Here is a 143,081-nt window from a genome sequence, read left to right on the forward strand (position 1 = left end):
TCCGTATTAATGTATATGTATAAATTGAAAATAAATAAAAATATCAGCAAATAATAATAATATCACCATTACCTTTAATATATTATTATGTACTATGGAACAGAAATAATTTTAAAAGTATAGTGCCGGTCATTACGAATAATTGTTTATACATATTTTTGGGAAAAATTAATTTGTAAATTGAATTTTCTAGTGTCTTGTAATATACTATTGAATATTTTCTATTGCGTAAAATCTATATTACCAAAAGATTATGTAGTAAGTAAGTTGTAGAAAATATATTACTTATGATGTGAGTGAATCTTCTAGTTCTATGGACCGGAATATAGATGCCTACCTATATTATAAAGGAATGTTGATAATATAATACTGGCCGTATGAATAATGTACTTTGTACATTTTTATGGAATATGTATCTCGAATTTTCTCACAATGCAAGTCAACATCATATAGTACAACACGGCGAACTCCAAAACCGTGATCAATTCCGTAGAATTCGTTATAATGGGCTAATTGGCCTGACTGAATTCATTCTGCTACTGTCATCTTCCACTAGTATCCTACCAACGTACACCATTAGCATAAACCTACATACATGCTATTTACTACTTACATGCTATTATTATCTATTAAAAAAACTAGGTATTAGCGGTAACAGGTGGTTGTAATGTTGACCTGTCATACATTTGTTAAGACACCTATAGTTCGATTTATGACCTAATATATGACAAGCATTTTATATTATCTACTTACTTTACTGTAATAAACATGACAACAAACTATGATCTCATCGTTCGGCGTTTTCGTCTCAGAGGCGGCAGTTTGTTTGTTGCTTGGACTCGAAATCGAAAGTCCACGCGCAGTCTCAGTGTGAACTTGGTTCTATACGCCCGTTTCACGTGTGTGAAGAAAACTTTATAGAGTGTTCGAATTTAAAAATACAACACAATGTCTATCAGCCGATTGTCTATTGTCAAATTTTTGGAACTGGTAAGTTATATTTTTTTTAATATTCGTAACAAATTATATATATTTTTTGTTATTCGATTGTCGTCACATATATACATAATAGATAGATAGATAGATATTATTTTTACATTATTTTTTCATTTAATAGAAGCTTTAATTAAAAATATTTTTATGTAAGATTTTATTTGGTTTAATTGCTATATTTTTGGACTAATATCATCACATCAATTCATCTTATAAAAAAACGGTTAAATTTTGTTACCTGTGGGATGCGTTATAGCAGCAGGTGCGTTAGAACGAACGCTTGACGCTCCTTTTTTTTTACCTTCGGAGGTAAAGAATAGGTTTTGAAGAATTGGAATAAATGTTTGAGAAAGATATAACAGTGCTCAATTATATTGAGTAACTTTTTACCTGCTTGCCCTACGTTTATGCAAGGTATTATACGCAACTCATACTTACTTTGAGACATAATAATTTTAATCTAGATATACTCATGCATATAGAGAGACAGCGGATTTTGTAATTCGGAAAGTAAACCTCAGAACAACTGCAGTATTTTGAGAAATTCTTTTACTGTTCGATAAGTACCTGATACATTATCTATTTCAAAGCGATATAAACAATATATTCCTATTATGTTAATATATATATACTAGACTCAAATATTATGTGGACAAGGGTAGTAGGTACTGTACTATACGTACCTACGTACAGTACAGTACCGTACAGTACAGATGGTCCAATATTTATAGGTATACTTCAATGTAACCGAACTTTGACAAAGGCTAATATATAGGTATATCAAATATACCATCAACGTAATGTTTGTAGTATACTTGGATACCTATTATATTTTACAATTGAGCTAACACTGATGTAATTGGGATGCGTCACTGGAAGCATAGAGAAGAGTAGGTAGGTACTTAATTTCTCTCGGTATAATTAAAATAAATATTTTTATGTCTCGTCTTCAGCTATCGTAAATTAATTATTTATAGCTGTTCTAACGTTATGAGGCGGACGTGGATAGTTTTGTGGCTGTAAATCCACCATAAAATGCTTTGTAACGTTGCATCACGCTATAAATTGACTCCAAAAATAATTAACCTTTGATTAAGTGCTATGATGCAGAACACGGTCCGGCTAAAGACGAGTTTGTAATTGAGCGATGACTTTACTGGTTCTTTACTATATAATATTTACACATTTTGTGTATATATTTCAGTGATAGAATTCATGAAAATTGAATAATTTTCCCAAAATAAGCAAAGTGGAGAAATGACAATAATGTTTGTGATAAATTACGTCATGAAAATTCATTTCAAAAATTCAAATTCGATTTCCACTTTTCCTGTTTTATCGTAAAAGACTTCCAATTTCATCAGCAGTTTTTGGCTTTTTCTTTGCGACTGAAAGATAGTATACATTTTGTATGTATATTCTTGATACACACTAACACACGCTATTGGAGTTGGGAGACGAAAAGTTGTCTAATGTAAACATTTCACCAGGCGATGGATTTTATGCTTCACCTAATTTTATATCTATTTTTGTCAAGACGAAACGTTATGTTATTGTTGGATTGAGTTAGAAACAATAGGATAGCTGATGCATTTTTAAACACAAGAAGTAATTTAAGAGTTCCGTACATTAACTCCCTACCTACAATTGTTTTAATTTATTTGTGTTGAAGTTTGATTAGGAGGATTAACTATTATTTACTACTACAACTACTGTCTATACTTATAACTATTGTGCCTATCGATTAGTTGCACCGAAAAGTAACATATATATATATATATATATAGTAGGTATATATATAGAGTGTTTTACAACGATTGTCCTCATGAAAGAAAATACACGAGACATCTGTGCCTAATATCTACATACTATGCTGTTTGACTGTGGGTGATGTTTTTGTTAGAATTTGTAATTCCTAATTCCTATGCCTAAAATATTTAGTTAGAAATTTTGGGGATAAATATTTGGAATTTCAAATAAGTTGCGGCCATCCTGATGGAAAGACGTCGCCGTCGTCTATAATCATGAACGGCATTAAGAACATCACGTTATCACATGACCGTGATACTTGGCATGACAGGAATCTGAGGCATGAGTATGCCTCAGATGACTAAGATATTGCGCTTCTTATCCAGTAGTTCCACTGCCTTATCTCATCGTTTATCCAAAACACAGCTTACAACCCTTACTTGAATCATGTTTTAAAGATCAGTCATTTACTATGACTGATCTTTAAAACACGATTCAGTAACAAATGAATTAATCTACGAATGAGTCAGATATAGTCACTATCTTATATAGATATAAATATGTGGTCACAATACTCATAGTCAGTTACATATAGGATAAATATTACTCATAAACAATTTATATATCTACTTATTTATAGCTGTACCATTCCAATTACTTATCAATAGTTGGAAAATAACTATGTATGTCTATTTCGTAACGTTTTTTATCATTTACATAGATAACAAACAATTTAATGCATATAGTACTGTTCGCAACAGACTGAATTTGAACCAAACAGGACGACGCACGCGCAGTAGACGTTTCTGTAATTAAAACTAGCTTCCGCCGCGCCGCCGCGCCGCACCGGTTTCGTATGGGTGCAATAATAAAGAAAATTAACTTTTTATTTCAATTACTACTGAATATTAGGTTGTTAATTATGTCAGTTGGAGATTTATTAACAAAGATAATTATAAAGGTAATAAAAAAAATTGCCAAATAAGTGCAGGCATTATGAAGTTGATGCTTTTACAGAATGACATGGAACGAAATGTTATAATTTATCACATAATGTGGTATTACGTTTTTTGTTTAAAAACATTATTTTTAATTACTTAATGGATTTATATAATTTTTAATTTCATATAGGCATATCTGACAACCAACTGATGTCAATTTAAATTGTTATATTTAAATTATTATTTGCACCTTTCAAAACTAAACATAATTATAAATCGGGAACGTACATAGATTATTAACAAAACGATCCGGTTATTTTCTAGTATTATAATTAAGTGCATATATATATATATACATATATGATTTAGATAAGTCTAAAATATTAATTATTATTTACGTTATTATTTATTAGTAATGATCATTCAGCATTTTTTCTTAATACGATCTAGTGTGCGCCTCCTACCTTCTCTCTCTATGTATGTTAATACACTGTCAATACTATTGACGTTGTCTGTAAAATATTGCTTTTGTCATACATTTTTTAATGTACTTTTATTATTCTTGTTTGTAATCTGCACACAATAACGTGTTATTCCTATAAATATTGTCCACATTACAAAAATACTTAAGTAGCAAGCAATTGTACAAATATTTTCTTTAATTTTGTCAAAGCTTGGTTGTTAATTTAGGTTAATTTAGACTTATGAACGTATTTCGCATAGAATATATATACATATTACACATACATTCGTCAATTGATTTTTATTTATATAGCTCGGTAATGCTCAAGTCACTTGGTGCTCAAATGAATTTCAATAACTCTATAAATTTATTCTGTACTCGAGTTCCGGTGTACGTAATGAATACCATTACCAATGAATTTGGACTATATGTCATTATAATGCAACATAGTAGGATTAAAGTTTAATAATTTAAATAAAATTATTACTTGTATGGTTAACTGAATTCGGCTATAGGTTAATGGGTTCGTTGGAACGTTAATAGCAATGGCAATTAAAAAGTTGTACGATAGAAGGTAGGTACTTTAATCATAATAGGAAAATACTCTCAACGGCATCTGGTGATGTTAAGCGCTTTATTTTTATACAGGTTATTGGATGTGGTGAACTTTGATATATCACTAATATCACTGACAGTATGTACCTAGTAATCTCATCACATCGGCCTCTACAACCATGAACAGCACCTTTTATATTTTTAAACATACTATAACACCTATAGTGTCATTTCATGCGTTTTCAACTCTGGAGTCTGATAATCTCTGAATTCTCTCTAATTTTATTGCATTATCTATATTGTTTTTTGCCATAATTATTATAATTACGAAAAACTATAAATTGATTGCTAGTTTTATTTTAGATATTTTAAAACGGCTGTAATTAATAAATATATCCTAAATAATACTTAGGGTCTGTTTACTAATACTATTATATATTAAAAGAATATTTAGTAGTTTCAGAGACTATCACTTACAAACAAATAATCATTCCTACAAAGGATTATGTTGTTCAGGATTATTTATTACTGGCCCACTCGTGTTTAATGATTCATTTCCGGGTCTGCATATTGTTATCTACATATACTACATTCAGAATTAGTAGACGTTAGTAGAGCATCACAGGAAGTGTTCAATGTAACGGTCACTAATAGATACTTGATTAGATATAATATATTACACAAACTATAACTACTTACATTATTGATAAAAAATAGTCAACTGTAAAATAACTTATATAAGAACATCGTCTCCGTATTTCGTTTTTTTTTTAATAATATGAATAAATATACACAACGTTAAAATAGGTTTATTTTACGAATATGTACATATATCGTTATATACTTGCAGCAATTGCAAGCAATGTAAAAAATATTATTTATTATATTTTTCAAACGTATTTACATTTCCACGTATTCTTTTAAGTTTTAGAGTCTGATGGGCAAGCAATAGTTCATTATCATCTTATATATAGTTTTTTTTTATTGATATGAAATTGTGCATCCGCTTGCAAAATCGTACTGATACCGGTAAGTAGTAGGGACCAATAAAAAATGATACCATAAGTGTTATGAATTAACCACGATTGTTTCCAAAGCAGACTTCATAGAGGTTGCCTTGATTCATTGTTAGCAATGGATTACTTTTCCCCATAACTAATAATCAACTCCATACTTCTATCTAATGGATCTGCTGTGAAGTATAAAGTATAAGATTTATCATACTAACGCGTACACGACATTAAAGTAGTAGGTATTATTAAACTAGATTACATCATTCAAGTTTACGATGTAACCGGGAGAATTTAAACCGTTGCGCGGTGGACCGTTCTAAAGTAACTATTCCTGGAAGGAAATAGTGTGTTATATTTCATTAATTCTATTTTTGTATTTTAAAAGAATTGCGGAAATAAAATCATTTGAGGGCATTGTGAGTTTTATTGGTTGAATTGTATGAGGACAATAGTAAGAATAAATATATAATCTGACTAAAATACAACTCACTTACTATTCCAATTATGTTCTTTTATATATTTGGTGTAAGATTAATATTCCGTATTCATTCATTCAGAACCAATAGATATGCCGAAATATTTCTTCGAATTAATTTATTATACAATTGCATATCATAGAATTTCTAAAAATAAACTTCTGGTAATTTTGTTTTTAGAAATTCTATGATATTTGGAAGATTTCTACCCAAAAGGGGTGTACGTATATTTTAAGAAAATCCTGTTAGAAGCATAGTGCATATGGCATATTAGAAATGTATTTCAACTAAAGTATGCAATCAACAAATAACGCTTTATTCCACGTTTGTAGGTAGAGCTGAGTAAGTACTAACAAGCATAAATGAGATACTAAATAGCATCATAAACACGCGTTCTGATAATAAAGACTGTAATATCTGTATTGTACTGATTGTATTACTTATATCTGTATTTAATGTACTAAATGAGTATGCGTTTTTTAATGAAATTGAATGGAATGGTGAAAAATTTGCATTATTCGTATTCGAGATAATTAACGTTCAATGCCATAGCTTTTTGAGTATGAGTTATGTCAGAAACCAATATTTTAGTGTATGTGTATGTGCATAAAGATGTATGTAGATTCCCGCCATTGTTCATAGTCAAATCAACCATAAATGAATTCCGGCCTTAGAAGTACGTAAACGTTTATTCTATACTATGATTGTGATTTCCTGCGTTTTTATCATTATTTCGATGTTGGTCTAGCTTGTTTTAATAATATTTCAATGATTCGTTATATCTTTCTTTAAATTTCATTGCTATGTCAGACTAACAGACATATGACACACTTAGTTTTTATAGTATTAGTAGATATAATAAAACCATGTACATTAATAGGTGATCTTGTCAGTCTTTAAATTAAATAATATTAAAAAAGAAGAGAGATCTGGTACCTTTTATAATTTACTATTTTTTTATTATAATTAAACTTCTTATACCTCTGGCATTAAATCAATTATCAATGACTTCAGAGAATTCTAATATAAGTGATGACATAATGCGTGGACATGTTATTGCTCGCTCATATATATCTAATAGATGGTGTGATATGAATGTAATTATGAGTGTCAATAATGTTATGATGAGTATAAATAGTTAGCCAAACGAAACAAAGAATTATTAAATAACTAATTTTTTTAAGTCCATTCAAATTATGATAAGACACTCGAAATTGAATACTTGTTGATTTTGACCAGAAAATCGGTAAAATATAATAAATAAAAAAAACACAAAACTAAGTAGCAAATGAAACGCTGCTCTTATAATTTATAATATTATTCAAATATAAAGCGGTTTACAATGACATTGATCTAATATTCACAATTAATACACATTTTCAGCTGTATAAAGAGTTGCACTCCAAACTACGAGTACATTCGTATTTAATTTAAAACTATTTTTAAAAGCATACTTTTATCAGGTCACGTCAGGTCAGACCTTGATTCATATCTATCAACCAATTACTCATCGAGATATTTCGTATGAACAATAATTTAATAAAGTTTATTTGTTTTATTACGTACTACAAACAAAATATGGTGTATAATAATATTAAGATAGTGAGTACAATATTGAGATACTTATAACTATCTTGATATAGATCCATCCATCAGCAGAATTTCATTATTAAAGTATGTAATAACAAATACATAATATAAAACATAAATCAATTCAAAATAAATTATTTAGATAAAAAAAATACTTTACATCGTTCCTTAGCGTTTATTGTTTTTATAGTATTATAGTTTAACATTTTTTGCCTCTAAACAAAAATAATGCATATCTAAAAATAGATGTGATTGACATCACGTAATATTACATAATTTTTTTGTTGACGCTACCTTCAAAGACTTTATCTAAACGTTAGGTCTTTGGAGGACATAGCCAATGCATAATAGTAAACGTGTGACCTCAGCTATAGCATACGGACTTCCTCTGGGCTTTACTACCTTTTTAACACAACTATCAATGCCATGTATTGTATGACGGCATTTCACCTTTACCTTTAGTGTTCTTTTTCTTAGGGTTCTGTGAATGAATACTTAGCATCGTCATGTCAGTTGTCTGGTAGTATGTCACTTCATTACATCATGTAAAATCTGTTGCAGTGCGATGGCCATGCATAACGGAGTAATCTAAGTAGTAAAGTATGATAAGAAAACGTGAGCTCAAAATAACTAACTACACACAGTTTAAAATCGGAATTTATGTTACTAAATGTTCGGTCATTTAGTAACATAAATTCCGATTTTAAACTGTGCGTTGTTCAGTATTTTTTCTAAGACAATAAGACCTGTTGATATCTATCAACGAGTATCTGTAGGTGGCAAGAAAAAGTAGAAAGGAGTACTGTTGTTGTAATGAGTGAAGTCACTGTAGGCTTTGAGTTTGAGGGAAGTTTTGTTTGTTTTTTCTTGGCCTTGCTAATAACAAAGTTTAGTTAACTCTATGAATTGTATCATTAAAGTCAAAATAATATACAGGCACAAAAATATAAAAATAAAACAATTGACCCAATTACCAGTGAATTCATCGCACAAGGTTCACTCTATACGGCCTCGTGGCCTCGCCACGACTTGCATCTACATTTATACGGTAGGTAGGTGGCAGCAGATGACATCATCGGCCCCAAAACGTTCACGTATAACGTCAGCGAAACAAATAAATTGTTACAGTGACGTCATTAAACGGAGGGCACACACACCCTATATGATTTTATGTTCTGCAGAATGTCTCAACTCAATTTGTCGTAGTTGTTTAATGTGTAATTTAATGATAAGATATTGTGACCTTTAAAGCAATGTATGTAAAAGTGGTGCTGTTCATATATACATATAGGCGAAGGTTACTGCTACCATCAGTAGGATGACGGCCCATTAGCTTGTGTTCTCAAATTACATAAAAAGTAAAATATGTTTTATAATAATCATTGAACAAACTGCAGTCTAAAGCTAATCAGAGCTTGTGGATTGGTGTGGCACTACTTTTTTTGTAAATACATACACAATGTACTTACATACAAAAAACTCAGAACATACAATTGATACTCATTCTCATAAATAAAAATGTCGGCAGTGTCGAGACTGTCTAATTAAGCCGGACGAATTTAAGGACTATGAATTAACTATTCAATTTCAAAACATCAATATGTTTCAAACATCAAATATATTTATTTAGTATTTGGGTAATATAATGCTTAGATACCACCATCGTGGTATAAATGAATAACCTATTTCAAGTTGCAAGAATTTCTTACAAAGCAGTTTGCTTTGTAACCTTGGCAGGTGCAATAGTTCAGACTGATATACGCATTTATTACCACTAAAGTGTGTATTTAAATTAAAGTCTGTTATGAAGAAGCAATAGTAATAATATCTTATGTTGCGATTCCAGGCGCTGACATGTTCGTGCGTGGCCCTGCACTACCACAGCTATAACTGGGAGGCGGACATCGGCATGCTGGTTACTGGCACCTTCGTCGGATACCTCATTATCTTCGCCGGTGCCGCTGCTGGTCAGTATTTTATTAATTACAACTACCATATACAGATAGCATAGCATATGCTGTTGCCCGCTTGAAATACTGAAAATAAAAAAAAACATAACATGTTAGTAGCGGCAGTATTTATACTCGTTTTGTTGTACAGAAAGATAATATCTTATAGTAATAATAATAAATGTACAAGAAATGCACATATATATAAACAAGGATACCATGATTTCAAGTTGATATAAAATAGTCTAAGGTCAGGAGGTCAAGAGTTCCAATCTGGCCGGCACAAAAGAGAAAGCGTTTTTTCATTTATATTTCCAGTGAAAAAAATACTGTTGTCTAACCAAAGAATTTTCCCGAGAAATGGCGGTAGACTTGGTCTGCCATGTCGTAATCAAAATATACCGAGTGAAATATAGGCATGTCAACAGTTGCGTTCACCGTAACATCAACAGTTGATATTGCCTCTGACTAACCAATCTGGGAATAGTCGGGACAGTATGCAGGCTTTCAAATAAAATACTGAATAATTCACATTTCAGGATACGTAATGCAAACACCATCTCACAAACGCATTGACATCTTCTATTCGTTGGTCGGAGTGGCGCTCTTCGTCGCCAGTGGTGCTGTCATCATTGACAAGTAATGACACATTTTTTTTTAATGTAACTGGAACGGTAACCAACCATATTGCCACCCAATGGTGAATGGTATCAACTATACATATAAACAGAATCAGGGTCATCAAATCATCATGTCACGCCTTTATTACCACTATGCCCTTTAATTTCCTACTAGTTAACACAAACTCATCTTACAAAGCAAGCTGCTTCGCAGATTATATTATTTTCTACTTTTAGGTATGCTTAAACGTAAAAGTTGTTTTTTTTAATCGGTAGTCATTTTAAAAAGTAGTCTGCAAGTAGGTGACGCTTGCTTTGTACGCTGTGAATGAGATGAATAATGAGGTAAGGAAAGGAAATTACAGAATTTAGAGGCATAAGTTCTTCATGAGGCATTTTGCGTTTGATTGACTAGACCACACGTTAATCAATATCAACAAATTGCGAGATAAGACGTTTACAGCCACAAAATATCAGGCGAAGATATCGGGTGTGTAAGCGTACATTGGTAAAGTAGCAATAGTTTCTCTTGTTAGTAACATAGATGGCGCTACCTTAGCGCCCCACGTACCGTACTTTGTAGATAATAGTTATTTTTGGAACTACAATTTTTCATTTTATGATATTTAGAATGATGTTAAATTAAATAATAGTTATTTTTATTGTTCATAAAATGAAGCGGTTGTTGTGTCATTATAACATGAAAGGAAAAATCCAGTTTTCTTAAAATTATGTTAAATCTTAATGTTTATGTAACATTGTAGTGGTATCCATTATGTACTGAGATTGTATACGTGTATGGAGAATAAACTTTATACGGAAAGTATGACCATTATATCAACTCTTTCAGGTGCAATTATTTCATTTTATGATATTTAGAATGATGTTAAATTAAATAAGTCATTATGTTCATGAATCATTATAATGAAAAAATATATGGTCAAATCAACTCTTCGATTATTTTTTAATGTATTCTAAAAAATATAGGTTATTATTTTTTAATGTATTCAATTATGTAGTTTCTACTACCTAGCCATGAAAATTAATTGAGTTTTTTTGACGTATATATATATTTTTTTATTACAGATATCAGCATGCAAGCAAAAATGACATAACGAACAAGAACCTCGCGAAGGCTTCCCTGGCTATTATCAACGGAGCTATTTTACTCATTGATGCTGTTTTAACACAGCGCGGAGGCTAAACTATCTACAAATCATGGTGAACAACTAAAAAATCTTTGGCTAATCACAAACCTAGACATTAATAGAATTTAATGTCATCAAATATCTTTTCCAAAAATTAATTTACATTATATTTATTATATTTTTAATGCCTCATTACACAATAAAATTAGTTAGAAATATAACATTTAAAAAAATAGAGTAAAATGAAAATAATGTTTATGTACTGCCGAAGATTTTTTAGTTAGTCCCTATTTGAGCATATTTTTTTTCATTTGTTGTTTGTTTCATCACACGAGGATGTTTGAGTGGCAATCGTTTTAAATTACTTTGTCTAATGATTTTTACATAACTATTATAAAATAAGTTTTATTTTCTGTGCTAATGTTTAGTATGCTAGATTGCAGCCAGTCTCATTATTTTCAACATGTCAACGAAAAAGGGAACACAATATCAAATTAGTAATACAATATTTTTATAAATAACACAATTCAGTAAAAAAAAATAACTTCCAACATTTTGTGTCTAAGATAATGTACCTGGTTAGAACTATTTTTATATTTTTCATAAAATTTACAATGTAAGAATTTAAAAAAGTTTTAGAAAAATACAGATATCAATATAATTTCTGTACATTTCATCTAAACCAAAGTATTCTATTATATAATTATATCGTTAAAAAAACATCCGTATATAGTCGATGATGTCTACAGTACAAAATTATATAAGTTCGATACCAAAATGTTTGTCATGTGTAAACTTAATTTATTTTGAAGTTAAGAAATAGTTAATGTTTTTTTTATACTGTCTACGGGTATTTGATATCTGTATTTTTTATTGTTATTTTATAGTCGTAATCTATGTTAAATAAATAGAATATTCATACACACATTATATACACTCTACTGAATCTGACTTTTCAAATCCATGAACAATTTCACTATTAATGGATATTATACAATTTACTGAATCACATCTTTATATTTCTAGAATTTTCTTTGTAACATTATTCTTATTATCTAAGTATTTTTGAGACATTATTAGATACTATATATTAACGAGTGCCTATTTATAAAAGAGAACATGTTCTAAATGAATACCTCGTATTTATGCCGTCGGTTTAAATGCTTTAAATAAATATCTAAGCTACTTAGTTACGTTCCATAAAATAAGTAATTTATTATAAATGTACACTTATACACAAATATGTCATTTTTAACGAAGTTTGATAGATATATGTAATAACTTTCTCGATGTTGTATACATAATGGTGTATTTAAAAAAAAAACTTGTTTTGTAAGGACTTTTGCATTTTGACATTATAGATACATTTTTGTATACACTCAGTGCAACTATTTAATACGAATAAATACTATGTAATTACTTGTACGAATTTGTCTTTAATTTATATTCTCTCGTTTGACTGATGCTTTATGGTACCCATTGCTCATTTTATAATAAACGGCAAAATTTCAATACATCTGTACTAATACATGGCATGGTATCTGCAAGAAAAAGTTAAGCGATATACTAGTTATCCATAAATAGAAACTGTATATTCCTCGATAATTACGCTAACAGAGCCTGAGAAGAAGTGCAAAAGGGAAAAAGCTAATAATATTTTATGATAATGTTTAAAAAATGTAGTTAGATTAAAATATAAATATTAAATAATTGTCAAATTTTAACGGTGAGACTACTAGTAGAAATTGATAAATATGTATATATAATTTTTGAAACGGTGAATATTTTCGGTACAAAATGTGGGAGTGAGCGAGGACTAGTGCTCACTCTATTTGCACTGAAGACAACGATTATTATGTAACGCCACTTATCTTTCAAACTATCATCTGCCTAAATCTATTTAAAATGATTGTTTTGAAAACAATAAAAAGTACGACCACTGATATGTCATTAAGGCAGGACAAGTCTATTACACTTCAGAGTGCGGTTCAAACCGGTTTATTGTGGCAGCCCATATTCGATATTTATGTTCAGTAGCTTATTATTGGCTAAATGAATGAATGAGTACTATCGCATAAAATTTTCAAATAGCGGTTATTTTTATATAGATATTCAATTCCAATATAGAGTTGTTCCGATTTGGTATACAATTCTTGAAGACAAAAAAATGTAATCAGTTTTATGTGTTTGTTTAAAAAAAAAATAAAGTAATAATGTATTCATCAAGAAAGTTTGAGAATGGAATCTGCGACAATTAAGATGGGGTGTACTAAACCGCTAGAATTGACGAAATTTCACGAATGAATGAATGAATTCACGAAATTTTACATTAATAATCATAGTCTTATGATTAAATCTTTCTTTAATCATAAGACTATGATTAAGTCTTTCAGATAAATCGATGTAAAAATTTGAATTCAGTAGATATAGTCTGTAGGCACCTATATAGTTTTCTGTTAAAATGCGGATAAGCAGGAGATTATAAATTTTAGTTTTTTAGTTTAATGAATGTTAATGGATTGTTGCACCGCCTGCGCTAACGGTTTACGCTGGCCGGCATCAGTGTAGGATGTTAAAATGTGCATGAGGTCAGGTTAGTTAACCCATCGTGGCAAATTCACCAGGATTTTATCACGATGGTTTTCAGGGGGAACCGTGTGGTACATAGTTAGCAATGGGGTTATTCGTCCACATTACTAACAATCATCTTCCCCCCTAAGCAGGAGGTTAATCAGATTTATATGAAAGGGCCATCATGTCTACTACATGTAAATGTAATTTAAACTTCGAGAACTGGATTTAGTATAATAATAACTAAATATTAAAGATAAAGGTAATAAATACGGTGTCTGAATTTCATCTCACCAACACGTATCTAGACGTACAATCAATCAGATATTCAGAAGGCAGATATTAGTTATGGGCAAACATCGGAACCGAGTCCATATGCCAATGAAATACAAACATACAGGTAACTTATGTTATATTTGAATAGACGTTTCCACAGGAACTAACCCCAACTTATATGCATATTTAAAATACCAACCCCAGAGGATAACTGAAGCCTTCATTCGAATCTATCTATCGAAAATTAATTAAGTGGGTATATAAGACAATGAAGTTTTGAATTCAATTGTCACTAAAATGAAAATATCATTAAGTATTAATAAAAAATATATAATTATATAATTACATTACTAGTAGGTATCTACCACGCCGGCCAGGCCGGTGAATAATGACTTTTCGAGTTTTCTTGTTCTTGTTTTCCTCAATTATATTTTAGGTTAAAGCGAAATGAAATTGGCATATATTGTATTATTATTACAATATAAAATTACTACCGTGTACTACTGCCGACAACTCAATGATCACAGTTACTTTAGTAACCATTAGTGCTCATTAATATTTCTAAGCTTTTTATTAACAAAAATAGAACTAGTGTTAAGTACATACACCACGCTCTAGATTTCTAAATATTCACTATTCTTAAACTATAATTGATTTCTCAAACAAATGTACATACCTATTATTAGCTATTGAAATTACAAAAACCTGAGATATAAAATACTTTCCTTACAAAAATTTATGTCATTTTATTGATTGCACAGGAGCATTTTCCTTAAATGATTTTCTATGACCGAAAATTAGACTGTAAACAACCTTAACAACATACATGTTGTATAATTGAATTTTATACATACTTAACATGCATTTACTATGCCCATCTCAGTCTCAAGACTATTTGTTTAGGGGTCGACTAAAGCATTTACCACTTTTATTTTATTTTTTATTGGGTTGTTTGGGCTATTGTCAGATACCTGCACCTGTAGCACTGCGACCTACATAGATCTATTGTGCTTGCCCTTTTTCAAAGCTCGCTACCTAGACCCGTCAGGGACAAGAATTGAAGGATATAAGTAATATATGTAAAACATCTTGGAAACTCATAAAGAATAATAATACCATAAAAAAACAATACATAAAACAGATAGTACACAATTGCAAAGTAATTGACAAGCCAGAAGATATAGCTAATGTCTTTAATGAGCACTTCATAAATGTACCAAAAAATTACAATTGTATAAAAAATAATAATTTACGAAATATTCAACGTATAAATGATAGCTTATTTTTATTTCCAACAGATCAAAATGAGATATGTAGTATAATACACAATCAAAAACACAAAATCAGTAGGAAATGATGATCTACCTATAAATATAATCAAAGCTACCAAAACTATTATAGCACCCGTTTTAAGTTACTTAATAAATCTATCATTCCTTCACGGTATATTCCCAGACAGATTAAAAATTACAATTGTGAAACCTATATATAAGCAGCATAATACTGAGCACGTCGATAACTATAGACCAATTGCACTACTATCAGTTATATCTAAAATCTTTGAAAGAGCAATGCATAATAGAATGACAAAATTTATAAATAAACATAATATATTGAATGAAAATCAAAACGGTTTCCAAAAGGGAAAATCTACTTCGCTAGCAGCTTTTAGACTCGTCAGTACCATTTTGAGTAATGTTGATAAATCTATTGAAGTTACAGCTGTATTCTATGATATGAGCAAGGCGTTTGATTTCATTCCACATGAGCTATTACTGTCTAAATGTGATAGATACGGACTTAGAGGTAATGCTTATAACTGGTTAAGAACTTATTTAAGTCATAGAGTCCAACGAGTTGAAGTAGCAAATCTTGATCCACAGTTAAATGAAGTATTGTATAAATCTGACGATAAAGTAAAAGACATTGGGATACCACAAGGAAGTATTTTGGGTCCATTATTATTTATTTTATTCATAAATGACCTACCGACTATAACCAGACATTTTTGCACTCTATTTGCGGACGATATAGCCATTGTGATACCAAATATTTATGACTCTGTGAATGTATATAATGAAGAAATTAATAAAACCGTATCTGATGTTATTAATTGGCTAGAAGAAAATAATCTAAAAGTTAATGTAGACAAAACTAAATATATTCAATTTCATAATCAAGAAATAACAAAACATTTGACTTAATGATTAAACACAATGATCAATTAATTAATGAATGTGACATTGTGAAATTTCTAGGAATCATGTTGGATAATCACTGTAGGAAACCACACATAAAAAATCTAAACAGTAAAATTAATAGTTTTTCCTATGTCTTATGGCGTCTTGTAAATGCTGATGAAAGAACCGCTTTATTGGCGTATCATGGATATTTGCTTATCTTAGATACGGCATTTTAGTATGGGGAAATTCAACAGAACTGGAAAGACATTTATAGCACAGAAGCAATGTATTCGTGCTATAAACAAACTCACACCCAGAACTAGCTGTGTACCGTATTTTAAAAAGCTGAAACTGCTAACTCTGTCTTATATATTTATGAAACATGTAACTTTGTGAAAACACATACTTATTTATTTGAAAAGTATTGTAATAATGTTGACAATTATCGTGGAAGATATCCAAATAAGCTAATATTGCCTATAATGTTAACGGACCTATATAAAAGAAGTTGTTATCCAATGGCTATCCGGATATACAACAAATTACCGACCCCTTTAAAGGAATTGCCATCGACACAATTTAAAATACAATTATTTAATTTATTAGTTGACAAATGTTATTACACAGTTAATGATTATATAAACGATGTTAACTAATTATTAGAAAACATAATATATTGACAATTCGAACTTGACATAACTTTAACATTCCTAATGAATATATAACAGTTTTATAAAAAATATTTTATTACTTTCATAATAATAATAAATGTATAAGATGTAATTTAATTGAATTGTGTAAAGAATAATAATAGATTACTTCAAATATGTATTTGCATTCTGTAAAGACTAAAAGTGAGAGCTATATAACATAAATAACCATACCATCTATTATGTACTACTTTTATAGCAAATAAATAAATTTCATTTCATTTCATTTCATTTCATTTCATTCTTAGGAGCGATGGTTTTTATCTCCTCAGGAAAGAGTGTAATCTTTCCAAAGGAGATATTTCGTTTATGCATGAGTGGGCTACAACCACATAGGTGTGGTGGCGTTTCCTCTTCAGTTTGGCAGAATCTGCAGATTATTGTCGTGTATAGGCCTAGGTAAGCCATATGCTTGTTAATTTGCAGCATGTTGTTTTTACTCAATAGCAATACTCTATTAGAGTATTTGTTCGAGTAGCCCGCTTTTGAATATGTCAATCCTGGCATTTCTTGCCAGTGACTCAGTGCTTCGTGTTTGGTTATTAATTTGAGATGTCCCAGTTTTAGGCAACGAGGCACACCACAAAAGGGTTCGGGGCCCAGTTGGGCGGTTTTTGACCCTAACTTTGCCAGATGGTCGGCATTTTCATTGCCTACGATGTTTGAGTGCCCGGGGACCCATCTCAGTGTAATATTATTTCTGCTTCCTAGCATTCCTGCATTTAGTAGCAAGATACTGTTTCTAATAAGTTTAGATCGGATTTCGTATGAGTGAAGTGCTAGTAGAACAGCTTGACTGTCCGAATAAATTAATATGTTCTGATTGATGTAGTTAAGGCTTAGGATTACTTCCAGACATCTAATTAAGGCGTAAGTTTCTGCCTGAAAGATTGAGGCGTATTTTCCTAAGCCTATATAGTTGCAGATTTTGGATTTTACACCGCATATTCCACATCCTACATCATCTCTTATTTTGGACCCGTCTGTAAACTGTTAGGTCCTGCTCTGAGTGAGTCAGTGTATGGTTATTTTGCCATTCGTCTCTTCCAGATATTTGGATTTACCCCTTTCTATACCTGTAATGACACAGTACAGGATTTGTAATGTCCTATCTCTACGGATCGACAGGTTAGAGATAGACATGGAGATATGGAAAACCATAGCCTTCGACCATCATTTAGTATTTTTTTAATAATAGGTACTTATACTAATGTAAAAACAGGCAAATAAAATTTCTAAAAGCTTTTGTTACAGTTTTTATATTTTTATTTTTTATGATACAAGATTATTTGTCACTCTATTATTATAGAATATTGAACATGTAATATGTATTTACAGCTAGCTCTATCATTAGTTGTAAAATCCCTGGTGTACAATGCTTTTTCTGTAATGAAATGATACAGAATATTGATATGTAAAAAAGTAAGTACTCAATGACAATGTATTATCGTTTTATTACGGTAAGTACCTATAGACGATTCGATACAAAGTAATAAGCTTCTATTCATGAATCCTCTGAATAAATTCAGCAAAATAGGATCAGTTCTGATACATTACATATACTTAGATATTATCAAAGTATGTATAATAAATAACATAGAATCCTCACGCCATAGCCCTTACGGGGTAGGCAGGAGACTATTTTTTAAAAGTAAGGTTACGTTAGAAGTATTATATCTGAAACAGATTGTTTATCTGATGATTCCATAAGAACGATTACAAGTGGACAGATATAATATTCAGATTATTTTTAAAGTCAACAACCAAATCTATTGTTGGGTACATCTTATCATCGGAATCTAAAAAACAAATAAATGTCTTGTGTCACATATAATTGTTTACAATTATATGTGCAATAAATTATATTTACTACCCTATTCACATATACATCATCACGGGACATTTTAATTACTTTATGCTTTAAATAATATCATCAATTTCCAATGAAGGTATTAATTTTACTATTTTTTTATTCCATTGAATTACCACGATGTATCCTTTTTTACTTAAATATTATTTACTCAGTTATATTAATTAAAAAATATAACGACATCTAAAATGTTATGTTTGTTATGCTACAAACCGAAGACATAAATGTAGAATTCTACATGTAAGCTATCAAAAATAAAAATAATGATCCTGATGTAACAGGAGTAATTATTCTATAATTAAATAATCATATACTTCTAAAACTGTTAACACAGAATACATACTAGATGCGTAGTCAGTTGTTAATGTTCCCGCGTCGTGGTTGATCGCAATAGTTTATATGCCTACAGCAAGTAATAATAGTAAATTCTAAGGGATCCCCATCTCATTTCTCTCTGACCACAAAACAAACACACAGAATAGAACTGGTTCAAAATTTTATACCCACTGACACTGGGTCATAACAAATACTTGCTCCCGGCCAAAAGCAAATCAGATTAGAACCGAAATTGAAAGCCTCTTGAAAGAATTTGCGACAGGCACCGCCTAATCCGGCACTGCGTAGCAGATTGCGAATCTACGGCGGTCTTTCGGATAATGTTAGTAATCAAGGTTTCTATCAGCGTCGGTCAGTCAGAAATGTAAATTGATATCCAGAACTTATTTTTAATAAAATTTGGCACATATATATTAACGAACATATTGCCTAAAATCACGCAGTCTTAATATTCATTAGTATTAAAAGTAGCACATATTGATATGTAATAGAAATAAATGTTTATGCATTTCTTACCAAACTCTAATAACGAAATTGAAGTGCCACAAAGGATTGATAACGTTTAATTATTTTCCTTTTTCAAATGTAGGAATGCATTATTTCATTTCTATCATTATAACTATCTACTTATTTACATATCATTACATTGTCATGTGAAACAGTAGTTAGTTACTTTAGCCATTATTTCTTTATTGATCGAAAAATATCATTATCTTTCCAATGAATAAGTACGTTGCACACTCTTTGAAATATCACAGTCAGAATATTACTTATTCAATTTTATTAGTATAAAACATGGCTACATATAAACTATTGTTTTTATTACATTTAATGTTTTTAATACATATAAAGGGAACAAATGTAGCAGATATGGCTGTTGATGTTGCACATTTGATTTTCTATAACAATACTGTCACAGCAGTAGTCTGGTGTCAGAATAATTATGATGATGTTACAATCTTTTTATCTAAATTTAGAGGAGTCACATACAATGCACCATTAAATGCTGACAGCAGTATACGTGAGATGAAAATTACTCTTGACTATAAACAATTAGTGCTCTTCACATCAAAATCAAATGAATTTGAAATCTACCTGAAATTAATTTACGACGTTATGATTGTGTCTATACGGGTAATATTGGTAACTACATATGAAGAAACTAAATTAACTGAGATCATGAATATCGCTTGGAACTACGGCATCACTGATGTTTTTGTGTTGTGTATGAAAGAAAACAAAAGCAGTATATTTACATATTTTCCATATAGCAACGGAATTTGTGGAAATACATTACCTGTATTACTGAACAGTATGACAGATACAAAAATTGCACTTTCAAATAAATTTAAACATTTTCAAGGATGTCCTATTAGATTTACTTTAATTTATTATGATCCTTATATTAAATTGAAGTATTGTGAAGTAACTAACACAACCGTATGCGCCACTGGTTTAGAAGCAGAAATACCTTACATTCTTAGTTATATACTTAATGCTAGTATAGAGTTTTTACCAACGGACCTTAGCACGTATGTGGAAACTACAAATTCCGAACATTTTTTAAGTATAATTCATAATAGAAGTGATATAATAGTACCTGCTTTAGCTCTAGAATTTGATGCATCTCGATTCGCTCAAATATCCTATGCTTACAAAAATGTAATGTTTTATTGGGTTGGGCCGCCCCGAAGAAAAATTGAGACTTGGGCTAAAATTTGGCACTCCTTTTTCAATAACTCAGTTTCGCTTTTTTTCTGTGCAACATTCTTAATTTTTGTAATGATAACAAAATTAATTACAAATTGTAATTATTTAAATATTAAACGCAATGGTAACATTCTTTTTCATTCGTATTTGATTTTTATAGGACTAGAAGCTAAGTTTGAAACTAAATCAGCTTTGGTTAATAGTCTTTTCATTATGTGGATTTGGTTCTGTACTATATTACGCTTGGTGTTACAAGGAGATTTGACAAGCGACTTACAAAACATATTATTGGAAACTCCATGGACAACAATGGAGTATGCAATAAAAGAAGTGGACGGTTATGGAGGGGGGCAAGTATTTAAAAAATTCTTAAAAGGCACGGGACTTGAAAATGATTACACAGAGGTTGAAGTGGACGAGACTTATGATCACCTGGATAATATTTCAAAAGGACTAAGATTTATTATAATTGCTGATAAAACAGCAGTTGATTTATTAAACATTGGTACAGAATTTCAATACATTGGCCCTCCGAATATAAATTTTTTTGCTTGTTATTATATAAGACCTCGTTGGCCAGCTGCAAAAAGAATTAATAATCTCATACAAAAGATATTTGAAGTCGGACTCATTGTAAAAGCTACTAAGGAGAATCAACATATTAATATGTTAAAACTGAATAATTATGATAATGCAAATGAAGTCGAAGAGCCGCAGCCATTAGGTCTGGACGATTTCAAGGGATTTATATATATGTATTTAATTCTATTAACTTTATGTTCCATAATTTTTATTACTGAAGTCTCATATTATAAAATATCATACAATGTTTGTTAATTTAGTTTTTCGATAAGAAATAATAATAGAATTTACATACACTGGCTTATACCTTAATTTTAATTAATGGCTAAAAATTACTAATATACTTGCTTTTTAAAGCAAGTATAAGATGCAGTTCTTTTAATTAGATGTCTATTGATGTATCTTCTGCGGTAAAGAAACTTAAACTTTTGTAACTAAGCATAACAAATGGCATGCTGTAAGCTAGTAACTTGAATCAGGTAATTTGTTATGCTTATTTTTATTCGTATCAATTATATATGAGATAGCTGCATAGGAATTACCATTACTAAAATGAAATTACTAGTTATCCGTTTATTCTATATACGTTCTCATCGTACAATGTTGCAATCATTATCTACATTGTCAGTAAAAAATTGAATTTAATAATGAAATGGCCTGCATATCAGTTATTTGTGTATTATTATTAATTTATTAAAACCAGTTTATTAATACATATGAAATAAAATGTTAGACTAGTAGTAATTGGTTTGCAAATGTTCAACAAATTGTTGCGGGTGTTATTTGTTATTAGACGTCTCATAGGATATCCGTTATTTTAAAAAAACACATGGATATCTTTAAAATATTACTTATAATCATGCTACTATTCTTAAGGCAGTCAAAGAGTACTAATTTGACAGACATGGCAGTTAATACTGCAAAAGAGATCTTTTATAAGAACACTGTTACAGCTGTAATTTGGAGTCACAATAACTGTGACGATGTCACATTATTTTTATCAAAATTTCAAGGACTGGCATATCATGCACCATTGAAGAATAATGAAAATATTCGTGATATGAAAATTGCCCTTAACTATAGACAAGTTGTGCTCTTCATAACAAATTCAGAGGAATTTGAAACGTACCTTAAATTAATTTATAAAGTTATGATTGTGGCCATGCAAATAATATTAGTATCAACTATTGAGTCAACAAAACCTGAGGAACTCATGAATATTGCTTGGAAGTATGACGTCACTGACGTTTTTGTACTACAAATAAAGGAAAATAAAGGAGAAATTTTTACATATTTTCCATATAGCAACGGACTTTGTGGAAATACAGCACCCGTATTGTTAAATAATTATAAAGAAATAAAATTAGCTCTAACCAAAAAATTTCAAAATTTTCAAGGATGTCCTATTAGATTTTCTTTAATTTTCTATGAGCCTTATATTAAATTTGACATACTGGATGGTGCAATGGAGTCTCTGGCTGGTTTGGAAGCTCAAGTTCCTTTTATTTTAAGTTATATACTGAATGCTAGTTTGGAGTTTTTGCCTACACCTTTAGATGTAAATGTTGGATCTACAACTAATAGCAATTTCTTTTTAGACATATTGAATGATAGAAGTGATATAGTAGTACCTTCTACAATATTAAACTTAGAAAGATATCAAATGGCACAAATATCCTTGGTATACAAATATATAACGATAGCATGGGTGGGTCCACCACGAAGAAGTATTGAAACGTGGGCAAAAATTGTTCACTCATTCTTTGACAATACGGTTACACCATTTTTTTATCCAACATTTTGTATATTTGTAATAATAACTATGCTAATAAAAAGATTAATTATACCTAAGGTAAAGTGTAGAACCGATGTTCTTATTAGCTCCTATTCGATTTTATTAGGACAAGAAGCTAAATTTGAATCGAAATCCACCTTACTTAATAATCTTTTCATGACTTGGATTTGGTTCTGTATGATATTACGTCTGGTACTGCAGGGAGTTTTAACATGCGACTTAGGAAGTACATCTTTGGAGTCTCCATGGACGTCAATGGATTATGCAATAACACAAGTTGATGGATATGGAGGGGGATTGATGTTTAAAAACATGTTAAATGGTATTAAATTTGGAAATGATTTTAAAGTGCTTAATACCTATGATGAGTCTATTAATGTAAGAACAGTTGCCAAAGGTCAAAGGTTTATATTAATAACAGATAAAACAGCGGTTGATTTATTAATGGTAGGTACAAACTTTCAGTACATTGGTCCGCCAATGATTAGTATACCGTCATGCTGGTATATGAGACCAGGCTGGCCAGCTGCAAAAAGAATTAATAGTCTTCTTCAAAAAATTATCGAAGTAGGAATTATTGTAAAAGCTACGAGGGATGATCAACATACAAATATGTTGAAGTTAAATATTAGAAATGATAGACGGGAAGTTAAAAATTTTCAGCCACTTAACTTAGACGACTTTAAGGGTTTTATATATATATATGTAATATTAATTTGTTTATGTGTCGTGATTTTTGCTATTGAAATACTGTATTATAAAGTAAATACAATGTATACTAATTCGTAAACTCATTAAGCTGATGTATACTTAAAAATCTGATTGATGTCTAACTTTATTATAGTAATAATAATAAAAATCATCGTTATTTGTCTCTAGTAGATATTTACCACAATCTGAAGCCCATAAGGTAGAATCCTAGATGTAATTTCAAAATCTTTAATGATGTATCATAGAATGAAATGTCCTGCAATGTTACAATATAAATAATTTGCTTAACTAATAATCTTTAGCGTAGTAAAATGAATTCTAAGCACAAACCACCAAGTTATAATACTTAATTATTAGTTTTGTATTGTAATTGTAGCCGGTGAAAGGATACGATGTGAATAATAACTTACAATGTACTAGTGTTTAGCACCCTGAAATTAATAGATTTTATATAAATATCACCACTTACCACACGCTTAAAATATAATTCTTAATAAAAATGATTTGCAAAATATCCTAGTTTGTTTTTATTGCTAGTATCTCTAGCTTAGTTCTTTAAGAAGACACTAAAAATTATAACATTTAATAATTAATCCAGTAAAAAAAAAACGCTAACAAGTTTTTGATAATAAATATTTACTGCGAATAGCACTCAAGCCGATGGGCCCTTGATCTAACAGGAATAATGATCCTATAGGTTAACTATAAGGTATATTATAGTTAAGGCGGCTGTTGCCAGATTTGATAGATATTCTAGATAATATATAATAAGTATATGTTTTGCCTACATTCACTCGGAATCCATAGCTGGTTGTCAATAAAGATGAAAAACTATGATATTGTCATTCATAGGAACTTCACTTATATATATTGCACGTATATGCGGACCTCTTCAGGCATTCCCATTCTTAAGATGGAGTATCTCGAAAGTTGCAGTATATAATGTAGCTTGTACAAACTATATATATTTTACTGTTTCATTAAAATTATTATAAGTAGTATATAAAAGATAAGTAAGATTTGTAAATTACTTACCAAACTATGATTTAAGTGCCACATAGGATAGTTTAAATTTAATTAATTTCGAACTTCAGGTGTATGGAATTAGCAATGGGTTAATTTAATTTCTATCATTATATCTACACACATATTTACGTATCATCATATTGTCATGTCAAACAGTAATTCATTACTTTAGCGATTATTTCTTTATTGATCGAATAATATTATTATCTTTCCAATGAGTAAGTACGTTGCACACTCTTTCAACTATCACAGCCAGACTATCACATATTCAGTTTTATTAGTATAAAACATGGCTACATATAAACTATTGTTTTTGTTTTCTTTAACGTTATTAAGAGATACAAAGGAAACGAATGTAGCGGACATGGCTGTTGATGTTGCACATTCGATTTTCTATAACAACACTGTCACAGCAGTAGTCTGGTATCAGAATAATTGCGATGATATTACAATCTTTTTAACTAAATTTAGAGGAGTCACATACAATGCTCCATTAAATGCTGACAGTAGTATACGTGAGATGAAAATTACTCTTGATTATAAACAATTAGTACTTTTCATATCGAAATCAAATGAATTTGAAATCTACCTCAAATTAATTTACGACGTTATGATTGTGTCTATACGGGTAATATTGGTAACTACGTATGAAGAAACTAAATTAACTGAAATAATGAATATCGCTTGGAACTACGGCATCACTGATGTTTTTGTGTTGTGTATGAAAGATCGTACGGTATACTAGAGGGATTATGCAAATGGGTCGCTAGTTTTTTGTCTGGCAGATGCATCAAAACCGTAGTCGACGGTAGTTGCTCCGATAGCATGGACATTAACGCTGGCGTCCCGCAAGGCTCCGTTCTCTCCTCGACATTGTTTTTGCTGCATATCAATGATTTGTTAACTACAGTTAACATTCATTGTTATGCGGATGACAGTACTGGGGACGCATTTTACACGGGCCGTGCTAATATCCCTCTTTCCGTTGTGGAGGCAAACCGCGAACAGCTTGTGTCTGAAATCGAGAGTACTCTTACCAGAGTCTCCGATTGGGGGCGACTGAACTTAGTTCAATTCAACCCTACCAAGACACAAGCCTGCGCGTTCACCGCTAAGAAAACCCCTTTTGCTGTGGCTCCGCAATTCCAGAACACGTCCATTACCATCTCTAAGAGTATTGGGATTCTCGGTATCGACATCTCTAGCACAGTTGAGTTCCGTAGTCACCTCGAAGAAAAGGTTAAGCTGGCGTCCAAAAAACTCGGTGTGCTCAATAGAGCGAAGCGGTATTTCACTGCGGACCAGAGACTCCTCTTATATAAGTCTCAAGTTCGGCCGCACATGGAGTACTGCTCTCATCTTTGGGCAGGAGCACCTGGATACCAGCTCGGTCCTTTTGACTCGGTTCAGAGACGTGCTATGAGAATTGTCGATGATCCCAATCTCTCTGACGGTATCGAGCCACTTAGTTTGAGGCGAGACTTCGCTTCGCTTTGTGTGTTCTACCGATTATACAACGGACTGTGTTCTGAGGAATTGTTCGACATGATACCTACGGCCACCTTTCACCATCGCACCGCTCGCCATCGACAGGGAATTCATTCCCACACGCTGGAACCTAAGTGGTCTCGGACAGTGCGGTTTCAGAGGAGCTTCCTCCCGCGTACACTTAGATTGTGGAATGAACTTCCTGCCGAGGTTTTCTCACGAGACTACAGCATGGGGTTTTTCAAGAAGGGTATATTAAGGTTTCTTAAGGGTCGGCAACGCGCACGTGACACCCCTGGTGCTTCAGGCGTCCATAGGCTACGGTAACCATTTACCATCAGATGGGCCGTATGCTTGTTTGCCACCATAGTAGTATAAAAAAAAAAAAAAGACAACAAAAGTAGTATATTTACATATTTTCCATATGGCAATGGAATTTGTGGAAATATATTCCCTGTATTATTGAACAATATAACAGATATTATAATTGCTCTTACAAATAAATTTAAAAGTTTTCAAGGATGCCCTATTAGATTTACTTTAATAGACTATGGGCCATACACTGAATTCGAGTATGATGAAATAAATAATAGAATCTTTTCCGTTACTGGTTTAGATGCACAAATACCTTATTTTCTTAGTTACATACTGAATGCTACTTTGGAGTTTTTGCCTTCGAGTCTTCGTTCATATGTAGCACCTAAAACTTCTCAACACTTTTTGCAAATATTACAGAATAAAAGTGACATAATAGTACCTGCCGTAATGCTGGAATTAGATTCTTATCAAATAGCCCAAATGTCCTTTGCATATAGAAATTTAAAGTTTTATTGGGTTGGGCCACCGCGAAAAAAAATTGAGACTTGGGCTAAAATATTGCATTCCTTGTTTGATAACTCAGTGTCATTATTTTTCTGCGGAACATTTTTTATTTTTGTTGTGATTATAAAATTAATTATACAATGTAATTCATTTAATATTAAACAAAAAGGTAATGTTCTTATTCATTCATACTCCATTTTCATAGGACGAGAAACTAAATTCGAAACTAAATCAGCTTTAGTTAATAGTCTTTTTATTATGTGGGTTTGGTTCTGTATAATACTGCGCTTGGTTCTGCAAGGAAATTTGACAAGTGACTTACAAAACACTTTATTGGAAACTCCATGGACAACAATGGAATATGCGATAAAACAAGTAGATGGTTATGGAGGTGGGAAAATGTTTAAAAACATCGTTAAAGGCACGTGGCTTGAAAATGATTACACAGAGATTGAATTACTAGATACTTATGACTACCTGGAAAAAATTTCGAAAGGACAAAGATTTATTTTAATAGCAGATAAAGTAGTGGTCAATATAATAAATATTGGCGCAGAAGTTCAATACATTGGTCCTCCGAATATAAATTTTTTTGCTTGTTATTATATAAGACCTCGTTGGCCAGCTGCAAAAAGAATTAATAGTCTCATTCAAAAGATATTTGAAGTCGGACTCATTGTAAAAGCTACTAAAGATAATCAACATACTAATATGTTAAAACTAAATTATTATGATAACTCAACTGGAATGGAAGATCCTCAGCCATTAGGTCTGGATGATTTAAAGGGATTTTTGTACATATTATTAATCTTAATGTGTTTATGTTCCTTGATATTTATTATTGAAGTATCATATTATAAAATACGCACGATCTATGTTAAATTGTGAAATAGCTATATGGATAATAAATTATAATACTCAAGGATTTTCCGATACTATTATTTTCCTATCACGCCACATGGACTGATATTATATTTGTGTGTTTTGTTTAAAGCATACATTTTATTAGTAGTAGTAATACTACATATACTTATATTTAAAGATAGACTGTAAAATGCATGCACCTACCTCAGTCTCAATTTTTTTCAGCTGCCAAGCAACTTTGTAAGCTATGTTTCAGTTATGGGGTGCAAAATACGCAGTGAAATAATAGCATAAGAGGCCTAAAATCCTAATCCACTCGAATGGCAATGCATGAATGGTATCAAGGGTGTAACATGTCAATATGTTGTCGTAATGCTAGCATTACGGACATTACTTCATGTTGCTGTCGCATATACTTACTTAGATATACATACATAAAGAATTATGTACATATAGTATATAGGCGACAGTTACGTGTTGCCATAAGGTGAGCCGTCATATTTTATGCTATTCCAATCACATAAAAAATATAAGGATATTACATTATAATGTCAGATTCACTATATCTTACTAATATAAAAAAAGTCCCGTATAAGATGTACTTATGTATTACCGTTACATGCATAAACTATTGCGATTAAAATTACTCCTAAACTCAATTTTATTTTAGTCAATATCTTGTCCAATTCAGCTAAAGAAATCTAAGTTCAACGTTAAATTATTCACATCATAGACATCTAATTTATTTTGAATTACAAGTGTATGAAGTAAAAAGGTATTATTTGAATTTGAATTATAACTTCTACCTACATATGTATTTACATATAATATATAATATCAATATAGTGTCATAAGAAATAATAATTAATCACCTCAGTCACAATTTGTTATTGTTCAAATAATGTAATGATCTTTAATGCATAGTTGCTTTGTACACTCTTTGTAATATCACAGTCGGTGCTACATTCTAAGTTTTATTAAGTAATAATAATGAGCGCCTTTAAAATATTACTTATTTCTCACTTAGTATTATTAACAGATGTAAAAGGCAAAATTTTAATAGATATGGCTGTTGATATTGCACATTCAATTTTCTATAATAATAGTGTAACAGCAGTAGTTTGGTGTCAGAATAACTGCGATGACGTCACAATGTTTTTATCTAAATTTCAAGGAGTCACATATAGTGCACAATTGAAAAATGACAGCAATATCCGAGAAGTGAAACTTATTCTTGACTACAAACAAGCTGTGATTTTCATATCGAAGCCGAATGAATTTCAAATCTACCTTACACTAATTTACGAAATTATGGTTGTATCTATACGAATAATATTGGTAATAATGTATGAAGAAACGAAATTAATCGAAATCATGAATATGGCTTGGAAATATGGTATTACTGATATTTTTGTATTGAGTATGAAAGAAAATAAAGGAAGAGTGTCCACATATTTCCCATATAGCAACGGAATCTGCGGAAATACCGTCCCCGTGTTGTTAAACAATATAACAGATATAAAACTGTCTCTAACAAATAAATTTAAAAATTTTCAAGGGTGCCCCATTAGATTTACTTTAATTTATTATGACCCATATATTAAATATGAAGCTGATATAGTAAATGGAACGATTAAGACAGTCACTGGATTAGAAGCTCCAATACCTTTACTTTTAAGTTATATGCTGAACGCCAGTTTGGAGTTTTTACCTGCATCATTAAATTTAAATGTAGAAACTACGTCTAATAGTCAATTCTTTTTAAATTTATTAGAAAACAGAAGTGATATAAGTGTACCCGCTACATTATTAAACTTGGAAAGATATCAATTAGCACAATCATCATTCGCATACAAAATTTTAAAGATTTATTGGATTGGACCACCCCAAAGAAAAATTGAAACGTGGGCTAAAATGTTACATATTTTTTTTAACAATTATATTTCATTATGCTTCTGCGTAACATTTTTTATATTTGTTGTGGTAACAACAGTAATTTCAAGATGTAATATACTTGACATTAAGGCAAAAAACAATATTCTTATTAATTCTTATTCGATTTTTATAGGACATGAAGCTAAATTTGAAACCAAATCTGCTATAGTTAATAGTCTTTTTATTATGTGGATATATTTTTGCATTGTATTACGCCTGGTGCTACAAGGAAATTTGACAAGCGACTTACAGAACACACCATTAGAGCCGCCATGGACATCAATGGACTACGCGATAAACCAAGTTGAGGGTTATGGAGGAGGACTAATGTTTAAGAATGTGTTTAAAGGCACTAGAATAGAAAATAATTATAAAGGCTTTGATCGAGATGAAAGTTATAACTGCCTAAAAAGGATTGCGAAGGGACATAAATTTATTATGCTAGCAGATAAAATGTCAGTTGATTTAAATATCAGAGCAAATTTTCAATACATTGGTGTATCAAATTTTACGATATATACTTATTATTATATGAGACCTGGCTGGCCAGCTGCACCAAGAATTAGTAAACTCATCCAAAAAATATTTGAAGTTGGATTTATTGTGAAATCTAATAAGGATAATGAATATACTAATATATTAAAATTTAATATTCATGATAATTCACCTGTTGTCCAAAATCCCGAACCTTTAGGCCTGGATGATTTTAAGGGATTTTTGTATATATTATTTATGTTAATGTGTTTATGTACCTTAATATTTATTACAGAATTGATACATTATAAAATACACACAATGCATACTAGTTTTGGATTGCATAAATACATAGATTAAGTATGTATTTAATAAGGAATGTTAAACTAATTTTCAACATATTAATAAATTTATTTATGATCATATATTGTAATTAGAACCTAGATAAAGAAAAATATGTTATAAATATAAAACACAAAGTTATAATATCAATACCTATATCATGTGTAATAAAGACAAAAAAAAATGTTTAATATTCGTATATTCTCTTCTTATATCTTGAGAGTGGAGGACACTAGTATCATATGACTATTACTATTAGTAGTCATTAGGTATTTTGAAATTGTCTACTGTAAAATATAGAGTAGGTACGTATATTCGTGCGTTGCCATTCCTAGGCACTAATACCTAAAGTGTTCATATTACCTACTCTTTAAACCTGCAGCAAAATTAATACAAAGATCTACTACTACTTACTACTTCAGTTTTTGGGTAACCACATAAAATATTCATATTGTTTTTATATTATTTCAGCAAATTAAAACTTTTGTAGTTGTAGTATAATACATATATAGTTTAAATATGAATAGAAGCTTCAGCTAAAGAAGTTGACATGTTATGTAAATACTATTTTCCGTTTTGCTGTCATTTATATTCGATTGCATAATATTTTAAACTTTCGTACGTATGTGGATGCTGAATGTTGAAATGAAATAGACAAGTTAAAGAATGGTTCCATTGTCATTGCTGTATCGCAGAAGTAATCTGATATCTCGCGGCTTTGTTTGAAATATTTGCATTAATTCTTTGGGATCTTTGGGAAATGTTTATTAATATTTATTTATTTAAGAAAAGAAAAGAGTAAAATTTACTAGATATTATACCTGTACCTTATAAAAATGTACATATCTTATATTAACCATCAATAATGTCTTCATGCAAAAAATAATTTACTACGGACAATTGTAGGATCCATTTTGGTGACTTATATATACTTTGGTAATAAAAAATATATAAATCAATAAATTTTATAATAATTTGTTAAATTATAAAGTAATATTTCCAATTTTACTGTTACTGGCTATTTATTATTTTAGACATAAGATAAAAGCTCTCTATGTCTACATAATTGAATATAGGTCACAGGGCTATGCAAATAATTATAAATTGGAATTAATTCTGAAGTGAACATAAAAATAATGTATGTGCCCGTTTGCTCCGGGCTCATCCGTTAGCTGCCAAGATATCTCCGACACGACTTCGATAACCATAAATTGTGGAGTCCGGCAACCGAATGTGGATACTTTTGTCTATTCGTTCCGGACTTTATAAATGAAAAGTTCGATTATATATCGATCTATATTTCATTCAAATTATTTTTAAATAATGGAATATTAAATATAATAAAAATTAGTTATAATAATAGAGATTGTATATTTTTTTTAAATTAAATTAAAATATACGTAAAGAATAAATATAAATATTAAACAAAACTGTAAAAGAGTCAAAGTCCAAATTGTTTAACATCCAGATGCTAAAAAATGTGCTGCATCGTTATTTAATAATATTTTCTAGTAATACTAGCTGTCCCGGCAAACATCGTTTTGCCATATAAATTAATAATGCTATAAAAGAGAGGGGTTGGTGATAGAAGGGTGAAAATTTAGGGTTGTATGTATTTTTTAATAACACTATAAAAAAATATAAATAAAAAAATTTGCCCAAAAAATAAAAAAATTATGTTAGGGGTGAACAACCCTTATCACTTAGGGGTATGAAAAATAGATAGTAGCCGATTCTCAGATCTAATGAATATGCATATAAAATTTCATAAAAATAGATCAAGCCGTTTGGGAGGAGTATGGTAATTAACATTGTGACACGAGAATTTTATATATAAGATGAAGTTAGCTAATTAGCATGTTAAATAGAAGACATTGATAATATTCATGTCTTAGACGATGAAGATTTAAGAAGAGTAATAATAGAAGGAAATTTATATATTGTTAGGTGTAACTTCCTGTGGTGGCGCCACCGTCGTGCGGCGTGTCTATAAAAGGCTGCGAAACCCGGTGTGCGGCCTCTTTTGGTCGATAGACGTGCTCTCGAACGAATCTCCGTATCATACCGTGTTTGCTTTATAAGTTCTTTTACTGATTTTGTTAAAATTAATTATACGATTTGTTATAAGTTTCTTTTATTTAATTAAATTTAGAGGATTCTCCTAACATCAGAAGTGGGATTCGAGGCCATTTTTGGTCGCGAATAACATTTTTGACTAAGGATTGATTACATGTCGAGTAGAAAACGCCCATCGTTACGAGAGCACGCGTCTCCGTTCTCCACCTATCAAATATAGGTGAACTAGGAGCGTTAATGGACGCAAGTCTCAACAATTGGTGTCGCTGGAACAACGTGCGGGTAGCTCAGCGAAACAGGGGTTCGCATATAGCTGCCGACGTAGATGCTGACGACGTGCCTGCGCCGGCACCGGCCCCGCCGCGCTGTCGCCGCCCGCGCAGACAGTCGGCGCGCCAGCCAGACCCGCCAACGCGGCGCCAACGAGCGCACCTGGTGCGGTGGCGCGATCGGTTGCTACCTCAACAGACATTACGAAACGTCTTATCGACGTTTAATGTCATGAATCTGGTGAGATCTTTCCATTTTTATATTTCATACTTTTAAGTATGCGCAACATTGACGAGTAGTTGCGATGAAGTAGATCGTGGTCATTCAGTGAACCGACAGACGGTGTCAGTTTTGTTGTTAAAAGGTGAAGCAAGTGCGTAGTAACGTGAGTGAGTTAGTGATGATCATACTTGGTCATATATGATAGCAAACTACGTAGTATAGAAGTAGATTCTCAAATACGGTGCTATAGTTGCAATATAGTCGGGTAGTATAGAAGTAAATTTAGTTCTTTTGAAAAATAACCTACGGACAAAATCGCATATGCGTTTTGTAAGAATATAGGTCATACTGAATACGCTTACTTTACAAAGAAATAATCTGAATTAGGCTAACGCAAGTTTTCGCCGTGACTTACTAGTGATAATGCACATTTACGAAATTATCGCGCCGTAATATGCGGTCTGATTATACCCACAAATGTTTAGTACGATAGTGGTTCAACAACTTCTTTTAAATCAAATGATCGTCTTCGTGTTGTAAGATGCACATATTATGCTGTTTAGACGAAACGGATATGCGGTCTGATTATACCCACAAATGTTTAGTACGATAGTAGTTCAACAACTTCTTTTAAATCAAATGATGGTTTTCGTGTTGTAAGGTGCACATATTATGCTGTTTAGACGAAACGGATATGCGCTTTGATTACTTTCTTACTTAATCTGCAAAATTCATAACATCTCACAAGAAGTAACTTCTTAGTACCTTGTGATTATCTTAAAGACGTCGGTACTCATTAGTAATGATATTTTTAATATTGAAAAGACATTGCGTATATGAAATAACGACTTTTAGCGTATTTTTAGAAACCGCTCTTTGAAAATGATATAGCGCGTAGTGAATCGATAGCGAGACTTCAATTGATAAATACACCGTATCGTGGTGATGAAAAAGAAAATTTGTAGTCTTAATGAATAAACATTCTGAATAATTTTTAGTGGTTCAGTCACAGCTATGGTCAATACCGTATAGAGATACACATTAGACTACTTGTTAACGAAGTAGCGTTATGTAGGTACGACGGTTAATTACCGAATCGACCATATAAATTATTTTACGGTTATAAATTAAGCATGCGTGTGAAAATTCAGGTTTACAATTAATTTCCGCTAAGCGTAATTACCTCACTCCTGAGGTTGTGTATCCTAGGAGACTGGAACTATTTGTAAGAGTCAGGTCAGGCCGAGCGTATACAAATAGAAATGATGGATTCTTCGTTCAAACAAATTTCAATTTGAGCACTTCATTCATTCATCAAGTAATACTTATTTTTGAATCTTCCGCGTGAACTATCTTATCGTATAAGGAACGAATGAGGAAGACTAAGTCTGTTGCTCTTTTGAACCCTTGTGGTAACTCTACATTTTAAGTTCAAATGTGTGAATACAAACTGCGAATTAGTACTAAATCATTAAAATCTAAATATTAAATACGCAATCAATCGGGTGATTAAGTAAATAAGATTAAAGCGGTGTTAGAGTAGGAAAGTCTCTACAAGTAGTCCTCGTTCATGTTCATGAACTGATCAAATGCAAACAATAAGATGTAAGGAGAGCTGACACGGTTTGTGCAGTATTTAGTGATACTAGTCGGCTATCTTAGGCGGTATATCCCGTGATACACCCAAATTGCCTCTTGAAATTTTAACTGGGAAAAGAATAGAACCTAGAGAGATGAGTTCATCTTTATATTGGCTAGTCAATCCGCGTTGCTTATCTTTGACCATTTACGGACTGAAGTCCATACAGATGCATTTGCACTAGGTTACGGTACTAATTCAAATAGGAAAAGACGGACGCATACACGCAGTAGCTTTACAATATGTGCAGATCCAAGGTACTACTCCTGAGCTCGAGATACTTGCTGTTGTCAAGGCATTGCAACATCGTCATCTCATCGGAAAACATTTTAGGGTAGTAACTAACTGCAACGCCCTGAAAATTATAAGAGGATCTCTTGCCTAGGGTAGTGCGCTGGTGAATGTGCCTACAGGATCGTGATTTGACGTTTGAATATCGTAAAGGTTAGTTCATATCTCACGCATCGAAATCCTTTTAATAACCTCACGAATCGTAGTAGCATATGCTGCTGATGATGAAACTACTTGTACAAGGGCAGTTGAATAGTTTGCGATATATAAAGAAAATAAATCTTAAAGAAAATAATTATTAACATATCTCTATAGGAAAAAGTCGCGATTATTGTTATATTTCTAAAGACTACGTGTTGACCATATTGACGTGGAAACGTTGTCGAGTTCAAATTAGTTGACGGTTTCAAAATAGGGTCCATCTTGTAAAGAAATACTATAGAGCACGGAATTGTTTGTTTAATGTGTAAACATGTTACCTTATACTTTATATCACGTTCCTCTCCACCCAATGTCCAGGTCCACTATACTTTCAATACCTTATGATGCAGTACATAAAATGTAACAAATACAAATATATTCTCGTACACTCAAATGCTTTCTCTATTGTTCTAATCTATACAGAGTCAAAATAGAGTAGAGTCAAAAAGGAATTTGAGTTTTTCTAATGTAATTTGTATTTTTGAGATAAATTTTATCGTAAGGTATTTAGGTAACACCTCGTGTAAGGCTTTGTGCAGCATCGAGTGTGTTATAGGATACACCTCGTGTAAGGCTTTGTGCAGCGTCGAGTGTGTAATAGGTAAGCACCTCATATAAGGCTTTGTGCAGCATCGAGGGTGCTATAGGATACACCTCGTATAAGGCTTTGTGTAGCATCGAGCGTGTTATAGGATACACCTCGTGTAAGGCTTTGTGCAGCGTCGAGTGTGTAATAGGTAAGCACCTCATATAAGGCTTTGTGCAGCATCGAGGGTGCTATAGGATACACCTCGTATAAGGCTTTGTGCAGCATCGAGCGTGTTATAAGATACACCTCGTGTAAGGCTTTGTGCAGCATCGAGTGTGTTATAAGATACACCTCGTGTAAGGCTTTGTGCAGCATCGAGTGTGTTATAAGATACATCTCGTGTAAGGCTTTGTGCAGCATCGAGTGTGTTATAAGATACATCTCGTGTAAGGCTTTGTGCAGCATCGAGTGTGTTATAAGATACACCTCGTGTAAGGCTTTGTGCAGCATCGAGTGTGTTATAAGATACATCTCGTGTAAGGCTTTGTGCAGTATCGAGTGTGTTATAAGATACACCTCGTGTAAGGCTTTGTGCAGCATCGAGCGTGTTATAAGATACACCTCGTGTAAGGCTTTGTGCAGCATCGAGTGTGTTATAAGATACATCTCGTGTAAGGCTCTGTGTAGCGTAAAGTGTGTTATAGGTTACCTCTCGTATAAAGCTTTGTGTGGCTTCTATGTATACAAGCTTAGATCAGATTTAAATTAGTCCTTGTGAGGCAACGTGATCCTACTTCCAAAAATAAAATGCTTACCACTAACTTATGGTTCACAGGTTGTGAAGAGTCACTGTTGACTCGTCTCCGAGCAATAGCTCTGAGAATACTTTCAGCGTGGACAGAGCTCATAAGATTAGCAGTCGGACCAGACGACGCGCCGTGACCAGAAAGCATCGGGGACGATGCTCCGTCAGGAGAGGCCGTGTTAGGTGTAACTTCCTGTGGTGGCGCCACCGTCGTGCGGCGTGTCTATAAAAGGCTGCGAAACCCGGTGTGCGGCCTCTTTTGGTCGATAGACGTGCTCTCGAACGAATCTCCGTATCATACCGTGTTTGCTTTATAAGTTCTTTTACTGATTTTGTTAAAATTAATTATACGATTTGTTATAAGTTTCTTTTATTTAATTAAATTTAGAGGATTCTCCTAACAATATAGTATAGTAAGGCCCTTCGTGATAAATGCATCATAGGCATTTATCGTGATGGAACCGCTTGGAGGTCAATGTGACATGGTACACTGCTAACAATCAGTTCACATTTCTAACAACCCCCCACCCACTTCCTGTATTTAAATTTTATTTCTACATGTAAATTTCATTCTAGCATACTTTTTAAATAAAAATAATAAAATTAAGTAAATAAATTTGTAAACACTCAAGGAATATTTTTTATTGTGTCATTTTCATCCAGTATTTGTCAAATAAAGTCTTATGGTGGTCTACAACATTAGAATAACGGCGATGCTGAGAGTATATTTATAGGATACCTGCATGGTAGCGATAGGGAAAAAAATTACGTTCATAAGTGGCTAAAATGTCCTACATGAATAAATGATTTTTGATTGTGATTTTGATTTACAAAAATACTATAAAAATTAAACAGAATATATCAATCTATTACTAAATCAAACTAAACAAGATAAATTAATTTGATAACCGATATACATTCGGTAGATATTATATTGAGAGTGTATTTTGTAATAGACATAATATGATTTCGGCGATCAGAGGGCCCAAATTTCCATGCAAATGAATTTTGTAGCGGTACGTGATATCTCGATTCATCTTTAATAAACATAAATCTACTACTCGGGTCTACCAATTATTTATTGGGTAAAAAAATCTGAACGACTGTACTATTTCGGTGGCCGATATTCTATTTACTTTTAATTTTTTGGTTCATAAACTTAGTATTGCAATGTTACATATCAAGGAATTTTGCTCATAATATAAGTGCCCCAAGAACCAATTTGTTACATCTGAAGCATCTTTTTTTCGCGTGAAAAAAATAATACGAAGAGTTCCGTTAAACAATTATAAAATCATAATTAAGACTCGAATCCAAAAAAATATCTTTTATAATTTGTAGCTAAGAACTATCTTAATTACATCAGCCTTCAAACAAAAAAAACATTGGTGGTTTAGCTACAATGCCACGGACAGACACACGTGCCACATTGATTCTCAGGTATGCAGTCCTGTCAAACTCATAACACTACTTTTTTGACAGCGAAATAGGCTTAAACTTTTTTTTTATTAAAACTGTAATTATACTGCAGTTGTATATACTATGAATTAGGATAAGCAAGGTTTTCATCAACAATGAGAATAATATTTACATACTTTTAATGAACAAACGTTAAAATATTTAAATATACTAGCGAAAGGCGAAAGTGAGTGCCCGACCGATATACATAAATGCGTAAGGATGTACGTACTGGGGGACTATCATAATCAGATCTTATCAGGTAGGCGGAAGATTAGTCTCATGTACTATCTAAGGATGTAATTCACTGTGTATGCATGGCGTAAGTAGAAAATAAAAATCAGGGTATAGGTAAAAAACATGGTTCCCACTACCTACTCCATATGGTATTTGGCGTGAAGATAGAATAGTGCAATTTAACTTTACGTAGACAAATGTCTAAATTTATCCAGAACTAATAGTGGTATAGCGGGGTGTGGTCGATCGGCAATTAAAACGCTCCGAGCAATCCCACGGGACCCGGAGCACCGGGAACAAGCCCGATCGAGATTATCTCACTACAGTTGTATCTAATTGCTATTTAGTAACATTCAGGTTTGAATTGTTTAAATATTTAATTATAAAGTCTGTCTGACATTGTTCAGTGCGAAATTTTGTTTCTAGATTATTTGTATAAAACTCTGTGATACTAGCTGTTCTACGCAACTACGTCTTCATTACACTTGGCATTTATTATTATACTAGCTACTCGCCCCAGCTTCGCACGGGTGTATATGTATTATATATATAAACTTCCTCTTGAATCACTACATCCATTAAAATACCCAGCTTAAACATCTGTTGCGTAGTTTTAAAGATTTAAGCATACATAGGGATGGACTGACAGCGACAGCGACTTTGTTTTATACTTACTATTTAATGATTTCGCACAATTTACATAATATCTTTTTAAATTATAGCGTGTGTACTATTCTGATGTATAAGCTATATTACTGTAAAGTTTCAATAGAATTTGGTCAGTCATTTTTGCGTGAAAGTATGGATGAATGGATGTTTGTTACACAAACATTCATCTATCCATACTCACAGACTTTTTTATAATAATATACATATATATAGTAAGATTTGTATTCCAGCATTCTTAGGAAATATTTTTTTGACAGAATTAAAAAATAAAGTATTTCTGTCAATAATAAAAAAATAAGATATTCCTTACAATAATATTACCTGTAGATATAGTTCACGGAAAATACGTTAAGCTTTAAGCACTCATAGTAACAATTACATTTCTGTAATATCTTGAATTGACCGAAATTTAATAAATATTTATATATAAAAATAAAGATTAAAGCATATAAAAATATCATCTCATTGTAAACTTCCTTTAGCAGTAGGTCAAAAATATGGTTTCAATTTTCAATTTAAGCTTTGATGCCATTATCACCGGGTGTCACATATAAATTGGAACACGGTACTACCAAGAACAATAGCTTACTGCCAATACTATGCGTCCGGCGTGTTGTGTCCAAGTGAATTGTTGTGCCGTCGACTCCTGGTGCTATATGGTGATAAATCGTCCAAAAACAATAGCACGGTAGGCGCCTGCCTAACGTCCCACCATTGGATATTCATAAATCAGTCGGTTTACTAACGCGGCCCATGTTGTATGGACAAGCCGTGCCTTGTATTCATTTTGTAAAGCCGATACAAAATATAGCTTATAGCTAAATACATATTTTAACAGTGTTCGAGAACTTACCATATTATGATTAATTTATTAAAATTTGACAGAATTACTACAAATTTGTTTTATTTTGTATGATTAGTTAATTCTTACTTTGTGCTCCCTATACAGTTTAGTGAATTGATACGAAATATCGAATTCTCATAGAAATTAGGCCACCTACAATATACCCGATGATTCATTTTTGCAAGTGTTCATAGACGTCAGTAAAAATTTACTATGAGGATAACAGTATGCTCGTTTATTTGTTGTTAAAAAAAATTAAACGTACATAGGTTAGTTTTCATACTACCCTACGTATGTTTATGAGAATAGAACGAAGTGACCTAAGCTGGTGTACTAAACTGATAGACCACCGATGCAGTTAATATAAAAATATTATGATAATGAATGTTACTGTCTTAAAAAAGCCGTTTCATATGTTTTATATAAAGTTATTTCGAATAATAATATGGTTCCGTAGAAATTTATATTGCACATGTTAATAGGGTCTGAGTTTAACTCTTCAGTCGTTACCAACAGTTTATAGTTCGACAGTCTGCGCTGCAACTTGAAAGCGTGTATCAGACAGACTGAAAATCATCTTCGTCTAAGTTAAAACTATTATACAATCTGCATGACTATTCACCACAGATATAATAAAGTTAGATAAGTCAGTACTTATTTTACTTACTTACATACATACATTACATAGCCGCAGTATTTTCAAAACTGATAAAATAAATAATAAACGGTCTTTACAAGTCAAGGCATTTACAATGAACAACAACAATAACCATAGTCTGTAGTTAAACTACAGTTCCTTGTAATTATAAACTGAGTCTTTGAATTTATCTTAATATTAAGATTAACGAATCTAGTACTTTTTAATATCTCTTCTAGTATAACTATACTAGAAAGAAGTACTAAAGTACACTAAAGAGTACCTACTCGAATCAATGTAGAAAAGTTGTGCTATTGTTTAGCAACAAAGTTTTTAATTTTTCTTAATACTGTGCATATATACCAGATTGGTTAACTGATATACAAAAACTATTTTCTGTTTATAGTTTATTGGAATGAAAAACAATCTAGCTGTAAGTGATAGCCATTGTCTACTTACATGAACAGCCCTAAGGATATTATATATCTCCATCACGTGTCATATACACATAGGTATATAAATATGGTTCTGAAAATACGATACCAAATGCGATAACTAAGATAATTATCTTAAAATATTTTTTATATCAATCTATTTATCACTATTCTATTTTTATTCCAAAGATATTAAATACAAAAATGAATTAAATCCTAGAATAATATGATTCTGTTTCTCAATGCACCTATAACTGAAGATAGCCTATATGTTAGAATTCTAGAGTCAGAGTTAAATCTTACAGTGACGCCACTTAACTTCCCTGAGTATGATAGTCCGTAACTTCATTTGACAATTGAAATACTAGAAAAAATCTATTCAAATGAGGCTAGAACAATGTTTTATGGAATTTCAAATAAAATTTTCCGTTTATAATGTACCTTAAACATAATGCACAAAAAATGAATGTACTTGAGTTAATGAACTTTTCTATATTTCTTTTAATTTATTTTGGTATTGTTCGTTATGGGTACTTGACGAAATTCGATTTAGCGAATACATGTTTTAATGTAATGACTATAACAAGGAAATTTAATTGAAATTAATTAAAACGACCTCTTGACAATGGCCGTAGTGCTGTTTTAATTTTGTGTCCTCAAAGCGAATTTTTCTTTTTTATTATGGAAATGAATGTGTACAATTAACTAGGAAAAAGTAAAATAACGACAAGAAGTCTTTACATGTATGATGAAATTAAAGCATATAGATATTGGTACATTGTTTTCTTTTGTTAAATAGTTTTTAAAGTTACCTTATTATTATTTGCAATATACTATAGTATAGTTACGATAGTAGGATTACTTCATTATTGTATACCTAATTGTCGTCTTTAATTAGACTGCAACGTCACGGCGAAATAATTCTCCCTGATGTTAATGATTATGAATTTTGACAGAGTAATATCTTGAAACAAATTGTACATAACTGTCGACAACTGTCGTCGGGTTTCATGATAATTCCCTCTGGCTTAGTCCTTGCGACGGCTTTCAATAATTAAAATATTCCTTTTAATACAGCTCTTGCGTCTACAGAAATTCTTGGGACGATAATGTTGTTCTTAATTAGAAAATCAGATTTATTAAAAGAGAAAGGGTTTATTAAAACAACCTTACAAAGAAAATACATAAATATGTTTTTCTTCATTTTCCTCCATTTTACGATTCGAGTGACATTGATGACATTTTTACTAGTATTTATTTTTATAAATACGAATAAAAAATCATCAAAGAATTAATAATGAGAAATAAAAAATACATTAGAAAGTGCGGATTTATTCAGAGAAAGACCTGTTCAGTGGTCATTGCTCACTAGGATTTGAAAAATTTATTACGCATCCAGTTAATATATGCACAGTGAGATTAGAGCCTGAATAGTTATCTAATCTACTCTATACCTATACAATTGAGATGACATTTTCATTAATAATAGTACATTATAATTTGTGTTGTTCAATCTATGTTTACATATACATAAACTAAGAGTTAATGTGATAAAGGCTTCATAAGGTTGCAAGTAGTACTTCTGGTATTCATTTAGCAGGGCAGTCCTTGTACAAAGTCGTCAGCGTATATCTCTGAATTTTCTATTTCAGCCGCACTTTTGCTTTGTAAGAAATACACACACATTGCTTTGTAAGAAATGAATCGCTTAAAGGGTGAGGCTGTGATATATTATAGTTAGAAGCCAATAAAACTAATAGGGCATGGAAGCATGGCATCGTAGTCTCAAGAATGCCAACACATGAGGTTACCTATGGCATCACATGATTTAAACACCAATGACTTTATAAGACATACATATGTTCGAAAAAGCTAAAGTTAAAAAAATTGCATTTTTTATTTGCACTTTACCTGTTAGTTATACTACATGGCATAGCTACCTTGTAATATCCTAATATATATAATCTATTAAATAACTATGATGGAACCTACAATTATGAAATTTTGTATGCATATTCCTCATAAGCTATTTATATATCTAAAAATAAAGTATGTCTATTCTTTAAAAGGACGAAATGAGTACAACTAAGTAAATATAACTTAGCCTGCATCTGATAACAATTGATCAGTGTTTTCGTCAAATACATTTTCATATTGTTTTTACTATCTAAGCCATACATTCAAAATTACCACAATCTAGATATATAATATTTTTAAATATTTAAGCAACATGTTATCATGTATTTTCTTTAAAAATATTTTTTAATTAAATAGAGATAGTGTTGTATAAGTATACTTACAAGAGTGCTTTAAAAGTGAGATGAAAAGTGCACAGATTTAATACTTACTTTAAGTAAAGGTATTTCTTGATATATTTTAATGCATTTAAATATTAATATTATTTAATAGTTACCTTATCTTAGTATTTTTTTTTTCACATTTGCGTAATTTGCCTTAATTTAGGTCTTTGCTTATTATACACATTATATAATCAATAATGGGAAGAAATGCAAGTCAATGATGATGATAAACGAGATATGTCCCATAAAAAAAGATTAAAATATTAACGAATTAATCTGAACTTATGAATACGAGAACGAATATAAAGGAAAAGGTTCTCGTATTAATCTGTCTGTTATCTTTGCAGGACCAAAAGGTGGAACGGTGGACATAAACTATATCTATCACAAAAAAGCAGACGATGTCGCGGGTAATAACTACTAAGGAAATAATTCGTCTTGTATATTTTTTTACTAATCAAGAGACTATTTTACGATGAAGCTATGTCCCTTAAGAAGGATGCTCGTCTCAACTTACCAAAATTGATGTCTGCTTGGTATTTAATAAACAACAAAAAGGCCTTAAAGCTATAAAACGTTATAGCGAATATCCGTACTATTCATATTCCACTTTTTATGGGGGACGGACATATCTTTGTGTTTCGTGGGTTTTATGTGACCTTTATGTGACATCGTCAACGAGAACAGTGACCCACGAAATTCGTTCTCTTTTACGTCTCCATAATTCGGTTTGTTTATTTCATATTTGGTTCCGATTTTGACGGTAAACTGTCATAATTTTGTTATCTACATTGTAAATAAAGCTTACTTCATACGGAGCTGCCAATTTTATCGGACTAGCTTGTCCAGGAGTTTTACATGTTAAAATCGGTTAGTCCCAATTTAATAAGGAAGGGCCTATATTGAATTATTTTTTAAGTTGTAACGGACGCACTGTACTCACCAATACTTCTGGATGACGTCGAAACAATATCACGAAAGAGAAAAACATTAAAGTTAATTGAATTCCCGTACCTAGTTATTAAATAATAGATTCAAAAACTATTTTGATATTATTTTTTTGTTGTATTATTCAGACAGGAGTGAGCCGCTACTTGTATTGCATTGCCTTGGTGGTCCAGCGGTTTAGCTCACCGTTTTACCTCCGATGATCGAAAGTTGGAATCTTTGCATATATATGTACATGTATATAACATATAATATTTGTACTCATGAGTTCGGATATTTTCTATGTAGGTACATATAAATATTATGTATGTATTTACAATACAGGTATCTAAGTATATCAATTTGTATGACAATTCCTGCTTAGCTTAGACCTAAATGGTGCTATGTGAATTATACTGGGATATATATAAGTATATATAGTGAAAGGGTATTTTTGAAAAAGACAATTTTTTCTCTTGAATGTTGTAACTTTATTTTTACACAATCGATAGAATGTTTGTATTTTGCATCATCACATCTTACAACACTTTTACGTTACTATAAATTTGTAGGTACGTCTTTGGCAAGTCGACATCTTACAGTCACACTTCTCATATGAGCAACATTATATCTATAGGTACTTATGTTAGTGGGGAAGCATGTTTGAACCTTTACAAAGACAGTATATGTTAACTTCTATAAATATACTTGTAGGTAATATACCCAAAATTTACGAACTGGTGCAAACTTGTATAAAATATTTTTTTTGTAAATTCACTAATTGATCAATTGGGTAACATATTTTATATTTAGCTATTACAGTTTGGTTGTGATAACCTTAACATGTTAAAGTGTATAGAGTTTTAGTGAGTTTATACATTTGACGAAGTTTTAGTGAAGAAAAACCTCGTCAAATGTGAAAACTGACCTTTATACATTTATAATACGATGTGTAACATTGCTCTTAAAGCAGTGCATCTTACTGATATGAAACAATTCACTTTATGGTATATAACCACTGTATCAATTTGTTTAACACAAGTGACGCAACATTGGCTTTCGAAAACACTTATGAATACGTCCGTACAGAATGAATTACATGCAATTCATCATGTATTTATGGTATTTTATGGATAAATTGCATATGATTAATCTCTACATATAAAATATATGGGTCACAAATACCATTGCATCTTTAGAATAAAGTCAGGGGGCAAATGTTATTATTTTAATATATGAATCTCTTATATATCCAATAATATTCTTTACATATAATAATGAAAATAAGAATGTACAGTCATAAACATTATATTAAATCAAATAAAAACAGGAAATGATAGATACGGCATATTGTTAAGAAATGATAATGTGCTCAGTGCCTCTTAAAAACAGCAGTCTAGTCATATTGAATCCTTTGTGAAATGAAAACACTTCAGTCTCGGGTATATTTGAGACTTTTTCGAATGCTTAACTATTTCTTTAATAAACTATCGAAATTTGTCCTTATTTTATCTCATCTTTATTATTATTTTATCTATAAAGCAGTGCATCTTACTGATATGAAACAATTCACTTTATGGTATATAACCACTGTATCAATTTGTTTAACACAAGTGACGCAACATTGGCTTTCGAAAACACTTATGAATACGTCCGTACAGAATGAATTACATGCAATTCATCATGTATTTATGGTATTTTATGGATAAATTGCATATGATTAATCTCTACATATAAAATATATGGGTCACAAATACCATTGCATCTTTAGAATAAAGTCAGGGGGCAAATGTTATTATTTTAATATATGAATCTCTTATATATCCAATAATATTCTTTACATATAATAATGAAAATAAGAATGTACAGTCATAAACATTATATTAAATCAAATAAAAACAGGAAATGATAGATACGGCATATTGTTAAGAAATGATAATGTGCTCAGTGCCTCTTAAAAACAGCAGTCTAGTCATATTGAATCCTTTGTGAAATGAAAACACTTCAGTCTCGGGTATATTTGAGACTTTTTCGAATGCTTAACTATTTCTTTAATAAACTATCGAAATTTGTCCTTATTTTATCTCATCTTTATTATTATTTTATCTATAAAGCTGTTGAGTTTGTATGCAGTTTAACAAATAGCCTATTTTAAGTTGACCAAAAAGGAAAATTGCGCTTGCCTTATCCTGTTTTTATTTAATCTTCGAGCATGTTCATAAAGTTATTTTATATTATCATACTATGTTCCAGAGTATTATCGTAACAAATACATAAAATCTGGATATATTGATATTAATATTTTAGATGAATAATATTCATATTCTGTGCAGTATTTTATGTATTTACCAAGCTTTATTACTTACAGGAAAGTTCATTTAAGCCAAATTGATTGATGAAACTATTGTCAACGTTTGTAACAAGTTACAAAACCAAACATGCTTTACCCAAATACACTGTTGAAACCAATCTAAACACACAACTAAATAATTGGAAACTATATATAGCCTTTATTCAGCTTTCTATCTGACTTAAATTAACTAGGAAACCATATGTCACTTTATCTATTAAAATAATAGATGTAGGTTCCTAAATAAGATCTATGCAAAAATATGATTTCCCTCTATTTTTATCGAAATACCATTACATGAAATAGTAATAACATAATTCACAATGTTTATTTCATCGAGATCATAATATTATATGTTAACAAGAATAAATAGTAGATAAAATTTTAGAAAATGTAACCTTTTTCACAGATGCATATATATCGTCTTGATATTTTATAATAGACTTCATAAAATAAATAATTTAAAAGAAATGAATATGTAGATACTGTTTTATAATTCAATATAATTAAATTTCATTTAAATAAATATAGTATGCAATCAAAACATTTATAGTATCTATAGTCAAGTCTTATATCTCAAGCCTCCAAATTTATATAAAAAGCATGATAAAGTAAATGAGATAAACTAAAAACTATATCACATACTAATAACGGAATTTTAATATAGATGTATATTTTGAGCTCCCATTTATGGTAACAGATGTAATAAAAAGAGTTGTAACTAATCAAAAATTAAATGTAAGAATTTTAAAGTTCAATTAGGTATAAATGTTGTAAATCTTAAAACTAAAGCCAAATTGCATTTCGAATTATGTACATCTATTATATTAAACTTAATCACATTGCATCTTAGCAGATTCCCTAATATACATAATAAAACATTTAAAAAACTACCTAATTACATTATTCTATCATTACATCAATACTGATTCCAATTATTATTTTCATCTTAAATTATGATATTTTTCAACAACCTTAAATGTCGAATTGTCGTAGATCATTCAATATTTGGCATACAATGGCTCATCCACGACACGTCATTGGAATGATTTAAAATTATGCTCAGTATCAGATAATCATTTGGACAATCTTTGGCACTATATACTTACCTCTAACAAGTCTTGAAGACAGAACCAAAGTTGTTTCATATCTTGCATTAACATACTTAGCCTATGCTACCTACCATTACCTAGCTTTGCTTTGTCACTATGAGACACGACGACTAGCACATTTCCGCTGATTGCAACAACCCTTTGTATTTAATTTATCACCTTCATCATCATTTTCATCACATTTGTATCACTTTTTCATGGCGACAATTAGTCCAGTTAAACTATAATATTGTCAGCGGTCATATGAAGTCGTTCACTTCATTCTGTAACGGGCCTTCAGATTTCTGCACGCACTTTCTGATGGCGTCTAGTATTATGGTAATTCTTCTATCGAGTGCAGCGAGATGGGGCTCCCACAAGATTGGAGAGACTGGATCTGCCTGCATTGTATCCCGCAACACTTTTGAAAGTGGTGTCCCGTTATGAAATCTAGAAGTAGGAAATGTGAACGTAAATGTACGTAGGTACAAGTGTAATATATTGTACCTACTTGTGTTACAATATAAAATGAGCAACTCTTGCATATTATTGTACGTACAAATGGTCGCGGTACTGATGTTTAGATACAAATTATAATTTTGATAACGTAGTGTTTTTCAAAAAACAGAAATAAAATATTGCAAAATTAAAAAAAAAATGTACGTCATCATTCCATTTTGAACGTATTGCACCACTGCGTTTACCTACATGGGGTTGCTATTCTAGTAGGTACCATTCATCCCCCTAATTTCCTAACCGATTTCAAGTCCACAAATATCTAAAGCAACAAATTATGCTTACTATGTAAAGATTATGTAATAATTATATGTATATAAATTATTTACTTGAGCAATATAGAGAGAGTGGTGTGTCGAACTGTGCAACACTGAAGCAGAGGAGCTAAGATACTCAGCTCATCATGGAATGCCTTGCCGAATGCTCGCCCTTGGTCCAAATGTAAGGTAAACGATTCATTACCAAACATCCTGTAATATTAATGAAATATTACTTTAAAACAGTTGTATATAATAACAGCAAAAAAGATAAAAGAAACCGGTCTATATCCAAAGTAGACACTTCATACTGATATTTTACTCTTGTGAATAAAATAAAGTTTGAAGTATGTTCCTATTTGATTCAAATCAATTAAGTTATTAACAATAATGATGACTGTAATTGTGTATAAATTAAGCGTAATTTGGTAGATTTTTTTTAAAAGATGTTATTTTCATATGCTAATAAGATAGAAAAACATGACAACCGTCGCCTATAAACAGGAACAATACAATTTTACAGAATACATTTATACGGGTGTGAATGTATTCTTAACACCACCGTCATCGATAGAGAATTCATCCTTACATCACTAACAGTAAGATTTCCGAGGTGTTTTTTCCCGTTTAGACTGTGGAATGAACAACCTGCTGAAGTTTTTTCCTAGAGGCTTTTTAAGAAGACTATATTAAAATTAATTAAGTGTTTCTCTGACAGTGTCTCTTGACAACTCGCACGTGACTCCCCGGTTCCAGGTGGTAACCGTTAAACATCAGAAGTACCGTAAATTCGATAGCCACCATAGCGGCAAACCAAAGCAGATGCTATAGTTTATCTTAATTAATTCATACTGCTAAAGTGGTACTAGTACATCAGTAGTCTTGTTAATATTAAGAAAGAAAAATCTTACTTGAATGTCTCGTAGTGATGCCGGTCCATGTTACCGGTCAAGAAGTCGAAAATGGACATATCCATCAAGTCGAGTAACCTCCGTCCCGAATCGTATGGCGCTGTTGTGCGGACCTATGTATTAAAACAAAACTATATGAGTAACATAGATATGATGAATATTTAAAAAGGAATATACTTCTGAAACATATTATTTATTTCATTAAATTCTTTATTTGTGAAGACTGTACTTCCCAAATTAATAAAGAATTTAATTCCTCTATTTTGAATACTTAATTATTATACAATAATTATATCTATGTAGATTGTTTTATCAATTTATAAAGATATAGACATATGTAAATTATAATAATAAAATAATAATTTTGAACTTTCACATAGCGTAATTTAGTCCCAAAATACGTTGTAATAATCAACTTGTAGACATACTTGAATACATTTTATAATTATACATATAGTCTATACAGAAAACAATTAGACCAATACAAATAATCATACTAATGAATACAAATGTTTCTATCGTAAATATTATAAATAGATTAATAATAATCTCTGAACAGTATATAACACTCTAAAAGATAGATCACGTCACACAAGAAACCAGTCTATGCGGGTATAATATGATATTGCAATATGTACAGATCTTCAACTTGACGGCTCAACTGATGAAATGGGGTCGTCTACATACAAACTATGTAGAACATAATATAACACTAACGTTTATAATAAAATCTGGTGTGTCAGACATTGAGAATTATGTTGTCACTGTACCCAGAGACTTTATTCTTCAAAGAAGAATTAGTAAGTGAGAGAGATGTTTGAATGTTGTTCTGTATTTTAAACAACGTCTTAATATAAGAATAAATATACGTTATTGTTTTTGCGTCAATCTGGAGATCAATAAAATAGTTTTATCTCAGAGCATAGATAAATGAAGAATGTTTATAATGATCCAAGTAGTAATTAGGTAACAAGGCTAAAAGACTATATAATATAATATTTTTGTTATATATATAACACATAAAAATAAATGGGTATAATAAATCATAATTCATTAGAATCGTGACACTCAATTATTATAATGCTCGCTTTACTATCTGTATTATGTTAAAAGGAATTCCTTCTAGACAATTAAAGTTATATATTTCAAAGAAATAACTTTTTAATTATACCTAATTACACAGCTGTAACTATTGTAACCCAATTACAAATATTATGTACCCAATAACCAGTTTACATTATTTTAATTTTTTTTAATTATTTTGACTAAATATAAGAAGCATATATGTACTTAATACAAACTTATGCATATAATTTTTTAGAACATAATAATATTATTAATACCTTTATATAAGTACATTACTTTTCTTAAAAAAAAAACGATAATTATTATAGCATTGTTTTTAGATTATTATATATATAGATTATATTTGATACTTCTAAAAAGAAACAAGATAATACTCGTTTGCTTTTAAATATTTTTTTATTAATATAAATTTGTATTTTACCGTATCACAGTAATCCGATTGTAGTTCCCATTGGGCTTTTCTTCTTTTATGGTATGATCTTCTCCAAGGGTGTCGCCATACCTGTAAAATAATACAGTGACTTATAATTTTATAATAATTTGAAAAGTTTTACTTATAGTGTAGTAAGTACTAGCACACCCCTGACATTTTATTACATGTGTAAAAGTACAATTTTATCATTATGTTGATAAAGAAATCATTCAAAACACAGACTGACAAAAATACGTATTCACACCGTTTCCAGAATGTATAAATACGGGTGGGTACTTACAACGATCTTCATATTTAAACTTAATTATTAATATGGGAAGTCGCTATTACGCAAATAAAAATATTATAGAACTCTTTAGACTTATACAAAGTATAAAGCGTATTGCAATGTAACCAGGACAAATGCTGCATGTTTAGAAAAATGAGATTGAATGGACGGAACGAAATGAGAAAAACCTGCATAAATATTAGACCGTCAAATAAAATCTAAAATATGACTGAATTTGTTGACCCGTATTAGATTATAGAACAACATTTAGTTAGAAACTATGTATATAGTATACTTATTTATTTCTGCACGGTAAATATACTATAATAGATAGAGACAAGAATGTCAAAGGCCTCAATTCTAATCCACGAGTAACTACCGTTCTTCATGTCTTGTATCATCAATTTCCATATTTTTATATGTAACATGTTTCTTTGACCTACAAAGGTTATAAAATTATATAGAAGTCAAAGAAAGAAATAATTTGATAGATTAATCATAATGTATTGTTCATGAATCCTCTTTTTCTAGATATACACATATAACTATGTTTATAAAATATTTGTCTATAGCAAAAATTTATCGCAAATTTTACTTCCGTACAGATAAATCTGTTTGCACATCTAATTTATCTATATATACATATATTATGATTATGTCCTTTTAATATATGTAAAATACTTATAAAATAATTGTAAAATAATAAATAGTGCCATATATTAAGGATATTATATGACTGTTATGTTCCTGGATGTATAATGTATATTGAATTTGTTATTTAAATTACTTGTATCTGATGTACAACAAAATTATTCATATGACAAATACAGTTTGTGCCTGCATATTTTATGGAAGGACAGAGTTTATAGCATTGTACTCAGACTTAAAGCCAACAAACGCATATTCGAATTCTGAAAAAGATCTCTGTTAAAATTACAATGTCTAGTCTAAAATCGTGAATTATCAACATTATTAATATGAATGGTAAGGTTTAAAATTGCGTGAGAAAAGTGAGAATATTCGACAGGGAAATTATAATGTCACATATGTACTAAACACCTAATTAAATATATACGTATAGCATTGCATAACGCCTGTGTGGTAGGCTAATACAATGCTCAAACAGTTGTTTTCAAATTTATCTAGTTTTATACAAAGTGTTGAGTAGCGATATGAATTAGTAGTTTAAAACCCAAAATTAGGCGTAGATACCCAAGAGATCATGAGTTCAAATTTCACCAACACAAAAAAAAAACTGTATGTCAATTTTTATTTATTACTAAGCCACCGGTGAAGGAAACACCGATAGAAAATAAAAATGTAGCTAGTAGCGATCCTACTAGCTACATTTTTATTTGCTATCGGTGTGCCACGTTTGATTAAAAATATACAATTCTTGAATTTTGACATGTGAAGCCAATACCACGAGAACGACAGTTGACAACGCCACTGAGTACCCCATCTAGGATATATGTCGTGACGGTATGTAAGTAATAAAATAATCTCACGACAATTCATACAGCGCCGTCTAGTCCCAAGTTAAAGCTTGTGTCATGGGTACTAGACAACTGATACAAACACATAGACATATGTTTTCGTAAATACATACATATACATAACACCCAGACCGACACACACAATCATACTCATGAATACTATTTACTATAATAATGTTTGTGCCATACGAGGAATCGACCCCGCGACCATGGGAAGTAGGCGTAAGAAACATTTATCTAAAAAACTACCTTTAGATTACTAACCTTCCGTTCAGCTATGTCAGATGACGGGAGAAACGCGGCAAAACTTCCTTCCAGCATGTCAGGGTTCCCGCAAATAGCATGTCCAGTGTCGCAGTAATACGAACATTTTCCGTGAAAGCAGAAATTGTTCGCTGGCGACACGAAAAAGGTCTTCAGGATGTCGCCTTCGGTGACGTCATAAATCTCCGTGGTCATGTTAAGTACTCGACCCACGACCGGCATGGCACGGCGGAAGCCCAATATCCTAGATTTGAATTAGTCATTGCTATTATTGTTAAATAAACTCGAAGATTCAAGGTAAACAAGATGCAAGTGCTTATACTGTGTGCATGCTTGACGCATTGGCGAAATAAATTTATAGATATAATATATACGTAATAAGTAATAAAACCACACAATTATTTATTTCGCTCTGCGAAAATTAAGCACTAAAATATATAACATTAGCAGAGCGTCAAATGGTGGCTTGAGTTTTATGATTTGCTATAAGCTATTTGTAATATATTTATTGCTATTTATATAAGGAGATCATATATTTTTAAAATTGTATAAACGATATAAAACATATTTTATATAAAATATCTACACAGAAGTAATAAATATACACATACATAAATGAATAAAATCAGAAACTGAACTGATTTGCGCATGCGAATGTCCATAGTTTATTTAGACATATTTCACTAACTACAAGAAACTGTAAAAAAATCATATTCACCTATTTTGTTGTTGTGAACATTAATGATTATTGTCATTATATACTTTGTACAAAGTCGTCTTTACTAATTTCAGCCACTGATTTGCGTGCTTTCTATACTGTGTTTCAGTTCATTATGACATCGTATGAGACTGAGTCACATGGGCGGTTACCACTCACCATCAAGTTGGCCATAAGCTTGTTTACCATTACAGTTACATAGAAAAAATGTATAACCACAAATCATTTGGCATGTTGGTACTATTGTTATTATTATTTAGGAAAAGTAATAACAGATATAAACGTAAATGTAATTTTACCTGTCTAAATGAAATGCCGCTATTTCAGCATTATGCCGTTCGTAATCCGAAAAGTAGAAGTGATTTGGCAACGTCTGTACATCTCTGGCAAATCTGTTAACAAAAGCAGATAGGTATATTATTGTGAATATTTCTAATAGACATCAAAAAGAAACATTCAGAACAGTATTTTTCATTTATCGTAAAAATATCGCGATATATTCTCTCATATTGTTAAACCAATTTCCTTAAATTGATCCTTTTCGGAAAGTGTTTAACGATTAAGATTTAACTACAAATTTGTAATAAAATAATAACTAAATATTTGAAATAGCTTATACTATTTCCCAATGTCGCGGGTTCCATCGACGACCAGCAAAATAAAGAAATATATATATGCATATGCATACGCACAACCTCTTCTTATTTACTTTAGCATTTATAATATATCTAATAAAGTAATGTGTAAACCTATATAGGTATATGATTGACATTGTCCTTTGATTGGTGTTTAATGAAATAGACTCATACTTGAGACTTAAATATTGTCCGTCATAAGTATGATATTTAAACTTGTGTAATTTACAGACTTTATAATTATACCTATCCTAGTTCCTAGTAATTATCAAAAAGCACTATAATCTAGATACATTAATTGCAATATTAATGTTTAAATTTGCATATTTTGCATGACTTAGTACCTAAAAGGAACTACAAAACGATTAGACGAGATAAAACACGTATTTGGTCTTGCCTTGAAGGCGACAGTTTGTAAGCACCGCTAATCAAGTGGTAGATGGTTGATATATCAAATTCAACGTAACTAATTTAAGATCTGAATGTCACAAATTTTTTTATTATTGATTGTCTCTAGAGCCTCGCACCGCTTTAAGACGTTTCAAGTGGGTTTCTCTACACTAAAATATAATATATATGTACCAAATCATATAAAAATTAGCTAAGAAATACAGAGAAAATTCATAATTAATAAATATATAATATTGCACTTGAACGTTCCTCACATACCGATGAGAACATTAATAGAAATGAATTTATATTAGTGTTACTGTATGTTTATTATTATTATTATTATTATTACTTTAAATATGAAAATAAACATTCCAAAAATAAAGACGACTGATATCTAATTTTTCAAATTCCTGAAAATGAGGTATATTTTAATATAATGTCAAAATAAACATGAAGTTGCCGAAATTAAATTACTAAGAAGCCACTCCACTCAGTTCATGTCAAGTATTAATGACGAAAATTTACACCAACAGGTATAAATCCATTAAAAAATAATATCAGATATCGACTCCGGAGCCACAAGAACAGTGTACCTTTGACATCTATTTAAAAAAATATATACTATAATTTGAGATTTTATTATCTTATATACCAATCTTACTGCTCTAATCATTTATATATATATGTTACATTTTTTTTTATTTGTAACACTTATGAACAAAACATTGCATAATAATAGAATAACATAAATTAAAACTAAGTTCAAAAGTCGTTCTTATCGCTATTGCACTCCCTTCCAAATAACCATTCGTCTCTTTTAGGGAGTCTTTAAAAAAAATAGAGTAGATGACGCATGAGTGGAAATAATTTCGGATACATACTCTAATGAGAATAAAATAGATATCCGCGAAAGTGTATTATGTCTGAGAAATATTATTGTAGGACTATTTTACCGTATCTAATGAGAATAAGTTTTTGTATGCGATTACATCATCATTATCACTACATAGTATAAAATAAAGTCGCTTGCGCTGTCTGTCCCTATGTAATTCTTGGTAATTCACAACGAGTAAACCATATTTGCTGTAGTAACATACTAGAATCACAGATATTCAATTTCTTGGTAAGAAAACGATCCATAAAGGCACTAAATTTTAGTTCTGGTTACAGGGGGAGGGATATTTGGGTGATATACCATGCGAGCCATCCAATTTATTGGCTGTACTCACAGTGCGCACACAAATCTAGTTATTTTCACCAATATTATGAAATATGAATGTTTATAAATATTTTTATCGTGAATGTTTTTTACTCAATAACGGCCGGAAAATAACAATTGGAATTTATTACATATATAGATTAACCAATAAAATAACATTTACTTGCCACTTAATTTGTTTTTTTTTAAGATAGCATACATATGTCCGTCGTAATGCAATCTACCATCACTTCAAATATCATTAAAAACTGTTCAGGCGTTTAGTCTTAAAAAGTTATATTTATTTCATTACCATCCGTTAAACCGGTTAGTCCTGATAAGGTAACAAACTGACAGACGGATACTTTTGACTTTACAATATAGATATGGAAATATTCTAGACATATACAGCACATTTTTATCAAACTTATGTGGGCCACGGAACACGACTATTTTAATAACACTAATTGAATACCTAACATTCTAGACTCAATGCAAATTCTTAAAATTTAGTTGTTCTTAAAATGTTATATGAATAATATTAAAACCAGAATAGAGAACTAAACGATTGGACTTATAAATATTATATTAATGTGTAGTGTAATTAAGTATTAATTGAAAAAAAGAAACGTTAATAAGTTGAAATAATTATTTATCTGAAAAAACATGCTTCATCGACATGAAGAGGAAGTTGCACGAAAAAAAACTATCTATCTCTTATATTATATCGTAAACAAAATATGTTAATTTTTAAGTTTAATGTTCCACACAGAAACATGGATTCAGATGGGTATTTATTTTAATAGTTACGAGTAGTAGTACTGACATTACTCACATTCGTCGCATTATTATTTCATATTATTATAAATGTTCTATATTGAAAAAAAAAATTTTAAGAATCTCTTACTGCCAATTATTATATTCTTGACACACGAATTTTTGTCTAAAATATTATACTCTCGTAATGTTAACTGGTAGACGATAAAACTAACACGTACAAGGTGGAGGGAAGGGTTATCGGCTGTCGCGAAATTTATCGCTCCCGGGCGGATTGTTCAAGATCCACGAGGGCTCTTGATATGTCGTCGGGATAACCCCCTGAGTCTATATTTTTTGAAGAAAAGTTGCTTGGTATAGATACTCCTTGAGTTAGTGGTATGTAAAGTTTCGGCAGTAATAATTTTCAAGGAGGTGTATTTTGGAGCATGTCAGAGTGGGCATCCAAGATTGTAAGTTTGTTTTATGAAAATTAAAATCGTTATTAATTAAATGAAAATTTCTAATCAATTGGGACTGCGGAGTTTAATTTTAAAAAAATGTACGAATTGCAGACTATAAATATATCAGTCTTAATATGAAAATAAGGTATAAATGATCTCAGACCAAGTGTGTTCCAATTGATAAGAACATACAACCGTAAGGTCACTGATAATTCTAGTAGTTATATAATACTTAATATAAATTTGCATGTTAACTTTATTTTGTCTCTTTTATAAGTTATAGAAATATTTTGTCTATTATTCGTTTTCTATAACAAATAGACAACAAAAGTGCCAACTAAAATGACATCAAAGTAGCAAAGTGCCAAGACATCTGATATTGTATGCAAAGCTTTTGGGACTCTGCTGAAATTCCCCCGAGTGGATTTTTGGAACTTACTCCTTTGTCACGTTCAAAATCATGTCCTATCATATTTGACAGCATTTCATAGGAAATATCAGATATAAATATGTAATAATATTTACATAAACGAATAACAATAGAGACAAATACCTAGTTTAATTTATGAGATAAATACTGGTACGTTGCCAATGTTCCTAAGATAATAACGACGTACGTCTATTTTCTAACAACATTACAACAGAATAGTAACTACTCTTGTTTCTCCATCAGTTAAACACGAAAGAAGCAAACGATTAATCTTACTAACTATATACTGATAAGTATTTATACCCTAATAGATATTGAGAAGAGGAATTGCATACAAAAAAAATCACAACTTCAATTTGATGACATTACGAGTAATACGAGTATGTACTCAACAATGGAACAAAGCCTATAGTTTACAAAACTGGTCAAAAACATATAGAGACGAATTAAGAATCGATTTTTTTAAGTAAATTGAAAGCATTTTCAAAACTTGTCCCTGGTTCTACATGCATTTATTTAAATATTGATTAATTCCAGATACATTTGTATTATGGATAACAACTACTGATGTTAGGTGTCTGTTTCCTATTTGATAAATGCCAACTAGTGTGTGACATTTACATAAATATCAGCGTCAAGTATACCGATTAATGTCAATACTAAATACTAAATTTCAGATAATGTATATGTAAAAGAAAATAGCACAACAAAATAAATGAGTTTAAAGAAAACTCTTCAAGTTTTAGTTCATTCAAACGGAAAGAAAAGCTTTAAGAAACTAACTGGAATGCATACTTGTTACTCGTGAAAATTGAATGGAAAATACAATCAGGTTCCAACAATTGCACGAAAGTAACCCAAGTTGGTGCGACAACTCAATAGTTGTATGGTACTTGTAGTTCAGAACTAGGGGGCAAGCTGTTAAGCCGATCGTGTGGAAGAACTAAGTTTTCTGAATAGGCGTACAACACTACAACACTCGAGCAAGATGACAAACAAGTTGCCAAGTGCTTCAAGCACGCAACACATTCTCCGTCTAAACTATACAAGAAGAAGTAAAAGTATGAGAGTTGTTATACTTATCCTAAGTTTTTTTATTGTATGATAAAATTACTTCGAATCTAGAAGATAAAAGGGGTGATTAATCATTTTAAGCTGACATTAGCAAAAATTTAAGTCTCAAATAGCAGTCGTAAGAAATAACTTCTTTTAGTTACTTTGGATATACCTATTCATTTTTAAATCATAATGGTCGGAAATATCCAATTCGTCTGACGGTAAAGGGTTGCCATAACGTATAAACGCCTGCAACACCAGATGCATCATGTGCAACAGCTTTCTTTTGTTTTATGACAATACTCGGTCAATGCCAATTATTATAAATTTTGCTTATTTAAATGTTTAAACAAAAAGATAACCCAGAATCGGTAATAAAAATTCTTTAAAAAAATATATGTAAATCCTCTTAGTAATAAATATCTACGTTAACGCCAAGTTTTTATTTTATTGGACAACCACAGATAACAATCTTTAATCTCTCTATTTTCTTGAGCTTACCTCATGGGCTTAAAAAGCGCTTGCACACCATTTGGATAGTCGATGATTAACTTGAGTTGTGTACCGCCCTCCTTTTGCTCTGTTAAAAATAATACAAAAATATATAAATTTCTTAGAATACTAAAATTACAGATTTATTATAGAGCCCTTAATCTTAAGGTTGCGCGGATGTATTTTATTGTCTTTACAGTTAAATCTAACGTTATGACCGTTGTAGTTGAAATAATCTTTAGTTTTATACCAGAAAAAGATTTAACTAACGGCCTCTTACAATATGGTCAAATCAAATAAATTATCTTATATTGCTGTACATAATTTACAAAAAAACAAAAATAAATTACTTGTACCTCTAGGCAATTTTCAGTCTCTTTTTACAATTGGAAGGGCGAAAGTCTTTATCAGATAATAGAATCCATGGGGTAACCCGTAATATCTTTCAATTTATTTAAGCATTTTTAAGTAATCACAGATATACATATATTAGTTTTCATTAAGTAATGTATTTCACATTTCCTTAAAATAACATTAATAAAAACTTGTACGTACAATATTGAATAATTTTATCATTTAAATAAATTGAAAAATAAGGGCACTTAATTCGACTATATTTTTACATAATTGATAAAGTTTGCCCCCTGTAGGTAATTTATGATTTCATCATTAAAGAGATCGTATTATTATGTATAAAAATACCTAAACAAGTGATAACTTATAGATATAACAAGGTTGAAGCGATCTATAGTTAGCTGAAAATAAATGTTAGAGCATGCAATAAAGTTGGCTCAACAATGAAATCCAGTTAAGTGGCTTAAATATTTAAGTTCTATTGAAGTAAAGGGCGAAATTGTTGTGGCAGTGTAGTCCGCCGCGGCCGGACCTCTCCGCCGCAACTGATTGCGGGACCCACCTTCATTTAATATACATACGCTACCTATTATAGGCCATTCTGAAGATATACAATATGTAGAAGAATATATAATATCGATTTATACAGAATTAGGTATTATTGTGGTATAGATATTTTTTTACGGCAACATACAACCCGAAATGAGAATAAATCCCAATAGTATTTCGAACAAACTATAAAGTCAAAGTCATAATTACTTTATATAGAACATGTTCGTCTCTTTTGCAAGTCATAAGCAATCATGTAATATATTTTTAATTATATTCCTTCTTTCTAGTATATTGTCATAGTATAAAAGCCGAAGATACTGCTCTTGATGGAAAGTAATATCCATACATTCCTGACGTATAATATATATATATAATATATATATATATAATATACACAGTAAATGCAGTAATAGAATTATCTCACTGTATTCTATTCTAGAATTAAGGGATTTTCAATTATTTAATCGGCAAACAGTGTACACAATTTATATTTTAAATAACATTAGTGTGGATCACACACTATCGATAGTTGACCAAACCGAAATATATACGAGTGCCCCTCTCTCAATTAAAGTGACCTGAAATGCGAATAAATAAAATATTCACATCACCCTCGATTGAACCTAGAAAACCAATTACATTTAGACAGTGGGACTAACAACAAACGTATATTCTACGTAATCCAAGCGGTAGTAATAGGAGAACATATCTTTTTGAAATTCAAATCGATATTTCTTTTTACTTGATTGTAATATCCAAACAATATTATTACTTTTATAAGGGCCCATTCGTTTGGTATAGGATGTTTTTCAACTATGAAATGGAGGCTATACTTATTTTAAATTCGACCACTGGAAATACATACTCGTATATTGGTGAAAACTGCATTCAATTGCCTGTCATAGTTTTTGTAATTAGTAGTTTCATTTAATTCTAAAAACAATTGTTTACATTTGTGTTATAATATAGCCCCTCAAAGTGCTTGTTTCTTTATGTTGTGTGTGTTTTATTTCGATATTCATAACGTACAGTATAATTTTATTATGAGTACGTGTAGGGATCTACATTTATGTCTTGCGTCAAGGAATGCCCTATGAACCTATGCATAACCTTCATAATATAAGTGAGTTACAGGTTTACTTAGGGTTCATGATGAGAAAATAGACACGTGATACTAATAGTTATATCTACAATAAAAAATAGCTCATTATATATAAAAGGACTTACCAGCATGTATAACAGTCGAAGTTGCCATATCTTTTAGTACAGCATCGACTAACGGCTCACCGTCTTCATATAATTCATGCTGAGCTATCTTCAATTGAAGTTTCTCCAAATTTGATGCATTTATACTGTTAACAAAAACATATTAAGTATTTACGATTGTATATGAAAAACCGACTACCAACCCTGTCAATATTTATATGAAAACAACATGAAATGTCCTAAAATCCCCTCTGAGGTTCGTAAAGATATCGCCTCTACTTTTAGTAGTCGGTAGAGTACGTCTGACAATACAAACCAGACTTCACGGCTGACTCCACCACGACTGGGTTTTTTTTCAATTTTTATTAACAAATATAATAGATTTTGTACACTATTTGCACTACAGTCGACGGACTACTATTTAGAAATCGCCACAATATGTGACTTCTTCTTCAAATATCAAGTTTTTGTTTCTATTAAGGTGACAGATTGTTAACTATACCAGCAGTATTTATTTAATAATACAAAATTTACAGTTCTTGTGTACACATAATGTCGGAAATCGCTGTAAAAGATTTAGATATAAATTAGTATTATGTTTTACTTTCTTTATCTATAAACATGTCTTTCCGGAAAAAAATCAATTTGTAATTAAAAAATCTGAATAATAATTTATAGAAATAAGACGCTGAAGCTCAGTCGCCCAGAAAATATTGTTAAGTTTTACTCGTATATGGTTCCTAATTTATTTTCTGGAAGTATTTAGTACCATAACATATCTAATTAAAATGTGTATATTCCTAAAGATTCAGACATTTATGATATAAGCTACCGTCACTTGGGAATTTTTTTAAAGTTAAGAAGACATTCATACGTCTTTTATGTTTATTACATATTGCTCTAATATAAATACGAGTATATTGTACTGGCGTAGGTTACATGTCTGACAAAAATACTGATAAATACATCCTTACACATTAATTACGTATTACGATTATTGAGCACGGTGATTATTGATAAGTTTTATACATGATTGACGTTAAAATATTCAATACCTGTATCATTTCATTGACGTCTCAATGACTAGTAAGCCATCTATTGTTCTAGCACGTGCTATGAATACAAATATGTGAGGCACATCCGCGTCAAAATACAGCTGCGATCTTAACATTTTATGAAGTCGAGATATTTAAAAATTTTCATACACAATCTTAAACCTGGTCGTCAACGAGATTTACATGGAAGATTTTCCGATGGCAGCGTGTTGGTTTTGGCTGCGTGGAACACATAAGTGGACGTGATTTGCCTACACCTGTGGGTGCGAGGCGTCTAGCGACAAGCCACAGGGTGGAACAGAATACTAAGGAGCCTACGTGTAACGTTCTCGATTTGTGGCATGTTCCGATAACCTGCATTCAGAAATCAAGCCGCCAGCTACTATAAAATTTATTGGCTCCTATTTTAGTTGTTATTGTGAACTTAAAAAGACAATGTTTCTGCTTGGGAGACATAGACAATTAGAATACCAAATGATCGACGAGACATGTCACTTGTCAGAATACTAACTTGCCACGAACGCCGAAATTTGATATTCAATGGGACTTTAGAATGTTTACTTGGCACATAAATGTTAATATAAGTAGATACCTACATAATATTAAAATGTACATATGTAACAAAACATGTCAAGATACCTACGACCTAATCCTATATAGTTAAGTTAATAAAATCGCTATAATATATATTTTTATATATTATTGCGATATAATAGTGAATTAAAATTTATATCTGTCACATTTTACAAAAAATATTTTTATTATAAATCGGAATAAATTTTGCTTAATATAAGTTACCTACTTGATCTACCACTTAAAAAGGAAATATTGTTTACAAACATAAGAGAACATCTATTGTGATTGTAAACAGTATTTTCTTTTCCTTTCGTAATTTTAGCCAATTTTGGAAACAATAAGCTGAAATGATTATATATCAAAGCAACTCTTTTTTATATGATACATGAAGTTTCGTAGAAGAGGTCCCATCATATCACGAACAGCGTTTTGAGGAAGCCATCATGCATTCATTCCATTTAGTTTTATTGTCAAAGACCCGCGCCTATCTCGGCGCGGCCCCGTAACTGGATTTTAAATAAGATTCTTTCGTGGAGCTTGTGAAATTTGCCTTACAAGATAAAGAAAGGTCGCCTTGGATGTTTCATATTATTATAGAATCAGCCGTCTAAGAAGTATGATATGATCCTTTTTTTATAGGCCTGCATGAAATGTAATCCGTTCAAAATATAGCCAAGCGCAAACGACATGCGATACTCTTTTTATTCTTTTCACGTCATCCTTTAAGAATTGCTCTAATGTTTGCTACGGTGAAATTACGTTAACCACGAGAGACTACCTGCGACCAACCTGTTTGATTTTGATGCATAGTTCAGTGTTGGAGACCAACATTTGGCGGTAGATTTAATAATTCTGTTGACTTTTTTTAAATTTCAACGTATTGATATACTGCATATTTATTATTTTCTTTTTATAAACTTACACGTAAATGTTAGATATGCTGTGAAAATAGTTTAACAGTTTCAACGCGATTGTCGTGTTATCTAAGTTTAATTGCTGCAATAACGTAGCAACTAACAATTTAATTTGGAGACTCGGCGTGCTACATAAATCGTACTTATGGATGTCAGCTGTCCGCAACTTTCAACAATTTTCCTTGTAATGTCCTTTTCAAGTCGTTTTTCGGTGAACAATTTTAATTACCTCACTTAACTGATGCCACATTCTATTTCATACTTTCTACAGAACTTCAGTTTTATTTCGTTTACAATATCCATTTATATTGTAAAGTATTTATATAAATAAACTTTGTATTTTAAAATAAGATTGTGTTTAATAATTTAAAGATTATATTTTAAAATTGGACTTGTAACCAACCAATAATTGTCGTATATACACAAAATTAATTCCGACATAAAATAATAAAAACTATTTTGGATATGAAAATATTATTTTCATTTTAATTTGGAATTATATTTTATTATTATTATTATTACATGACTAACTCAATACTGGCAAAATATTCTTCTAACTATGAACCAACGAGTTGCTATTTAAAAAAAAAACAAGAATAATAGTTTACATAATTTGACATTTATTTATTTATACCTATTCCTAACCAATCGAATTAATTGATTTTTTTATTCTAATTTGATGTATATTGTGCATAGAATAATAAATATATGAATAACAATACTATTTTTCTTAGTAATGACATAAAATTAAAGAAACTCTTAATTTATTTTTATAAACAATCTCACCTAGGTTCTAAGTCCTCCATCTCTCCAATAGTAGGATTCTCCGGCCTTAGAACGTTTAAGTCCCGGTGTGGGGGTACTACGACGGGATTGCTATCTGATCTGCCTAGCAGCTGGTCGTGGAGGATCTTCAGCAAGTCCTCGTATCGGTCTGTTGGTGGTGCTGGAGTTTTAGGTTCAGTGTCTGCCGCACCACCGCTCGTCTCGCTTGGCGCTGATTGCTCATATTCTCGGGAACTATTGCCGACATTGCTGTAGAAACAAAATAAAAGTCACAAAATTGTCATGATTCTAGAATAATGAAATAATTCTATTTCCATCTTTCTTTAATATTTCTTTGCATATAGATAAAATGTATTCTTAGGACTATACGGAACTGTGAATTATTCAGAGTAATTACATAACCTATAATTTAGCATATTAAAATAGAATAGAAATATTATTTATTCAAATAAGCCTAATATGACTTAAGAACTTATTTTCGAATAGTAATATAATTATTCTATTTTCAAATTTTGATGGTGATATTATGTGGATTTGCAGTTATTGGTAAAAAATAGGGATGCTATACTGAGGGAAGAATTGAAACAAGCGTGACGTCCTGGTTCAGAGCTCTATATGGGTTGATGATGTATGATGCACAACTCGAAGCAAAGGTGTATAATCACAGAAGTTAGGAATCGAACTTTCTACCGAGTGACACCATACATAATGCTTTATATTGTTGATACTTAAGAGGAAAATTAAACGTAAATACTCAACATGTGAACAATGTCAAACAAGCGAACTAGGTAAGTTTCCATATCGTTTCTGGGAATTTTAGTTTGGGTGTACAATAACTATGATTAGCTAAGCTGGATAAGTTGTGTTCGTTTGACTTTACCAGAACTATTTACAGAAATAAAAAAGTAATTATTGATTTAGCTCCATGTAACTTTCGCTATCGCAGGTGAATAATATTTAACATAAAATTTTGCGTAAAGCATTATAACACCAATTTTTTTTTTATTAATTGATTCCTATATATGTATCTATTTATAAAAGTAAATACTCTATTCTCATATATAACTTTAAATTATGAAAAAGGTGAATATTATGACTATACAATGTAGGAAATTCTATATACATAGGTAGTAGGTAAAGTATAAAAATAACTGATTGTTTTCGTTTGCAGTATCATATATGTAGTGTATTTACCTAATATCAGTATTGTTACCTATTTTATACATATTTATAATTCATAATATATAGAATTGATTTATACATACTAGTAATATTTAACAATGTGGTCGACACAATTTGCCATACCTAATACCATATACAATTCTGAAAGTAATAAAATAACTAAGATATCATACTCATGTGTTAAAAAAATCATGGCTTTTTTTAAATAAAGAGTTAGGTTCTAGATCTCATTCAAAATGCAGGTTTATAATCTTCTGCTTCTTTTAATAGTGACTATATTATAAATTAGTAGTGTACATAATGAATTTATGTCGACAATAATATACAGTATACTGTAGCTATTTTGTAGAAATTATTGGAGATATATTTTTTTTATAATTGTCCTATTTACCCTTGAGACAATATATCCTTAAATAAAATTATTCATCTATTTCAATGTTCTAATATTTAGAACTCGACAATAATAAAACAAACTATTTCATTGTCATTTTTAACACGTTTTCAATGTTGTAAATTGCCTACTATTTCAATATTCTCCACACAGAACTGTTCTACAAATAACGTATGTGGAGATATCACACGATTTTTATTCAGTTCTCGAATAAAACACTGTTTATTTTCTATTGTATCTGTAAATAGTTGATTTTATTATAAAATATGTACTTAATAATTAATCAATAGTGGACATGTATTTTTTTATCTGTTGAACTTATTTTCTAATAACTAAGATTACTTTTAGAAATACACAATGAAACATGGTACGGAATTCTATTTTATATGTAAATATTTTAACAGACTGTTTCTTAAACATTTGAAGACAAAGTCGATTATATTAATCGAAGTTCATATATTGGTATATATTATAAGGGATCATAATCTTTAAACTAAACGTATTCTATGATTAGCTATAACGTACATAAGTATATATATAGTTGCTTAAAAAAGTTAAAAAATGCTTTATCTGTGTCTTATATAAATATCTTGACTTTTTTAATGTACTTATCAAGCTATTACACATCTCGTTGTTCCCTGAGCAACGTTGGGTTTGTAACATTGATTTTATATAAAAGAAATACTCATAGTCAACAGAAATTAAGTTAATTTTTATTATGATATATTAATACAAAAAAGAATTAAATATATCACTTAGTATAATACATTCATATTTGACTTTAACCTAATAAATATTTATTGCTTACGACTTTTTGTAGATGGTGTAATTAGAAGCATTTATCAGCAGTTGTCATTGTGGTGAACTCAACATCCCAGACTTATTGTAGTTACTGTGGTATTAGAGTCTCAGGACAATAATAGACACAATACTTAGCAAATTAATTAAATGACGAGTGGTGCTTGTGGTTTACAATACTAATAGCCTGAAATGTTAATTGTTTCCTGATAAATGTAAAATTGAAAAGGTTCAGTTTCGATTCAATTAATCATTTCAAGTGTTAGGATGACATGGCGTGGGAGGCGTATTTGTGGTTCACAATAATTGTAATTTCAATAGAGAATTGGATTTGATTGCTTTCCAACAGTTGGTTAATTGCCTCGTATTTGGGTATTATTTTCAACCGGTATAAAAAAAGGTTTTAAATTATCGCGACAAACTGAAAAGTTATTGTTATCCTCTCTCTTCGTAGGAGAAATATTTATCCTATCCTATCCTATCACTAATCGGACAATCAAGTACAGAGTTATTGTTTGGAGTAGATTTTCCTTTCGTATCCCTCTTGTGTTGGAGCAGATATGGTAAAAATTTCGTAGCAGTTAGAACATAGTTCCTAGTAGAATCGTCTTTGTATTGGTCATCATTAGTCAGCGGGTTCCAGTAACCTAATTCTCTCTCATTAATGCTAATGTATTTTTCTTTCTTCTTGTGTCTTTCTAGGTGATATATATGGTATTTGTGATTGTATTTTGGACATTATATCTTTATACTTAATTTTTTATTTTCTAAAACATATTTATTAAACTATTATTTGCATATTTTAAGCCTTTCAACACTTCCTATGCCATGTTTTTACTCGTATAGTCTAGTATATATACTATGGAAGAATTTGAAAGGATCGTAACCGCAACTAGGTACACTAGTTATAATGTTTCTATTGTTTATACTTTTTATTACACATTGTATAGGACATATGACCTTCTCATACTCCATAGTCTACCTGCACCGTATTACCAAATATTTCCCAGCAATGTTTGTATCCTTGTTAGTTCAAAAGTCTAGAATGTATTTAACTTTCTAAGCTTGTCTTGTACGTACAAAATTATATTGACAAGTTCACCTTCATGACTATAATTACAAATAGGTAACCAAAACAACTAAGCTATTTAAATTAATATAATTAGATAAAGTTTATCAGATATATTTGTAAACGAATACGTGCCTAAATTGAATCGATTATCTATAGGCATATAGTGATTACATTCATGATTAAATCTCAGTCAAAATAACCTAATATTACAGTACAATCAGTTTCGTATAGATTGCAATTTCAAGAATCATCGTTTTATCATCATGAACTCAAATTGTTTTTTCCAAAAATACTGTTAACATTTGTACGAGGTTGTATGAAGACTGTCCACTTTTTATGCTTACGCTAAGCTCCGGCGTTCTCTACAGCGGAAGACCGCAGTTAAAGCACCATGATCCGTTTGTTTATTATAATAAATTCATATAAAGGAATGAAAAAAGTGTTTGTAAAAGTTAAATATAATAATGTATTAACTATAATTAAGTTATGTTAAAGGTTTATGTTTTTGTATTTTGTTTTAGTTTATTTATTTAGATTAAACTTTCTTCCGTTCATGATAATTGTAAAATCCTAGAAACCCATTTTAACTGTAACATTAGTTTGTTAATTTAATGAATTGCCTAGTATTGACTACGAGATAACCTTCATGAATCTGACTGTGTAATATATCTACACAGATTTAACTTTTTTTTAATTTATTTTTTTATTATCAAAATTTTTGATTAGACTTACACGAGTATAAGTTGCTAAAATTAAAAAAGGAAACAATACAATGACAGAATTATTGATTTAGTCATATTATAGAATTAATAAATTATAAATGTTTGTAAATATATTCACGTATTTCTTACTACTTAACAGATAAATAGAGTAGATCTAATTTTGGCACATGAATGAATCCTAAACTCAATTTATGTTATATATAAGTCTGTGGTTTCGCCCATAAAAGTATCCAGATATTGTTATGAGCAAAACCACTAACTACCGCTAATATATTCATATAAATTATATAAAAACGTTATCATGGTGTCAAATTTCAAGTAAACAACTTGTCACCGTTTAGGTAGGTATTACGTACTATACTAATGTGTACGCAACGTCGGTACATAATGTTACAATGGATGTCACTTATTTTTATTTACTGTGACAACTTGTGTACTTTTCTACAACGAATATGGCAAAAATCATTATGTACCATGTATTACGTTTCTTTTACATATTTGCCCAACTGAGTTGATGACATATTAATTAAAGTACCTATTGTTCTAAAACAAAGCCCAAGAGAGGAATGAAATTGTCATATATTATAATTATATGTATTATGTTTATTGCAATATACACATATAACTATAGAATTTGTTCCATAAAATAAACAGACGAGTCATACACTAAGTCTGACTTCAATTCATGCACAAAATATGTGCTGAAACAACAAGATAGTAAAACTTTTCGGCTACCATAAAATGATTAATATCTGTTACTAGTCAAATTTAATTCGAAAATATATTTCTATTTTCATGTCAGTCTGCATAAATAAATTTTATGAGAGACCGAATATTTTACAGATGTATTTATTTGCAAATATAGCAAATCATCAATAATATTAATAATAATTGTATTTATATTATTTTATATAAATATATTATACATAAATAGGATTCAACATTGAATTTAAGAATCATTTAATTTTTTTATAGTTATTCTACTTGAATATATATAACCAAATTTTTTTATAATATATCAACTACATCAAAAAATAATATATATATATATATTTTATTTATTTGGTAATTAAATATTATACTATACAGCCGATAGGACTGTAAATTATTCTAGTTACACAATTGAAACAAATATCCCTATTGTAATATAATTTGTATATATAGTATCGAAACTTATGAAATCTGTGTTGGTCAGTCCTTTGTTTTAAATGTTTACTATTTTCTCACACATAATAACTATATAAGAATGAATCATAAATCTAAATCAGTATTTTATGAATGAGTCTTCGAAAAACAACAGCTGATTCAATAAAATTTGTACTTAAATACTCTAAATTCAAGAAGATGAATAATTTAACAGAACACCTATATGCATTACGGTAACGATGTATTTTACACTAATATTATAAAGAGAGAATACTAACTAATAAATAATCTGCGGAACCACATTTTTGACACTGTTTGTTTGACTGATAATTTTATTTCCCGATTTGCTTGTAGATCTTAGGATACATATTCATTGAGAGTCTTTAGCATAATAACATTATTGACTCGTAGTCACCAAAATGATATCAAAAGTCGGAATACATATTTGGTTTTGAGTTATTTGTTATTAAGCTATGTGTGGATATATGGACTAGGCAGTGAAATTAGAGACATCTTAGTTCTAAATGACAACACAGGCGGACTACCACAAGCGGCACATGCTGACGTGCTATATATATATATATATATATATATATAACATGTGGATCCTCCCCCTTTGTCTGGGCATGCCATAAACATACAGCCTTATGGCATAAACGACAAAACCACTTATAGTATTATTACAAATAGCGATGAAAACAAAATGCGATAAAATTAAGCTTGATAAAAGAATAGATAAAGCTGTGATAACTATACTAATAACGAAAGTGCCAATATTAGGTGATTTATCAGTATCATGAACTCTAAAACTATATAAGTACTAAAATGGTAAAATTTATATATTATAGAATGTTTATCCTACATAAATATATCAGAGTATATTTTATACTCTCTGTAGATTATGTTATCTGTGGTAGAAGTAAGATCTCTCTTAATAATAACTCATCTTGCTTAACGTAGTGGTTTCAGATAGTTAAATACTGCTATGGGATATACGTACAAGGGATGTTGTATTTTTTTACATCGATTATTTTAATCGTTGTAAAAAAAATAATAATTATTATTTATTATACTAATTATTGTTGCCATTGATATAAATATGTAATATCTACTTTATGTGAATAATTATATTAAAATCTCTGCATGAATACGCTTTATTTGAAAAGTTGTGGTTATATTTTATTATTTTTATTCATCTTTATTTACTCTATAAACACCTTTTTTAAATTGACGAAAATCTTTAAAAGCACTTCAATTATAGGAAGAATGGACATAATTTTATTATTTTGCTATTATGTAAAATCGTACGATGAAATAAGGAGAAACAGTTGTAAAATATCCACGGTTATCGATATTATGCCTAAGAAATTGCTAAAAGTTATTAAACGTTTTAATATAACTACGTAAATTGATCCTTCTAGACTCGTTGTCTTCCTGTTACTGAAGTAATATATGCGCATTTTTTAATTCCCAACAAAAATCTGCTTGATACCATAATATCCTCAGTAACTATACCGGTTTTGTAACTTTAGAGTACCTTAAGGTAAATCAAACATACAAATGTTTGTTTTATATGCGTTGTAGAATGTTAATATTATAGTTCATTCATAAATATATCCATCTGCCTGTCTGTTACGACTAAGCAGCTAAAACACGCTATTACATTTGTAACATGTATATGAATAAAAAAATCTCGTGTCATTACGGCGTTAAGATACGTTACATTTTAAATTCTCTAATGAAAATATATTTAAGTTTTCATATAATATTGTTATATAACCTCAAGTAGTTTTTAATCTATAGATGTCTTTATCGCGTTGTTTAGAAATTGTTCCGATGAAGTATTATTATTTGTTACAATTAAGTAACAAATTTTATGAACTGGTTATTTAATTATTATAATTTTAGTGTAATGTTTACTTTATTTTTAAACTGAAGGTACTTATAACGACTTAAATAAATAATCTAGATATACGTAACTAATTGTAACTTATAATAAAATTTATAAAAAGTTTATTTAACAACGGGCTCCGGCTAAGTAAAACGATGTTCAAATAATCATATACAATACATAATATTATTGTCAGTATAATAAATAAGTTACAAGTTATGTCCGAACTAGTTATGATAATCTGGTAATACATGACCACATCAGGTATAACAGGTAAAAATATATATATATATATACTAGGAAAATATTAAGGTAGAAAATACAAACTTTATACGTACATAGTCGACTACTGTTACAACATTATTTTGAATAAATGTTGACTATAAATAATTCCATTTAATACTCATTAAAACCGATGCAGTTTCTAACAACTAAAAGCTTATTATCATTACCTAAAAATTGATGGGCTTGTGTGGTCTCTTATACCAGTCGAGTATTTTTGAACGGATCTTTTTGCTGAAAGCTATTGATTCCAATTCTTTTATGTTTGTTTACTCTTTAAAACAATTTTTATCGATCAGTAATGGAGGCTTGATGATTTCCATTGTTGTTGACTATTCCGTTGTGTCCAATGACATATTTGTGATATTTATGCACAACATATATCATAATGAAATTGTATTAAGGTACACTAAAAATATATTGAACTTCTTAAAAATGTCTTTGTGATAAATAACTATTGTTAACATGTACATGACTGCCTGTGTAAAGGTCTTGAATTACACATTAGCGACATATTATGTTGGATTTGAATTCCGCGGTCATCGACTAAACGAACCCTTGATTCTCCAATTCCTAAATCCTAGGCTATAAATCTGAATTGGATTCATAATAATATTGCGTTGTAGTTTTATTTTATTTGTTAAAAAGGAAAACTATAGAAAGGGACTTAGAATATGGAGATATATTTTAGGTAAAACTATTGACATAACAGAACGAAGTATAAAACAAGAATGTACTAACTATAGATTTAAATACAAATTTAGAATAAAAAGTACATTTCTGATTAGTCAGACACAACATATTGGGATTGGATTGGAGAGCCGACATGCAGGCATCTTTCTTTCTATCTTATTTCGAGCATCCTTGGTTTCTCTATGCTCAGCAGATTATCCCTCTAACAAATGATTTGGAATTCCAACCTTATCTGCATATTAAAAAGGTTTATTCCCGTGTTGGTCCCGTAATAATTTTGTTAAGATTAGAGTCGTTTTATTAAGTGAAACTGTTTGTTTAGTGTAACGTAATTGTAAAATTATTTATGTGGTACGCAGAAGAATACTTATTTTAGTAGTTTATAAATTAATTCTTATACCTTTAATTTAATTAAAAGTTAGTATAATATATAACTAAGTGACATGCTAAGGCACATCATTAAAAATTAAACATCATCATAAATTTATCGATTTCATATTCCTATCTGCAAACCTAAATTACTGTTATTGGCCTAGATCTAAATGACAAGATAATTCTTGGCGGTGCCTAAATGATTATATACTAGTATATATATATATATTAGAATATACATATATTTACTAGTATGCTTACCCGCGCAACTCTGCGTCACACTTACTTAACTTTTTAATTTTTTTTTTTAAACCAATGAACATACTATCTTTTTAAATTTTAGCCTATGTGTTCTTCTCGATGTGTAAGTTATATTAGTGTATTGTTTAATCAAAATCCGTTCAGTAGTTTTTGCATCTAAGGGTAAACGTCCTTCTATCCATCCATACATAAAAACAGTCGCGTTTATAATATTTGTAATATAATTGTCTGTGCTCTGGGATAAATACAAAAGGAAGTTGAAACTCTCAAAAACTTCTTCTTCTTTCAGTTATAGGTAATTAAGCACACTTTTTTTTTGATGATAAAATGAAAGCAACACTACATTTATCTATCGTTAATCAACTTACAATATCCACACACACGTAGATAGGTACAATCGTTAATCTATGGTACAATGTATATTGTTTCTACATTACAATTGGCATTGCGTCGAAAAGTCGAATGACTACACAAAAAATGCATGGAGACACCTGAATAAAGCAAAAAAAATCGACATCCATACGAAAATATTCATCAAAGCATTTTTTACTCTACATATCTGGCAAGTTACTGTTTTCACCGAGATATCACTTTATAATCGTCGTCGAACTAGTTATACAAACTATTTAGTATTCATATAATAGTTTACATGTAACCACTTTGGAATACTCTGGCCGTGAAATTAAATGGTAAACATTTGTATGACAAAATAACTAATAGGTAATATAATACGGCCGAGCAAACTATGTTATCAAGCAAGACACTGTCAATATGGCAAACACTGATAACGGGATTGATAATAGCAGACAGTGAATTCTTAATAAATAAATCATGAACAAGCATCTCCAGAGTAAACAACGGACACATATGCAAAACATTTAGTATAACGTCGCGTTGTAAATACATTTTTATTATAATAATGCTATTAATGTACGACATAAACGTTAAGCAAATTATCTGTAACTATATGCCTTGATGTTTAAAGCAACAATAATAATAAACAAATGACGTTTAATATTATTGTTGCTAAAATCCAATTAGGGATTTAAAAATCCTCCTTGTTAAGTATACTTATTCCAATATTAAATACTATACGTCATTGTGTATTGAAAATATATAATATTTTTACATTACTATAAAATGGTGGTCAGAGTGGCCGTGGACATTACTGCGATTTTCAGAAATAGATAGAATAATTCAAGAGTATATTATAATACGTGCATATTATTTATACTATAGAATAGTCAAGAAATTTCAAGATTTGTTATGTGCGAAACCGGAGCGGGCGCCAGTATAGCATAAACGTCACTAACTGCTTGTCCCTAAAAAGTATTTCTTATATAACTACATCTGAGATTATTATTTTTAACAATTATTCCACAGAAGTTTAATAATCTATAATATTGTTTTTAATAAACCCAAAGTTTGTTTCCACAAAATTTTAAAATAGCAATATCCAATTATAATTTTCCAAAAGGTAAGAAGACTGCACAGTGCCTAATTAAAAAAATTGACTCAAAGAACACGTAAATGCGAAATATATTGACAATTGTATATCATAATATTATTGTTAGAATAACAGTAATTGTATAGTAATTATGATTAGTCGTCATTCCGACCATTTGTTACATTGTGAATACAATCTTGATAATGAGCTTAAAATATTGAAGTTCATTAGTAGACCAAAATATTCATAAGTGGCTCTTCAAGATTTTATGGAATATTTAGCGTATTTGGGAATTAACTATGAAGCTTCTGTCAATATATACTATATCGTCAGTTTATACTCTAATAAATCTGTTACTTTATAAGATTTAACTGAATGATAAGAAAAACATGAATAGGACTATTATTCATTCCTTTTTAATTTATGATATATTTAAAATAATTATCAATAACCCTGTTAACAATATATCTAATTTTTATATCATTTCAATATGTTATAATAATGATTTAGATAAGATAATATAAAAAAAGAAATAGGTTCGGAAATCCGATAAGTAAAATAAACACTTGATAAGTAAAGGTTTTGATTATTTTATAAAATAAAATCATATAAAAGTATACTAAAATTATATAATATATTGAAATAAATAAACATGATATAATATACGGAATAATCATGTACTAAAAGTAACATTAATAAAACACAATATAAAATATAAAAAATACATACCATATTGTTAGAGAGCAATGATTATACACACTAGTTAAAAAAACCACTGAACTGGAAACACAACACTAACCTTTTTTGTAGGAATCTCTTCCGGAACTCAATATAGGCAGAGCGCCCTTTATCCGTTTCGTCTCCAATACGGACGCGTCCGTGTAACGGCACTCTATGTCCGGATATTCCATAATCCATTTGAATGTCCACCACTAACATAAGGGTGAAGAATACTAGGAGAGCGCTGATTCCAAGCGCTAAGCGCTCTTTTAGTTTCATATTGAGCATGGTGCGCGCAGTCTGACGGCGCGGCGGTATCGCACTGCGCGCATGTTCCTCGGGCGGCGGCGAACGCTTAGAGTGGCGTACACACGCCGCGCTGCGCCGGCGCCACCGCGTACGCGCCCACCCGCTGAAGCTGAAACAAACGATCACGTTAGTCTTCATTTAATTTCACAAAGCCTACACTGCCTATTAGATGTATAATGTCTCTTATTTAATTTATTGTAATGCTCTTAATCGTTATTGGCCTTATCAGCTACCCCTGACAAAAATAGATGCGAGTGTAGCAAGAATTTCAAATCTAAGAAGCACTTATAAAGGCGTTGAACGCCAATCCCATCCTGAAAGATGTAATTTTACGGGGTGTAATCTGAGGGCACCGCTAGCGTAGATACACAAGTCACAAAATTTTCCAAAATATTGCTGGTGAAGTTGAAAAAATGAATATAAGGAAAAAATATTTATATTCATTAAACAAAATCATATGAACTGTGATATTTATATGCCCATATAACTTATAAGTATGAATTAGATTTGCGCTATTAAAATATAATATCATATGAAGCTCGTACGTGATGAATTTAGAAAATATTTTCTCTACATTCTTAAAGTGGCTTACAATCTTATAATGATGTAATAATATAATAACCTTGTACTTTTTAAATGTAATAAGAATGGTAAATGAGTTGTTAGTCCTTCTGGTGGTAAATAGCAATAGTCGACATGAACACCATTACGCATACGTTGCCACATGTCATGTCGCATTGCCATTCAGAAGAACTAAGATTCATGCCTCTCTCGTAGTTTCACAGGCTTCAACCGAAACACACTCTTCAAAAAGCTATACTCTGCGGGTGAAATAGTTATGACTAAGATCTCGGGCGACTTCCTACAAAATCTACTAATCTAAGGTTCATTCGTTAACAATAAATTACATCTCAATACATTAAAATACTCGTCCTCATAGAATTAATAAGAATTTTATCATTTCTTAAAATTAACACATGTACAAATACAAATATTTCTATTATATATTTTAAACGTACTCAATACGTCAACTTCATGTTTATACGAATATTAAACAGTAGACAGGTTAAGTCTCTATGTACATAAATATATCAAAATAGTTGTGAACAGAAATTGTATGCATTGTACAGAGAAAACAAAACAATTTTTTACAGCTAATATTTATCCCTTATACGATACGACTGATGTACCTTTATATCAGACCGGAAGATGAACGGTAAAGTAAATTCGAAAAGTAAATTCGTTTTAATGTTAAATTCTCTAATGACATTACGCATTTTCTTACTTTTTTTTTAAAACAATCATTTAGTGATTTTTTGTTATAAGTAATCAATTTGAGTATTAAATACCTAAATTGATTACATTGATTAAACCCTGCAAACAGCGACTAACTAGTCTAGTATTCATTCTACCTTTCATACCATATTTATGCTACTTTTGATTTGATTGACTGTAATAATAAATTTATTTATTTTAAAAAATAATAATAATAGTAAGTTCAGATGTCCATCTGAACTGTTCTGGATGCTTGATGTTATACATTTTTACTGTTCAATACATTGTAAGTTGATACATACTAAAACAAGTACTGGCACTGGTTTTATATATTTATGTATAAACAGATTTGATAATTGCGTTCCATATTATTGAAAAACAAGACGTCATCAAATTAACCGGAATACTAGCGTCTGTTACAAAAGACAATGTAATTTAATTTATTAGCATTTCGCAATACCTGCGTTTGCAGGCGTCATATTCTACTTGGAAATAGAATATTTTAGTAATACGACGCCACAAACGTATACAAACTAAGTAATGCTTAAAAATGCAAACTCAGTAACATTCTAAACCTATTCATGTCCAATATTATAGATACTTACTAATAATATTTATTGGTAAAATTGTTCTGTACTATGAAAACTTGGATATAAAAGTCTTCTGGAACATGAACGTTAACTAAAATAGATAATTGCATAAGATATGCAATGTTCTATAACCAATAATGGTCGTGATAACTCTTAGATGTCCCACTATTGAATACGGGACTTTTTCTATATAACAAAGAATTTAGCATGGGTACCATGATAACAATAGCTAATTATCCCTATTATGGGAATAGGGACATGGCACTGGTCAGCCAGCTTTCCCCCTTTGTGCTATATCCTGGCTCGTTGCAATAGGTATCGTAATCATAACAACCTAAGCCAAAATTCGAACCTCTAGCAGTACCATCAGACTGAAATAATATCCGGCAGGTAACTTGACCTTCACACTCTGTAAGTCCTTCTGTGGATTTGTAATAACCTCTACACTCGCCTTCATTTCAGTTCGGAGAAACTGAAAGCCAGCTGCGGCCTGGAGCTATTTAAATAGTGCAGAAAATGCTGCTATTATTAATTTTATTACGAATTTTCCCTCTCACGTATTAAATCAAATAAGTTATTGTAGTAAAATTAAGTTAATAAAGTATGACACTTATACTATATTTCAACTACGATTGAAAACTTAAAAAACTTGCTCTGAGTATTGATTTTTTACAAATTTTCCAAACAAGTATTACTATCGACGTACTTAAAGTTCAAATAAAACCTACGGTAATAAGAATTCTAAAAGTCTATAAATACTTATTACATACTATTTTCGTGGTGGTCAGGACATTTGATGAATTCGCGAGTAACTCGTATAAAAACAGATAAAAATTTTTTGTTGTAATTGTTTCACCGATATCGATTGATATTATACGTTCATTGTAATACTTCCGATTACTTGTTCACGTGTTCAATAAATATCATAATAAATTTAATATTAACTATACCCACTTAACGATAATAGGTACTAATGTTTCATTCACATCTTGTGTAAATATACAACACATTTGTTATAGACTTTACCTAGCACCTACGTAAGTACACCTCTTCTACGTTTATTTATAAAGTTTATTGTATTCTATTAAAATCATATAAATACGCTTGAGGAAAGCCTTGCCATCCTTTATTTCATTTAATCCACATTTTTCATTATATATATTATATTTATTACTACATACATTTTAATCATAATTAAATGAATAACCATTCTGTCGGTAATTATTAACAGTATTTAAGATATAGAGACTATTTAATTGTTAACTACCTTTGTATCTTTTTTGTAGTTCACACACAGTTGTAATATATTCACGTCAAGTTTTCGGTATTTATTTATTAATATTGTCTATAATATAGTATTATCAAAAACGATTAATTGTTTTCTATATATATGTTAAATTTTATTTAAAACGTTTGATACTTAGAATTATGTGCAGAATGTATGGTAAACAAGAAACATTAACGTTACAGAGACATTACGAAAACAATTTAGTAAAACAAACTTTTAACTTGCAATTTCTTATCATAATCTTGATCACCTCAAACATATATCCATATATTATATAAAAAACTGAATGTTTTTAAAATTTAAGGACAAATAATGTAGAAGTATATATTGTTCTACAAAAAGAAACGACAAATAATAATCATAATAAAATTTGTTAATATAAATATAAACACGAATGTAAATTATAACATTAAGGATTATTGAATTCCGTTCAGAGTTAATGACGCCATACTTCAGATATTCACCAATCATCCATCAACTTGTTTGTCAATTCAGTTAATTAAAAACTATATATTCTAAAACTAAAACATATGGATCCTTTTCGAGTCATTTACAAGTAATAATGTATTAATATTTTTAACCTACATACAACAAATTAACATGATGACTTTTACATCAAAGATAATTCTCCTTACCCGTTGTGTGGTAGTTCACAGGCTCAGAGGTCATTTTATGTAGCTGTCATTTATTCACACACTCGTTAGTTAGTCTGCAGGGCTGTCAGTACATTTTTTAGAGTTATGCTACTTTACATGTAAGTCAGTAATAACAATTATAAAGAAGAGCTTGATCAGCCAATTTTTTTATGTGCTACCTGTATAAAATATTAATCTTGTACGTTTACAGTTTTGTCGCGGGTTCGATTCCTCGCACAACGCAAACATTTTTATTTATAAGTAGGATTGATTGATTATATGCAATACAAAAAAAAACTTTTTTATATATTTACGTAATATATCAGTTGCCTTAAAATAAATGATTAAATTTTTAATATTATATATATTTATGATTATTCTCATAAAAGAGAATCGTGCATTGTAAAGTAATTATGAAGATAATGATTATGGTATTTGTTATGGAGTAAGTAGTTTTTTGGTACTAGATATAGTAATCAAGGAGGATACTGACTGCTCAACAAACAATCTGACAGCCCTGTAAATCAGTTACATTTTACACATTGTGTTTAGTTATCCCGATAACGTGCGTAAATAAACTGACATAAATAGGAGCGCGTGTAACAAAACAAATGAATGTATATATATTACGAGTACATTTATATACTCCCTTTACATTTATATACTGTCTCAACCGAATACAAAATAAATTTAAATTATATTTTTACGATGATTGCGCCAATTAACAAAATTACAGGATTTTGATAATTCTTCTATTCTTCCTATCCTTGTTTACGGTATTTGTGTATATTTATATAAAATAAGAATGAATAGTATGTATTTTGTTTAAAAAATCTGTTTATTTCAGAAACAATAATTGAAAAGATAACTATATAATAATTCTACTCCTTAATTGAGCTTCTCAAGTTAAGTTATTACCTGAATTATAAAGTGGTATAAAACATTGATTGCTGATTTAGACAAAAAGATAACTAAATTCAGTATCTTATTAAACGGAACTTAATAATTGTATTCATTTTGTATCACATAGCCCTAAAATGCTATAATAACATATTAATATAGTTAATTACATACATTTAACGATAGATTGAACATATATATTATATGTTATATGTACATACTCTACCAGTATGTACAGATAACATTTTTATAGAAGTAATTGTCATCATCAATATAGTATAAAATAAGGGCGCTGCCGCTGTCTGCCCCTATGTATGCTTAAATTTTTAAAACTACGCAACGGATTTTGAAACGGTTTTTTAAATAGATACGAGTGATTCTAGAGGAAGGTTTATACATATAATATATGAAGCCGGGCCGAGTAGCTAGTAAAAGATAAAATCGTTAATGGCTATAGTTTTCAATGGATGTACTTTAAAGACCCACGTAATTGCAGTGACGTCAGCAATATACGATATTAATTAGAGTACCGAGTGCGACCTATTTTCAGGCTTGCTCGTTACGGAATTTCCTAAATCTACTGATATCTATAATATATTCATCATGCATTATTCGACATCAATATTTAGGAATGTTTAATTATTTACGCTTCATTAAATATTTTGTGAAATAAAATCAAAACAATAGAAAATAACTTAATCCTGACGTGATGAGAATAAGTGTTTTTTTTGCAATCTATTATCTTTATTTTTATTTTTATTAATTATTATCTATTTATTATCTAAGTTAATTTGAATTGAAATCATTTCATTTCATTAAAAAATGAAGATAAAATAACGTTGTAAAAACACATACAATATATTGGCAGTTTTTAAATAGCACAAGTTGGCAAATTTACAACACCGGTCCTTCAATTCTCAGCGTGCAAACGTTTTAAATAACAATATTTTACTGTTTTTGACAAGGTACAATTTCTAATACAACACACGGTACCTAATAACAGCAGTTTTATTGTATCAAAGCGAATATATTTCTAGTTTCGTTTTTACAACTATTTCTAACGTAAAATGAAATCTCGGTTTCAGCACAATTGAACTTTCAAACGACTGGTGCCAGATGTATAACAACAATACTGGTTACTGACACTGAAAATTTGATATTTCTAATGACAACAAATACATCAACATATTTAAAAAATGAAATAAAAATAACTTTTATTTTAATTGCTTCTACGGGGAATAAGGCTTTTATAATTATTAATATTTCGAGAACTAGTTGTTCGCTTCCATGTTTTGTGATAAAGATATCCTGTGTCCATCATTGTGATACAAGCTACCATGCTTTAAATTTTACTAAAACCTTAGTTAGGCGATTAGTTGCAAACAGTCGTCTGCGTGGCTACTTCGGTATCAACTATTCCAGCCGCCAAGCAGCATGCTTAGTAGTAATTTCACTACCTTATCTGAATTACTTATTTATTATTACATATTTTAGAAATTGTATTCCAGATGAGGTTGTGAAACTACAGTATAAGAGACATGACATTTTAATCTACCGGAATGGAAACTCATGAGTAGTATTGCATTAGTAATATAATAGCGGAATAGTGCTGTTGACACTTAGCATCAGGTGGGCTATTAACTTATTTGACATTCCAATTATTACGTTATCTATGCAATAACATAAAAAAGCTTTCGAATATCTGTATTATATAAAAAACAACATTAAACATAGCGTTATATTATAAAATATATATCCACTGAGTATGAGTCAGCAAGTCTTGGCACCCCAATGAAAAAAGCGAAAGGGTGAGATAATCTATCGAGCTATTCCACCTCTGACGAGTGTTTTTATCTACTTTTTTGTTATACCTAAATGTGTTTTTGTGAAAATCACTGTAGGAGTGAAAAAAATATTTTTAGTGTTCATATTCTTCTTGAAATGTGAATAATACCACTAAGACAATAAGATGCAAGATAGCCCTTTGTTGATCTATGAATGAAATGAAAATGATTGATTTATAAATACGCGTTATTTTTCGTTATAAGTTGTAAAATACACGGATGAATACAAAAACAGACAGACAAAAAAGAATAGTCCTATCCTATCCAACCGAGGTGCGAGTAAAAATATAGTTTTATATCAATATAAATATAATATAGGTATTCAAATAATAATAATAAAAAATTAAATTGAATAACAGACACAAAATAAATGTAAGATTTAAACTTAAAAGAACAATGCGTATTCATTTTCATAAACGTACGCTTATATTAGAACACTAACGTTAGAATGTATTGAAAGTAAAAACAAACAAAGAGAACGATTTCTATTCCAGTATGAAAGTATTTAGATTAAATAGACCCCAATAAGGAATATTACAAATATATGATGTACATACATGCATATAAGTAAATTGAATTATAGAGGAGAAATATATATATTAAAAAATGAATTATTTCAATTAAAAAGGCTTCATAATTGAATGTATAAGAGTCACAATAAAAATACAATCGCACGTTATATGATACGAGTGTGTCGCGTCGAGTGCCTTGTACGCACCGAACAAAAAGCTCCAATTATTCAACTTGCAGATTGAATATTCATTCATTGGCATTGTATGTACACTACTCGAACAATGTTAATTAAACCACAGAAATATATAACAACAATACGGCACAATAATGTCAATGCTGTAATGGTTTTGACGGCTTGTTTAATAGTTTTTAAAGTACAATTTAGAATTGAAAAATATTATTATTCTTTACCAGCGACCCTTCCAGACTTCATACGTGTAAATTTGTGTGATTTTTTTAAAAATAAAATTTAGTCATGGTATTCGCAAACAAGAAAGCATTTAAGCATAAGTGAAACGTATTTTTAAATTAGTTCATAGATATACAGACAAAAATCAAATTAGTAATGTACATACAGATGTATATTTTCTAATTATATATGTAATTTCACGTAGATAAAATATACAGTGCTCTATATTATTGAAATTTAACTTTGAGTAAAAATTTATATCATATTCAAAATTAACTTGGCATTTATTCTATATAAGAACTATGTTATTATAAAAAGAGAACCAAGGTTAACATTTATTAAAAGCTTGTAATATAAAAACTTGCCTACAATTTTGTCAAAACAATAATAAAATTGTAATTGATAATTTTGTTTAATATGTTGAGTCTAATCTAACATTAATTTATCAATTATTATCTGACATGTTTCATTCACTTTCCAACAAGAATACAACATTCGTTATCGTCTAAGATAGGGCATGGTGGAGCGATAATGTATCAGTGACCTTATGAGATTATTATTATTATATAACATTATTTTCATCTAAAACGGATTTTTAAACATAATATTAAATGTACTGTAGGCATTAATTTAGTCCTTAGTACTATTAATATCTATGCCTAAAATTTAAATTAGATATTTGTCATTTCGGCCGATTTTGCGAGTAAGGTTATGAATCACTCAGGAAATGACTAATGTCACTGACTTAACTGTACATATTTATTAGGTATACGTAATAAAAATCATATTGAACTATATATATATATGTCACAAATACATAGAGTAAATTGTATAGAAGTATATATATAGTGTATATACATATGTATATTTATTTATATTGACCTGATTGACCCAGAGATAATAGCGGTATTTTGTTCCGAGGTATAACAGAGAATACATGTCATGCTTTGGAAGATACTAAAAGTCTTTGCACACGATTGTTCTCCTTGAAATTTAAGATGTCGTTACAAAACTGTCTTTTGTGATGATCAACGAGGTATTTATCAAGATTAATAAATACGGACTCCTACACTGAGAATAATCCATTGGTTACCACTACTTTATTATATTTTGTAAACGATATCCTTTGCGCATTAAGAATAATTTTATTTACTAAGTTCAGATATATCTAAACTTCCCTACTCTCTTTTTAATAAGATGTGACTTTCCCATAATGCAATGCACATTTTATATAAAATTATTCTTAATGCGCAAATAATATAGTTCACTGATATCGATAGAGACTGGTGGAAGATGATATACTGCGCCGATCTAAAATAATGGGATAACGGCAATGCTGATTATGACGTTCTATTCGTAATGTTATTAAGAATTTATAGTATGTAATGTGTAATATAATAAATACAAAATAGAAAGTTTGTATCGTCAGAATATACTCAAACATGGATACTAATTCATAATTTTGAGTGTTAGAAGTATCTGTTCTGTCTATATCTATTTATCTACATATATTAACGACCTCGGTGGTCTAGCGGTCTAGCACACCGCTTTACGTTCAATGGCCGCGGGTTCGATTCCTCGCACGGCACAAACGTTTGTATTCATGAGTATTATTGTTTGTATCGGTCTGGGTGTATTCTATATATATTATATATGTATTTACGAAAAAAAATTATCTATGTATTTGTATCAGTTATCTAGGACCCATAACACAAGCTTTAGAGAGAGCTTATCTTGGGTCTAGATGGCGCTGTGTGAGTTGTCATGAAATTATTGTTATATTATATATTATTAAGATATGTCACTGAAGCGTCAATAGGTTTCACTGAACAGTCATAATGCCGTTGTGATTAATGACAAGACATTTGAACATAGGTATACATATTTACGAATGATGTCATGGAATTCAGCATTTACCACTGTTAGACCGACACTTCTTAAACGCTTTCTAATATTTAAAGATTGAAATTAACAAAAAAAAATAATAACATAAAAGAAATATATCGATTGTGTTTCTGGCCCGTTCTTCTCAGCAGCTAGCCGAACTGGTAGGAATATTGTTAAAAGAAATGATGTGTAGAAGAGGCTGAAAGTTTCTGTATTTTAAGGAATGATAATGGAATGGTGCACTATCACGCGCTAACGGTATATGCTAGTGGGCACTAGTGAAGATTGATAAGATGAGTATGAGGTCAGGTCAGTTAGCCCATGGTGACAAATTCACAAGGAATTTAACATGATGGTTTCCACGAGGAACTGTGCTGAGGTTAACCTGACATGGTACATTGCCAGCAATAGGGTTGTTAATTCACATTACTCACAATCTCCTTCTCCCAAAAAAAAAATGTAGAGTCGATACTACTATTAAAGGACTAGTACAACTACTACAATAGAAGAACTACTACAACTAGTACAGAATTATAAAAATCAAAATATTAATAGTCGTTAAGAATTGTTAGAACTCTACTCTATAAAGTAAAATGGAAATTCCCTTTAACGTGTGAAAGTTTGTGTGAAATGCCTACTAATAACTAGTTAGAAAAGTTTCTAGGATGCACTTTGCACAATGCGCGCATTATGCGACATAAATACAAGGCGCATGCAATATTGCATTTCTCGCTTGCCTGAATCTTTACCCAGGCATTAAATCTATTATACTGCCTACATTTACAATTACGAAACCTTCCTAATCAAATGCAATCAAACGTACTTGATTATAGTCTTTTTGTGTCTACAAATGATTTAAAAAAAAAATCTTGAAAAATAATAACCTCAACTAAAAGAACACATACTATGTAGACTTGTAAAATGTAATCTATTCTAAGGTTAATAATCTAAGGTTTAAGATCTTATTCTATCATATGTTTCTGATGACTAAGTATTTCTGCGACCATAAAATAGACAAATTTTTAAAAAATTACATATATACAGTGTTCTAGATTTAGGTATACAATAAATTTGCCATTTTCATAGATATGTTTTTCCTTAAGTGACGTCGTAGAAAACTACGTACGTAAAATACGTACCAGTAATATTTTTATACTAAATACAAAAATATTTTCAGCAGCAAAAAAGTTCTGAAGAGCAAGAAAAACATAACATTTGTTCGTTAATCGACCCATTTACATTGAAACAATGGAAAAAGAAAAAAAAATATAGCGTAAAGAGTAAAAGTAGGAAAACCATTAATAGATCGTGCAAACACAAATGGCACCCTCAAACAATGCACTACGCGAACACACGTAGAGCACGCGAACGTACAATTTAGTCATTCCGCGAACAGATAAACAATGGCAGAGAACTACCCATTCCGCTGATAATATCTTGATCGCAGCCTCCATTATCAGTGTGTGTATTCTGACAACGCTACCATAGTATATTGAAACGAATAAAGTTATATAGTTACTAATATTACTTAGAATTGTGTGCAGAATGCGTGAATCCGTGCTGGGCGTTACTACATGGGAAATTACTTCTATTGACGAGGAACGTTGTCAACTGTCAGTCTAAGTATTTTACATCACCATAACATCATCTAGCAGTTATAGTTGTCTATATAGAAGTTTTTGTAGATTTTATTTACAAGAATTAAATTTAGATCAAGCTATTTCTGCATTATAGGTACGTTTATTTTGTGTAATGAAGGGAAAAAATATCAATACAAATAATTTGACGTCCATAAGTGGCTACAATGTCCTACATGAATAAATGATTTTTTATTTGATTTGAATTATGAATCAATCATCAATCCAATGCTTATAATTAATATTTACTGACTATAATCAATACACCTAGACGAATGTGATGTACAAGTTTTCAGAAAATACATATGCTGTAGTATATTCTGAATATCTATCTATTTTTTTAATAATAGTGAATGAAATATTTTATATATTATATCGAAATTGGGTTGGTCTGCGAATCAAAGCCACATTTGATCAAAATAATTGAAGTTGTAAATACATTTATTATAAAAAGTAAGGTTTCTATATCTATACTATAAGTAAATTAAAATAGATTGACATTTAATATACTTCTTGTTAAGGTTGTTAATAAATAAAAAAATAAATACTTGACTGATTTTCAAAATTAAACATAGCCAATATATCACGTGTACAGCTCGACGCGGTATAGGTACCAAGTCTATTATAATAATACCAATACAGTGATCCAGATTAATGTATTGTTACGCTGTTACCCATAATTTGTCTCTCAGCTGAATAGTTCATTATGTAGACGGAATGACGAGCGTGTGCTAGAATAATGTCTAATTGGTTTCATAGACAACGCATATCGCTGAACAATAACGAGGAAAATCATTGGTGGGAAATGGGTCGGTTTTTTAGTGAAATTTTACTCGTATATTGTATACATATATTGTGAGTAAGATTGATATGTCAACAAATTGATAAGAACAGTCTGTTATGACATTTCACATTTTCCGTTAATTCCGTTTAAAAACGACTAAATAATTTTCAATTATCCTGGATGATTTGGTAAATATTTTTTTGTTAAAAATGAACAATAATATAAAGTTTTAACATACTAAAAATTTGTAGCAGTTTTAGATACAACTTATTCTATGAATATTTAGAAATGGGGTAAGCAAGAATTCAATTTTAACAATATATGATCTGTATATCTATATACTTTTTTCCATAAAATTAACACGCACATCATGTGATATCGTTTGTCAAATATTTGTTATTGTAGGGTACACATGCCAAGAGTAAGAATTTAACAAAGTAATTATAATATGGACCAAATAATAATTACCTAATGTATACCTTACGTAAATAGAAAAATATGCGAAGAATACACAAAACTGTAGCACCGGGCATAACACTATACGTATATATGGAGCACAAAAGAAACTTACTTTAAAATCATTGTACATATAGAACAGAGTAGTAACTTCTCTATTTGGTGGTTGTACATATTATATTATAGAAACAGGATGTATACTATGATACTTGTAACATTACTTATGTTTAATCGTAATCATTAAGTATTTTCCAACGGTAATATCAGCAGTAGTGACATTATAAGAAAAGAAAACGGGTAGACAGATTTGTTTTTTCGTAATAATTATTTACATTCACTATCATCTTTAGTCGAGCCATCATCAGAACTTTTTTAACAGCATCCAAAAATTGGAAGTCCATGTATAAACTATAAATTACCTGCTTACATAATGTGTATAATTCTAAAACAATAGTGAATGGTTTAAGAAGTGTTTAAAATTATTTATTGTCGTTCTGCTTTAAGCACGCAAATATAACTGTTTATTATATACACCTTATGAACCCATTGTCTTCTATAGGCATCAGCAAATTGCTCCGTAAAGTTTCACCTGCATTTTCACCTGCTGGAAATACAATACAAACGCCAATTAAAAAACGGTTCTGATTGAATATATTACCTATGTTACATATTCTATATACATGGAAATCATTACTTTGTTTTTCATTACGTCAGTGACCGTTGCCTATAAAAGTAATAGCTAGTAATATGCTTGCCTATCTAGATAGGCAAGCATATTACTCGCTATTACTCTACTCTACTCGTCATCCATATTATTAATTATTTAATTTTTAATGTATTATATACTCTACCAGGCACTCTGAAGTAGATTCATAAAGTAGATTGACAACGAACACTCAAAATTATTGTTATTGTGCTATTATTATATTATATTGGCATTTACTTCAGGAACGATTATATCTAAACACATTTTTTATTTCCATGATGTCAGTAGATTTATATTTTACACGCTTAATCGGTTTATTAATCTGCAATTATTATATCATCAATGCCTTAATCAACTTGATTGTAAAGAATAATTGTGTCGGCCATAATTGTTACGGCACTATATCCAATATTAACCAGCAATAAACTTAATAACAAAATTGCCTATACATATTGTAACTTGAACACACTATGAACTCTTTTCCGTTACAATAAGGATCAAATGTAATAAATAGACGCACACATTTGTTGTTGAATATATAACCAGTTTTATAAATTAAAGGATCGAATGTATCTACAAAGTAACACTTAGTTACAATATTAAAATCAGCAATCGTTGAATTGTGGTGAATGTTATTCGACTGGCGAACCTTGAGAATAAACCTTTTACAACTATACCTCAATTATGTTTAGATAGATACGGATGTATTTAAATAGAAAATTTTAGTTATCGATAGTAACTAGTAACAAAAATGGTGGGTAAATATTTAGATGATTTTTAACTCGAGTTAAAAAATCATCTACCATTGAAAAGTATGTTAAAGTACAAAATAAATTGCAATATTTATATACCGTTTCATAAAATAAATATTACCTAGACAATAAAAAAATATTAGATAATTAAAAGTCTTAAAATCAAATTAATTCTATTGTAGACATCAGTTTTGTTTCTAATAGAATGTTTTTTTCGGACTATTCTAATGCCGTTGGCCTCAGCTGGCCTTTACAGCTTTACCAGACGATAGTAGAATAAAGGACTGAACAAAATGTTAAGTGTATAGTTAGCGCATAGTATCATTAATTATGTTACATTAAAAGTATTTATTGAAGTAATTGATTCTGACTCGTAGTCAATTAATTTATTCATACATATCTCTAGTACTAATTAGTCAGTTTTACATCTATACTATGTTACTTTTTTAAAAGAAATTTGTCAAAGACTAGAATAATTTACGACTGCTATATACAAAAAATATTGACTATTATGATCTCAAAATTACAATTAATTAAACATCAGAATTTCACAAGAAAACATCTTTTTTTATACTCTAAAGCATAAAATAATCATCAAAAATCTATAACAAAATGATGGATTTAAAGATGTTTTATAATATTTCAGGCAACTCTTCGGCAACATGTGGCAGTTGGTAAAAAAACGTGATACTGTTATTTCTATAACCACACACTGGGTAAGTCGATAGACATAGAAGGGACCCCCGTCTATGTGAGAAAGCGTTTCCCTGTACCGTATGATATAGCAACTGAATTAAAACCTCGCTCTGCATTTAGAAGACTTGAGAAAAGTATTTAAATGAAATGTATTGAGAAAGTCGCTAGCGGAAATGAGATTCTTTCAACCCAAGCACATTCCCACTTTTGACTGACTGTTTTAGAAGTTTACAGTTATTTTTTTTTAGAATTTCTTTAAATAGTGCCTTTAGTGCTGCATGTTTAGTAACAAATTTATTTGAATACAGATGCAAGTGGTTTATCGTGATGCAAAATAAATATCTTAATAAAAACCTTGCACAATTATTTGTAAATTATTGGTACCTAATTTAAATCACATAGGAACTCCTCCTATGTGATCATGAGTGTAGTAGCTCATCTCTACGTATTCAATTATATATTAGATCGGTGCATAAAAAAACTGACATAAAAACAGGTTTTAATTCTAAGACAGATATTGAGATACTATATATTTGAACAGATTTACTTACGTTATGTACATATATAAAAGTTTCAGACTAACTGTGTTAATTCAAAAGTTAATCAAATTTCGTTCCAAAAGTAAAAATAAATCTTTCGTTTCAAATTTATTTTATAAATCTTACAAGGTTTTCTTACATTTTATGGATGAAAATAAAGTTTGTCAAATTAATATTTACTAAAATATATTTCATTCATAGAAAGAGAATATTTTATTTATATCATACTTCCTTGTTCTCTGATACTTTTTTTGCCAGATATAATATTTTTGTTATTAATTATATATTTTGTTAATAATAATATAACAGTAATTTAAACTATAGTAAGTGGTATCACAGTTACTCAGTGAACGGGTGACGCTGGTACCTACACCAAATTTCACAATAGCAGATGCACAATGTGACATTACAATTGACTGTGACCCATAGCTAGACCAAAGTCACTTTTGTTAACGTATTACAAACCTTCACATAATATTTAACTATTTAAAATGTTACGCCTTTATGTTGGCATATCAAGGTTATAATTGTAAAGTTAAAGGTCATACTTTTAGGGCCAATGAACGTTCTCTTACATTACTTCTGATCTACATTTAGATCTACATTAGATAATTTTTTTCATTTGATTAAAGTAGTGCCATTATAGTATAATTATGTAGAGACACGAGTGCTTAGCCTGTTGAACGTTAAACAGTCATTCTTGTAAATATACCGATTTTTATATTATTTTAAATAAAAAAGCTACGGATAATGCTTTAATATATTAACCATATTATTGTAAGAAATCACTCCTTATAGATTTGCGTAATGGAATTGCGCCTAATTTAATATATACCATTTTTTTTAGTAGTTTTTGCATTCGACGGTGTTGATGATCATAACACACTGCATTACTTCCGATAATCGCGGGATAGATTTCTTGCACAATTAGTAATGTAGGTGTGTAAGATTTTGTATCATTTTGAGTGTTTTCCATTGTTGTTCTATTTATCTATGTTAAAAAAAAACAATTTAAAATATTTCTAGCTCATGAAGTGGTTCTGGTATCAAAAACAAAATCTACTAGTTTAATAATAATAATAATAAACTAAATTTAATAGTTTTTTATTTAGTTTTTAATTAATATTCTAACTTCTAATTTACTAACACAAGAACCCTAAATGAGCTAATAATAGGCATAAATTAAGAAGGTAATACGAAAATAAGTTCAATTACAATGAGAATGCAAATTGATTCAAGAAATTTAATCAAGACGTTCACACTATTTCGTTTTGTTGATTTAAAATTTCATTAAGAAAGGCGGGTATTATCGACTAATTAACCGATTGTTTGGTTATACAATTTGACAGGGTATGACTGCATAAAGTAAATTAAATAGACGATACGATACTGAAATAACTTTATATACACAGAAAGCAAACAACGTCTAAAATATGAATAAATTTTATTGACAAAATAAAACTTAAACTTAAATAGCGTGATGTTGTATACATTTATATCATTTTTAAACCACGAGTTTCTCTTAATTGTTACAGCTTATTTAAGTCTATACAGCTGTAATATAAAATATATTATAGGAGACAGTCTGCGGGTTTTTATTTAATCATAAATATAGGAAAGAAAATTGTTTAACCTCAAACTTTCTCTCCGAAAAGATTTTTTTTCTATTTCACAAAATCAATTGATCTATACATTTCTGTAACGTTACACTACTTACTTTTTACTATTATTTAAAAAAATCAAGATCACAATATTAATAAAATAAATAGAAATATTAATATCTACTAAAATATGCAGTTATAGATTAAAATTGTTGCATACCATATAATCTACTATCGTTTTCGTATGAGATCAAATTACACGTATCGGCTTTTATACTTAAGTATGTCAGTTTAATAAGGCATGCAACAGCTTCTCTCAGGGCCTGCACTGCATGCTAATATACAAGAACTGTCACTAGTTGCTTCACGGATCTGAGCATGTAAAACGTCGATTTTTATCATTGTCACGGATACGGATTCGGGAGAAAACGCCGAAAACGAAATCGTGCCTTCAATTTGGACTTTTTCTATATTAAACTGCAGATCTAGAGATTGCGTTAGGTAAATAACGTCTTAATGGCTACTCTGTTATTTCGTTCTACATTTTATTTCATTTCAAACATTATTTTCTGTGTGTGTGTGTGGTATATGATGGATATACTGATGGAATAAGAATACCATATGTTACACAGTTTTCTTGAAAATGAAAAGGCTTAAGATTTATTAATGAAAATGAAAAGTTTTAAGATTATAAAAGACAAGACCGGAATTAATAATAATGCAACAAAAATTTATGTCTGAAAAAGAAAATAAAAATTTTAGAATACTATTATTATAAAATACTTATTTTTTTATTGTTATTTTTTATATTGTCTATATGTATAAACCTTCCGGATAATATTGATATGACAACAGATTTAAATTACAATTCGTTAGTAAACGATTAAACCTATATTACTTTATACTAATATATAAGAAAATGTATAAAGATATTTTAAAATTAATACATATAGATATAAATGGAAATATTTATTAAGATATAAGAACAAAGGATGTGACTTGGTTCTGAACTCAGAAAGATAAAATTATTTTTGTTATTAACATTGTCTCATTGAAGCATTTAATAAATATTCAATATAAAGTAAATTGATAGTCAATGATCAAAAGTGAACTACATGGAACGTGATCTTGATCCAAACAGCATATCCCGTTATCTGAGGTGGGTAGATATAGGGACATTACTTTTAAGGTATTTGACATTTTATTTATCACCATATTTGTAGGTTCACTATATCGTTTACGGTAAAACGTCTTCTATACAGTAAGTTACTAGAGAAACGAGACTTCGACAAAATTCACTCACACTACAATAGCGCTGCGTATCAGTTTCTAATTGTTTATTTAGATGTATAAAATTGGGTGTGTTTTATTATGGTGTATATAAAAATGTTAAAAATAAGAGTATTCTTTTTCTCTTACACTCCCATGAGTGAAGACATGAACTTAAAGATTTTTGTAATATAACAATTAAAATACGAACAGTTTTACGTAGATATGTCTTATCTCTTTACATATATATAAATTCTTGACCCATTTACGCCCACTATCACTATTTGGGGACATGTATTGATATACAACTTTTAAGGTTTTTGCTATGTTTCTTTGAAGGTGTGCACTGCTAAAGATTATGGCTCTGTTATTCTGGCGTTATTTTATCTAAACTGACTGTTCTGTCTCTTATTATGTAGTCTGTTCCTTGTTACTTTAGTCTAAGTCACAAACAATTTTTTATTTGCTGAACTGAAGACTATATTTTTTCAAATGTATTGAAATACTTTAAAATATTAGAAATCAAAATAGATATAAATCTTTTTAGTAAATAAGTATATATTTTTAATAAATAATAGCATATGTTTTTAATACACGGTTCTTAATCGTTTATTAAAAACATATGCTAATCTACTTAACACTCATCAAAATTATTTTCCTAATTTAATCGTATGTAATATATGAATATTGTAAAAGAGGAAGTTTTTATGTGTCGTTAAAATACTATCTAAATAATATAAATATGTACCTAGTTAGTAAATAAGAGAGAACTATTTGCCTGCAGACAAACCCGGTGTATTGCAGGACAGTATGTAATTGTAAAAATTGGAAAAATAAAGCTTTTGTATCTATGTGTGTATTATCTGAGGTATACTCTGTATAAAGTCGACTAAAGTCGGCAATAGATGAGGCAGAGGTGCCCCCTCTGCCTCATCTATTGCACGTACCAAGTAGTTTGCTTTATAGTCTGTGTTGTTGTTGAGTGGTGAGTTATGACAGTTAAATTATAAGATAGAGAAGAGGAGAGAGTATAACAACTTAGAGGATGATTATTACTTATTATAACGAGAGTCGTCAGTGTAACTGCTATTCTAATTACAAAAATATGTATACATTAATGGCTAAAAATATCTTGCACGAGTTTCAAGTTTTTTACTTGACTTTGACTTTGCTATAGTAATTACGATGTAAACTTTACATACAGTATGAACGTTTCTTAACACGTTCAGAAAACATTGTGTTTTATTGACGATGCTCTAATGTGTTACAAAACGTGCCCGCAGCAGTTGGGCGTCACTTTCCATTGTGGGTAAGATTGTGTTTACTTTAGTACTTAAAACGTGTCATTTATAGTCGCTATGTTGCTGGCTAGAGTCTCACTTGTCATATAGATAGTTATTTCGTCAGATTTTAGAGTCTGGTATCATTTACTTCGACTTCGACCTTCGTTATGAATAAATTAGCAGATACGTTCAAAAAGCAACATCTAGTAAACAAGTGTTATGGTATCTATAGGTATGACAAATATATAAAATTTAGTTAAAACTCTGGAAATTGAAAGTATTAGTATAAACATACAAGTAGATTGAATATTGAATGTTTAAGTTTACTACTATTCCTTTATTCCAGTATTTTTTTTAATTTAGCGTATAGTAGAAAAAGACATATAAAATCATATATGAAAATGGCGATATGTGATTTTCAAGTGTATGAGTATATTGTTCGGACATCGTCGGCTCGCCGCCGCGCCGGACTGGAGTCCGCGAGCAATGCTGCGGGGTGCGGCACGATATTATAAAATATATTATCGGCTCTAGAACTAAGAACTATAAAGTATCATTATTTGATTAAGACAGTATGATGATTGAGATATGAGAGAATATCCTCGACGTGTTATTTCGCCTCTAAAATCATTATATTTGCAATTTCATTCCGAAAACGTGTTCATGCATGGATACGCGGTTAAAATCCTAGTCAGTTGCAAATGGGATTCGTTGTTGATATCTACATAAAAGTACAATCTATATGTATTGACACAAATACATGTGTGTGAAATAGTAAGCAATAAAGTGGTTCTATTATTATTTTTTATGCAATTTACGAAATACAATAACTTACTACTGTTATGTGTTTTCGTAATCTAATGCAAAAAGATTGTTCAATATACAATTTTCTAATTTTGAAATATATATTCAAATTGTACAATTATACATACTGGAATTTTTTATTTATAAAATAATCTATTTGGAATTATTAAAATAATCTAAAATTATAATTTAATAATTCTATATTTATAACTATGTATATAATACTATATCCATGAATTTTATAGTGCCATCTAGTGAGGACAATTTTACTATAGCATTTATTCATAAATTATTTTGGGTGCAAAACCATTGATGAAAATAGTTGAATACTTGATTTTTGTTTAAAAAAAGTTATACAAATATTGTGCAATGGAACCCACGTCTAACGGAAGATCAGGCCGTATGTTAAACCTCTTTATCACCAAAGTCGGCGGAAGTAAAATGTGTTGTGGGTTTACAATACATAATACATACTAACTAATAGTTAGAGCTCTACCATAAACGTAACTGCGATATAACCACAAATCATATTACATTTCTGTTCCGGTACAAAGAAATCAGGATGAAACGATAAAGCAACATGCAAATACTCCATATTATTGTATACATTAGTAAATACCGAAATTATATTAAAACACAATTTTATTTATTTATTGTTACCATCTTAACTTACACGGATTGATCGTGAGTAGAAATCTAGATACCAAAAAATGTATGTGCAATTTATATTTCTAACTTAGTATCCAGAGATGGAACACCGATAACAAAACAAATTAGTACGAGACGGATTCGCCCACTAACGCATTTAATGCATAGAGAAGTGTGTCCAGTGTGACATTCACCACAATATCTACAATTAATGTCTTAATATGAAAATAAATAATAAAAGAAATCTTTGTAATATTTGCGGTGAAAATTTTGTTTGTCCACACAAACAAAATTTTCACGTTTCAGTGTTCCCAAGGTGCAAGCCTCATTAACACGCTAGATGGCTAAGCTGTACCGTTCAGTAAGGAAAGTGCCAACTCTTTGGTCCCCAGTGGTGTCGATCAAGAGCTACGATAGTTCGTTAACGAAACTACAAACGCCATGGATACAAAACAAAGCAAATATCGGAAATCATTTAAAATATAAAAGACTTCATAGTAATTATGTTATCTGTGATAGTAATAAAAGTGTAATGTATTAAATGGTAGTTATATTGTATATACATATATATGGTAGTTTAAAATAGACAGTATTTATGATCACTAGACGAGCTGCTAAATTAAGGATACAGATATAGATATAAATAGATTTTTATTATAATTCAGATCCTTTAATATTTTAGATAACAAAAACAAAATGAATTATGAAAATGGTCGCGTTAAATGACGTCATTTCATCCCCTTTGTTGATATTCGAAAGTAATTTTAAACTTATTCATTATAATTATTTATTTTTAGATATAATTAAAGGTTTTATTAATGTAATTTAAATCGAAATAATTTAATCCTATAGAATATTTAATGCCACCAAAATTTCTTTACCGTAAATATTTTTTTATCACTGTTACCACTACCATTTAGTTCAGCTATCTAAGTCAGTTGCCATATAAGTGGTAAGAAACTCGAGTTTGACATTTTAGATTATTTAAGATTTTATGATGTTCCTATAGCCCTGTTGTTAAGAACACCACAGACTGGGTGAAATGGTAGTAGACAGGCGACTGTAAGTGGGAAAAAATATAGCATAATATTATAGTTATTGATGCAAATACACGAAAATTTAAAAATATTCATAAAAATTCCACATAACCTGCCAAATATAATATACATTTTATGACTATTTCAAGGCAACAAAGTGTAAACAAGACGTAAAACAAATTGCAAAATAACTATGCGTCGCGCATTGTGGATGTGTTATTACAAAATCTTTGGATAATATAATGTTGTCCCTTTCTTATATTATATGTTAAAAAGAGAGAGGATTTTGGATATATGCCAGTGGTCTTGATCGTATAGTTCTTGACCCAGAGTTAATAAAGAAAATTTTCGTTCTTATTGTCATGTTAATATAGTTTGAAACGATTAAAATTTGTACCAACTGAAATGTTAATAAGACTTAAAAACCGAACCCTAATGCCTAAAAATATATATTGAATTGAACGCAGTGGACTGTGGCAGCCAGGTTGACGCAGCATATTTCGATATAAAAAAAACATTCGATAGTGTAGACAACGACGTACTTCTTCACAAACTTTCAGCTGCCGGATTTTCTCCATTGTTAATTAAATTTTTCTCCAACTACCTTCGCAATCGAAGGCAGTTTGTGCAGTATAATGGGAGCTACTCTGAGCTACATTACACGTATTTCGGGGTAAGTCAGGAGAGTAATTTAGGACCCCTGGAATTTTTTATATTTATCAATGATTTGCCGGAGGTAGTCACTACGGCGTCCTGTTTGTTGTTTGCAGACAACATAAAATTATTTTTAAAAATTACCAATTTCTCTTATTGAGAGCTCCTTCAGAAAGATATAAATAATATCTTTGAGAGGTGTGAAAAAAATCGCTTCATATTCAATGACACCAAATGTTCACTTGTAACATTTTGTCGGCATGTATATACCTATAGGTATAATTATCAGTTGGGTAATACACTGCTTAATTGGGTAAGGTCTATAAGAGACCTGGGTGTTTTGAAGAGTGATGATCTTACTTTCCGAAATCATATTACTGCACTATGCACTCAGACGTTCAGGACCCTTGGATTTGTATTGCGACAGGCACACCAGTTAGACAACACACTTAATATTAAAATACTATATAATGTTTTCGTACGCAGTAAATTAGAAAGTAACGCAATTATATGGAACCCACATGAGTCAAAATATATACTCATTGTGGAGAAACTCCAAAAAAAGTTATCCGATATGTATATCAAAAGCAGTATGGTTATAGAGTCACATACCCTAATATATATCGTACTATGTTTTTGTTGGAGATGGTGGGATATGACACACTCGAAGTAATACGGAAAATTGCATTAATGGAATATGTAGTCAATGTTATGAGAAGTGAAAAATGTAACCAAGCGGTATTAATATCAGTTTCCATAAGAGCGCCAATAATTACGTACAAGCAAGGAGACGAAACTTATTTGATGTTCCATGGAGAAGAACAGAGCTGGCCAAACAGGCTCCTATTTCTCTGGCATTGAGTCTACTCAACGGTGTAGTTAGTCGCTTTCCAGATCTAGACATATTTACTTGTAATTTGCTGGAGTTTCGTAGGATGGCGTTGTTGATTATTTAGGTAGTATGTTAAATTAAGATTAGGTATTATTATTATTATTTTTTTGTCTCTTTTGTTTCCTTGTGTAATTAGTGTACATATATGTAATTAGTGTTTATAATTGTGTGTATTTGTATATTATATTCCCAAGTATATTGGGAGTTCACTTAGTATGACATAAATAAATAAATAAATAAATATATACATAAATAAATAAATAAATACATATATATTTATATAAATGGTATCTAAAAAAAGGAATAAATTTTGCACACTTAATCTCAGGCTTAATATACTTAATAAATAAAATTATTGTTAAATCCACTTACCTCCCTTGTATACATATATATTCGTATCTAGCAAAAAAATACATTGACTATTTGGAACATCAAATTACAAAATATGACATGAATAAAACCCAAATAGACTCTATACATACATAAGATATGTGTTATTTTAAGATATTGTACAAATCTCACGATATTGAATAATCAAAAAAGGCCTAGACCTTTTAGAATATTCTGAATCATTTATTTATTACTACGTAAATAATTAAAGATGTGAAGTTCGGTTGAGATTTTGGGTTTACATCAATATATACTATGTCTAGACAATGTCAATTTTTCTGCTTACAATCTAATACAAACCACTTTATATACAATGATTTTAATTAACATTTCCATCAAAAGTTGCCAGACTGTCGTTACACATTCATTAGATAAACATGGATTAACTTATATAAACAATAATATATTACAATATAACTTGTAAGCAGCTGGGAGTGTATAAGAAGAGGTGATTTTTTTATATAATTAAATATAAATTATGTATGAAAAATATTCAAAGTTTATTACATATATACCATGCATATGTACTATATGTACTTCTATAGTTCCTGGCTAGTAGAAAAATTCACACACACAGCGCTCTCTATTCCAGAGCTTAGGTTATGGGACAAGTCATAGATATCATTGATACATTTTTGTAATATGTATGTAACATAATATACATAGAAAACGCCCACACCAGTACAGTCATAGTCATAAATACCAGTGCTGGAATCGTTCGAGGAATCGAAAACGGGACCATCTGAAGTAAAGCGATGTGCTAAACCGCTAGACCACGGAAGTCGTAAATAATAAAAACAATGAATGATATCAAATATGTAACATTAACTGCTATTTAAACTATAAATTTAGGATCTTGTTTGAAATTTATTATAGTATATCATCAAAACCAACTACTATGTAATAATTTTACTATTAATATACAAATATCTATATTTGAACGGTCTCGGTGGTCTAGCGGTTAAACACACCGCTTTATTTCCGATGTGCGCGAGTTTGATTTCTGGCGCGGTGCAAACATTTGTATTCATAAATAACATTGTTTGTATCGGTCTGAGTGTTTTCTATGTGTATGTATATATTTAAATATATAATCTAAGTATTTATATTAGTTGTCTAGTATCCATAACACAATCTCTTTTTACTATTGGATTAGATGGCGCTGTGTTAATTGTCCAAGGTTATTTATTTATTTATTATTATTTATCTACCGTATACTATAAAAGTATACGATATATTGTTCACTAAATATATCAAAATAATTCGTCGCTTGGTTTGGCACTCGATGCTACAGGTGTCCACACGTCGCGGCGCCGTCGAGATAATTCCCTATGACGTGAGCATTCTGAGACAATTATCATTTCTGTCACACCCACATTTATTTGTGTTATACTGAATTCTAGTGTACATGATAGCTCCATGGCGGAATTGTGTTTACAAGCGTAACGAATAAAAATAGACATAATTCATGCTTTGCCCGTAGTTAAGTTAATAATAATATCGGAGTTATCCGTCATATTAATATCCCACTCTACCTCTAATATTAGTTGTGTCTACATCACAGTTTGCTGTGATTATACTGTTATACTTTTTACCTCCAAAATAAGGTTTCATTAGGCTGTTTCTTTAATCAATTTAAGTTTTTTAAATGCCTATTCCTAGGACAGTAACTTCGGTTCGGTTTGCATATTTTGATAACAGCTTTCTTCACACTGGACTCATATCTAGTAATTTTGTAACGATTGAGTATATTTATATACATATTATTTTTGTTCAAAATCAGAACTTATGATGGAACTGGAAATCTTTCATATGTAATATAGGTAAATATGTATGTAATTCATGTACCGCTATTAAATCGTCTCTTTATACGGTCTACGAAAAAGAAATAATACGGCAATATAATTTTGATTAGTTTCGATAAAACACTGCTCGACCGATTTATGGGACAAGTCAATAACTGTAGGTTTACATGAGTTTTATGTTTTATTATATAACAGCCGTTTTCCTCAGCGTTGCTTGTAAGGAACCATTTGGTTTCTACTTCGTCGGAATTACTAGAATACATTTTCTTATCTTAGTTTATTTAATTTTGAACAAAACGCGAAAGATTAAAATCCTATTTTTAGTCCTTCGCTTTTTATATACACTAATAATAGAGTCAATCGGGTCTTAAGCGAGGTTTACTTACCTTAATTTAACCGTTTAACCACCAATGGTTAAACGGGCAGGGTGTTGTTTGCATCAGTACAAATATTTGTATTTATGAGAATGATTGTTTGCATCAGTCTGGGTGTTTTACTATGTACATATATTATGTGTGTATTTACAAAAAAATATAAGTATTTTTATGACTTATTCGTAACACAGATTCTGGTTAAATTGTAATTTGGCTAGGGATATTATATTATAATAAATAGATAACTATAAGTTATGATAAAAATATAGTTTTTTTTTGTTTTAGTTAGAGAGGATTGTACTTGGCTAAATTACGCGGAAAAAAATTGTGAAACTTTTCGACATTTACAATTTTAATAGGTATTTACATATTATTATGATCGTTAATAAAGAAATATTAAATAGAAAATAACTACACAATTAAGTCAATAAGGTTTGAATGCGTAAAAAATCATTTATATATATAAACGTATTATTTGTTGAATGTACCAAAATACAATTGGCTGGCAGACTATTTTTAAAGAAATCACTTTGTCTGTCCACTTTTTGTAACGAGCTGAAACTATAAAAGAAATCTGTACAATCTGTTTTGTAATTAGATTATTTGAAACTGTCTATACTCTCTACTAATCTTATAATCCATATTCTGCTCACATCAATCCGATTTTTTAAGGGTTATTACTAATATTAGATAGAGCTGATTTTATTGAAAAAAAAAATAAACTCCAAATCTATAGAACCGTTTTGGAAAATTTTCACTATACCATACTCACAAGCTTGTTAACATCCGGATCAAACAGAGTCTAACCACAAGTCATCAAATGCAAGAGTTCTATCTTTATTTTGTGGTCATACCAGCAATCAGGAAAATATCTACTTAATTAAAGCTATAATTATGTCATAAGTGTAAAATAAATGTTTTAGGGACTCGTGTAGTACACGAGTCTATATATAAGGCCTCAAAATACTATTACAGAGTCTATATTGGATATTCTTATCTTATATAGGAAATCATCATTACATAGTATAAAATAAAATCGCTGCCCGTGTCTGTCCCTGCTTAAATCTTTAAAACTACGCAAAGGATATTGAAGCGGTTTTTTTAATAGATAGAGTAATCCTAGAGGAAGGTTTATATATAATACATGTACTCCCGTGCGAAGCCGGAGCGAGTAGTGAGTAGCTAGGTAAGGACTTTGTAACCTCTTTATAATAATAGAAAGCTTCGACATACATTAGTTTAAAGGGTATCTGTGACTGTGGAACCCACTTATATAAGTAGCTATGACGAGGTCGAGTGGAATGAGTAGTCATACTCACTAAAATGAGACAGTGATGACTGGCTCATCCGTCATACTCGTGAACGAGTGCTGCTTGTAGGGACTGCTCTTATCACTATGACTGATTTAATCCTATTGTGTTTTTGTATTTGAGCCTAAATGAATTAGTGCTGGTTGGTAGTTTGTACACACACGTTCCGACTTATAAAATGTGAACTTACAAGGATTGTTTAAAAGAGCAACACACAAGTTTCTTGCTTATTCTTCTAGTAATGAGACAGCTTTTCGAATAAGCGGTAGATTTAAAAAAAAATGTTGACTATTCAAAAGTGCTTAAATTAAGTTTATTTGAATAAATTATTTTCTATTCTATACTACCATCCTCAATAGGGTGTGCGCAATCACTAGCCATTTTCAAGAACGCTGTGAAACCGCATTATCTCTCTCAGTAAATATTCTTTCTGCTGTTACTAAATTGTCTCTTTCTTAATTGCACAGTTGCTGTGTATATATATTTCGATATTATTTATATTATATTATTTTTATATCTAATTTATTTATATATTATGTATAAGGTATATTTATAACATGTGTATGTATTTTATATATTACTATTATTATTTATGTTTCTTTCATTCCATCATACGCCATCCACCACCTTATGTCTTTTCTCCTCTACCAATAGGTTACTTTTTGTTAAAGTGCAAGTATAATAAATAAATATATCGAATACAGTACACTCGGATCCACGATTCATTACGGCATAATGGATATATATTTTGTTATTTAATCCGTTACATTTTTCGCACGCTCGTATCGCATAGTAAATGAACTCTTGCGCGTATTCGGAAGCGGAACAAGAATGATCACGCGATGTAATATCCTTAGTCGGATCGGTTGTATTCATTACCACCATTTTTACCACTACTCTAGTGAATGTATGCATCTACTTGTTATTTTTATCAAGATGTATATTTTTATTTTTTAGTTACAATATCATTACTGTTATGAAATTCTTCATTATTATCTATGTTATTATTTAACTAATCTTTTTATAACGTCTTTTTAATAATGTGGTGGATTAAGAATTTTTATGTAGCAATATTCATCAGAATGTTGAAAGAGGCAATATAGGGAGCAAATCGTAATATAACAAAGGGAGAAAAAAAACTGAACATGAAACATTTTACCATGCTACCTGTAATTTAGTACTTAATAGTATATTGGAATAAGGTATTGTGACAATAAAGAACATTAGGGTCGAGGTAGCATAAAAGATACCAGTTCAAACTATAGCTTATCATTTATTTCATTTACTCGAATATTATAAGAATACGCATATTTATCTTATTGTGGATACTTATATACTACTGGGAGAAGACTTTTCAACTAAGTTGGTTGGTTCGTTCGTGAAAATCAAGTCGATAAAGTCGTTCATTAAATATAAGCAGACAGACAAAGTATAAATATTGGAAGCACTTTTTCTAAGTAGAAACTGTATCTGTTTATCATTGGCAGCGGCGTGGAAAAAAAATAACGTCCACAGTTCAGTCACACGTGTAATTGTCAACTTTCCTGGACTTAATTGACAAGTTGTTTAGAACCGGGCAATTTGTGACCGGTTCTATATCAGTAACCACGAATTACAATGAACTACAATGCTGATTTTATATCGTACAGTCAGCTGCATATAGAATATAGAGTCGAGGTGGTGAAAATGATCAAAAGAAGTACTGCTATCCGAGAGAGAATAAAGTCGTTAAGATAAGCAAGGCATATAAGTCTATTTTAGACGCCAAGCAAGGCTCGTTAACAACCTTGGAAACATCTTGTGTTTTGCTTTAAAAAGGCAAATAAGGTCAGTGACACCATGAGGTACAAAGAAATGACTTAGTCCTCTGTATTGAGACATGAGAGATGCCATGGTGGTCATAATATTAATGTGTCATATGTAGGAGTATGTATATAAGCAACGGTTATTACTGTCCCTGAAATAGACTGTCTAATAGTTTGTTATTCCAAAACACAAGAACAAATTCAATTTCATACTTGCTAAACACCGTTTTATATTTTGTTATGGTTGTTTACAATTTTACACATTATATAACGGGACATTTATCGTGATTGTATTTTTTGTGAGATTCGATGTATCAATATACTTTGTTAAAACCCCGTTATATGATATGTTGATAAAATGACTATCAATTATACATTTGACAATAGCATAATGTCAGAAACTAGAATGTACGCTACATTTTTCAATTACTTACAATAATAAAATTTAAAGTAATTGGCAAATTAAAAGGTTGATTAAAATATATTATCAGTAATAATGTCATGTAATAATTAGCCTTGCTTTCATCTTATTATTTGGGGTCAGCGCAGTATGTCGCCTTCTTGCCTTCTTCCAATAAACCCTATCATCTGTCATATCTGAGATTAATTCTTTTATGCATCAGATCATCCATTCATATTTTTTTCGATTGTACTTCCCTTTACATACGCATGTATGTAAAGGGAAGGACAATCGAAAAAGATGCATATTGAATGGATAGTTAACAATAAATAGTAATAATAGTATTATGAAATTAACTGTACAGCTAATGCATACGTCAGTTGTTTTGAAGCTCGTCAGTCACTGGCCTGCACTTCCGATGTATTATAATAGTCTTCTCACGTAGTACATGTTTCTACACAGCCTAATTTAATTTTACGTAATAATACATCAAATATATAAAATTGTATTATATTGTTGTAAACTTACTCAAAACAGAAGAACAATGCTGCACCCAAATTCCTGTAAAAAAATAATTAACATTAAAACAGTAAAAACCTTAATCATGTCTATTATGCTCTATATAGTCGTATACGATAAATCATTACAAAGTACGATACTAAATACTTTAAAAATATTGTAGTGGTTTCTCTATGACCACATTAGAACAGCTTTTCATTGTAGTTAACCAAAGTGAGTGATAATGTCCTGATAATAAATGGACATTACAATCCATATTATAATCGTCACAGTATGTAGTACATACTGTATATTAGATGAACTATATAATCATGATATCAAGATTGACTTTACACTTAACATTTCGTCCATTTAACACTCGGCTGATAGAAATAGAAGTCTTAAGAGAAATGAGGGTTTCCTAAAATACTTCAACGTAGGCTTCTTCAAATAGCCATTAAGCTTTTTATGTTTTATGAACCCTAGTATCATCATATATTTATGCTTATTCGCCACTATTCATAATGACAATTTAATGACTTTTATGACATTAAAAGGATGAGCACAATTACTATCGCATATTTGTGATATTGGCTTCAACCCAAGGTTGGATCAAATCAATATAGTATTCCAACTATTATTAATCTAGTAATGTCCTTACAATTATAGAAACACCTTCGTCATGTGCATCTGATCTATTTCCGGCGATTATTATAGATCATCATACAAATATGTAATTAAGATCAATGTTGTCATAACAATATTTATACCCTCAAGGTCAAGCTGCCTCATAAAATACAATATTATACTACGGTAATATTAAGTGCAACATAACATTTCTATTACCTCTAACATAAGTACATCAATTACACATATATGCCAATGACATAGGCTATATTATAATCCCACCAATCCTGATCATAACGAAGTCGGAGTCGCTTGAAGAAACTAGTATTTTTAATAAATTTATCGTCATTGAATAATGATCGCAATCAACCGCAACATTATTAATATAATGATCAACATACTAAGTAACTAAGTTGGGAGCCTTACTCAATTAAAAGCAAAATATTGAAATGGTTTTGGTTATAAATATTGATAGCGGTAATAAAATGTCAATAAGCAGCGAGCGATCGCCATTAGGATGGTTGGTAGAGTGACGGAAGTAGAATCAGTCATTAAGGGAAAAACATTACAAAATCAAACACAAACTTGTACACTGACAGAGCTGGAAACTTCGGCTAATTGCTGAGAAGTGCTCCTTTGAGCTACTTAAATACACCCGGCGAATAAAATGCGTAAATTACGAACCGAACGAAAATGAATGGCTTCGTTTTAGTATTTAAAATGTTGCTTCTAAAATTACTTGTCTACTTAGTATATTATAAAGAGGTAAAGTTTGAAGATTGTATAGAATTATGAATCTACTTCAATAGAAATCCACGCTATTTGTGAGTGATATAGGATATATAAATTCACGCTATAGCCGAGCTGCAATGAAAAATGTTGCATTAACGGGAAAATGTAAAGTAGGCAAAGTTGCACGTGTTGGCTACTACATACTCTGTTATTGATTTTTGTTTTGTTAACAGCTTTTACATTATTGGAGCATCAGTCAGAGATATAAAGTAACAGAACGTTTTATTTATTTTATCGGCCAGAATACTCACGTCTTTAAGGTGAAGTTGGAGTACAGGTAAGCCACTTCCTTTAAACCATTTATTCATAAATAGTGACAATAGCACTAGAAATATCAATTTGCTTTTGCACGATGGTAACTGTCATATCGTGCAAAACTATGCAGGACAGTTTATTACAATAGTTAATGACTGAAAAACTGCTCCACTGGTCCGATATTAGAAGCAGGCGAATACCACGATCTTAGTAATTACTAATGTCAAATAGATAAATTGTCGATTTTTAGGATAATTGGGTGACACACTTTTCCATCACTGTAAGAGGAAACTCAGTGAAATTTCCTTTGAGTGAGTACTAAGAAGAAAAGTGTCGATAGTGTTCTTAGAAATGCCAGTACTGTAAATCTTTTTATATTTTCTTTACATATAATAAAATTTAAAAAACGTGAAAAGGTTAAATATTTCTGTATTTTTATTTATGTCTATCTCTATGTTAAGTTTTCACGAAAATCAGGATAATATTTTGGACATAATATGTTTTAGACGTAGGCCAATATATAGGCTAAAGAGATCTTAAAAAAAATACTAATACGCCATTTTAAATACTATTGTATAAATACTTTACCGAATCTAGTTCAAAGATTTTCTTTGTTTGGTTGGAACCTTTGGAATATGTCCAATTTCAGGTTTGTCATTGTGCTATAATTTGGTTTCATTACAACTAATACAAAATAATTATTACCTTTACCCTTGCTTATGTACTATTACATTCTTCCCCAATTGCCTTGCGTTATATTAAAGAGTGAATGACCTTTATACAAATGACTCGATGAAATTATTTCGATTTAATAAAATTTTAATTCAACTGACAATGACCTTGTGACTTATAAGGCTAAGTTACAATCGTAATTATATTTAATTAAACAGGAAAATAATTAAATACAACTTTAGCTACATTTTTCAATAACACACAGGACAATTTATGTATAAATTTTTATACAATACAACTAATAAACGAAATATAATTAAGTATGAAAGATTAAACAATATTTTTGTAATTCGATTGCATAGTAATTATTTGATATTTAGACAATAACATGCTTATTCTCAAAAAACTAACTGCGTCTGCAATGTTACCCTTATATTATTTTAAATTTTTTTTGCTATCGGTACTTAGGTACCTAATGTATAACCTAATTAAATACTATTAAAAATACTACTACAAAATATTAGTATTTTTTATACCTATTACTATTTAATTACGTTATATATACGTACATTAGTTTAAATGTTTAAATTATTATTTATCTGATTAAAAGTGTAAATTGTTAATGCTATACTATGATGTTTATCATGTGAAAATCCTGATTACGTAATTAGCTTATAAACAAAGTTCAGAATGTTTATTTTTTAATTATAGAAACCAAGGACCCTGTTACTTGTATATGTATATATACTTACAAAAATAAAATTATCAACAGGTATAGAGGTAAAAAGTAAAGGTAGAGAAAATGTAATTATTACACATGGACTTACGCGTATAATACCTAAGTATCTTAATACCTACACGGATTTTGGATATTCTGAATTACTTACTCAATAACAAGTTTTTGACGAACAAAGTAGGAAAAAGTAATAACTTATTTAAAACCGTGAAAAGAAAACTAACTAAATAATGTAATAACTAGGCAGTATGTAAGCTGCTCCTAGAAAATTTAGAACAAAATTACCTAGTACATTTATAATTTTGAACTAGTAGTACTATTCTGGTTTGGTCTATAATTTATAAATAACAGTACCGGTTACTTACCGGTTGCCGGTGGCAAGGTCGAAGACAGGTTTACTGTCCGCGTCGCACTCGGTGACATTGCAAAAACCTCATCTTATACAGTCTCATTATCAGCATAATATAGGACCCGTGTTTTATAGACTACAAAAAGATAAAGCTCTGAACTGTTTACTTCTTTTTTGATAAATTGATGTCTTTGTAAATTACAACAATTTTAATCAGCTTTTGATTATGATGAAAATAATAATACTGTCTCAAAACGATTCACCCAGTCCCGATTCAGAACGATTCACACAAGCTGAGCTTGTGTTATGGGTACTAGACAACTGATATAAGTAGATACATTTAATTTTGTAAATACATACATGTTACATATAAAAAACACCCAGTTTGATACAAACAATCATAAATTGAAGATTAATATGTATATATTTACAAAATTAAATGTATTTAATAAGTAATGCGCTTTGCTCAACCGCCAGGTAGGCCGTCAAATAAAAATATATAATCTTTATTTATGATAGTTAAATAGACATTAGTTTAAAATAAATCTTTGAAATCTGTTTAGACTTCATTAGTACATATATAAAATAAAGCAATGTTAATTTTAAAATGTAAAGTAATATTTATTTCATTATTTTTAAATATTCTTGAAATATATTCGTTAATAAAGGCACGTTATTCGTTTATTTATGCAAAAAATGCAAGGCAACCCGGCAATTGCCTGTCAGCATCACCTTGGAATTTCTGGCATCAGCACATTCTGCGTATACGTATACCTACAGCTTACGAATGCTATTCGCAAAATTAATAAGTGTATTCTAAATCTATTAGGTACAAACCGTACAAATTATCTATATATTAAAAAAATATAATTTAAATTATTAATTCAATTCAGGATTCATCTTTGATATTATTTACTGTACGTTTTAGAGAAAATAATTATGTTTTATTACAGTTAACATAATATTACACAGTTTTATTAAATTACAATTCTGCCGCTACTTGATTTTATTTATTGTAATGTACGGTACATCGATTTTACCCTTTACCTCTCAAATCTTTTCTAACACGTATACCTACCTGTCTCAAGTTAGTTATGAGAAAAACATGTTCAAAATGTTTAAAATTATATGTAAAATTTATTATGCGTAATAACATCCGTGTAAAATTCATAAGAAGATTTTCAGCATCGCCATTACAATGAAAATTATAAAATTTTTGTAACGGTGTAACTGCAGATTGTATCAGAAACCTTGCTAGCAGATGGCCATTTTGTACACAATATGTTCAAAATGCGCGACCTACCTGCCTGCTGAATATGCAGATATTGCAAAACGAACCACCAGCAGTGGTTTTTGGAGGCTTACTTATACCGATCATATAGTTGTCGCTCGGATTTACCTGTGAGATTATTTAATGGCTTTTATAATAAAAATAAAATGTATTTGCAGATATTATTTCAATTTAACGATGCCTGCAATACTAGTACTTTTTAATCACAAAACGATTTTTAAATTTTAATTAATTGATAATATAATTTAAAATTTGAACATTTCTTACCTACATATGTGAGTGTGTGTCAAACGCCTAGTAGTGTGTGTTATTTTATATTTTGTAAATGTATTTTAAGGATTTAAAAAAAAAATATATCTACTCTTCTCCTAAACTTTATAATACTCCGTCCGAGTAATTTTCGTAATAAGGAGTGTAAAATTCTGGCTTTTGTCGATTCTTATAGAAATAGAAATAATCTTTATTCAAATAAACTCATTACAAGCACTTTTGAATAGTCATATTTTGATTCTACCACTTCTTGATTGGTCACTCTCAATATTCTATGTAATTATATACAATACTGTATACAGTCACATAGACAGCACTGTACAGACATAAAAAATATGAATACTTTTGTGCTAATATTTTAAACTAAAATTCTTGCTTAGTCTTAAATTTCCGATGAGTCACTTCCAAATTCACTCTTAAGATATTCATTTGCAATAACGAATCGTGGTATTGTAGACTATTATATATTCTGTGGTTGAGGTCAATCGCCTGATTTACCGACCGCGACAAAATTGGTAAGCCCAACGATTCACGATTCAGTTAGTCGGTCAACCGCCAGATTACAATGGAGATCCCACGCCATTTCTTTAAATATAATGTTAATTATTTGTTCATAAACAATACTATAGCGTGTCAAATTAGTGTAAGATGTAACAAATTCGTCTGAGAATCTTTTTCAATGTTACCGCTGTCTTATAGTTAATTAGATACTACAAATGGGAACAAAAATGAATATATTACATTTTAATTATAAAAATGTATAATAGACTATAAAACTAACAATTCCGTGTATTCGTAGTACTGTGTTAAAATTATTATGCAATGACATATTTTCTCATAAACACAATATACCATTTGGTAGAATGCTATTTGTATACAACAAATTACATTACCTGTGGTCTAGTAAGATATAGGAGAAATATTAACTTAAGTATAGCCTACAGTAAAACTTGTGAAATTATGACAATAATACCTCTAAATACAATATATAGCGTAGTCCAGATCAACTTAACAGAGCTAGGTAGGTACGATTACTAAATAACAGATATAATAAATACTTTTCTTTTAAATATACATAGTAAACTCCCAGACCAACAAATATAGTCGTACTCACGAATATGAATGTTTGTATTATACGGATATCGAACCTCGACCTTAGTCTATTTGAAAACTCCTTGTGAAGTCGGTTAAAAAGTAATTTATCACGTGTTTGTTGTGAGTCATCTGCTTAGGTGGCATCGTCTGACTTATTTATGTCGGTGGAAACAAAGCATACTTACTTCGTTGTACAGATATGATAACCAAACTAAACCTTGATGTAATATGCTTAGAATCTCAGTTACCAAGAGTGGTATAACAAGTCCTATGCTTATGACTTCACGTTCTGAAGTAGGTACCTATGGGGTAAACATATTACATTTTCAAATATAAATAGCACATGATTCTATAATATATACATATAATTTGTATAGTATTTCTCATAATTCATATTCGCCGGGATATAAATTATGAGAAATACAATTTTTTTCTTAACCGTCTATATTTCTAAAAGTCTTTCAAGCATAAAAATTATTAGCTGTCATTTTAGAACTCAAAAAATTATAGATTATTCTTGACTACTGGCCCACATCGGCATCGGATGTTCATATCTTTTCAAGAATCGTATATATATTAATATTATATGAAACTATGCTACTCTGGAAAGACGTACCTTTTGAACACTGAAATAATTTCTTGATTTATGAATGAATTTTTTGAATCGGTGGCTAGTATTATTTTTCTTGACAATATATGTTCTCTTTATAATATTGCTCTAGACAATATGTGTCTCCATTCACAATAGATACGGATTCTATTTCGGATGAATACAGGTTATAATGATAATGCTGAAGATCTAATATTACATGTATAATATCTCTATACTTTAAAAATGATTTTTGAATGATTATAAATCTACTTTTAATATAGTAGTTAATAATGCAAGACTTCTCCTAGTAAGCAAATACAATAAACCATTCTAATTTCAGATCCATTTGGACGTTATACCCACGTTCAAATGAATCTCAAATTAGAATTTGTAATGGTTTCCCTAAAATTATAATTTGCTTTCAATTGAAACCAGAATAACACTAAACAACATTTTTTGCATAATATATAATTATTATATTACCAATTATTACTAATAATTGGTACTAATAATCATAACATATTCATAACAAATATGTTTTATATACTATATTATAATATAAATAAAATAGATCGAAATAATGTATGAACATGAAAAATATTGTAATATTACTAAATATCAATTATTACTCAGTATTTTAAAAAGCCTTAAAACTTTATTTTTTAATGTACCTAGATTCTTTTTATCATGTAATTATCTGAAAGTAAGGGTTTCCGGAAATTCCCACGGGAATATGAGATAACGGTTTCAGGCGCCGTGGTTAAACCAATTAGCATGTTTCTTGTGCACAAAATCTTGAATTAAAAATAAAACCACTTTACATTTACGTAAGGACATTGGTAGATACATAACAATTTCATTAACAACACTATCTTAGTTTAATACCATCCCGTATCGTAATTTCTCGTGGTCGGTACGTTACCTACGTCATTACATATACAGTATGTTACGAAACAGTCCGGTTAATTTTAACCTTGTATACGTTCGTGTATAACCATAAAATTATAAATATTAACAAATAATATCACCCATCGAAGCCCCGCATTACATACATTTTCTTACAAGTTTACGTTAACTTCTGAATATGCTTACATTTTATAATAGTACTTAACTAGTAGTAGTAAAAGGAACTATTTAATTTTTGGAGTATACTCTATTGTTGAAGTTTTTATAAATCAGCACGGATACTCTTGAAAACTATTTCATATAGATGTTATTTAAATTACTGATATAAGATAAAAAGAACTGTAATTAAAAATAAAAAAAAGAATAATTACAATTTGTACACTATTATATTATTTAATTGCTTCATCTATATTTAGTTCAGTTTAGTAGTGAAGTATGATACTTATTGAAAACTAACTGAGCCTACATGTAACTGTATATTTTTTAATATGTCCTATACTGTTCTATATTTTAACCTACAGGAATCCACTTAAATCGAGGCGAAATTAACATGGAACATAACATGATATAAGACCAACCACTTTTACTCCATATGATTGCAAAAAGTCACTAAAATTTTAATTAGCGACAAGTTCGAACGACACTGTCAATATTATAGTATCTAATTAGTAATTAATATTGAAGTTATCAATTTCAAATAATAATTTAATAAAAAAAATCTTATCGAAGATATTTGTAATACACTAGAAATAAGACGCTCTATCTACTGAAACGAAAACTCATACCTCTATGCACCGTTCACTTACACAATAGCATAAAATAACTTAAATTACTTGATCACGTAAACGAAACAAACGGGGAGTTTTAATTAAACACATTCACACAGAAATATCAAGAAAAAAAGATAACAATAGGTACCTATAGAGCAGAACCAGGCAGAACTGAAAGTACTTCATCTTATGAAAACACACACATTGACAGATCGAAATCAGATGCACACACTTAGACAAAAACACTAGAAAAATACACTAAAGTCGCCGGTTGGCGCCGCATATCTCGCTATTCGACTTGTGCGCGTGAGATGAGTGTTTTGAGCAAATCGCGGTGTAGAGAAAGATCGTCCGCCTACGCACTGAGTTCTATTACGAGATCGAGTGTCGCCGGCCCTGCGGACAAGGTTACCTGGAGTTCTGTAACTATGCCCTATTTTTTAAAGAAATTGAAAAAAATAATAACTGCAATTAATTCAATTATACTAAAAATAACTAAACTTTAGTACTGAACAGCAAATTGTACTTGTATTCACAAAATATTTGGTTAATAAACTGCCAAATTATTTTATTTTATAGCGCGACTAGTTTGTTCGTCACTATTTTTCAGTAAATACTAAAGAATGATTATATAATAGGAATATATACATAATAGGAACAATATAAGAAAAAACAAAACTGCACATACTTGTAACCATTTATTAGTTGTAAAATCTGTTACTAAAAATTTTCAACATATATTATTTATAAGTATTTATTCATATCAGTTAAATAAATTAATTGAAAAAATATATAACTCTATTTTACAAACTTTTGATAATCATTTTTAAAAATACGGCCAAAAAACTTAAAAATTTTCAACTTCGATTTGAAATTACATTTTTATCGCAAGCTGCCATTTCGTTTTGCAACACAGAATCATAAAGTAGCGTAATCGTAAACAAACTATTTCTGATTAGGTTCGTTCCACGCTCGATGATCACTTTTCTTGTTCTCGATTACGAGTACAAGAATCTCGTTCATAATTGTTTACTTGCACTACATGATACAGTGTAGTCTATCTATCTGTTCAAATGCATAATAATTAGCATGAAGCTGTGGACTCAACTAGTGTTTAATGTAATTATATATAGCCGTAAATATAATCATAGCCGTGTAAATACAAAATATTTACTGAAGGTTAATATACAATAATGAAATAATTATTTATTTTTGAGGAAAATTGACATAATACATGTACCAGTTAAGTACCTTCGGCAGCCAAACTTAGTGGTACAGAAAATAAAAAATGGTGATACTCGTAAAAGATTGTCCCATATCAGAATAAATAATTATAGCATTGTTTTTGATTTGTAAAGAATAATTAAATTATTCAACTTTTAATAAACAATTCTCGTTTAAAAACCATCTATTCTATTCTATTGTACATATTTTGTATTTCTAAGCTAATCTTTCATTACTATTTTTTACTCTGACCGTTTAGTCTGTCTCAAATAAAGGTGAAGTCTATAATAATTGGTATAAATTTTAATCAGTATTTTAAAATTGTATTACTTAATTGTATAATTTATAAATGTATGTATACACACATTATGATCAATTGGATTGACCTAGTAGATCTAATAGAGAGAAGGGTCGTGGGGTTATTATTCAATCTAGATCACTAATACAGTATATTACGAAATATCTGTACACAGCATAAGAGATTTAAAGGTTTGGTGTAGTATGTAACAAGCACCACTACTCCGTTTAGCTTTAATTATAAATAAATGAAATAAAAGTGTCATCACCATAAAATCCATGAAAAGGAGTAATAACATTAGCGATATCAACTTCTTATACTCTAGACCTTATCAATAAAATTTAATGTCGTTACTTAGCATCATTTACATTTTATAATTTGAAATTTAAAACTAGATTATGTAATTTTTATATTTATTTAATTATTGTTTATTGAATGGACTCTTAAACATCTCATCTTACTCATGGAAAGTTACACTACTCTTGAGGAAAATAAGCAATTTTGTCTCACGGGAATAAGAAATAACAGATTAGAACTGATGAAACAATATGTAACCACCAGTCTAGTGATTAATGGATTCAATTCATCTGATTCAATAAATACATAACAATTTAAGAGATTATAACAAAAGACACTAAAACTGATACTTCTACTTTATTTAAAAAATATTCAGAAATATCGAAGTTATAGCGTATTATAAACAAAAATAAACTTACAATTATGTACTTCGTGATGAAATTAGTTCCAACTCCCAAGGACGAACCATGTAAACTAGCTGTCAGATCTGCTCTTTAGCTCATTTGTTAAAATACTATAAAGGTAACTATATCTATAAAGGTACTAAAAAGCAAGAACACATATTTGAATGCTAAAAAATCAAGATTCCGTATTCGTGATCTAAAACGCGTAATAAAATCGAGATATCTGCAAAAAATAACAAAATAGTTCGGCGTAGATCTGCGAACTATATTGAGCGCTCCGAGTCGTGAACTGTTATGTTTAACACTAGTCAAATATCGCATCTCATCCATAACCTACAATTTACGATACCCGGCTTGAATCTATTGTAATCATTTGATCTTATGTATGAAGTAGTACTGTCATTGGATAGTGATGTAATAGTCCACTTGCATTATTGGGACGAGTCGCGAAAGTTGTCCAGCTGGTTTGTACTGTCGCGGATGAGTGGTAATTGCAGGGTTGACTAAATACAGTTTATAAATACATGTGTTATAAAATTCTAACTTTATGATTTGTTTGCAACATTTTCGCACTGTTAGGGATGCATTAGAAGATAATTGATATCCGAATCAATTATCTTCTACTATTCCAATTTAACACATTGGAACAAGGCAATTTGAATTATTAACCAATTCTATTATAAATTAAAATAATGTAAGTATATAATAAATTTTATTAAAACGTACTAAATCATTTTAATAACATTTCTATTTAAATAATTTGAAACTACACTATTTTACATAAGTAATAAGTTCTGAGGTAAGAAAGATAAAAAAAATCTGAACTGCAAATGACTTCTTTTTTAAAGTCGGTAAAAATCTCAATTATAATGAAAATATAAAAAAACTATGTGGTATTTGATACAACACTACACATTACATATAAAGTCATTTAATTTGTTGGCCAATAATTAAATTACTTACACTATTTAAATACAGCAGGTAATTAAAATTTTTGGTAGACAGTTATGTCATTATGCTATGACGAGAGCATAAAAAAAATTAAACAATGGCCTTTAAAGAGTGTGAAATTGTCTAGGTTTACGTAAACGTTCCGAATTTTTGGGTTCTATAAAATGAAAGGACGTTGACATGAAACCTACTAGCAATTAAGTGGTATTTTATACATTAATTCTCCATACCATAATGTAAATATTTACTACATTAATTATATAAATATTTGTCATACATGAAAAATCTTCTTATAAAAAATATTCTTACTTATTAATGTATGCTATTCATTTATTAGTAGCATAAGACATTTTAATTGCGCTATTCATCTCAAATAGTAATATATATGCAATACAAATTTGCATATATACCTATATATAATATTAACTATATATTTGTATAGTCTATTAGAAATCCCATACTTCGATGCACAAACGCCTAAAATTATTACCTCCGATAAACATTCAACTAAACGAAGCATGAACTATTGATATTAATTGTAATTTAAATGTGACAACCCTATATACAACGCACCTCTATCGACGTCAAATGGCCACTGACCACTGTGTCATCGGAGCAAGGCGAACCAGCCGCGAACAATTACTAATTGCCATTACGCGAAAGAAAACTGGTTTATTTTCGCCGTGTCTAGAGTTACTTACTGATTTATTTACGTGACGTGATTCTATTCAAAGAAATCCACGAGCGCTGCTTTCTTTTGCAGATAAATGGCAGGTGCAATGTATGCTAGTAGATCGACAGGTCAGGGACAGTTTATAATTATGTATGCAATGCTGCTACCACGGATTCCTGTTCGATTCATTAATATTGTAGTCATGTTATTAGATATTTACAAATTATTATTAAATAGTATTATAATTTAAGTCGCGATAATGTATTTCTAAATATATTTCAACACATTTCAACGTTTTATAAAAAAAATAACGCATGTTTTAAAATTTATAAAAGTAAAGTGTCTTAAATATTACTAGATAAAATTTTGCTGTAATTTTTAAAAACTAGACTAAGTAATGATGTCTTTTATTTAGAAAAACTTTATATTACAAACATTTTAACGCAACAGAAAAATTACTTAGATTCTGTACAGTAATATCTCTTAGTTATATTACATTGTTATGTAAAATATTCACTACCGATGAACTTTTAAGAATTGATTGATGAATGTAATAGAGAAAGCAAGAAAAAAAACAGACATATGGTAGATTATGTCCTTTAACAAATATATTAAACTTTTATAATATAACAAATAATTATAATATATTAAGTTTCTTGCTAGGTCTTCTCAACTGAAGTAGCTAGCAGAAATAACAGGTAAGAATAGCGTTAAGAAAAATATGTATAACGTACACAAGAAGCCCAAATGGCCCAATTGGCCCTGTGTGATAAATGATTTAGAGTTAGAATATAAATTGCAACTGTAAAAGAACTTAATTAATGAATACGATATTGTATTATTAATAATGTATAGGCAACACAAATCGATATAGTAATGTAATATCAGCTAAGCTATCGGAACAAAATACCCAAATAGGGCCAACCTTGGACTCTAACGATAAAAATATAGAACGCTACATTCTTCTAATAAATAAATCAAACAAACAATATCCCTAGGGTTATGTACGTACTCTATCCTTATAGTTTGTTATTTTATTCCCTTTGATTACGAAATATAACGATACAAACAGCATTATTTCCTATCTAAATATTACGATACCAACAGGGACTTAATGTTCTTTTACAACTATATGGCCAATATATATTTTACTGCTAGTTTGATGGAAGTAAAGGTTTTATGGTAGTTAATTTTATGAGGTATACATATAATCTACATGGTATTTAGACCATGATTCATCTAAAAATGCCCGCTATAATTTAAAATATAAGATCTAAATTGCATATATTATCAAAACTTATATTGTCTACTTATATCTTTATCCATAACAAACTACTCGCCCCAGCTTCGCATGGGTGTACATGTAGGAGAGCGGGGGGCACATTGTTACAATTTTTAGATAAATGTTAATATGACAAAAGCTATGAAACAAATTATACATTGGATTACTTGCAAAGTTAGTATGTCTATTTAGCTATTAAAATATGACTGAAAATTTATTAAAATGTATGTAATTTTTTCACGATGGGAAATTTAACTAAACAAGTCGATTGTAACATCTTACCCCCCAATTGAGGCTAGTTGTTACATCATCGGGGCACGATGTTACGGTAGATAAATAAACACAATCATTAATTATACATATTTTTTTATTATTATTTTAAAACATTATAAACAATAGACATCATTTTAAACAGTCTTGTAACATTTAAAACCAGGAAACCAGTCCTGCCCAGCCATATTATTTTTATACCAACTGGGGGGAATATTTTTTAAATCGAGTTTTATAGAAATAGAAATAGAAATAATCTTTATTCAAATAAACTCATTACAAGCACTTTTGAATAGTCATATTTTGATTCTACCACTCATTCGGAATGCAGATTCATCACAAGAAGAATGAGCAACAAACTTTTTAATAGATGTTTTTTTATATAAATAATTACAGTATAACACGCACTCATTATTAGTGTAATTAGATAATATTGTCAGTGCTATGGATTTGAAGTTTTTCTATAAAAACATTATTATCGTTAACGAATTCTTCAATTTTATAGTAAGCTTAAGCGTAGTTGTTACATGTAACAACTTACCCCAAAAATTGTAACTACTTCCCCCATGATACATTTTTTAATATAAATTGAAGTCATCATTAATGTATATCAATATCAGAATAAAATAATATTGCAAATTCAAGGTAGATATGTAATGAACGTTCAAGGTTAAAAATTTTGAGGAAATAAAAGATATAGACATCAGGAATCAAAAATTTCGTAAAAGATTTTTTTACTTACTTGGTTGAAATCGAGACACATGCACACAACCTAGCTCCTTGGCGCTTGGCGGGTCATTGATAGTTTTTATCTAGTGCACGACGTTATAACAACACAAATGAGTCAAATTATATCCATCAAAGAGTTTAAAATCCCGGTAAAAACGCGTGTAACTTCCTACCCCTGTAACAACGTGCCCCCCGCTCCCCTATTATATATATATACGCTTCATAATCCGTTGCGTAGTTTTAAAGATTTAAGCATACATAGGGACGGACAGACAGCAACAGCGACAATGTTTTATATGTAATTAATATGTAATGATAAGGAAATGGTCCATACAAATATTGTATTAATATATGTATCGCCTAAATGTATGAAATATACCTATGAATAATTTGTATAAAAACAATAATAAAAAATATTAGCGTCCAGAAAATGAAGCGTAATTGAATACAATTATTATAAACATTAAATATTATTATTATTATATAATATACTTTATATATCCGAATATCTTTACATCTTAGAATTATGATGTCAGTAGCTTAGAATTCCATAGAATATTGCAGTAAGTGAAAGTAATAAATAAGTGATGGAACAGCGATAACTTAAAATGTTTTAACTGTACCATATGCAACGGATATTAACTATATTTTCTTTACTGTAAATAATTGACTGGAAAAAATTGCTTGAATGTTAAGACCGAATGTTTATATTACTATGTAATTACATATTTTGTATGTAACTATAATACATACCTATAGCAATATATACATATGTAGGTATATACCTATAAGTAAGTGGAGTTATTTATGTCGTTAAAGATTATAACTTTCTCCAAGCAAAAAATAATATATTTGAATGACATTTTCACTATCTAAAAAGGAGAATACAGACTCCATAAATAGAATGGATATATGATGATGTATCCATGCATGACGGTACTCCCCGCAGAGATCAGCGGCTTATGTTCACGAATGGTATACGTTGCAAACAAAAATCACAGGTAACGGTAAACCCGCTACACACCTTCAAATATAATTGTATAATCGCATTGTACAGATGAATTCTATACAGGTTTATATGTACGTATGCTGTGTAATGACTCTACAGGCGTCCATACAAATTTCCGCATTTTTATCACACCGATTTAATTATAAACAGTATAATAAAGAATATATACAGTATAAACGCGAAAATTGTAGACTATTAAATAAATTATAACGTAATATTACCGTGTAATTTTTAGTTACTTTTTTTATATAACAGGAATTGGATACCTGTTGTTCGGCCAGCCTGATGTACATCGACTATGAAGAAGCCACAAAGGTCATGTCATCGTGTGACGGCCGTAATACCGTTCATGGGTTACTATTACGGAGGACTAAAACTCTACGCCTCCACATTCTATATTTTTCTGTCATATTTCACCCTTTAAGCGAAATTGGTGACACTTAGACGACTTTATACAAAATCTACCTCTGGTTGCCATGGTAACATCGAGATTGTGCGCACAAAAAGTACATAGACTTATTTGATTCATTCAGTATTAAACACAGTTTTATGAGTGCAGTTGTATCTAATGGTATTCTGATACTATAGCAGATACAATTTTTCATTTCATGTTCACTCTACATTTATGCGATCCAATTAAAAACTGAAAGTATGAAGGGGGCCTTAGAATGCAACAAATATATAAGTCAGACAGGTCACTCTTGTCACCTTTCGTGAAAGGTCGCAACTCGAATGCAATGCTCTTTGTCATTTAAATCATTATATATGTTATCTGATAAAGGAGTTAAGAGTCTCTGGTGCCGGAGTGCATGATGTGAGGAGTTATGTATTTCAATGCAGAATACGTACCGTAAACACTATTATCTCTGCCATCCCCATAAGGGGTCTGGTCGTGAAGATAAACAGATAGACTTATTTAATTAAAAAAAATAAAAAAAAAACAAATTTATTTATATTTTTTTAACCTAAACTATATTATAAATAACATGTGCAAAGATAATTTTAATCTAAGATATAATGTATACCAATATAATACACTTATAAATATTACAATACGTTAATAAACAATGATGATGATGATGATGATACAATCCAGGCCGATTTCGGCCACGGCGACTATCTTCAAATCCGATTTTGTCGATGATGTGCTCGTATGTGACTTATGTAGCCTATTTTGTGTGTAAAAATCCTCGCACATTGTGGGCATAAGAGCGCACCGCTCATATAATTATACCTGATAACCTGATTTATTGTTTATGCATCATTATCATCTATTGTTGATGCATCATTATCATAGTAATACCGGTTCGAGACCTAGGTTCGACAACCAGAGTTCAACAACATTCTAAATGCTCATTTTTGACCCAGGGGTCGAATAAAAAGCGCGTTGCGTATTTTTTGGACATAGATAAATTTATGAACATGATTGCTTAACATATTTGATCAGAAAAGTAATACTGCTGGTTTTACGAAATGTCAGTAAGGATAGAAAGATAGAGTCGATGTTTCTTGTGAGTTTGGATATTTGAGGTATAACTGATTCGATTAAAAAAATTCTCTAGTAATGGTTATCCTATTTATCGAGGAAGTATATAATTCAATATATAAAATTTAAATGTCTTTCTTCCCATTTCATGTATTATCTTCATATTAAATGAAATAATCTAATATCTTTCAATACAAGTACTTGTAAAGTATGAAACAGTGAAGAATTAGGTGACAAGTGCGCAGTGGAACAAAATGAGCAACTAAAAAAACCTGCAATTATGTATCGACTTTTAATTTGTTAGTGAATATTGATGTATTTCTTTTGTAAATTATTTGCGATTGACTAATAATACTGTTCAATTTAATGACTAATATCCTTGCAATAATAGCTCGCAAAACGAATCTCTAGATTACGTATTAATTTCATGCACATTGCAATACGTATTAATCGTTTATAATGAATATTCTTATATATGTTTTCTATCTAATTTGCTCTAGATTTCAAATAATTATATATAATTAATAATAATAATATAATAATATAATATCTCACGACAATTAACACAGCGCCATCTAGTCCCAAGCTAATTGATTGTGTTGTGTACTAGACAACTGCTATTTCGACAAACGACAAACGACAACTATCTTCTCGCTTTACCATATCAAACATCGTCCCAGATAAACATAAACTACATATTATATAGGTATAAAGTTCAAATTGAACTAAATTGGAATGAAAGCTTGTTTTGTACACTATTTTATAGTAAAATGCTGTAATATATATAGTGAAAGTGCGTAAAATTAAATAATGAACACAAATTTTGCATTGGAGTTGCATAATTTTTGTGCGCATTAAGGGTATCTTGTATCCGCCTGTTTTACTCTATTTTTAATCGTTTCATTTCACGGCAGATAACGTTAACTGAAGATCTAATTATCTAAACTATAACTCAAATGAATTACGCATATCTTCTTATTACAATAGTCTATTCACTATAAATAGACGGAAATAATGAACATTTGTCAGTATTGGGTTATCGAAAGTGTAACGATTTATAGGTTTGAGTGTATAAGATCATACCAGTTTACTACTATAACTATATGTATAAAAAATAGCTAAAATAATCATAAAAAATAATAATATAAAAGTAACAGTGTGTTGACTGTCTGCTATATCTTTACGATAAATGGTTGAATGGTTTTAATGAAAGATATGAACATACATTGTATCATGAAGATGGACGTAGGCTATATTTAATCTCAAAAATTGATCTGTAAGAGGGTGAAAAATGAAGGGTGTAGAGTGAGGGTGAACATAAGGGATGAATATTTCTGCCAACAAAGTTGCATGTAATAGCTAGTAAAATAATAATCTCAAAGTATATTGCAATAAAATTTAATATTTATAATACGCACTAATTTCACAACTAACTATGACCACTTTGTTCTGTTTTTATACTATTTATTTCGGTATTATTTTTATAATAAATAATGTACGATTTTCGTTTTTACGTCGAATCGCCTAATACCTACACGTATCGGTTTAAAACTATAGTCTCATTTTGTTACGATTTTAAGAATAAATTAACGCGAAAACGAAACTACAATAACATTTATAAATAGAAAATAGTTTTTATTTATCGAAATGAAAATTTTACTCAGCGAACTGTAGGCATTGTACTTCTTGCGACGACGACGGCTGACAATGTCACTGTCTACCCTGTCTGCGATTACAGTCGTGTAGACATTTAGATACAAATCGTTATTTTTTTTTTATACCACTTAGGTGGCAAACAAGCATACGGCCCATCTGATGGTTAGCCTATGGACGCCTGAAACACCAGGGGTGTCACATGCGCGTTGCCGACCCTTAAGAAACCTTAATATACCCTTCTTGAAAACCCCCATGTTGTAGTCTCTCGAGAAAACCTTTATTATTGGCACAATTAGATATCTAGATTAAATCTGTATATCAAGCAAATCAACACAAATAATGAACACAAAAGAAATATAAATTACTTTATTGACCTGATCGTAGTGACTAGAAGCATACAAGTCTTTATGTATATGAACAGAATCCAGAATCGATATACGAAATTATTTCGGTAGATATCTGCAGCATAACAGACTTTACTGTCAAGTTCGTTTTAAAACATTTCAAGCTCATGGAAAGTGGCTAGGTATTTTCGTTTTTTACTTAATTGTTATCGGCTTTCGGACCAGAAGCCAATTCTGAAGTGTCATTTCCAAATATATTATTTTATAAACCCGAATATATCCATGCTATACTCGTATAACATATAACTTTTTTACAATAATTTATTGATCTATAAAATATATATGTTTGGCAATTTAAAAAAAACATGTATAACATGATATTATGTTTAATTTTTATTTTCGTAATGTCTAATGTACTTTATAATGCACAAAATGTCATTTAGCATTCGGGCCTAGTCTACACTTTTCACCCTACCGTATTTAGAAAATTATGTAAAAAATCCACTTAAATTCGTCACAAAAAATCGTGTGATAGTCGTAGCTTGGAACTATGTCATAAGATATTGTACAATACATATATTCATCTTTTTTATTCATTTATTTATAATATTTTATTCGTTATTTTGTTATCAGTGAAAGCTATGGAACAAATTGTTACATACACAAATAAAATATTATTATATAATATACTGCATATTCCAGGTTCCGCCTATCTTTTAAACATGTACCTGTCTAAACACTAATGCCTAATACTGTCCAAGTTAACAACATTAAATATTAACAATGTGTATACGATAATTATTGCACGAAATAGAACTTCTAACTAGGATCTCTACGAACAATCTCAAATGCGGTACGATCTATTTTTATTGTCAACTAGTGGAGTCCCCGACTTCATCTCAGTATAAGTTTTGTTAACTAATACCAATAAAACAAATACTTACTTACTAAGTAAAACTTACCAGCACAATTAGTGAAAAGCACATAGATTAACGCCCACAAACTCATTGACTAATAGACAAAAATTGTAACAATCTTTATTTTGTGTTAAGTTCCATATAAATTACTACAAAGTTATTATAAACTAATATAAACTTCTACAATAATAAAAATTTTCTCTTAAATATCAAAAATACCGTCTGCATTCAGTCATTTTTTTGTTATTTGAGATGTATAGATAGATATGGATAGAGAAAACAAAACTCAAACATATTAGTTAGTTGCAGTATACCAATACTTCTTGCTGTCAACATTCACGTAAATACCCAATTAGACAACAGTGGCGTTAAGCCCTCACATAGACCGGTCTTATTCAGTGGGATCTTTCATGTCATCCCCTGTCTTTCAATGGCTCCTTGATCCTTTAATTCACCACAGTTCTTATTAATTGTATTGCTACCCCCACGCGTCTATCGCTTTAACATGTGTTTACTTCTAAAGATAAATGGGAATTTACTTACAATATTTTTCTTCTTTGCAGACAAATGAATGGGATAATATGAAAAGCACTCTATTGCTAGTCACAGAGAAATCAACAATCAACTAAGAATATATTTTTGGAGGTCGTGGCTTCGTAATCGAATGTAGAAGATGTATGTTAGTAACTGCCAACCTCATAGGAAATCTGGCCTAAAAGTAAAATTTGATAAGGTATATAATTTCATATCTTGCAAATATACAGCCATAATTGTATTCCTCTCCGTTCGATATTCTATCTCTTTCAAACAGGAATCAAAATAACAATGGCCTGAGCGAATTTCAAACTCTAGCGGTGTCCTCTGGCTGAAGTAGTAGACTTTCAGCTTCTCATAAGTATTTCCATATTATTAAAGTACCTCTATACACGGCCCCATTTTCGTCAGCTAATGCTGTGGGTAAAGGCTAGCTATGCCCTTAGCGTATAGCGTAGAGCATTACAATAGTTCGAAAAAGAAAATACAGACGAAATTTTTAGCATTCCATGGATTTACCGTTCAGGTGCCGGGTGTATCATGTGGTAGAGAGAGAAACTCCGAACAGTTCCCGGGACTTGTGCCCATAAATCAATACTCACCTTCATCACTCGTATTTTTCTACCTACCCAGCCAAATCTGGTAGGAACCAGCTAATGCAACTTTCGGTATACGTTCTTGTATAATCAACTGCAGTTCTAGAAAGAATAAGATCTTTTCGATTTCACTGGTATACCTGTCGCTTCCACTTCTATATGAATTATCCACATAACCATCATTAATTCGTTGATTAATTCGCAATATTTATAATTGTCTGGTGTTTATACCAAGCAATTTTGTATCATGAAACTCGACAATCAAATCAACGCACTATCCCTGCACCAGAACGCCAATGTCATGATATTTTATGTATATTCTAAGATATACTGTTGTTATTTTAAATGAAAAAATAACTAACACGAATAGAAAACTATACAACACAAACATACACATGGAAACTGAAAAAACACGCTCTCTATACAATCAGCCGGTCGCCTACCACCTGTCGCTGACTGAGAATTTGGAGGCTATAATATTTATGACGTCACTTGTTTTATGGTTACAGCGATATATGAAGCTATTATCGTATTGTATAATAAAGACATCGGAGTAAAATAAATAAGTATGACGATAATGACGGTTGTATGATTTTGTATACAACTAGATGTGGTCGCGGTTTTATCCGCGTGAAATGTATAGCCTTCCTGTTATTCTGATCTATGTATATTATTGCAAATTAAAATTCATGCATTAGTTTTTGCGTGAAAGATTAACAAACATCTATCCATATTCACTAACTACCGCGTTTATAATATTAGTAAGATAAACTACCTGACCCAGCGAATATTGTTTTGCCTTATAAATATAAAATATAGGGGTTGATGGTAGAAGAGTGAAAATTTAGGTTTGTAAGTATGAAAATTTATAAAATATATAAAAAAAATACATCAAAACCAGCCTATTTAAAAAAATCATTTAGAATTTAAAAAGTCCATCTCATAAACTAGATACACTAGCTACTATCCTTCTTCTAATATGTAGGTACTTCATTGATAACAAAAAAAAATTTATGTCCATATTTATATTATAAATATATCAAATATTGGTCTGCCTCTCTGTTCTATATACCTTTTCTGAATCTGATTCACTTTGAATGAAATTTGATTTGATTAAAAATTTAATGTTATCACAAGGACACATAAGATAACCTTTACAAAAAAAAACAGACAAACAGTCGCTGCAGTTAGTTTCAAATATATCGTTGTTAGTTTTTCTTTCTTGTACATTATTTATAGGATTTCTCTAAATAGTGCCATTACTAATCACGAAGCCTTGAATCTATTTGTAATGTCCACAGTGACGTAAAGACACACCCAGTGACGAATAGTAGTATTACTTCGGAAATACATACAAAATTTATGTATTCACTATTTTTATACAGGGTAGTAGTCTAACAATTAAAGTTTTATTATATAATATTAAATACAAGTACCATTTTTATAAGATCTAAATAATACATTATAATAGTAAAAAAATATTACACAAACTACCATCCGTTGGACACACCCTCGCATGTATAAAAAACGAACACACACTTTAGAACCTATTAACTCCATACTTACAATTTAAATTAATTATAGTCGAATTTCCAGAGGCCACTAGGTAAGCACAAGTAACAGATATGTATGTACTATTTCGAAAATAGTGACAAATGAATCGATATCAATTATTATGATTTATCTTGTAGAAGGCAGGAGGTATATATATTTTGCACAATTTAATAATGTAACTTGTCTTCTGTCTGTCATGTCATTGATTTCACCTTTGACCGTTTAAAATACGTAACGTACATTTCTTGCAGCATTAGAACGCTGTCTAGAGTTGCTAACAACTTTTAATAACGAAATATTAAATGTCTTACTTCGAATAACAATCTTATGAACTTAATACACAGATTTCAGATTCATATTTTAAAACTATCAATGCTGATTGAAATTGATATCCTGATGTTTTTGATGATAATTAAGAATGAAACGTTTTGCTCTTGAAATTTGGCTAGGTACTAAATATAAAAAATATTATTTAAATGTAATTTCTTATTCCGTAAATAATTGTAGTCCTATATTTTAAATATTTGATGATCGATTAACTATAATCCGAATTTACAAGTAGCCTATTAAATAAATTTCATTACAGTAAAACTAACCATTCCATATATAACCATAGTAGGTTCAAATATTATGTGTTTCGATTTGATTTATTGTAAGTTGTTCTAGTTTGTGATACTCTCTTATTTATACTTCTACATGTGGTTCTACTGTCTATTATCAACATATTATTATTATTATTACTATCTACAAAACCATAGTACGAAATATAACCTGTGCCTTTATGGAGAGATCCATGTCCACCAGTAGGATGATATTGGTTATATGATTATTACTATTATTGTATATTTTAATGTACCTCTTACGTACCTACATGCAACTTAGCAAGCAACAAAATACTCGTAGTATTTTGTTACGTAAAACTTTGACGAGACGTCACCTATGAATTTGCAATCAAATTACCATTTGTACTACCGGAACGGTATGAATACACGTGCCATTGTTATGCTATATTTCTTCGAGTTTCATTTAGTACTTGCTCCACCGAAGAAGCAATTCATAAGTGATTATTGCTTCATCTATTTTGATTAACAAGATATCATTGAAAATTGTACATTGTATATATACATATAATGATAGACCAGATTGTCCCTAAAAATTTACCTTACACAAACCATATTATTGTATCATAAAAAAAACTCTATCGAAGTTATCTGAATAAATTTTAGAGAGAGAAATTAAGGATCCACCCGTAATACAAGAGCTTAGGGTACTATAGAGTAAATATACCGAATAATGTAAAATAATAATTTGAATAAAATCCTATATAAAAAACAAGAAGCATTTTGAGTATATTTTTGGGATAAACTATTATTCCAAATATTTTTTTTATTTTAATATACCGTATATTAATGCACACTCTCACTTTTTGTATATTATGTGTAGATGTTTATTTCTCTGGCTGACTTTTGATAGTATAGCCTCATCCAATGGTATTTTTTACAAAGAATTAGTGACGGTATGCACAATTTTTTAACAGTACCAAAGTAAGAAAACTAGTAAAAACGTTTTTTACTCCCATACTAGTAAAAACTATATTACTATAAGGTAGTAATTGTAGAAGTATGTAGATATTTCTAGATAGATTGTACAGATCGAGTAACAAATACTCGGTCATGCGTTACTCTGAGATAATTTACGAGTATAATCAATGTCATGCGAAGGCATGGGCACGGCTACTACGGGTTTAAAAGTACTCGCAATAATACATTTGAAAGTCTATAATTTGTGCAGTTAATCTTTTTATTTCTTCTCACATAAGGAGGTTTTGTACGAATTCGACAGCATCAACTATTTCGGCCGCCAAGCAAAGCTTGTTTTGTAAGGTGCATTTCAGTTGAAGAGCGAGATATTGCAGATACATTACAGAGTACGGAGGTTGACCTGTTAGTTCTCAGATACATGGGGGTTACTACGGACGTCGTATGATTACGTGATATAAACGATATTTGCCACTGGGGGGAAGGGATTGATAGTAATGCGGACTAATAACTCCATTGCTAACAATGTACCGTATGTAAGGTTGACCTCCACATAGAATCTCCCTCTGAAAACCCTCGTGATACATTATTGTGAATTTAAAACGAACGAACTGACCTGACCTCATGCTCATTTTATCATCCCCTACTGGTGCCCCGCCAGTGTAAACGGTTAGCGCAAGAGAGTCCGCCATTCCATTATCATCCATCAGATATTTGCCACTAATCAGGTAGATTGTCAACTTCTTCTTAGGCAGTCTTCAGCCAGCCAGGTAAAAAAATATATACTTACATACATATTAAAGACATTGACCTTCTTTTAATCTATATTTAAACGACAAATAATTAGATCTGAAACTACTAAAGTAGGCACAATACTATTTGTCATCTGTAGAATTAGATGCATGTCGTAGGCAAATTGTATCCGGTCACAATCAATGGCGTCATTAGTATTCAAATGGCAGAATTTTATAAAATGCTTTGTCATTTTAAAAAACTATGAGAAATTATTTATTTCTGTTTACTGTTGCAATGCTAATGTTAGGTAGGTTACTTTATATAATAAATGTCAAATGTGCAACTGCGTGTATATTATCTATTTATTTTAATAATTTATCAAATGTTAATTTAATGTTATTATATCAAACTTATTTATACGCAGTGTCCTAAGAGGCAATTAGGAGAACATGGAACGTATAGGTACGTATAGGTATTACATTTATGCAAAATAAGAAAAAATATAAAAATGAAACAAAATAACTCTATATTCTATATTTCTTATAGATTCAAGATTATTACTAAATTTTGTAACTACAACATTGTTTAATAATTATTATAATTCTTTTAATGTACTAGAAGATATGTGTATGAGTATATGATATATTAGGCAGGATTATTACATATTTAAATTCTAAGCAGGTTATTCTGTTTCTGTTTTAATTATCTCAACCTGCCAATTCATAACATATTAGACTGCTGTTGAATTAAGTAATAAATTACAAAAAATGCAACCTAGTAGTGAGTCACGGTATATTAGCTAAAATAAGCCTAAAGAATTCTACATAACAAAGTTAAGGTTGAAACCACTTATGTGTTAATGCATTTTATGCATATTTGCCATTCGCTCGAGATTGTTAATATCAGTACTTCAGGCCTAAAGAAGAAAAAACATTATTAATGCAAACACCATATTACTACATAATGAACTGTTATAGGTTGAATCTGATACAATTGAATCAAGATAACTTAAAACGTAGCGATTTATTGATCAGTGGAGAAAATATCAATAGGTATTTACTACATAAAGAATAAGCTTATATAAAGCAGGAAAGGGCATATTATATCGAGTAATGTATCGTGTACGTAATTATTGCAATATGTATTTCAATTGGATTCAATTGCGTTAAAATTTAACCACCTGATTTGCTTATCCCCCGTAAGGGACTTGGCATGACGATAAAATAAATTATAATAAAGAAATATTTTTACAATATAATATACATACATGCCTATATCTACCTGCGACATCAAAACTGACAACAAAAGGTAAACTATATATGTAAACTACTATTTAGTAATACTACGTATCGCAAGACAGAGCTTGCCCATAATAATAATATATTTTTATCTTTATGTACATATCAATTTATATAACACTATTTTCTGTAAGGTGAATATAAATATTCATAAATTACCACCGATTAGGTGAGTCATTAAATCACTATGAAATCATTAAACAACAAACATATACATGAACTAATCGTTATATGTCATATTTATAATAATAGTAAAGATAAAGATTATAAATTCGACTCCGTAACTCTCCAGTTGGTGGTTTGGGTCGTTTGTAGTGTCACGATGAATCAATTGTCTAGAGTGACCCCAGTTGAGAAGCTTGATTACGCCATTGCATGTCGACGGCTGGATGTAGGTATAATGTAGATAATATATACCACACTACATCATATCACTACATTAGATGGCTGTATCTTGTGTCTATATGTATATAAAAATGAGGAAACTGATTATCTGATCACCGCAAGAAAAACGTGCTGAAACTGGAATTATGAAAATTTGTGAATTCTAATACTATAGTAAATACAATCCAATCTTAATTGAAGTTGGCATTATAGATAATAGTATTTAGGCTTCTGTTGATTGAATAATTAAGGTGGTTCTAAGAGAATATTATACAACATGACTATTATTTTAACATTATAATATATGACAAAAAACAATTAAAATAATATTGTCTAAAAATTTCTTGAACATTAACTAGATGATATTAGATGAAACTACATATATATTATCTATTAGTAACAACCCTGCGGCTATGATGGTCACATGAACTTTGACATTATTTATATAACTTTAAAGGCTATGCCAATCGAATTCTGACTTACTTTCGAAGGTGCAATAAAATTATGATTCTGATTTTATAATAACACCTGATTATAAAGTACACACATCATCACACAAGTATCTATTATTTGTTTAGTCGTCTAAGAATTAAACAAAATATATCTTTCTAAATTAGGCTACCAACCTACCAAATATGTTACATGTTTTCTTTTTAAAAATATTAATGCAAATTTTATATTCGAGTTTTATGCTCCTTTAGATGTTATACACATATAAAGGAGGTGTATGACATCTCATCGTTTGCAAAAACTGCTTTATAATCGGCCTGTTCTGTGTATCAAGTTATCAACATACATAAATATTGGCCATTGTTTATTCCATTATCAATATTTTAAGATTGAAGCAGAAGATCAAATTTATCACAATGACATTCACATTTGAAATCAAATTTACAAACAATTACACTTTTAAAAAAAGAAGTTTTATTTTTTGATTCCAATATTTCATTATGAAAGTAATTGTCATCATTAAGGACCATTAGTTTGTGTTTATTACCTACTGCGATTATTTAATTGTGTGCCGAGAATTCAATTTAATATTATCATATTTTCTTGTTAGATAATTATAATCTATACTAATATAAGAAAAAGATAAAAAAGATAAAACGGGAAAATTGTGACGCAAAAAATAGTTGCGAGGCTCAGTTTATATTTATTTTTTTGGTATTCTTCTCGTAATATATAAAAAAAATAGAGACACTAATGGTATTACAGATAGTATGATAAATAAATTATGGCATAAACATATCTACTAGTATAATATCTCTAGGTATAAACCGCTCACACGTGCATCCCGCTTATTATTGTTAGTCCACGTCTGTTGTAAATGAAATGTTTCCTTTTCCGTTACGGATCAAGCAACTAGCTTAATAATGTGGAGGTAAACATTTCTTATGTTCGTAGGTAATAAAATTGTAAGTCAGTTATTTATGAGAATGAACGAATATTTGAATAGATATTTAATTTTACATTTTCAGTTAAAGACCTTAATTACCGTAATAAACTACATAATATAGATATGATAACATACCTACGAGTATATTGTCATACCTATATTATCATTACCATTTCTAATTACTATTATATCATACCTAAGTAGTTTGTAAATAATCGTCCATATGGATCCCTTTATTTCAGTCGCCAACTACCTGATGAGCTTGTTTTCCATTACAGTTACGAGTATATAAGAAAAAATTAATGAATAGTCTTATTTACTACAAACTAAAATAGTTTTTCTTAAAAACATTTTACGTTAAAGTCCTTAATTACCCTAATAAATGACATTTCATCTACATTATCATATCTCTTGAATACAATATGTAAATTAAAGCATACAATTTATTTCTTTCTATTTTTATTTTATTAGCACAAGTGTAATGCAATACTAATTATGAAATGTAACAGAGGTACGTCATGTTGTTTTCTTCAACCTTCCGAGATAATTACATATGCAAGTTTATTTTATAAAAACTTTGAACACAACAGAAAATAAAATATACATTTAAATTACCTGCAAAGATATCGTATAGGAACATATACATAATTGGAATATCCATTATATGTACAAAAATTAAACCTTTTTGTTTTTCATGTCGTTTGTAAATATACAGCGTATTATTGACATTAAAATAAAATAGGTACTAGTAGAGATAGCCATCAAGTTAACAGCCACCTAATGGAAAGGGGCAATAATCAACAGATATTAATAGCACCATGGAATAATAGTTGATTTAGAATTATGAATAGTAATAATACACGTAATGTTTGTTATTTTAACCGTCGCAATAAGTAAAAAAATATTAAGATGTTTTTATTGTACAAAGATTATTTCAAAAATTATAAAATATTACTATACTTTCAAATATTTCAAAATATGTACTTGGAAGTGTTAGTATAGTAATGTCACTATTACCACAGATAACATAATATTACATACTATTACAAAGTAAAAGTCTTTTTATACCGTGAGTATACACCACAGTACGTACGAAAGTTAACTTCTGACTTTTACATTGTATTATTTATGGGTTTTTAATGGCTGAGAATTAACGCGTTCATGTAGTTCAAATATTATAATAATTTACTTATAATATCTTACGAAAGTTCCACTAGGTGTATTACAAGCTGATTATCTAAAACAAATTACAAGGGACTCATATACATCACAAAACATACTATCCATAGTACATATTCCTCCTGATGTACTTCTTCTAAGGATCGGTCGGACGTATGTTGTGGGTTGCAGCAAGATATATATTTACAGAATGAATTTAACTATTGCAACATCTCTACCCTAAGCGACTAAAAAAGCTATATTATGCAATGTTTCGCAGTATTCTTAAGGATGAAATCCTCCCTCTGGGGTGGTCACTCCGTTTTCAGTTTCTACACTCAAAAGATCTGCTTATAGTTCCAGGACTGAATTCAGATAGGAAAGAAGAAAAAAAGGAATGAACAATTATCGTTTAAAACCCAACAATTAGATATATTTTATGAAATTGACCCCACTATTACTCCATTTAACGAAACTCCCATTCATTACGCAATAGCATTGTTCACAGCAAAGCCGCAAAACAAAAACGTGGCCGATAAAAAGTTTCGCATCTTATTTCACGATCACTATCGTGTTTCGACACGGTCGTGAGAATTCAACAAGATACACGCACTTAATTATTTGTAACTAAGTATAAATGTAACTGCCCCAATAATAATTATCAATCCATTTCCATGTGATTGATTTCATGGAATCTTATCTGGAATGGAATGGATATCCTATATGTAATATGATTTTTTAAGAGTTCCGACTAAAAAAGGTGAAACGGAACTTCCGAGATGTGAATTTGTTTGTCTGTACGTCTATACGTAAAACTGTTTATCACGCCGCTCACAGAAAAAACAATACCAAGGACTATTATGATGTATAAAAAAACCACATATATTAAAACAATGAGCTAGACATAAAGATAACAATGGTCAGCCTTATCACTAAAAAGCGATCTCTCCCAGACAACATAAGGATGACGAGGAGTTATTATATTAGGATTAGTCATGCCTCTGATCGAAATGTTACAATAAATAATAATATATTAAAAAGTAACGTTAATTTAAATATAAATATACGTAGTAATTGTAGACAAATAATATAAACATGGAATGTATGTTTATATTATGATGTTACTATGAAGACAACAGTTACAATAACACTTTCTTTTGACCCTCTTCAATAATGTTCATCTTCCGATAGAGATTAGTAGTTTATTCTAAAGATGAACAACTAGTACGCATATTGAATTTCTTATCATTTTATGATAAGAAATTCAATGTTTGTGTTTTTAACAGGATACTCCCCGACGACTTAAGATTAATAGTGTTTGCAGTATGATGGAAAAAGAATGGGTGTAAATTTGAAATAGTTTTAGGTACTGTCGGACTGTTAAGAAATTAACCTTCCGTATTGCTTATGGCTAGGTAAGCATTACTTGCGTATTTCGTGGCCAATTACATTTTATAAAACCACAACACAGTACAACTTTGTACAAATTCCGCAATTCAATCCTGCGCCTCAACGGTTACTTATACAATCCTCGTTGTATCACTTTCTTCTTCGCGGATGTCAGCTGCAATTATTATGTATTGAACTAAAAGTCGTTTAAGATTTCTTTTAGTGTTCCACACAAATTTATTAGAATACAGTACATAGTACACCCCACTGATCGATAACCCTTCCAATTCAAACTGAGATCGAAATAACGACGGCGTGAGCAGAGGTTCCAACCCCTAGCGGTACCCTCTGACTAAGTCGTACCCGTCAGGCGAAAGTTGGCCTTCAGCCGCTCCATAAGTCCTTCCGCCGGTTTGGAGTGCAACCTGCACTCGACCCCTATCATCCGGTGAATTATTCACTTCTATTATTAATCATTAATTAATTGACCTGTATGTTTTTTTTTGTATATGGTTAATGTAATATATATGTTTTACCTTGTGTTTTCGTTTTTCTCAGATCTTTATCAGCCGTCACTATTACACATTATAAGATAATATAGCACGGAAATTAAGTATTAGTTCATGTTAGAGCTATATGTCTACTTTGTTCACTACACCGTAACACTCTTGCAATGTTTTGTATGCAACGTAATATCAAACGCCTAATAACTAAAAATTGTATTCACTCTATTGTATATTACAAACTTCAGAATACTTTAAATATAAAATCTTTAAGACGATTTCTATAAATTTGTATTTGATAATGAATGAATTTTATTATTAATTGTGTAATTAAATGGATATAGTGATACGTGATAGCATAACAGAATCAAACAAAATCATATCAAAAATTGAAATTAAAGTTTCTTTTTAATACAGGTCAATATTATTTTTAAATGCCAACTAAATGAAAACCATTGCAGCAATTAAGGCCACTCCCTCAATTTAACTATGTGCATGTGTCTATAATTGTTTAAATATTTTTAAAGAATACGATCTGAGTTTGTATTCAGCTCTTCTCATCTCGAAATCACTCCGAACTGACGGTAGATTCGAAATATCTGTAATAAGCCTACATGAATAAAGATATTTTCAGTTTAATTTTAATTCTTTTTTCTTTCTTTATTGGAAATTGGTGAAAATTTATCGATCTATTTAATTCCCAGTTAATATTTTATACACATTTTTTTACATTAAGTTATATATATTAAGAAGTGTATGATCCGTAAGTTCCAGTTGTATTATGGGTTTAATGACACTAACGATAACTTCACAGCTACTTATCCATACAAAATTATTATTACAGTAACAGCAATTTGACCGTGACCACAAATTTCGTGCCGAATTTGACCGAACGTAATAAACACTTTCTTTTTTATGATTTACGCTACAATTGTATAACAATGAAATAACTCATTTCATCAGATTAAATAATTATTTTTACGCAAAAGTTATATATAATATGTAATTAAATTTAATTGATAGTAATATTATAAATACGAAAGTTTTCTGTATGTCTGAATGTTTGCTACACTTTCAGGACAAAACGGCTGAATGGATTTTAATGAAATTTGACGTTAACATAAATTACATCACGACGACAATTCCGTATTAATAAAGCAGATGAGTGGATGCTAACAGCTAATCTAAAAATTTTCTAGAGATTCATAAATAATTGTTCGTATCAATTATACAATATTGGAACAGTTTAATTAAGTAACTTAACTATTAAACTACCTTTTGTTAAATTTAACTCACCTTTGTAATTTGGTTAATACATACAATAGTTTTTATTTCGATAAATAACACTAAATATAATATTTTACATTTCAAATTATAAGGATTGGATAAAATTGCTAAGCCAGCTAGTAGATACAATTTAAGATCTTATCTTGTACCACAGATAACATAAATAGTTGTACCTACCAATCCTTCATCAGGATATAAACAGCATGTGGGCTCGAACTTATATGACGCAATATACGACCTTGAGTAAGGATTCCTGTCATTACCAACGAAACAAAACACCTACCGTTTACCAACGGTGAAAGTGTAGTCTGGGTTAATGATTAAACAAAGTCTAAATATGAGTACAACCAGTCTCGCTTGTGAAAGATGGAACTCTTTCTTATAACTTTCTCTTACCGACTGGTAGATAAAAAATCGAAAGAATTGCATTTAGACAAATTCGAAATGCAATATTTCTTATGCACTCCCTATATTAGCTAAAGTCATGTGATATTAAATTAACAAACTAAATGGCAGAGAAGAAACAAAATATTCATAAATTTACGATGTATGTCTAAAGACAGTAGTTGCATTGTATAGGGGTATTTCTAATATTAAATAGTAGAGTAAAATTTATTAGAATTTACGAATGTAACACTAGCATTTTCAATACCACTTTATAGTACGTGCTATTCAATCCTATGTTTGATAGTTCTTGATAGATGAGACATAAGTAGTAATGATAAATTCAATGTATAATATATTTTGTTGCACTTATAAACCTTCTCACAATTGTGAATAAATCATCAGAAACAGTACAAAATTACGAAGAAATCATACTCGTATACATTAAAAATATCATCGAACTACGAACGCCTTCTTTTTGAAATCGATTTAAAGGATAGCTGTAAAATATTACCGAATATTATAATATTAAGAAATAAATTTATTTAAATAGACAAATTAATTCATTTATTTAAAGCCACATGCCATAAGTTTTGTTCCAATATTGAATATGAATCTCTGAGCTACAAAAGTTATTAATAAAAAGTATTATATAGACAATATTTTTAAACAAAATGGAATACAAAAACAGTGTTTATAGAGATGAATACTCATTTATTTACACAACAAAATTTATAATAATTATTTACCCATATTGACCACCATGCAAATTGGTAATTAAGTTTGATAGGTATATGTGTCCAAACTAATAAAAAGTTTTAGAATTATGTTGTATTCTTTAAATAAACTATAGGTATAATGTAATAAGTTAATATAAATGGTTACATGCTTGCCTATTAATGTATTTAAAGAGGAATACTCCGTTAATAATTAGTATAATAAGCCAACCTGTTTTCTTTATCATTCTGGGATATGTTCATAAATGCATAGTAATGCATACTGACCAACCATGTCTAATTATGGTGCGAACTCGACAATTTGCCAAGTGGAACATAAAAAAATACCTCGTCATCGACCTTACGTTGTTATTAGAAATACTAGTTTTTTTTTACGTCATGGAAAAAACGATTTCTTCACTTTCCGCGTTAAAGTTGAGCGATTCTGTATAAGGGCCAGGTAATGTAGTAATACAAAGTTATTGTCCAATTAACTAACCGAATAAAGTTCATTTTCAAGAATGTACTTAACTGAAAAAATTATGTAAGTAATGGACCTATTTTGTCCATACTTGATAGAAATGATTATACATACAAGTTATAAAATCTTAACTATATATTATTTTGCGGTTAGAATTAACATTCGTATCTGCTGATACAACTATATGTATTCTGAATATAAATAGTTATATTAGTAAAAAATTTCATTATAATCGTTTGGTTATATTGAATTTTTGACTTATATTGTTTCTATTATAATTAATGTTAAATGATACGTTATAATATTAAAATAATCTATATAAACATTACTACCTTCAGTACTTATATTATTATCAACAAATATGCATACTTACTAAAAGAGGGCCTGTGAGTATTGTTTACTATCTATAGACACATTTAGATAAAAAAACTGAAAGTGATTTCACTTTCAAGTATTTTAGACGCTCTTGATTACGCCATATACAAATAAACATTCACACTTCGAAAATGACTGTGATTATAGAGTTGAATAAACTTGTTTATTTAATCAATATACATAAATTGATGGTCATCTAAGCTATATAAATTATATTATCGAGGTCTACTTATCCTTACTTATGTACACTAGCTGTATTGCGCGGCCTTGCCTGGTAAAATGTAACTTTATTAATAAAGGATCTAATCGTATTTGTGTTACAAATGGAACATAAGTATATGTTTAGTAGATTAGACTGAACTTATTTATTTGTTTCATAAATTTTGTCGCCTTGATGACTCTAGCAATCGTTTTAATTTTGGACCTAACTTTTATATAGGGCAATATGGTTAATATTTACATTTTTAACACTTTATAGCAGACTGCCTGAGTGCACTACAGCCGCATTTCCTTTACTAAAAAAATAGTTTACTTTGCATATATGGTGCTGCGTCGATTGTCCTGAGATGTTATTATATTTAAAACAACCTAAACTAACTCTTTGTATGTTTATTGTAGGTACATTTAGTCCCCTACTTCCTCCGTATTTCAAAGGTCATGATTACAAGCAATGTTGACTGGAGCGCATAGGGGACACCGCATCGAGCTCTCACGGTTACCTATCGACATTGCTTTGTAAGTAAACAATTGCCTGTTTGATTAATTCTAATAAAATTATTGTGTTACATTTGAGAACTGCGTGGTCCATTTTTAAAACATCTCTATGTAATAACATTATAAAGCAAAGTAGCTGTTTCCGTCTGTCGACTTTTCCGCTTACTTATTCTACTAGCCGAGAACTGACATGAGTCACTAGTACCACAGATTTGATAGTATTAGTACATACTAATTTGAGAAACCAATGAAAATGTATAGAATATGTTGTAAATAATGAGACTAGTCTAGACTGACTGATCCAGTCATTCACATACTATATAGGTATAATGAGTGCTTGAATAGAACTACTGACACTCTTTAGCTTGATATCATCATGTATTGTAGATGTCCTATGAGATAAATATGAGGGTTTATATTTATTTTCAACTACCTATCAAAGCAGGTGCTACGCAATATCTTCTCCATAACTGTACATATTTCATGTTCCCTTAATAATCTCAATGAGATTCTCATCGTGTAATCTTATAGAATTGCCTTATCGATGTCTATTTATCAATGCATAATATAAACTGTGAAATTTCAAAAGAATTATTTTAGAATCAATATCTTAAAAAGTAGATTAAAGAGTAGACTTAAGTTTAGTTTAGTTTTAGTTTTATTCATGGTTTTTTATGGTACTTAAAAGTTAAATTTACTCGATATAACATCAATTGTAGCTCTCAGAGAAAATTCTGAACAATCAGAACAATAATATGTGTTTGAATGGTCATGAAATTGCCAGTAATGCAATAATTTGTAAACAGACCAGCGTTGTGTTTATATCAGCACCTCTGCACCATTGTAACCAGTTTTATGCTTTTGATTATGCAATGGCATGCGCTGAAACAAACCTAGCTAGCTTATAAAACAAATTCAATTATTTCTTACGAAAGATTAGAGAACTATGCGATTCTCTTAAATAGTTTATTAATACATTTTTACTAAGCAACCTATAATGTTTTATCTTAATCTTCATGTAATAGAAGTAGCAAACAAACTAAGAGCCCACCTGATGGTAAGTGGTAATAGTCGTCTATATACATGAACAGCACTATGGACATTACGTTATCATGTGATACCCTCATTCCGGAGGATTAAGATATCATGTTTATTAACCTTTAATTTCATTAAAGAAAACAAATTTCGAATAGAAATTTATTCATTTTAATTCCATTTAGAGTAATCCACTCATAAAGTAGGATTTGTGTAAAAAAAATTATATATCTTATGGAATTGACTTACAATTTTAGCTCTACATCTTTTTTACGCCAAAGTTGTGTACTATTTAACTTATATTTGCGACAATACGGTGCTGTTATTTACTCTTGTCTTTAATCTCCGTAAGAGATCGTGAGAGAATGTTTTAAATTAAAAATATATACTTAGCATATTTTAAAGTAATAACAGAATAATAAACGATTAGTAGACACTAGCTGACTCGCGTGACTTCATCTGCATCACATTTACTTCACATTTATTATTATATTTCGCACAGTTTACATGATATCTTTTCAAATTATATATCTTATGGAATTGACTTACAATTTTAGCTCTACATCTTTTTTACGCCAAAGTTGTGTACTATTTAACTTATATTTGCGACAATACGGTGCTGTTATTTACTCTTGTCTTTAATCTCCGTAAGAGATCGTGAGAGAATGTTTTAAATTAAAAATATATACTTAGCATATTTTAAAGTAATAACAGAATAATAAACGATTAGTAGACACTAGCTGACTCGCGTGACTTCATCTGCATCACATTTACTTCACATTTATTATTATATTTCGCACAGTTTACATGATATCTTTTCAAATTACATGCCTATGTGATTCTGATGTATAAGCTATATTTCTATAAAATTATATCAAAATCCAATAGTTTTTGCATGAAAGAGTAACAAAAACGCATCCATCCATACTCACAAGCTTTCACGTTTATAATATTAGTAAGATGAATAACATCATGCATGCGTCATTTAAATATATATATTGCATAGGTCAATCTTAAATTCTGAATTCATATATGTATTTAAGTTTTTATAATAGTACTTAATTTAAATGTCATTGTATTTTTTCATTGGCAAATACAATATATTCGATGACTATGTATGTATGTATCAATGCGTATATTGTGTTAAAGTGACA

The 143,081-nt window shown here is 30.1% G+C and overlaps 3 protein-coding genes across 3 annotated transcripts; 2 read left to right on the forward strand and 1 right to left on the reverse strand.

The window, feature by feature from the left end:
- The first annotated feature begins 845 nt into the window (after window positions 1-845).
- Window positions 846-12,009, forward strand: LOC131842554 (uncharacterized). Its single transcript, XM_059191126.1, has 4 exons — window positions 846-990; window positions 9,627-9,747; window positions 10,269-10,368; window positions 11,436-12,009. The coding sequence occupies exons 1-4, from the start codon at window positions 949-951 to the stop codon at window positions 11,551-11,553; spliced, it is 381 nt and encodes a 126-aa protein (XP_059047109.1). The 5' UTR covers window positions 846-948; the 3' UTR covers window positions 11,554-12,009.
- A 17,497-nt stretch (window positions 12,010-29,506) lies between these two features.
- On the forward strand, window positions 29,507-31,682 carry LOC131842642 (uncharacterized). Its single transcript, XM_059191213.1, has 2 exons — window positions 29,507-31,095; window positions 31,664-31,682. The coding sequence occupies exons 1-2, from the start codon at window positions 29,507-29,509 to the stop codon at window positions 31,680-31,682; spliced, it is 1,608 nt and encodes a 535-aa protein (XP_059047196.1).
- Window positions 31,683-48,271: 16,589 nt separating this feature from the next.
- LOC131842571 (extracellular serine/threonine protein CG31145) lies at window positions 48,272-114,611 on the reverse strand. Its single transcript, XM_059191145.1, has 12 exons — window positions 114,459-114,611; window positions 105,986-106,018; window positions 76,045-76,383; window positions 64,989-65,237; window positions 61,679-61,803; window positions 59,555-59,633; window positions 54,421-54,513; window positions 53,404-53,647; window positions 51,364-51,444; window positions 49,857-49,969; window positions 49,018-49,158; window positions 48,272-48,622 (listed from the first exon to the last, which is right to left on the reverse strand). Exons 1-12 carry the CDS (start codon window positions 114,494-114,496, stop codon window positions 48,433-48,435), a joined length of 1,725 nt encoding a protein of 574 aa, XP_059047128.1. The 5' UTR covers window positions 114,497-114,611; the 3' UTR covers window positions 48,272-48,432.
- Window positions 114,612-143,081: the final 28,470 nt, after the last annotated feature.

The sequence above is a fragment of the Achroia grisella genome, unplaced genomic scaffold, assembly GCF_030625045.1.
Source record: "Achroia grisella isolate CSIRO2021 unplaced genomic scaffold, CSIRO_AGI_Agris_v1 utg241, whole genome shotgun sequence".
NCBI classification, from domain to species: domain Eukaryota; kingdom Metazoa; phylum Arthropoda; class Insecta; order Lepidoptera; family Pyralidae; genus Achroia; species Achroia grisella.

Bases quoted from the DNA above. Each gene is read 5' to 3' on its own strand.
- LOC131842554 (XM_059191126.1), top strand. From the start codon at position 949: ATGTCTATCAGCCGATTGTCTATTGTCAAATTTTTGGAACTG. The intron at 9,748-10,268 runs GTCAGTATTTTA...TTCACATTTCAG, and splicing joins CTTCGCCGGTGCCGCTGCTG to GATACGTAATGCAAACACCA. The intron at 10,369-11,435 runs GTAATGACACAT...TTTTTATTACAG, and splicing joins GGTGCTGTCATCATTGACAA to ATATCAGCATGCAAGCAAAA.
- LOC131842642 (XM_059191213.1), top strand. From the start codon at position 29,507: ATGGCTGTTGATATTGCACATTCAATTTTCTATAATAATAGTGTAACA.
- LOC131842571 (XM_059191145.1), bottom strand. From the start codon at position 114,496: ATGAAGTACTTTCAGTTCTGCCTGGTTCTGCTCTATAG. The intron at 51,445-53,403 runs GTTAGTAATCTA...ATTATTTTACAG, and splicing joins CTGACATAGCTGAACGGAAG to GTATGGCGACACCCTTGGAG. The intron at 49,159-49,856 runs GTAAGATTTTTC...TTAATATTACAG, and splicing joins CATCACTACGAGACATTCAA to GATGTTTGGTAATGAATCGT.